The 144,179-nt window shown below is 45.8% G+C and overlaps 2 protein-coding genes and 1 pseudogene across 3 annotated transcripts; all 3 read right to left on the bottom strand.

The window, feature by feature from the left end:
• Positions 1-6,652: 6,652 nt before the first annotated feature.
• CPLANE2 (ciliogenesis and planar polarity effector complex subunit 2) lies at positions 6,653-15,173 on the bottom strand. Its single transcript, XM_004024746.5, has 5 exons — positions 14,600-15,173; positions 11,579-11,731; positions 10,861-10,985; positions 10,478-10,614; positions 6,653-10,265 (listed from the first exon to the last, which is right to left on the bottom strand). Exons 1-5 carry the CDS (start codon positions 14,709-14,711, stop codon positions 10,016-10,018), a joined length of 777 nt encoding a protein of 258 aa, XP_004024795.2. The 5' UTR covers positions 14,712-15,173; the 3' UTR covers positions 6,653-10,015.
• A 4,020-nt stretch (positions 15,174-19,193) lies between these two features.
• LOC109028932 (metallothionein-1X-like) lies at positions 19,194-19,394 on the bottom strand (annotated as a pseudogene).
• A 5,419-nt stretch (positions 19,395-24,813) lies between these two features.
• FBXO42 (F-box protein 42) lies at positions 24,814-133,205 on the bottom strand. 2 transcript variants are annotated; one of them, XM_055385611.1, is made up of 11 exons: positions 132,805-133,034; positions 121,869-121,944; positions 94,519-94,785; positions 84,956-85,072; positions 73,931-74,065; positions 34,558-34,711; positions 33,664-33,774; positions 31,592-31,688; positions 31,053-31,109; positions 30,245-30,361; positions 24,814-29,743 (listed from the first exon to the last, which is right to left on the bottom strand). In XM_055385611.1, the coding sequence occupies exons 3-11, from the start codon at positions 94,766-94,768 to the stop codon at positions 28,628-28,630; spliced, it is 2,154 nt and encodes a 717-aa protein (XP_055241586.1). In that variant the 5' UTR covers positions 94,769-94,785; positions 121,869-121,944; positions 132,805-133,034; the 3' UTR covers positions 24,814-28,627. The 2 variants fall into 2 exon arrangements, with proteins under 2 accessions (XP_055241586.1, XP_004024796.1); XM_004024747.5 differs by lacking the exon at positions 121,869-121,944 and having other exon boundaries at positions 132,805-133,205.
• Between the last annotated feature and the right edge of the window lie 10,974 nt (positions 133,206-144,179).

Genomic DNA, 144,179 nt, shown 5'->3' with positions numbered 1-144,179 from the left:
GGATGGGTGCATGGATGGATAAATGGATACATTTATTAGTTTAGTCAATAACTATTAACCGTGTACCACTCTGCAATAGATACTGAATATGCCATAGTGAACAAACTGGAGAAGATCCATGCCCTAATGAAGTTTACAAACTAGTTTGTGAGACAGGTTAAATGAATGAACAGAGACATATATATATGTCCTATGAAGGAAAACTTTTTCATGGATGGTCACTCTGGAGAAATGACACTTTAGCTATGACCCAAAAGGTGAAAAGGTGCTAAAGGGACAGTGGAGAGAAGCTTTCTGGGGAGGGAACAGTGGGTGCAAAGGCAGGGCCACTCTTTTTTTTTTCTTTTTCTTTTTTTTTTTTGAGACAGTTTCACTCTGTCCCCCAGGCTGGAGTGCAGTGGCACGATCTTGGCACATTACAACCTCCTCCTCCCAGATTCAAACAATTCTCGTGCCTCAGCCTCTCGAGTAGCTGGGACTACAGGTGTGCACTACCACACCCAGATAATTTTTGTATTTTTAGTAGACATGGGGTTTCCCTATGTTGGCCAAGCTGGTCTTGAACTCCTGACCTCAAATGATCCACCCTCCTCAGCCTCCCAAAGTTCTGGAATTACAGGCATGAGCCACTGTGCCTGGCACTAAGTTTTGTATTTTTAGTAGAGATGGGGTTTTGCCATGTTGGCCAGGGTGGTCTCGAACTCCTGCCCTCAAGTGATCTGCCTGCCTCAGCCTGCCAAAGTGCTGGGATTACAGGAATAAACTACCGTGCCCAGCCCGCTCTTTTTAAATTAAATTAAATTAATTATTTTTTTTGAGACAGAGTCTCACTCTGTTGCCCAGGCTGGAGTGCAGTGGCATGATCTCAGCTCACTGCAATCTCCGCCTCCTGGGTTTAAGCGATTCTCATGTCTCAGCCTCCCAAGTAGCTAGGATTACAGGCACATGCCACAATGCTGGGCTTATTTATTTATTTATTTATTTATTTATTTATTTATTTAGAGACGGAGCTCGCTCTGTCACCAGGCTGGGCTCACTGCAACCTTCGCCTCCCGGGTTCAAGCAATTCTCCTGCCTGAGCCTCTCGAGTAGCTGGAACCAGAGGCGCGTGCCACCATGCCCAGCTAATTTTTGTATTTTTAGTTGAGACGGGGTTTCAGCACGTTAGCCAGATGGTCTCAATCTCTTGACCTTGTGATCCACCCACCTTGGCCTCCCAAAGTGCTAGGATTACAGATGTGAACCACCGCGCCCAGCCGGGGCTAATTTTTGTATTTTTAGTCGAGATGGAGTTTTGCCATGTTGGTCAGGCTGGTCTTAAACTCTTGGCCTCAAGTGATCCGCTTGCTTCAGCCTCTCAAAGTGCTGGGATTATAGGCATCAGCCACCGTGCATGGCCTATTTCAATTTTAATTTAATTTTTAATATATTTTTTAGAGACAAGGTCTTGTTCTGTCACCCAGGCTGGAGTGCAGTGGCACAATCATAGCTCACAGCAGCCCCAAACTCCTGGCCCCAAGTGATTCTCCTGTCTCAGCCTACTGAGTAGCTGGGACTACAGATATATGCCACTGCACCCAGCTAATTTTTTATTTTTTAGTAGAGAGAAAGTCTCACTATGTTGCTGAGGCTGATCTTGAATTCCTGGGCTCAAGAGATCCTCCTGCCTCAGCCACCCAAAGTGCTGGGATTACAGGTGTGAGCCACTGTGCCCGGGCCAGGGCCACTGTTTAAAGTTACCTGAGTTATGTACTGCACTATCCAAAGGGTACCACTGACATTTACTTCGTTGCCTCAGTGTTCCCTTTCTGCTTTTTCAGTCCCCCAGCACCTGTTTAACCAATACCTTATATATTAAATTATCTCTGTTAAAATATCTTGTTTGGTTTTCTATCTTCCTATAACCCTGTTGAATGGATAAAGTGATGGATGGCTGGACAAATGGGTAGGCAGAAGATAGATTATTCACAGATTCACTCAACAAACATTCATGGAGCATCTTCTATGTGCTAGAGACTATTCTGGGCACTGGGGTACAGCAGCCAACATCACACATAAGGTCTCTGCTCTCATGGAGCTGACACGCCAGTAGGAGAAGACAGATAATAAACAAACAAACCATAAAATACAGTGATGAATGCTGCAATTAAATTAAAACGGTGACAGGGCGCCTCTCTGGATTAGTGATCAGGGAAGACCTCTCTAGGAAGGAGATATTTGAGACTTGAATGACAAGGAGTAGGCCACATAAAATCTGAAGGGACTGGGTGTGGTGGCTCATGTCTGTCTGTAATCCCAGCGCTTTGGGAGGCCAAAGCAGGCAGATCACCTGAGGTCAGGAGTTCGAGACCAGCCTGGCCAACATGGTGAAACCCCATCTCTACTAAAAATATAAAAAATTAGCTGGGTGTGGTGGCGCACACCTGTAATCCCAGCTACTTGGGAGGCTGAGGCAGGAGAATAATTTGAACCTGGGAGGTAGAGGCTGCAGTCAACTGAGATTGCACTACTGCACTCCAGCCTGGGCAACAGGGCGAGACTCCATCTCAAAAAAAAAAAAAGTTGAAGGAAGAGGATTCTGGCAGAGCATAGCCAATATAGCCAATGCCAAGGCTCCAGGATGGAAATGAACTTGACCTATTCAAGGCTCTGGTGGAGCCAGTTGGGGAGAACCAGACACAGGCCAGATGGCACAGGGCCTTGCAGGCCACTGTGAGGGGTCTGGATGGTTTCCCAGGTACGTCTCAAATGAGACTGCCCTGGAAGGCTTTGAGGAAGGTAACACAGATGTCACTGTCCTGGCAGCTGAGAATGAATTAAGTGGGGCAAGGAGACCTGCTGCGAGGTCACTGCAGTGGTCCAGGAAAGAGGAAATGGTGACTTGGACTGGAGTGGGGAGAGCTGGGGTGTGGCAGAGGACGTAGGGAGAAGCGAACAGACTTAGGATCAATGATAAGATGTTTGGATAGACAGGTAGGTAGCTGGATGGGTGGGTGGGTAGGTGGAATGTTTTCTCCTTCTCGGTTCTTGGGAGGGTCTCTTTCCAAGGCCAGCTTATTATATAAATACTCTCAATGTTTCACCTCGCCAAGCCTGTATCATCCTGATGTCAGGGGAGGGTGGAAAGTGACCCAGGAAAAGTGTGAGGAGAAGCCAGATTTGGATCCCAGGATGTTGGACTCCAATGTCTGAGCTCTTCCCAGCACACTTTAAGGCCTCTGAGAACTCTGGGAAGTGGGGTTGTGGCCTGGAGGGCTGAACTGGGCATCACCTCCTGGTCCTGGAAGTCGCTGCAGTCCCAGTGGTGGGGGGCTGAACTGGGCATCGCCTCCTGGTCCTGGAAGTCGCTGCAGTCCCAGTGGTGGGCCAAGGTGGCACTCCCTGCTTCCAGTGCTCCAGGAAGGCCATGGCCCAGAAGGACATGAAGATGCTGAAGAACACAGTTCCTGGGTGGTCAAAGAGGCAGCTCAGCTGTGAGGAGGGGAGAGAGGGCACAAGGTAGGGCCAGCATCCAGGCCCAGGTTGGGTCCAAAATACCTACCTGGTTTTTTTGCCCCTTTCCTTGGCTCACCTTGGCCATGGGGCAGATCCCAGAAATATTCCACGTGGCACAGGTATCACAGAGTGGCACCCCCACTGGCACAGATCTCCTGTCTGTGAGCAGAGGGTGCCTATCCTGGGAGGGCCTATCCTCAACCAGGCAGACAACCTAGCCCACCCAGCCCATCCCCCAACCCTTCCACAGCCACCCACACTAGTGTGTTGGTCCCCACGGTGACAAGGCTAGAGATAAACAGCAGGGTGCCCACCAGGGTCACAGGCAGCAGACAGGCCATGTAGAAACCTGAAGGGTGACAGAAAGCTCATGAACCCCCATCTCTGCACTCAAGCCCCACTCCCAGACCCCACCCCAGCACCAGACTCATCTAGCCAGGCAAAGTGGATGACCACCTTCTCCCCAAAGTACTCTCATACTTTGTCTAGAGGCTGGTCCAGGGGCTGGTACTTGTGCCAGTATCCCCAGCAAGCCCAGTATGGGTACAGCAATTGGCAAGAGTTGAGATCTGAACCGGGTACCTGGTACCCAGGCAGTTCAAAGAGGCCCTAGGAGGACAAAAGGAGGGAGAGCTGCAGGGAGGTTTGAGAGTGCTCTCCGGATGCCCCAGCCACTGCTGCCATGCTGTCAGGCCTGGGAGAGATCTGAGCTTGGGACATCTCTTCCTCACGCAGTGGGAAGGCCGCAGTGTGGACTCCCTCTGCCAGCAGGTGGGCGATGCCCATCTCTGTATGTTTCTTCTTCCTGGACATTGTGTGGTCCAGGATTTCTGCCACTTGCCAGAGGAGTCCTCGTGTCAACTGCCCGCTTAAGGTCCCAGCTGGACTCGCCCCAAGCAGCCATCTCACCACTCAGTGCATCCACATGTAAGAGAAGTAGGAGCCATAGGAATCTCTGCCCAGGAATCTGTGAGAGGAACAGGGGTCAGAAGCCCAGCCCTCTGCCCGATCTGAAACCTAATACCAGTCCAGAGCCTCTCCGCTGGAGACAGGCAGGTGAGACATGCCAGCTGCCACTGCCAGAGAGCCCTTCTGCCCACAGAGCGCAGCCTGGGCTGGGTGTGCTTCAGTCAGGTGTGCATCAGAGCGGATTGAACAGGTGGGAATCAGAGATGGTGGGCAGGGCTGGGGCCCCAGTTTGCGGAAAGGACAGGGTCAGAGACCTAAAGCGAGTGAGGCAGGAATTGCCTCTGAGGCACGCCGAGGAAGGGCAAATCAGCCTTGGCTGGGCTAACGCCTCTGCTGGCTCCAGCCCCTCCTCGGACAGACCCTGCCCACCCAAGGTGCCGCCTGGTCTCACTTGTCCGGCTCCGAGCTGCGGAAGGCGCACGTATCCTACGGCCGGCTGGGCACCTACTGCTGCAGAGAGTTGCGCAGGCGCAGGCGTCGCCGTGGCTCCACCGAGCCCTCAAAGTCGGGGTTGGGCCGGGCCTGGGGTCAAGGGCAGGGTTACGGCCCCTGGGGAGACTCCGCCCCTGGCGGGCCCCGCCCCACCCCTCCACATGAGACGGCGCGCGCAAGCTCAGTTCCTCGGCGTAGCACAGCGGCTCCCAGGCGCGCTCAGCTCGGCGAAGGGTGCGGCGCTATGCCGGGGTACTCTCCTGGGCTTCTCTCCCAGGAGGAGAGGGAAGGACCCCTAAGCCCCTCCCCTCACGATCTCGGCCGGGAGGTGACGGATCCCTTTTTTTTTGTTTTGTTTTGTTTTTTGAGACAACATCTCGCTGTTGCCCAAGCTGGAGTGCAGTGGCGCGATCTCGGCTCACCACAACCTCCGCCTCCCGGATTCAAGCGATTTTCCTGCCTCAGCCTCCCGAGTACCTGGGACTACAGGCGTGCGCCACCACGCCCCGCTAATTTTTGTATTTTTAGTAGAGACAGGGTTTCACCATATTGGCCAGGCTGGTCTCGAACTCCTGGCCTCAGGTGATTCGACCGCCTCGGCCTCCCAAAGTGCTGGCATTACAGGCGTGAGCCACCGCGCCTGGCCAGATCCCATTTTTCGCGTCGGTCCTTTCCGCCTTCAAAAGCGCTTCGACATGCCTTTCCTCGTTTAAATTTCAAATGAGGAAAACGAACACCTTCGTTTTTCAAACGCGGAGACAGACGCCAGGTGGGCCGCGTCGTATAGCGACTGATCTTGCCCCTTTCTTGGGCACCTCCAATGTGCCAGGTCCTGGGCTGAGCGCTTTACACCCTGCGTCCGTGTAATCGTCACAGCCCCTGCCTGGGGCTGACACTACGGCCAAATCCATTTGACAGATGAGCTGCTGAAGGCTCTTGTGCGGGTCTCAGAGCTGGCTAGGGGCGTCTGCGCTCGGCCTCGGGTCTCGCAGCCCGCCGGCTCCGTGCTCACCTCCTCCAGGTTCCGCTGAAAATTCTCGCGCCAGCGCCGCTGCCGGAGTCGCCTCTCTCCCGCCGCCGCGGAGGTCGCAGCTTCTCCTCCCAGGCGAGCACGAAGTCTGCCCCATCGCGGGGTCAGGGGGACAGTTAGGAGCGGTCTGACCCCGCTCTGTCCCACTTTTATCTGGGTGGAAAGGGGCATCTGAGTCCATCAGTCCCACTAAGGCCAAAATTAAAGGAAATTTGAGTTGTAGCAAAAGGTATTAGGGTTAGTTCGAGGAAGGAACTGCCCATTGCAAGAAAATGACAAGAGACGCTGCGGGATTCCTCGGGGAGGGGAGACGGGGTTTAAGGGAGAGCCTGTGGCCTGGCCACTCGGGCCTTCTGGGTGAGGTGGGACAAGAGTCTGGCCCAAGTCTCACCAATGCAGGTTTTCCCGTCTCAGAAAATGTACCCCTAGAGTCCGGGACAGAAATGCCGCCGCAGGGCGCGAGACACAGTCGTCGTCCTGTTGGTGGTGTCATCGCCGTCTTGGGTGCAGCAGGCATGGGGTGAAGGTGAGGGGACAGGGTGCAGTTGCAGGTGCCAGAAGCTTCTCAATTGGCCCAGTTGGGCTGCCCCTCCCTCCCCGCACCCCTGACTAAATTCGAAGTGTAACAATAGAGGTGCCCTCAGCGCGATCTGAGAGGCTTCTTCCTCCCCTCCACCTGCTCTCTGACCAGAACCGCCGCTGCTACTGTAATAACAAGGACAATGATAACAGCCAACATTTACTGGGCTCTTAACTTGGTGCCCGGCACATGCTAAACATTTCACATGCATTACTTCTCACAACTCAAAGAAGTGGGTGCTGCTATCTCCATTTTACAGATGTGTCAGCTAAGCATAAGATAATTACAAAGGACATCCAAGGTCACACAGTTCCCCTTCAACCTCCTTCCCGACCACCTGTAACTAAGCCTCAGTCCCACCCTTGCCTCTCAGGATCCACCCCTTCTTTGTAGAATAGAGCTGAACACCAGCTCCCCTGCTTCTCCCCACCCACCAGAGGCGGAAGGGCCTCCAACCTGCTCCTCCAGCCCATTTTTTGTTGTTTGTTTTGTTTTGTTTTGGAGACAGAGTCTCACTCTGTTGCCCAGGCTGAAGTGCAGTGGTGTAATCTTGGCTCACTGCAACCTCCGCCTCCTGGGTTTAAGCGATTCTCGTGCCTCAGCCTCCTGAGTAGCTGGGATTACAGGCACTTGCCACCACACCCAGCTAATTTTTGTATTTTTAGTAGAGACGGGGTTTCACCATGTTTGCCAGGCTGGTCTCGAACTCCTGACCTCAGGTGATCTGCCCACCTTGGCCTCCTAAAGTGCTGGGATTACAGGCGTGAGCCACTGCACCCAGTGGAGCCCAGGAATTTGAGACCAGCTTGGTCTCTCAAAAAGTTTTAAAATTAGCTGGGTATGGTGGGAGCTACTTCCGGGGCTGGGGAGAAACGGGGAGGATCACTTGAGCCCAGGAGTTCGAGGCTACAGCGAATGATGATTGTGCCACTGCACTCCGGCCTGGGCGACAGAGCAAGACCCTGTCTCTAAAAAAATAAGAAGGGCATCAGCAAGAGGGCAACAGCAGAGCATTAAACCAGGTGTGGGGCTCCTTGGAGTTTGAGCCCCTGTGTGACTGGACGGGTCACAGTCCCATGCCATCAGCCTGAACACGTGCATGTAAGAACACACTCTCCTCTCAATCACTCTCCACAGGGCTGCCCAGAGACCTCCCAGGAGGCACAGGCGTCAACTATTCAAAGCATTGTGGCTTCCAGTTCTGCACTGTGGTGATGGAGGTCCCGGGGGTGGCCTACTAAATACTAAAGTGGCACCGGTGCTGCGCTGGGAGGAGCTGAGAAGGCAGCCCTGGATGGCTGGTGGAGGGGCTCTAAGCCCCAGCCCTGTTGCCCTCCCCACTTTGTCCTCACCCAGGGAGACACCTCTTGTTTGGGGTAAAGGTGGATGAGGGATCAATTCTATGACCAGAGCAGTGCCAGCCAGGAGAAGACTGCCCTGCCTCGCCGTGGGGGGGTCAGGTTATGCTCCAGAGCAGCTTTCTGGCTTTTGGCTGAGCTGGTGCCCAAGAGGGACAGGAAGCCTCCTTTCTGGGGGGTGGGGGTTTATGCCCAGAGATGACCGGCTGGGATGTGGGGTAGCTGGTGCCCAAACACAAATGCCTGTAGCTGGAGGCCCACAGTCAGGCCTGGGGCTGCCTTCAGGGCCCTTCCCCCAACTCCATTGCTGTCCACGTGAGCCAAGGTCTCCTGGAGTTAAGGACAGAGGGGGACGTGGACAGGCCCACCTGGAAGCAGGGCTGAGGGCTGCAGGACTGGCAGCCGGCCTGCAGGCTCTGAGGCGGGGGTCCCGCCCAGGGACATTCCTTCTTGGGGTGTGGGATAAGTGCAGGGCCTGAGCTCTAAGCCTTAGTCAGGGGTGAGAAGGTGCTGGAATCAATTCTTCCTCTGGCCCAGACCCTGGAAGGGTTGACAAATGTAGGTGGCAGTACCCAGGGTGGATAGGCTGGCAGTGTGCATGGGCATGTGAGCAGTGTGCTTGGGCGCGGGCATCAGGACAGGTGAGTCTGGGCCTCCTGTGTGCCAGTCGGCAGGAGTGGAAAGTGCTTTCGTCCTAGCACAGGTGTATGAGCACAGGTCATACTGTGTGAGTGGTGCCTGGGCACAGCTGCAGAGTTCTGAGAGTCAGCTGGCTTTGGGGACACTCTGCTTTGAGCCAGACGCACGCCAGGCCTCAGCCCAGGGGTTCATCTATGGGGCCCAGCAGGGGCTCATTGGAGGGGATCGTATAAAGGTCCCTTTCCCTGGGGACTTCCCCTCATCCTCCTTAGCCTACTTCCACCAGCGTCTCTGGCTTATGGGGCAGGGCCAAGACACAAGGCTGGGCCTACTCACTCCTCTCCCAGCTCCTGTCCTCAATGGCCTCCCACGGGGCAGAGCTGCTTCTCAGGCCAGCTCACGCCCTGACCCCCACTAGGATGGTCGTTGGCCCTGCATGGTGCTGCTTTCGGGTGCCCCTGGGCTGCCAAGACTCCTATCCTAAGCCTGGCCTGACAGCTCCATGATCAAGAAAGGCATTGCAGGCTGGGTGCGGTGGCTCGTGCCTGTAATCCCAGCATTTTGGGAGGCTGTGGCGAGCGGATTATTTGAGGTCAGGCGTTCGAGAGCAGCCTGGCCAACATAGTGAGACCCCCATCTCTACTAACAATACAAAAATTAGCCAGGCATGGTGGTTGGCATCTGTAATCCCAGCTACTTGGGAGGCTGAGGCAGGAGAATCGCTTGAACCCAGGAGGTGTAGGTTGCAGTGAGCTGAGATTGCACCACTGTACTCCAACCTGTGCCACAGAGCAAGACTCTGGAAAAAAAAAAAAAAGGCCCTGCAGAGCGACGGGCTTAACTCCTGGACTCACAGGTGGACTCCATGTCCCAGCCTCCCCCACAGTGCCACATGACCACATGACTGCTGGGTGCTGGCCTCTGGAATGTGGGCAGAATGAGGTGCCACCCTGGGCCTGGTCCACAGAAAGTGGGGGGTCACCTCCCGCCTGCACTCACTCCCTGGCTGCTGACTGGGTGCTGATACCCTAGGGCAACTGGGCAGGGTAGGGTCTCTGGGGCTGGGTCTCTGCAGGAGCGCCTGAAGCAGAGCCCCACGCCCACTGTCACCTCCTCCCGAGCTGAGGCCTACGCGAGAACGAACACGTCTCTGGAGTTCAGCACTGGGATTTCGGGGATTATCTGTTACAACACATGGTGTCACCTCAACCAATACAGGTTCTTGATTGAAGTCACTTGAGAGGCACCCCCTCTCCCAGTCATCCTCCATCGGTGCTGCCAAAGGGGGAAAGGCCGCGGGAGATGTTCGAGCTCAGGGCCTTGGTCCCCACCTCCCTGCCATGAATTCTGCAAGGAAAGCGCTGCTCGCGGGTGGGCCTTCTCTGGCCACATCCTCCCTGATCAGGCCATGCTGGCCAGTCCTCCAGATAGGATCCATGTTCCTGCCCCAGCCTCCAGCCCCATGTCGAGACCTGAGGGTAGGGGGTGGGATCACAGGCACCCACTCGTGACTCATTCAGGAGCACTCTCTGGGGGGTTGGGAAGCAGGCCAGCCGCCACCTGGTCCTGGTGCCACAGCTGCTCAGCAAGGCCATTGAGTATGTGGGCAACGTCGGCCAGCCCAGCCCGCCCGTCCAGTGTGCGCCCATCAGCCAGCCGCCGTCCCGGCACACTCTTCACCCGTAGCAGGGGCAGCTCCCAGGCCTGCCGGAAGGCTGTGAGGTCCCGCTCGAGCACGTCCGTGTGCATGTACTGGTCAAATCTGGAGGAGGGTCAAGGAGCCTAACTGGGTGCCTCTGCACAGCCCCCTATCAGACCCTGCCTCTCCCTCCTCCCTGGAGCCCACATCCAGGAGCTGGGGTAGCCATGCTGTACCCTTTAAGTAAAAGCCCAGGTGCTGAATTCCATGCCTGGGCAGAGGCTGGGCCCCTGACCCCCTGGCTCTGTGACTTGCCAAGGGTATCCAAAGGATACTTGGAGCCGATGACCATCCTGACGACACCAGGGGCCTCACCTGCTATGCGGGCCAGCTGTCCAGGGAGGTCTTCAAAGGAGGCACGGTCAGTGAAGGAGAAGAGGAAGAGGAAGGCATCTGTGTTCTCCATGCAAGCCTGGTGATGGAGAGGCATATAACCATGTCAGCCCCCATCAGCTGCAGGGCCCTCAGAAGAATCAGGAATAATCCCTCCTTTCACAGATTGGGAAACTGAGGCCCAGAGCAAGGAGCGACTGGTCCTAGGACAAGCATGGGCTGGGACTGTCTCCAGTGCCAGCTCAGGTCTCTGAGCAGTGCTTTGAGCTCATTAATACCCAATCAGCCCCTGGCAGAGCCCACCCAGGCCCACATGCCTGCTCACCGGCAGCATATGATCGAACTTTTTGAGTGCAGACTCTCCACAGTCCCAGAACTCAAAACGAAACATGACGACACGGCTGCTGGCCTGCAGCTTGGCTGGCCAAAATACCACGGTGGTCTGGATGCCTGAGGGGGAGCCAGGGTCAGCCACTCAGCATGGGAGAGGTGGAGATGGGAGGAATAGGGGACCAGGAAGGAATAGGAAGAAGAGATACATCCCTGCCCTGATGGGTCCCCAGTTTGATGAGGGAGGCACAGTCCTTGACCTGGGATAATTCTCAGTCTGATGGGAGAAACAGAAACTGGCCCTGGAGGAGACTCTGGTACACCAGGAAGATGCAGCCCTAGCTATGGCAAAGCAAGTTTCGTTTGTATGTCCAGGGAGACCCAAAGGGCCCAGGACACTGGGAGATGTTTCAACATGGTGGAACAATCAGCATCCAGTGGTGAGAAACAACAAAGCAAGATTAGCATTTCCTGAGCGTCTACCTTGAGCACAGCTTGATGCTAGGCATGTTACCACCACCACCACCTCTAGTGGCAACCACACAACAACCTGTGGTACTATTATCCCCTTGGGACCAAGGAGCCCATGTAGGCTCAGAGACGTGAAGTGACTTTCCAAGGCTACAGAGTAAGAGGTGGTCCAGGGCCAGGTTCTTGCCTCCACCCCCAAGGAGGGCCTCCCAGGATGGGCAAAGGATAGAGGTCCCACTCACCGGTGGTCTCGTGGTGCACCATAGGCACCTCCAGGCCAGCCAGCTTGGCCACCAGCGCCGTCTTGCCCACACCACTCTTCCCGGACACAAAGATCTTGTAGCTGGCAGTGTCAATGGACACAGGCGGCGGCAGCACTGGCCGCTCAAGCAGCCCTAGGGCAAAGAGGGAGCCAGGCAGGGTCAAGGGGTGCTGTGGTTTGAAGGTGTCCCCCAAAGTTCATGTGTTGGAAACTTAATTACCAATGCAGCAGTGTTAGGAAGTGGGGCCTAACACAAGGTGATCAGCTCGAGTGTTCTGCCCTCATAAATGGATTAATGTTGTTATTGAGGGAGTGGGTTTGTTATAAAAGCCAGTTTGGGCGCCTCTTGCTGTCTTGCTGTTGCGCTTCTGCCTTCTGCCATGGGATGACACAACATGAAGGCCCTTTCCAGATGCTGCTGCCATGTTCTTAGACTTCCCAGCCTCCAGAACCATGAGCCAAATAAGCTTCTGTTCATTATAAATTACCCAGAAGAGGCCTGGTGCGATGGCTTACACCTGTAATCCCAGCACTTTGGGAGGCCAAGGCGGGCAGATCACCTGAGGTCAGGAGTTCGAGACCAGCCTGGCCAACATAGTGAAACTCCATCTCTACAAAAAAAATACCAAAAATCAGCTAGGTGTGGTGGTGGGTGCCTATAATCCCTTCTTGGGAGGCTGAGGCAGGAGAATTGCTTGAACCTGGGAGGTGGAAGTTGCTAAGCCGAGATCACACCACTGCACTCCAGCCTGGGCGACAGAGCGAGACTTTGTCTCAAAAATAAATAAATAAATAACTTAGAGTGTGGTATTCTGTTGTAGTAGCATAAAATGGACTAAGACGCAGGTAAATCCTGCACTTGCCCCATCAGATCCTGGGCTGGACAATCTCATTTATTTATTTTTATTTTTTTCTTTACCTTCTATTTTTAATACGGATGGGGTCTCACTATATTGCTCAGGCTGGTCTTGAGCTCCTGGGCTCAAGCAATCCTCCCACCTTGGCCTCCGAAAGTGCTGGGACTACAAGGCATGAGCCACCACATACAGCCAAGGATAACCTCATTTCTAATGGCTTCTTCAGGGCTAACCATCTGTGGTTCTTTTTTGGTTTTTTTTGAGACGGAGTTTCGCTTTTGTTGCCCAGGCTGGAGTGCAATGGTGTGATCTCACTGCAACTTCCGCCTCCTGGGTTCAAGTGATTCTCCTGCCTCAGCCTCCCGAGTAGCTGGGATTATAGGCATGCGCCACCATGCCTGGCTAATTTTGTATTTTTAGAGATGGGGTTTCTCCATGTTGGTCAGGCTGGTCTCGAACTCCCAACCTCAGGTGATCTGCCTGCCTCAGCCTCCCAAAGTGCTGGGATTACAGGCGTGAGCCACTGTGCCCGGCCTCATCTGTGGCTCTTAATACTCAACCCAATTTTACAGAAGTCTGGGATACAAAGAGACTAGCCTAAGCATTATAGTCAGTCTGTTGATATTTATTTACTAGCTGCTCTCAACGTTTGTTGTGGGGCCTGCATGACAACCACTGAATGATACATTCAGGTGCATAAAGCCAGCTGTTAAAAAAAAAACCCAAATGTCTGCGGTTAAAGTAAAAACACAAAAATTAAAAGCCATCACTGCCATTCCTCTAAGTTATGGCTGCTTAATCCTATCTGTGGCATAGATAATATGGTCAGTGGATTCTATGATGTTCCCAGAAAATCAGCTCGACCTTCACTCAATTCTCTTCCACTCAACACAACTAAATGCAAAATAAATACAATAACAGCCAACCTTCAGTGAACACCCACTGCATGCCAGAACCTGCTTGGTATGTTACAAACACCCTCCTTATTAATTTCCCCAGTAACTCTATGGGGTAAATACTGTGATTATCCCCATTTTACAGAGGTGGGACTTGAGGCTAGAGTTCACTTATTCCCAGCCATACAGCTAGCAGTGGTGGAGCCTGGGTCACTTGCCTGGGTATGTGTGACCCCAAATACAGTGTTGCCAGCCATCATGGGATTAGAGGGACGGTGGCCATATTAGAGGGTCTTTTTTTTTTTTTTGAGACGGAGTTTCACTCTTGTCACCCAGGATGGAATGCAATGGCTTGATCTAGGGTTGCTGCAACCTCTGCCTTCTGTGTTCAAGCGATTCTCCTGCCTCAGCCTCCCAAGTAGCTGGGATTACAGGTGCCTGCCACCACGCCCGGCTAATTTTTGTATTTTTAGTAAAGATGGGGTTTCGCCATGTTGGCCAGGCTGGTCTTGAACTCCTGACCTCAGGTGATTTGCCCACCTCGGCCTCCCAAAGTGCTGGGATTACAGGCCACCACGCCCAGCCTGCTAGAGGGTCATTTTTTGAATTTAATATTATTTCTTTTAAAAAAAACAAACAGTTGACTTATTCACAAATTTTGGTTCTGGCTGTCTCACTCTCTGGTCTTAAGTCTTCTGGCACCTTGCTTCTCCTGGCCAGAGCTGGGCTCCACAGCTGATTCCAGGCACCTCTGCCGGCCTGACAGCTGGGCCCTGCCTGGGTGAGTCAGTTTCACCATGGGGAACACCAGCGTCTCATCCCAGAGACAGCAGGACATGGAAGAGGCTCACTTCTATTTATTGGGGTGTGATCTTAGCCAAGTCTGTACCATGTGCTGTTGAGAGGTTAAATGGGCGTGCACTGTGTAACGTGCCCAACAGAGGGCCTGGCACCAGGGGAGTGCTCAATCAACTGCATCTCTGGTGACCGTGGTTGCTGGCAGGGTTTCAGCTGTTTCCATGTTCCTGGCTCTGACGATGGAATTAGCTCTAAGGAGATTTAGGTGTGGGGGTCCCAGAGATAGGGCTTTCAGTCCCCCAGGCTGAAGACTGCTGAAGACTGCTGAAGACTGCAGTGGAGCAGGCCCTCACTGCCCTGCCTCTCTGCTCTCCTCAGGGAGCAACAGGTGACACTCTTCTCCCCAGGGAAAGACAAGTGGCGGGCTAGAGGAAAGGGGAAGGCACTTACCAAACACCCGCCGGCGGTTCTTGCGCAGAATGCAAGCCAGGTACTCCTTGCCCTCGGCACTCTCGTGCCAGTTTGGGACAACCACCGAACCGGGCACGGGAGGTCTGGCCATGGCTGGGCACCGCGACGGGGTAGGGAGGTGACAGAATGCTGAGAGCAGGGAGTGGGAAGGGGAGTGACAGTACCAAGCCGGGCCTGTGATCCCTCTTAACTGCCCTCTGACTCTCCCGGGGGGCCCCAGAAAGTGCAGTCCCTCAGCCGCCTCTCTCCTCCGCAGTGCTCCCTGGGGATAGTCATCCCATTAGTGCCCATGGAGGGTATTCACACAGCCCCTCTCCCCTTGTCACCTCCGGGGGTCAGACAGCCCCGCTTCTCCTCTACCTTCTAGATCCCGACTCCCGGGGCTACCTAGACCTCCCCGTCAGCAGTCCCGGCGGCGAACCGACCCGGATGCCGAAGGCCCCTTTAAACGCCCACCCGCACTCCCGCCGCCCCAGCCCGCCGGGCCCGCTTCCGCCCCGCCTGCGTCCGCCTTCTGCGCGTGCTGGCAGCTCCGGCGCCGGTGCTCGCTGCGCATGTGCGGAGGTTGTTGCCATGGAGACGCCGGAGGTTGGGATGGGCGGGTTCCGGGAGGCGTTCGTCCGTCCTACAACGTCCGCAGCCTGCACCGCGCGATGGCTCTGGACTAGGCCTTTTCCTCTGGGTTGTGGATCCTCTTCTCTACGACTCCGTCCGATCCCTAGTCTTTCTTCCAAAACATCATGAAACCCCCCCTCCAGGAGCCTTTCATGCTTCTCTGTGTCTCAGTTTCCTCTTCTATAACGTGGACGTAACATGTTATTCCCTCCATAGCAGTGCTCCATATGTTTAGTTATCATTGTTGCTATTATTAATATTATTGCTCTATTAATCCTGCTTGGCAGGACCTCTAGATGACTTAAACATCTCTGGCTTCACTGATGGGGACACACATCAGCTCAGAGAGGTCAAGGGACTTGGCTCAAGTTTTAAAAAATGAGTCAGAGGCCTGCTGGATTGTATTTTTCATTCATTCATTCATTCAACAAATACTGAGCACCTAGCTGGGAATACAGTGGCCAACAAGAAGTCCCTGCTCTCCCGGAGCTGACTTTTCAGCTCTGAAACTCTGAGCTCCTCTCCACCGTTCCAGCACTGGACACCAGGCCTGTTACACAGAAGGTGGGTGCTCAGTAAATGCCCACTGGTTGGAAAGAGTGCAGGTGGGTCATTACTGAGAGTTTGCCTATTACATTTAATTTTTACCATTATCTTTCCGCAATGCCTTCAAGTAGGGCAAATCACTGTTTTGAAAGGAATAATTTAGGAGTTAAGCTTTACCGAAGGCCACCCAAGTGCCAGACAGTGGGGACTTTACAGGGGTCACCTGATTTAATTCTATAAACAAACCTGTGTAAATAGTATTACCCTCTTGTACTGACGAAGACACTCAGAAACGTAATGTGACTTGTCTGAGGTCACACCGCACAGCTAGTCAGTGTGAAACCGACTCAGAACGCACAGCTGGCTCGGTGTGGTGGCTGGCTCACGCCTGTAATCCCAGCACTTTGGGAAGCTGAGGCGGGCAGATTGCTTAAGCTCAGGAGTTTGAGACCAACCTGGGCAACATAGTTAAGACCCTGCCTCTACAAAAAAAAAAAAAAAAAATACAAAAATTAGCCGGGCACAGTAGTGCACGCCTGTAGTCCCAGCTACTTGGAGCTGAGATGGGAGGATTGCTTGAGCCCGGGAAATGGAGGTTGCAGTGAGCCAAGATCATGCCACTGCACTTCAGCCTGAGTGACAGAGCCAGGCCCTCTCAAAAAAAAAAAGAACCCACACTTACCTGACTCTAAAGTACTTATCTGTTCTGCCAGTTTGGGTTTTGTGTTTTTAAAACTTTGCCCCTAGCCACTAGGAGGGCTGTTCCTAGGGAAGCAGAAAGCAGCCAGAGGACCACGAACTCACAGATTTTTAAGGCCCATTATGTCTAAGAGAGGGGATGAGGATGTGTAAGACAAGGTGCTTTCTCTCAACTTGCTCACGCTGTGGCTAGGCAGAAAAACCAGATGAATAACCATTCCTACAGGATTCTGCAGGTGGAATCCTTTGCCCATACTCCCAGGTCACATGGTTCCCATTCCTGCAGCTGTCACCACATCTGCCCAGTCAGGGAGATTCACAGCTGTCCAGAGCTCTCTCCATGGGCCAGGAGTGACTCAGTGGCAGGGCTCTGATCTGAATTATTTCTGGATTTCCAGACTTCACATCCACCCGTCTTTGGCTCATGGAGGGCTCAGTGAGCATGTGAGAAAATGAAGCAACTTGGCAGAATGAACGTGCCTGTTAGTCTGCAACCCAGAGAAGATGTAAAGTCCTCTTGGGGCCAGGTGCGGTGGCTCACGCCTGTAATCCCAGCACTTTGGGAGGCTGAAGCTGGTGGATCACTTGAGGTCAGGAGTTTGAGACCAGCCTGGGTAACATGGCAAAACCTTATCTCTAAAAATATACAAAAAATGGCTGGGCGCGGTGGCTCACGCCTGTAATCCCAGCACTTTGGGAGGCTGAGGCGGGCGGATCACCCGAGGTCAGGAGTTCAAGACCAGCCTGGCCAACATGGTGAACCCTGTCTCTACTAAAAATACAAAAATTATCTGGCTGTGATGGCAGGTGCCTGTAATCCCAGCTACTCTGGAGGCTGAGGCAGAAGAATCGCTTGAACCTGGGAGGTGGAGGTTGCAGTGAGCAGAATCATATCACTGCACTCCAGCCTGGGTGACAGAGCTGAATAAATAAACAAAATAAATTATGTTTTCAGTGGAAGGCTGATCAAGGACTCAAAAGAATGCAATCTTTTGTCTCTTATCTACTTTTTGTTTTTGAGACAGAGTCTCACTCTGTCGCCCAGGCTGGAGTGTGGTGGCACAATCTCGGCTCACTGCAACCTCTGCCTCTGAGGTTCAAGTGATTCCCCTGCCTCAGCCTCCTGGGTAGCTGGGACTATAGGCATGCCCCACCACGTCCGGCTAATTTTTGTTGTTGTTGTATTTTAGTAGAGACGGGGTTTCACCATGTTGGCCAGGATGGTCTGGATCTCCTGACCTCATGATCCGCCCGCCTCAGCCTTCCAAAGTGCTGGGATTATAGGCATGAGCCACTGCACCTGGCCTTGTCTCTTATGTATTTCTAACCTGGAAGCCCCTGCTTCAAGTTGTCCTGTCTTACCAGACCAAACCAATGTGCATCTTACACATATTGACTGAGGTCTCATGTCTCCCTAAAACATAAATGCAAACTGTACCCCTGACCACCTTGGGTATATGTCTCAGGATTTCCTGAGGCTGTCACGGGCACATCCTTAACCTTGGCAAAATAAACTTTCTAAATTGACTGTGACCTGTCTCAGATATTTGGGGTTCACACATTCAACCCCGACATTCTGTGTCAGGGGCTGGGTAGGTCTGTGAGCCTGCAGATTTGACAAAAGCACCAGGCAGTTCTGAAGTTGGGGTCTATATGAGTCAGCCCAGGCTGCTGTAACAAAAATACCACAGTCTGGGTACTCTAAACAACAGAAATTTATTTTCTCATAGTTCTAGAGGCTGGAAGTCCAAGATCAAGGTGCCAGCAGAGTTGGTTTCTGGGTGGGGCCTCTCTTCCTGGCTTGCAGATGGCCTCTTCTCTGTGCTTATACATGTCTGGTGTCTCTTCCTCTGTTACAAATAGGACATTAGTCCTACTGGATTAGGGCTCCATGTTTATGGTCTCATTTAACCTTGATTACCTTTTTCTTTTATTTTTTGAGACAGGGCCTCACTCTGTCACCCAGGCTAGAGGGCAGTGGTGTGATCTCAGCTCACTGCAGCCACGACCTCCTCAGGCTCAAGCAATCCTCCTGCCTCAGCCCCGAGGAGAGCTAGGACTACAGGTGCACATCAGCACGCCTAATTTTTTTTTTTTTTTTTTTTTGTATTTTTGTTTGTTTGTTTGAGACAAAGTCTCGCTCTTGTGCCCCAGGCTGGAGTGCAATGGCGCGATCTTTGCTCACTGCAACCTCCATCTCCCAGGTTCAAGTGATTCTCCTGCCTCAGCCTCCCAAGTAGCTGGGATTACAGGCGCCTGCCACCACACCCAGCTAATTTTTGTATTTTTAGTAGAGACGGGGTTCTACCATGTTGGCCAGGCTGGTCTTGAACTCCTGACCTCGGGTGATCCGCCCGCCTTGGCTTCCCAAAGTGCTGGGATTACAGGCGTTAGCCACCATGCCCGGACTTTTTCTTTTGTATTTTTTTAGAGATACGGTTTTGCCTTGTTGCCCAGGCTGGTCTCAAACTCCTGGCCTCAAGTGATCTGCCTGCCTTGGCCTCTGAAAGTGCTGGGATTACAGTCATCAGTCACCACGCTCACCCTTCATTACTTTTTTTTTTTTTTTTTTAGTCTAGATGAATTTATTACCATTCACATATTTCATAGAAAAAAAGATGTAGCAAATGGGTCAGGGTTGTACAAAAAAAAAAAAAAAATCCAGGTTTATAAGGTTGCTCTATTTACATCTGAGAGCAGGGCTGTCCTGGCATCAGGCACAGCAGCTGCAGTTGTCCGACGTCCCTTTGCAGATGCAGCCCTGGGCACACTTGGCACAGCCCACAGGGCAGCAGGAGCAGCAGCTCTTCTTGCAGGAGGTGCATGTGCACTCTTTTCATTTGCAGGAGCCGGCACAGGGGCAGGAACCATCAGGCGAGCAGGAGCAGTTGGGGTCCATTTAGAGGCAGGGAGAAGCAGGAGTTCCCGATCAAGAGGCAAACACTCAGCGGGACAGATGAAAAGCGTGCCTTAATTACCTCTTTAAAGGACCTATTTCCAAATATAGTCACATTGGGGGCTAGGGCTTCAATGTATGGATTTGGGTGGAGCGGGGCATAATTCAGTCCATAACAGGGTCCACAGACCTCATGTAAACACTGCTGCTGGGCAAAGGAGGCCAGCTGACTGTTGGGACCTGAAAGTGACATGGTTAGAACTGCGTTTCAGAAGGACGCTTGTGGACCATGTTGGTCTATGAGTTCTGCTCTCCTGTGCCCCTCTGACCACTAAACTATGTGTCCCCCTAAGCCAGCTGCTTCTCCTTTCAGGGCCTCAAGCAAAACATGTAGAACATCTCCCTAAGGACCCTTCTAATCTAGAGCTGATTTTTTTTTTTTTTTTTTTTTTTTTTTGAGACAGAGCCTTGCTCTGTCGCCAGGCTGGAGTGCAGTGGCGTGATCTTGGCTCACCGCAACTTCCACCTCCCAGGTTCAAGCAGTTCTCCTGCCTCAGCCTCCCAAGTAGCTGGGACTACAGGCGCATGCCACCATGCCTGGCTAATTTTTGTATTTTTAGTAGAGACGAGGTTTCACCATGTTGGCCAGGACGGTCTCAATCTCCTGACCTCATGATCTGCCCGCCTCGGCCTCCCAAAGTGCTGGGATTACAGGCATGAGCCACCGTGCCCGGCCTAGAGCCCTGTGATTAATCCACTCATTTCTTCTTGGTTTGGTCTCCCCACAAATATTTATTAAAAACATCTTGGACAAGGTCCCCACAAGACCTTGAGAGGACTCCACAAGGCAGGGACACAGTCACCAACTTGACAGAGTGGATGGGAGGCCCAGGTGGGCAGACACACAGGCCGAGCTGGGGTGAGAATGAGGCATGGAGAGCCCTGCCTGAGGATCCTGGGTGGGTGGGGGGCGGGAGGTCAGCTAGGACACCAGGCTTAAAATCCTCTCGGCACCTAGAATAACACCCACCCCTCCCTCAGCATGGCCTGGCACCAGGAGTGCTCCACTCACACCTGGAATGCTTGCTCTGCCTCCTAGCAGTCCTTCCACCAGGCTCACTGGCTTCAGGCCATTCTCCAAGCTGGAGCCACAGCCAGTTAATCAAGTCAGGTCAAGGGCACCAGCCTTGCCACCAAGCTCAGCAGTCAATTCTCCATCCTCAGATCACCTGACCCTGGGATCATTCCCAGGTGACTGGATGGATGATGGTGCCCCTAACTGTGGGGGAAGCATGGAGGAAGCGCACAGGGTCAGAGGAGGAGCCCCTGGGGAGTGAGGGAGGGTGGGGGGCTGCCCAGAGAGGACACACTCACAGCGGATGTTGGAATGTAAAGCGCAGGTGAGCGGCCTGAGTGGAGCTGGACATTACTAACGGCGGAGGGACCAAGCCTGAAGCAATGGGTGTAGACAGATGAGAGGTCCGGATGCTGTGGACAGACAGCAGAGCCTTGGATGCTACCTGGGCAATGACAACGACGAGGTCAGACCCAGGAGAGGCAGAGGAACCGGAAACGCCCTCCTCCAGCCCGCCCTGAGGCTCATGTTCCGTGTGCAGGGAGGCTTGCCGAAATCCCAGGGAAGCATGGCTGGGGAGCGATGCTACTCCTTGGACGCCATCTCTTGTGGGCCTTCTGCTGCAGAGAGCACTCTGCTCTGTGCCTCTGCCGTGGCCCCAGCCATGCGGTCCTAAGTGTTCTCTTCCCACTATGGATTCCGCTCGGGAGCTCCTTTCCCATTACATCTGAGGGGATGACCTCTGGTCATCAAGTCCACATGGGTCACCCTCCATTGTCCTCAGCCCTGACCACTGGCTGCTGTGGCTTATAGGCTTATCAAGACCCTGCATTACTGACTGCCAGAAGCGAGGCCTAGACCCCACCCATCTGGGATGCCCCAGATAGATTCTATCCTCATCTGCCCCCCTGCCACAGGTTAGCAGGACGAGGCCAAGTGCCATGATCTGGACGTCCCGCCAGATTCACATGTTGAAGTTTAATCACCACTGTGACAGTATTAACAGGTGGGGCCTTCAGGGAATGATTAAGTCATGAGGGCAGAGCCCTCACGATGGGATTAGTGATGTTATGGAAAGGCGTGAGGGGCCAGTTCATCCCTTCCACGGTGTGAAGACACAGCCTTCACGATGGAGCAGCAACAAGGCAATGTCTTGGAAGTGGAGACTGGGCCCTCACCAGACAACAAGCTTGATGGTGCCTTGAGCTTGGACTTCTAAGTCCCCAGAAATGTGGGAAATACATTTCTGTTGCTTATAAATCACTCAGTCTGTGGTATGGTATATAGCAGCACAAGGGAACTAAGACGCCAAAGCAAAGAGAAGGCTAACTTCTTGGCTTCTGGCTTCCCGAACAACTGTCCCAGCCCTGGGTGGCTGCACTGGTTGCAGATGGTTCTACTGACTCCATCCTCTTTGGTATCTTTTTAGTATGATACTTGGATTGTCTTTTGACCTTAGAATCTCAGGATTTGTCATTTTTGTTTAGCCCATGTGACACCTCCCTGGTTTGTGATTAGGCTGTAAGCTCCTTCATGGGTGGGCCTCTTTTGTGTCTTGTGTGTGTCCCAGTGCCTCGGGGGTCACAGATGCTCAGGGAATGCTTGCTGAGTCTCCCAGTCAGTTCCAGGCTTTCTAGGCCTTGTCAACGGGCCACAGCCCATGTCCTCGGGCAGGAGCATCCTCCCTCTCCCCAGGCTTCTGCTGGAAAGGAGCCCTCCTTCTCTTCCTTGCAGTAGGTGGGCAGACAGGCTCCCTGGTGGGTGCAGAACACACTCTGCTAGGACTTTCCGGCATTTACTTAAGACGTGGGCTTGGCTTTGTGCATTCCGACAGGCTCTGGACCCAGAGCCCAGCCCCATGAGAAAGACGGTAATTTTCCCACAGCTGAGGGCTGGGGAAGGGAAGGCAGGTAGGCCAGCTGGAGGATGGTACTTGAAACAAGGCAGGGGCCAGGGACGGGTGCCCCCCAGGCTTAACTGACAGAGGGAGGGGAGAAACGGGCAAGCATTTTCTTCCTCCTGCCCATCTGCTTTCTTTCTCAAGACTGCCTCCGACAGATCGCCCAAGCACACTTGAAGCCTTTCACAGGGTGCCCTCAGGTGGCCTTTTGGGGAATCACACCCATCCAATGGACTAAACGATTCTTGGCTGGTTCCAGCTAAGTTGCTAACCTGTGAGGCTGGCTGCCATCACTGCCATTTTACTGATAAAATTGAGGCTCAGTGAGGCAGGATGACTTGCTCCAGCTCAAAGTGACAGTCAGCTCCTGAACCTAGGTCTGCCCTGTCCTACTGCCTCTAAGTCCCTTCTGAGTCCACAGAACTATGTTTCAAAAAATTGAAATGGCATCAAGCGTTTCCTTGGTTCCAATCTTGATCTGATGCATCTCTGTTATTTCCTCCCATGCAGGTAGTCAGACCCTGTTTGAACACTTCCAGCCGTGGGCAAATCATCACCTCACACAGCATCCACTGACATGCTGGCAGTGTTTGTGGGAAGATAAGTAGTAAAGCCACTGAGACCAGAAGGTGGAACTTAGCTGGGAGTCTCTCCTTGGCCTGGGGGAGGTGAAAAGGCACAGAGCACTAAGCCCCAGTCACGTGCGGCAGCACCACGCAGAGGCCAGCCTGCAGGATTTTCACGGGCAAAATTTTGGTGGATGCTTCCTGTCCTGCCTGGACGTGGGGGTGCTCAAAGCCTACCACTTCCAGGAACCTTTCTCAGGCCTCACGGGAGGAGTAATGAAGGCAAAACCTTGGGCTGAGGTGCTGATTCCCGCACTGTCTCCCCTTCCCCAGGCAGATTTTTAATTTACAGCCGAATGTGCATAGGCCTCTGGCCCTTTATTATCTATTTGTTGGGAGATGGAGTCTCGCTTTGTTGCCCAGGCTGGAGTGCAGTGGCGCAATCTTGGCTCAATGCAGCCTCCACCTGGGTTCAAGTGATTCTCCTGCCTCAGCCTCCTGAGTAGCTAGGATTACAGGCATGCACCACCATGCCTGGCTAATTTTTCTATCTGTAGTAGAGAAGGGGTTTTGCCATGTTGGTCAGGCTGGTCTTGAACTCCTGACCTCAAGGGATCCACCTGCCTTGGGCTCCCAAAGTATTGGGATTACGGGCGTGAGCCACCATGCCCAGCCCACTGGCCCTTTAGTATCCAGAAAAGCAAGAACCCTGGCTGGGGAGTGCTGTGCTGGCCCTGCAGTGGAAGGCAGTAGCTGCCAACTTACTATGTGCTGGGTGCTGTGCTGGCGCTTTTCACATACAACTTCAATTAACCCACAGGCTCCTATAAGGTAGAAGCAACTACATTTACAGATGAGGAAGCTTGTATCCAAGGTTAAGTAGTAAGTAGGGAAAAGCAGGATTAAGCCATAGGCCTTCGGAGCTTCGGGACTGCGTTCCAAACCATCATCTGCTGTGCCTCTTCATGCCCCTGGGGCCCTGTGTCTTCATCTTTGCTTAGGGGGCCAGGGAAGATGCAAATGTCATCCTGGCCCCTGGGCCTCTGCTCCAAGCTCATGACCACTCTTGGATGTCCACTGCAGGCTGGTACTGAGGCTCTGAAACACCAAGCCCTTCAAGCGTGATGGAGCTGCTTTATTATTAAATGGCATTGTCCCCAAGGAGTGGCAACTCTCCACCTCTCCATGAAAACACAACCTCCTAGAGAAGGTATCTCTTTCCAACTACTGTGCCTTCTCAATCTCCAACCTCAATTGTTTCCCATCAAGACAACTTTTTTTTTTTGTAACAGGGTCTTACTTTGTTGCCCAGGCTGGCATGCAGTAGCACAATCATGGCTCACTGCAGTCTTGACCTCCCTAGCTCAAGTGTGATCTTCCCATTCAGCCTCCTGAGTAGTTGGGACCACAAGCATACACCACCATGCTTGGGTAAATTTTTTTTTTTAGAGATGGGGTCTCACTATATTGCCCAGGCTGGTCTCAAACTCCTGGTCTAAGTGATCCTCCTGCCTCAGCCTCCCAAAGTGGTGGGATTACAGACATGAGCCACTGTGATTGACCTCTTTTTTTTTTTTTGAGACAGTCTAACTCTGTTGCCCAGGCTGGAGTGCAGTGACACAAACCTGGCTCACTGCAACCTCTGCCTCCTGGGTTGGAGCAATTCTCCTGCCTCAGCCTCCCAAGTAGCTGGGATTACAGGTGCCTGCCACCACGCCCGGCTAATTTTTGTATTTTTAGTAGAGACAGGGTTTCACTATGTTGGCCAGGTTGGTATCAAACTCCTGACCTTGTGATCCGCCTGCCTCGGCCTCCCAAAGTGCTGGGATTACAAGCGTGAGCCACTGCGCCCGGCCAGACCTCTTTTTTCTTTTTTTGCTAATAAAACAGTTAAGACAATTGTCCATTTTATTTTATTTGTTAAATTGCTAAAAAGTCATCAGGGGAAAACATTAACAAAAAATGAAATTGACAGATTTAAATATCAATGAAATCCATGTTTCATTCCTACACTGTTATGTGCCCAAAATGACTATCTCAGGGTAAGCCACCTGGCATCCCTGAGTTGTATGGGAAACATCACTCACAGCACCAGCTTCGCCAGGGCACATGGGGTGTGCACTGACATGAACCCTGGTTGGAGGGAGGGGAGCAGAGCAAGTAGAGTGTACAATGAAGCCAACACCTAAAGTTTGCTCTCATTTGACAATGAACACGGTGAGAGGGAGCCACTTACTGGTAACCATGCAGAACATGCCTTCTGCAGTTCATGGAGAGGCTACATGGGATGCAGGCCTGGAAATTCAGCTTCCTCACCACCAGGCGTGGTTAGATCCTCCCCACTGACTTGTGCGCTGGTAAGAGACCATGGATAATGCAAAGTAGAGCACATCACCATGCCAGGATCACCACAAGGACAAGGACAGACACACAGACCAACCAGGAATACCACTTTTAAGGGGGAAGGAAAGAGTGAAGCAGAAGGAAACCCAGAATGACAAGGTGAAAGAAAGGAAAGGGAAACATCTCTTTGTTCTCCATTGGCTGGTGGCTTTCTGTCCTCCAAAGTCAAGGCTTCTTAAGTTGGTTTTCTTTCTTCCTCCTCCTCCTCCTCTTTTATTTTAAAGAGTTCCAACACAGTTCCTAGAATAGTTCATGGTTTTCTGCTGTTGCTGTAAAACTCGAACATTAAAATCAAATCAATCCACAGACAGCTGGGAGGAGAGTAAGCCCAGTATGCCCTAAAATGAAATTTAAGCTTGTTTCAACACCAAATTTGTGCTCCCAAAGTGTAGGGTAGGGTGGGGTTGTGGAGTCCACCAACCAAATGAAGGGTGGAAATAGGAATGAAAACACAAAACCCTCTCTGCTGCATAACCTGTGAAATAAGAGAACAGGAAGCTCTGTCCAAGAGGGTAGGGAAAGACTAAAATTCTTACGTAAGATGGACAAGGTGACCAGTGAAGTCACTAGGCCATGGGAGCTCTCAAAAGGCACACTTGCAGGAATGGAAGGGGTTAAAGCTTCAAGTAGAAACAAAATGAATTTTCAATAAATACAGATAAATATTTGCTTCAGGTGCTCCTGAGGGTTAAAAAAAAATTAGTCTCATTTTTCTCAGTGAATTTTAAGACAAAATTGGTATCATGTGAAAAATGGGGTCATGGTTCAATCTGGCCTGACTGCAGCATCCACGGCATTGTGGAAATGCTCACCTCGGCCGAGACACGTGAAGTCCCACTGCACAGGTGGCTTCAGGAGGCCTGAGGAGACAATCACCTTCACTGTGTTGAATCACTTTCCCATGGTACACGCCCACAGTGCCCAGGAGCTATCAAAACCAACAATAATGGGGGCAGACAAGGCAGATTTTTCTTAAAAAGCTGTAAGCAAACAGTCTGGTTCCAGGCAGTATGCGTCAAACTGGAATTCAATGGAGTTCAGAGGAACCAGATTACTTTCTAAGACAATCAACATATCTGTTGCCTGCCTACTTGGGGGAAGTGGAAGGAATCAACACGTTAACAGCTGGCTTAGGAAGGCCACAGGACTAAGGGAAAGACTGTAAGGTTGAGATTCTGTACTTTCAGGTTTCTAATATACTTTATATTTAGATAGGAACTACTGAGTTTGGAGGCACAGTCCATGCACAAACACAATGTCCTAACACAAGGTACAGCAATAGCGGTAACACCTGAATTGCTAGCCTTCTGGCCCAGCTTTCCCTTGTAAATAAGGACCCCACACGATCGAACAGTCTTTGCCAAGCAAGGATTGGCAACAGCACCAGAGCCCAAGTCGGGAAAGGGAAGTGTGGAGCTCCGAGCAGTTGGATGCCACATAAGTAGACACATGTTGTTTCCTCATTGAAGGGAACACAGAGAGCAGTTTCTGGAACACATACCCCTCCCCACAAGCTAGGCTTGGCACCAGGGTGGCTTTCCTACGAAGACGACATCATAAAAGCTAATGGCTAAGGGAAAGGATTCAGCATGATGTAACAGGAGAAAACACACTTATCAGTACACTTAGGCTGCCAGATGCTGGCTGAAAGCCAGGACCCGGGCCAGCTGCAGCAGGCTTTGTGCCTGAGAAACGCTAATAATAAAAAGAGGAGTGTCAGGGTGGGAAGGTGATGTTTTGAAATTAGGATTTAAATTTCAAAACAAAACAAAGGCAAAACAAAAATCCTCTTTCCACTGATGAGAAATCACCAAAAATCCCTATTTAAATGGTGCCATTTGAAATAAACTTATTTTGACATCTCCTATGCCCAGGCCATGGTTGAGACTAGTAACTTTCTGTATCAAGCAAAGAAATGCTCTACTTGGTTACACCTTAATCTCAGAAATGAAGTGAAAGTAAAAACCCAAGCCCTATTTGGGTGACACATGAAGAAGACAAGTGCAAAGGATGGAGCTGTTTCTGAGGTCAGCCATGCGTCAAGAAGTCAAGTACATGATTCTCAACTCCATCACCTGCCAATAGCCAGGAAGAGGAATATATGTCACCACAAGGAAAAAAAACATTTCTAAAAAGAACTGTTATTGGAATTCCCTTCCAGAATCAATTTCCACATTCTACAAATATGGGATGAGTGTGCTCAATGTGCTTTGGAAGTAAAAAGAAGCCCATAGGGAAAAAACAGTATCTTTTGATGCTTCAAAGATTTCTCACAATATTGGCATCTTAGAATTCCCTACTGGCCCCCTAGTGACACCAGGGAAAGGGTTCCACAAGTATTTCTAAGCAGCTTCTGATTTCTGTAGGCACCTGAGCTTTGTAAAAGAAACAGAAAGTCAGACAGGTTTTAGGACTTAACCACATATGAAAAAAAAAAAAAAAGAAAGGTAGAAGAAAAAAGCAGCCTGTAAGTGAATGGAAAAGGCAGTTTCCAAGTACCATGTTCTAAGGGAAGAAAGAGGAGAATAAATATGTTTTTTGGCAACTTGCCACCAAATATGATTGATTGTCAGAAATTTCCACAATCAGACACAAAATGTTTTCTGAGACACACAAGAAGCACTCCAAAGACCAATGGACACTACTAGGCGGTCAGATGTTGGCTGCATAAACATTATTTCACGATGACCCAGCACACAAATGTGGAATAAAATCCTTTGTTGGGTAACTTTCCTCAGCCATAAAGGGCAAGAGGGGGCCAGGCACTGGCATTTCTGCAGAGCTGTCACAGGTCCTCTGTGGTTTTAAGAGAAGGGGAAAAACAGTTACTTTTACCCTGACAGCACCTGAAGCATGGGAGTCTAAAACCCTCCACCTTTGCAACTTACATATGCCCTTTCATTTTTTAACTCCAAGAAGGCCACATAAAGATTTACAGGGGGCTCTTCAGTTTCTTTTGGGAAGTTACTGATGTTAGTCTGTTCTCTAACTTCTTGGTCTAGTTACCAGCAAGGTAGAAAAAGGCAGCCCAGCCCCTGTTAAAACACAGCAACAACTTTATCTGAACCAGGATGGAAATCTCTCCCTTTTTTTGTCAACAGAGTTGGCTATATAATATATATATATATTTATATATAATTTTTTTTCTTAATGGAGATTTGATCCCAGCCTGGAGTGACTTCGGTTAGGAATTAAAGAGTTTTGGCTTCTGGGAGTAATTTTGTTTTCCCAATTCTCAGTCCAAATGCTTACACACTGGAAAATTCCAAATTAAAAGCCACAGAAAAGGAAAGGGGTTTAGAACACATTATCTCTTTGCTCGTACAAAGTACAAGGCGTTTGTTTTTGGATAGTACTTCACATTCTGTTTCTTGTCCATGAGTCCTCCAAATATGATGAGTTCACCCCTGCCTTGTACCACGGTATGCAGGCTGGTTTCAGGAGGTCCAACCACAGAACTGCTATTAAATACTTTCCATTTGACCCGCCCCTTCTCCTTGGTGTCTTTAATGTCCAGCACGTACATCTGCATGGGCTTGCAGTTCATACTCTGGTATAGGGGTTTGCCAACATTTAGGGACTGTGGAGGGTGGTGGCCCAGGCGGCGAGCAATGGGAGGTAAGGAATGTCCATCTCCTTGGGCAGGCCCTGGGCGAGGGATGGGCACTGTTTCTCCACTGCTCAAACTCTGGCTCCCAGGAGAGCCTGGAGAAGACCCAAGAGGAGGACTTAGTGCTGCAGAGGCCGAGAGGCCTTTGGAGGACATCGCTTTGATGGCTTCCAGACTCCGACGCAGGGCACCTGGGGAGACGGCCCCTGCAAGGGCACTGGCCACGTGAGGTGGGGTATGCACACCATTTGTCTGTTCAGGAGGGTGTCTCATACTTCCCCCAACTGTCCTATTGTCCATGCCATCCATGGGATTGCTACTGGAAGCGGGTTTCAGATCCCAATTCAGATCTATGGATCCTAATCTCAGATCTTTCTGATCTGGTAGTGATCCTCGTCGGGGGGCCAAAGAAAGTCCTATTTTCAGGTCGTATCCTTCAGCAGCAGATGGAGTACTTGGAGATATGGCCTGTACAGGACTGTCCAAAGAAGAGCCACCCACAGCTGCCGTTCCTGGAGACAAACTCCCACCATTGAGGATAGGAGAGCCGTCTCCTCTGGCTGGGGAAAGGCTCCCTTCCCGGGAACCTGAAGGAGTCTGCCTTTGAGCCCTGGGTCTCAGTGTTCCCCAGCGGCCGTTAACACAAGGAGCTTCATCCATGCTTCTTACTGGAGACTGAGAGCGGTACTCTCGGGTTTCAGGAACGAGAGCTGGAGGAGTGGCACTGATAGGTGATGGGCGAGAGTTCAAACTGGGGCTGAGTGGGGCTCTCCCACTAGGAGCCTGGCTGAAGACCACCACACACTGTCCCACCTGGAAGACAAAGGACCAGTGCTCACACTCTTCTATGATTCTGATTGTTCATTCAACTGTCAAACATTTTGTCATGAGCATCTGTCATGTGCCAGACATTTTGTAGGTACCTGAGATATGAAGATGAAAATGATGTAGTCTGCCCTCTAGGCTAGAAGTCAGACATGGGAACAATTGCTGCTTTGTGTGACATATACTATCATTAGAGATATGTGTACAGAAGGGGTGGGGAGAAGGGAACAATCAGTTTTTGTTAGAAGGAGAAGGGAAAGTTTCACAGACAAACAGATGCTTAAAGTTGGGACTTACTGAATGAGTAGGCCCCTGTAAGTTTTCCCATTTAGTGAGAAATGCCAAAGGAGCTATGGCTAATGTTCACCTCTTTTGTGACACCAAGGTGTTTTCTATTTTTGTACAAATTTCTTTGTAACCTGACAAAGTAATGTGGTTTTCCACAATTTAGGACCTGTCCTCCTGCTAGCCTGTCAGCTCCCTGCTTACCCGGCAAGCTGGATGGCACCACAGTTCTGGGGCCCCATGCTCTTCATTTTCTACCTTGAGTGGCTGCCAGGCCCAAGGACCAGAATGCATGTGCAACAACCAAGCATCCTTGAATAGCTGTAAGAGAAAAAACCAATAACAAGACTCAGGTGTGATATGCGTTCCAAAACACACACACACAGAGTTGCAGTCTCAAAGCTGTCCTGTCTGGTCTTGAAAGGATGTGGACTCTTCAGAAGGATAGCAAAATCCTCAGTTAATTATTCAGTTGTGCATGCATCCACTTATGCTTTCATTCATTCATATATTACCACTGGCTTAGCACATGGAATTGTGCTTGTGACCCATGAATCAACTGAGTGGTTTTGACACTTGCCCATAATTTTATGTGTATGTATTGGGGATTGAAGGAGAGGATAAATAATACATATCCACAACTTTCTGAATCTGCTTTCTTAAATTCTGTGTGAACTCTGACAGTTATCAACCTGCTTTTTTGTTCCACTGCCCTCTCCCCTTTGAAAATATGATAGCAGTAAACTTTATAGCCTAAAAAGGAAATAGGAATAGGAAGAATATAGATATGAATATTCAAGAGACAAATATCTATGATTAAAAGGATCCCCCCACAACCCTAAAAAAAAGCAGAAACAAAGGCCAGAAAATACAAAGGCTATACCCAAAAAGCATTCCTTAAATTAAAATGCCATGGAAATAGTCTTGTATACTCCTAGAAAAGAAGACAGGGGAAACAGGTTTTGAACACTTAGTAGCATGCACATGGGAATGCCACAGAAGCAATACTCACAGCATTGGGACCGCCACACCCTCCGAGGATTAAGATAGTTGCATCATCTATGACAATCTGAGGAGGGGAAGACATTGAAAATAAACCTACAAAGACACAGGTTTCTGACTTTCTATGCTTCACTGGTATACGAGAATAGCCTACCTAGCTCCCAAATGGGAATGTTCTAGTTACCATAACCTCTCCATTCTCCTAAAAACATATCAATTCTGATCCCTGTGAACAAATTACTGATAATTCACCTGAAAGGATACATTCTTTGTTGATCAAATATTAACATGAATGTCAACCACATAAAATGCAGGATTCTCTTGAGAAACGACACAGCAAAGTAAATGCTTTGGGGAGGAGCATAATATAAAACCACTATAAATAATATGACCCATTAGAAGTTGAAAAATAAATACCAGTAAAAAAGAATGATACATTTTCTTTGGCTTAGTGCATATTGGCATCTTACCTGACTCCCTCCTCCCTCTCCCGTCCTAACTGAAAGACGCTACAGTGTTTGCTGAATAGTTATTTTAATTCCTGAGCACCTGAGATTGGCCACCTCGAGGATGAGGACTGGGGCCGGAGATGTTCGGCTTGGACCACGCCCACTGCTCAAGGTCAAGGACCCAGACATCATTGCTCCTGTGAATTAAGGACAGAAGGATAAAGGTAGTTAGGAGCTCCCAGGGACCATAATGGTGGCTGGGGAGTTCCACATGCCTATGGCCCATCTGGCAAACTTGCACCATTTTCACTTTCACAGACTGTGTGGGCTGGAGCAGGTTTTAGAGATGCCCTACTCAGAGTTCAGGGGCTTCTGAACCAGAAAGAGACCATGTTGCTGAATCCCAGCTCTGTAGCCTGAACAAGTCACTTAATTTTCTCTAACTCTGACTTTATCTCTAAAATGAAAATACTGTTACTACTCTCTGAGGAACTGATATAAAATGAAGGGACCTTTATAAAGATGTGCAGCAAAGTGTTATGCTCCTACTTAGCACTTAGGCTGTATCTTTCTTCCCCTACTTTCCCTAGAAGTCATCCTGAGACCCTCCGTCTGCTCTTTCCACGAGGCCTCATCTGAGCCACGTCTGTGGCCAGACACTAGTACCTAATGAGATTATTTTTTTAACCATCTATTAACTGAAGTAAAAGCAGATGATTAAAAAATAGTTAATTGGTGACAGCAGGAAATAGACACTGGTCAAGCTACAGTTTTCAAAAGCAAAAACCACAAAGAAGAGAAAAAAATGATTCAAAAGGCAGCTTCATCATTGTCCAGGAGTTAAAAGCTTTATCGATTCTGGCTACAAAAAGTAATTGCACAATGACTAATGAAAGCTGCAGTTTTATCAAGGACAGACTGGCATCTCTAACCCTCAAGGGACCAACATGATGAGGACAGACTCCTGGATGGCAGTCTCTCTTTCATGGTCACTTAAGGTCACTGATTCACCCACAAAAATACAGGAATAATAGTTCCAATATCTGAAATCCTAAACTCTCTCATTGGGAGAGTAGCTCCTATAATCTCTCTCCATAACTGTTTTAAAATATGAAGATGGAAATGCCCTAAGGGAGGACAGGTGTGGGATGGTCTTGCTGCTGACAGCTCATCAACTTCCACTTCAGAGCACAGGGGGAATGACCACAACTGCTGCTACCACTGAATCAGACAGTGATACAGATGGAATGCTCTGGCTCCTGACTATGGCTTGAGCTGTCCAGTATGGCCAGAAGTGGACAGGACAGGAGGTAGGGACAATGACCTCACAGAAATGTCACGCCTGACACAGTTTTCCTGCTCCTACCCATTCCACAACCCATCCCATTTGTTTTTTTCTTTTCTTTCCTTCTTTCTTTCTTTTCATGCCCTTTACATGTGGCTCAACCAACCTATCACATTTGGAGGGCCCACCATTTCCACTTGTCCTGTCAATCTCCCCCTCTTCTCCTCTAAAGCCCAAAAGGGCAAGAGCTGGGTAATAAAGTAGAATAAGTAAAAGCATTCTGTTTCTCGAAAGTTGGCCTTCTGCAGGCACAGCACAGCAGGCAAGGTGGAGGTTCCATCAGAATTTGATCCTGCTGAATAGAACCATGTGTCAAAGAGATTCTATATAACTATGATTTTATAGAGCAAATTTTTCAATTTATTGGTCTGTGATTAAGGGATTAAAGAACAGAATGCTAGGATGAGATAACTAATTGGATTAATTAGAGCCATGCTCAGGAATACTGACCCTAACTTTTTTTTTTTTTTCTTAAGAGTCTCGATCTGTTGCCCAGGCTGGAATGCAATGGGGTGATCTTGGCTCACTGCAATCGCCACTTCCCAGGTTCAAGCGATTCTCCTGCCTTAGTCTCCCGAGTAACTGGGACTACAGGTGTGTGCCAACATGCCCGGCTAATTTTTGTATTTTTAGTAGAGATGGGGCTTTGCCATGTTCGCCATGCTGGTCACAAACTCCTGACCTCAGGTGATCCACCCACCTTGGCCTCCCAAAATGCTGGGATTACAGGTGTGAATTAGGCACCTGGTCCCTAATTCACTTTTAAACCTGTTATTCCCAGGAGTATTTACCTTCAGGCTCATATGGAGCAAATCAAATGTACTTACATTTGCCGGGATCCTAAAGAGCCACCAAAGACAATCATTTTATCATCTATCACACAGGAGGAGTGGCCAGCCATGGGAGGTGGCCCATGGGTTGTCACAATGCAGTTCCACCTAATGTAAAAAGACAGGAGGAAGTCAAGAAGTCAGCACCACACACTTTATGTAAAAATAGTAAGTAGGCATCCATTTAAAATGATAATCCTATCACTTTCAGCAGAGATTTGTTGGGATAATAAGTAGAGGATGGCATAATGTATTTATGCCTTTCCTACAAGTTTGCTTAAAGTTATCTTCTTTCAAGTTCTGAATGTAAATGGTCTGGAGGGAGAGAGATGAGAAAACGATGACAAGAGACAAGATCATGGCTTCTTTGGCCTGGTTTGCTGACAAAGCACCACCTGCCACCTGCTACCTTTCCCTATGGTCCTGATCAGTAACAGCTAACAAGCGCCATGTACTAAGTATTCCATTACAAGAAACAGCGGTTGCTCTCATTAAGAGATATATGTTTGAAAAACAATTCAGAGTAAGTCTTGGAGACACAGTTAGGAGTAAGGAATCATCTGGATCTACAACACTCCTGGAGTGTTAGCAGCCAAAGCTGAAGAGCTCGCTGTTCTTCAACTGGCTCATTCATTTTTCTTGAAAGAGGAATAAATCTCTTCTATTTTTTCTCTTTAGAATAAGGGTTCTAAATGCAGGGTTCTAAGGGAGTCCTGTAAACTCTCTGAAACTGTTGGTAAAATCTGTGAATATGTGCATTTTTCCCCTCCTGGGAAAAGAGTCCACAGCTTTCCATCTAATTCTCAAAGGGACTCTTGACACAAAACACAAAGAATCCACTGATTTAAGGCCTTTTCTTCCAGATTTAAAGAGTTTATCTTTGTGACTTACCAATTTTTAGAGGGTGAGTAAGTGTGTATTTCATCAAAGAATCTCTCTGGCTGGTGTAGGGGATAAGGGCTTGGTCGCGTCCAGCCACCAAACAGCACTAGCAAGTCCTTGTACACGACCAGAGTTGCTCCAGCTTTGGGGGAAGGATAGGACCCTAGGGAAAGTCAGTAACACCATGGTTAGCATTCAGGATCTCACAACAATCCGTAGTTAGGCTATCCATAGATCACCTTTCCCTGGAAGAGTAACAAAAGGGGAACTAATACTACAAAGTGCAGAGGAAAGGTGGAAAGAAAACTGGGTTTGAGTCTGAGAGAAAATCATCACTAATTCACACATCTTTTATTATTAACAGAGAAATATGAGTTAGAGAAAAGTTACTTAGCCTCTCTCATGTTTATAATTTGCTCACCTAAAATTAGGGATGAGAGTACCCATCTCATAAGGCTGTTTTGAGTATTAAATAGTATATTCAAAGCACCTAACATAATGCCTGGCACATAGAAAGTGCTCAACAAATGAGCACCCCTTCCCATCCCTTTAACAAACTTAACAGAGGTCACAAAGAAAAGAAAGAATGTAGAGGACCAGGGAGAAGTACACATAGGGCTGGATGTCTGGATGCAACTTAAAAATAACTCGTTACAAAACACAGGTAAGAAAAGGAGGCAGGAGGCAGTTCTTATTTGTCCCGTGAGTCAAATTTTAACATAGGGACCTCTAGGCTCCTAGCTATGGGCTTCACATAACCAGATAGCCTCAGCCTAGCACAAATGGGGCAGACCTTCAAGGATTGGTGTGAAGGAATTCCAGTGAAACCATAAGTCTTACACCAAACACCATCTAGACTGGACCTCTGGGCTACACTGACCAAATTCTGAAAAAACAGTTTGGCTTATGCTGGAAAACTTTAGAGATAACAAATGTCTTACAGGAGCATAATTTTTCAAAATCTGTTGTCTTTGAAATAACAATTGCTATTTTTCCCCATCCCTCACTCTACATGTCACCTTTAGTTTCCTCAAGACCAAAGTAACTTGTCCCAATATCCAGGTGTCAGTAAATACCAGAATACTTTTTTTTTTCTTTGGAGGCGGAATCTCGCTTTGTCACCCAGGCTGGAGTGCAATGATGCAATCTCGGCTCACTGCAACCTCCACCTCCTGGGTTCAAGTGATTTTCCTGCCTTAGCCTCCTGAGTAGCTGGGATTACAGGCATCTGCCATCATGCCCAGCTAACTGTTGCATTTTTAGCTGAGATGGGGTTTCACCATGTTGGCCAGGCTGGTCTCAAACTCCTGACCTCCGGTGATCTACCCGCCTTGGCCTCCCAAAGTGCTGGGATTACAGGCGTGAGCCACCATGCCTCACCGAGAATACTTTTTATAAAAAAATCTTTTTTTTTTCTTTTTGGTTAAAGCTGCAGGACTCATTTTTCAAAGGATATCTTAAGCAGAAGAAATCCCAACACTACATTAACCTGACAGCAGTTGAGATGCTCCAATCTAGGTGGAGAGCTTTGCTTCCTCTTTCAGTAGCACGTTACAGGAACACTGTTTGAAAAGCCCTGCTCAGACTGCTTTAATGGTGTCACTTACGAAGTCTCAAGGTTGAGAAGGTAGAGCAGAGGACTGTCTTTCTTGTGATCTCACTTAGGGGAACAATACGATTTACTGAGAAGGCATCAGTCCTAAAGAGTACAGGGCGAGCATCTAAGAACACCATGTGGCATCAGCTATTTTTCATTTCTTCTTCCTTTTTTTTTTTTGAGACAGGGTCTTGCTGTTGCCCAGGCTGGAGTGCAGTGGCACAATTACGGCTCACTTCAGCCTCAACCTCCTGGGCTCAAGGGATCCTCCCACTTTAACCTCCCAAATAGCTAGGAATACAGGCAAGCACCACCATGCCCGACTAATTTTTAAATTTTTTGTAGTGATGGGGACTCCCTGCATTGCCCAGACTGGTCTCAAACTCATGGGTTCAAGCAATCCTGCCGCCTTGGCCTTTCGAAGTGTTAGGATTACAGGTGTAAGCCACTGTGCCTGTCCGTGTCAACTATTTTGAATACTTTCCTAAATAAAACCAACACTAATCCAGACCACAGAAACTGACTGTAGAAATGAGTCTTTATTTATTTATTAATCTTGAGACAGGGTCTAGCTTTGTCACCCAGGCTAGAGTGCAGTGATGCGATCATGGCTCACTGCAGCCTCGACTTCCTCAGGCTGAAGCAATCCTCTTGCTTCAGCCTCTCGAGTAGCAGAGACTACAGGCATGTAATACCATATCCAGCTAATTTTTAAAATTTTTTTGTTGTGATCAGGTCTTGCTATGTTGCTCAGGCTGGCCACGAACTCCTGGCCTCAAGTGATCCTCCCGCCTCAGCCTCCCAAAGTGCTGGGATTATAGGCATTACCCACCTCACCCAGTCAGAAATCTTCTCTAGGAAGAGTTATCACATCAATCTGAAGTGCTGAGGTATTACCCTCAAATCCCACAAGAATAGTGATTAAAGAGGCTATTGTCTTTCATATAGCCTTACTGTTCCTGGTCAAAAACGTTTACCTCCCCAAGGGGATCTATCTCCTAGCCCAATTAGAAAGCCTAAGTAATATAATGGTCTAGTTAAAACACAACTATTGCTCTAAAATAATTTAATTTGTGAAATACCAGACAAAGCTTCCAAGTTCTTGCCTCTAACTTGGAAATCATCAGTACTATGAAACAGTTAGAAAAAAGAAAAAACAAATAAACACATCACAGGCTTCAGCAAAATAGTAATGTAAACTCTCTAGACTAGAATGTGGATTTGGATTTGAGATGCTGGGCTTAAAGAAATTATAAATGCAGTATAAGAATATATACCTCTTGCCAGGCGCAGTGGCTCACACCTGTAATCCCAGCACTTTGGGAAGCCAAGGCAGGCAGATCACTTAAGGTCAGGAGTTTGAGACCAGTCTGGCCAACATGGTGAGATCCTGTCTCTACTAAAAATATTAAAAAATTAGCCAGGCATGGTAGCCCATGCCTGTAATTCCAGCTACTCAGGAGGCTGAGGCACAAGAATTGCTTGAAACTAGGAGGTGGAGGTTGCAGTGAGCCGAGATTGAGCCACTGCACTCTGGCCTGAGTGAAAGAGCAAGACTCTGTCTCAAAAAAAAAAAAAAAAAAAAAAAAGAAAGAATATATACCTTTTAAGGTGGGACATATTCATAGAATTTTTAAAAGTATTCATAAAACATGGCATACATAATGAAAGTAGAGGAAAGACTACACTTTAGATCTGTACTGCCCAACAAAGTCACCACTGGCCACATGTTGCCCGTGGTTATCAAACTAAAGAGCACAGATGTAGGACATTTCTATCATTGCAGAAAGTTCTATTGAATAGCAGTATTTTAGAAAAAGGTTTTAACTTTGTCAACAGTGTGCCTATGTTTTGGGGATTATGGGAAAGTAGCAGGGATAGATGAATAACTTAACTCCAAGAGAAATGACAATTATTGTTACTATAACTCTTACTACTGCTACTGATGGTAATGACTAATATTTATTGAGCATCTACATCTATTATGTACTATGCAGCTTTTTTTTTTTTTTTTTTTTCCAGACAGAATCTCACTCTGTCACCCAGGCTGGAGTGTAATGGCACGATCTCGGCTCACTGCAACCTCTGCCTCCCAGGTTCAAATGATTCTCCTGTCTCAGCCTCCCAAGTAGCTGGGATTACAGGCGCATACTGCCACGCCCGGCTAATTTTTTGTATTTTAGTAGAGACGGGGTTTCACCATGTTGCCCAGGCTGGTCTCAAACTCCTGAGCTCAGGCAATCCACTGGCCTCAGCCTCCCAAAGTGCTAGGATTACAGGTGTGAGCCACCGCGCCTGGCCCAATTACTATGCAGCTTTTTAAGTGCTTTGCATGTATTAATTAATTTAATCCTTCTAAAATTCCTAGTTTTATTCCTATTTTACAGATAAGAAACCTGAGGGCACAACTCTTTAAATAACTTGTCCAAGGTCATAGAACTAATAAGTGAAGAGCCAGGATTCTAATCCATTTATTCTGGATTTTAATTTTTAATTTTATTTTTTTGAGATGAGGTCTCACTCTGGCACCCACGCTGGAGTGCAGTGGTGTGATTGATCATGGCTCACTGCACTTCTGACCTCCTGGGTGCAAGGGATCTTTCTACCTCAGCCTCCTAAGCAGCTAAGACTACAGTCACAGGCCACTACATCCAGCTAATTTTTTTTTTTTTTTGGTAGAGATGGGGGTCTCTCTGTGTTGCCCAGACTGGTCTTAAACTCCTGGCCTCAAGTGATTCTCCCACCTCTGCCACCTCCCAAAGTGCTGGAATTACAGGCATGAGCCACCTCACCTTAAAAGAATGAGCTTTAAAGTCAGAATATATCATGCTGCACTTCATGCATACAGATACATTCCTTCTGAATAGTTGCCACAAACAAGTCTGATGCCTTAAAAGGTCTAGTGTTTCAAAGCTGAAGAAGTTCTTTCTTCAATCTTAATCCAGTAAAGCCAAAGACCTAGTCAGAGAGAAGTAAATTAAACAGAAGGCTATTCTTAGAACCTCTTTTTCTCTACAAGGCTCTGGGACACACTCCACCTCTAATATAGGACCATTTACTTATTCTCTGAACTCTCCAAGGAAAGGTAAGCTGAGGCCAGCGATAATGATAAATCAATATAAGAGATCCTCTAGGATTATCTTAGGTAAGGGCTTTCCAAAACAACGCCTCAGATATCTTGACCTTTTAGAAAGGCAAAATCTTTCCCTCTACTTTTTATCTCATGAAGCAGGAGAACTCCTCCATCTAGAATTTATCTCCATGGCCTATTTTATGTCACAAAGAGTAGGAGCATCTTAAATACCTCAACTTAATTTCAGCATCTTAAGTATCTCAACTAAGTAGGGGAAAGTTAAATCAATTGTATACCCCCACCTCAATTTGTGGGTGAACTGGAAAAAAACTTACCATACAAGAACAAATGAGGTGGCAGAGATCAACATACAGCTTTTATACAGTGAGTTCAGCAACCAGAAGTCAAGCATACAGGTATATCAATTTTTTTTTTTGTTTTTGAGACGCGTCTCACTCTGTCGCCCAGGCTGGAGTGCAGTGGCGCGATCGCTGCTCACTGCAAGCTCCACCTCCCAGGTTCAAGGGATTCTCCTGCCTCAGCCTCCCGAGTAGCTGGGACTACAGGCACCCCCCGCCACGCTCAAGCTAATTTTTTTTATTGTTGTATTTTTAGTAGAGGCAGGGTTTCACTGTGTTAGCCAGGATGGTCTCGATCTCCTGACCTTGTGATCCACCCGCCTTGGTCTCCCAAAGTGCTGGGATTACAGGCGTGAGCCACCGCGCCTGGCCCAGGTATATCAAATTTTATGTGACCCTGAGTGCCCATATAATATTTGGCATATTTATTGCAAATTGGATACTTTTAAATTATTGCTACTTTAAGAATCGATATTGTGAAGCCTTTATAAAGAACTCCTACTTCCATTATTTCTAAAAATCTACATATTTCATATATATGTGTGTGTGTATATGTATATATATTTTGAGATGGGGTCTTGCTATGCTGCCCAGTCTGGTCTTTAACTCCTGAGCTCAAGCATTCCTCTTGCCTCAGCCTCCTGAGTAGCTTGGACTACAGGAGTATACCAAAATGCCTGGCTCATATTTCATACTTTGAATTTGTTTAAAGCAGATGGTCCTTAATTCCCTCTCGATGATCTTAAAGCAAAATCTATAAATCAAATGAATTTATGGTGAGATCACATGGGGTGTGGTGGCTCAAGCCTGTAATCCTAGCACTTTGGGAGGTCAAGGCAGGTGGATCACTTGAGGCCAGGCGTTTGAAACCAGCCTGGGCAACATGGCAAAACCATGTCTCTACTAAAAATACAAAAATTAGCCAGGTGTGGTGGCATGTGCCTGTGGTCCCAGGTTCAAGAATTGCTTGAACCTGGGAGGTGGAGGTTGCAGTGAGCCCAGACCGTGCACCAGTACACATGGTGTGGTCAGAGATTACGGGGATCCATCAATTTTGGCAATTTCTTTTTCTTTTTGAGACAGGGTCTCACTCCGGTTGCCCAGGCTAGAGTCTGGAGTGCAGTGGTGTAATCGATCTCAGCTCACTGCAACTCCGACTTCTCAAGCTCAGGTGATTCTCACACCTCAGCCTCCCAAGTAGGTGGGACTACAGGCACGTGCCACCACGGCAGGCTAGTTTTTTGTGATTTTAGTAGAGACAGCATTTCACCATGTTGTGTAGGCTCGTCTCAAACTCCTGGACTCAAGCAATCTGCCTGCCTCGGCCTCCCAAAGTGCTAGGATTACAGGCGTGAGCCACAACTTTGGTAATTTCTATATCAAAGAATAACATTCTCTTTAGCCAAAGTGGAGTTCTGGAAAACAAACAATAAGTCTCTACTAGAATTTCAAGAAAAACAAGAAAAGCCATATTCAAATTACATAACTTTATTCATTTTTTTTTTAAGTTCCAGGAAAAGCAAGCCATTTAAAGAGTGCCTAAGCCAGGCGCGGTGGCTCATGCCTGTAATCCCAGCACTTTGGGAGGCTGAGGCGGGTGGATCACGAGGTCAGGAGATCGAGACCATCCTGGCTAACATGGTGAAAAATACAAAAAATTAGCTTGGGTGTGGTGGCAGGTGCCTTGTAGTCCCAGCTACTCAGGAGGCCGAGGCAGGAGAATGGCGTGAACCCAGAAGGCAGAGCTTGCATTGAGCCAAGATCACGTCACTGCACTCCAGCCTGGGTGGCAGAGCGAGACTCCATCAGAAAAAAGAGTACCTATAAACTTTCTTTAAAAGCACACGGCCGGCCAGGCGTGGTGGCTCACACTTATCTAGCACTTTGGGAGGCCGAGGCGGGTGGATCACCTGAGGTCAGGAGTTCGAGACCAGCCTGACCAACATGGTGAAGCCCCGTCTCTACTAAAAATACAAAAAATTAGCCGGGCATGGTGGTGCACACCTGTAATCCCAGCTTCTTGGGAGGCTGAGGCAGGAGAAACGCTTGAACCCGGGAGGCAGAGGTTGTAGTGAGCCAAGATCGCACCGTTGCACTCCAGCCTGGGCAACAAGAGCGAAACTCCGTCTCAAGGAAAAAACAAAAAAAACGAAAAACCAAAAAACAAAACAAAACAAAACAAAAAACCCACGGCCATACATTATTAACAATAACTTTTTTTTTTTTTTTTTTGGAGGCAGAGTTTCACTCTTTTCGCCCAGGCTGGAGTGCGATGGCACAATCTTGGCTCGCTGCAACTTCCACCTCCCAGGTTCAAGCGATTCTCCTGGCTCAGCCTCCCGAGTAGCTGGGATTAGAGGTGTGTGCCACCACACTTGGCTAATTTTTGTATTATTAGTAGAGACGAGGTTTCACCATGTTGGCCAGGCTGGTCTCGAACTCCCGGCCTCAGGTGATCCACCTGCCTCAGCCTCCCAAAGTGCAGGGATTACAGGCATGAGCCACCACGCCAGGCCAACAATAATTTTTATATGGAGTAGCCGTAGATAAAATGTCAAGTAATGACTTTGAAGAACTGCCCGAATGTGCATGTAATTCATTCCAAACAGCAGCTACAGTTATAGCACATAGGTTTAATACATTTTTATTAAAACACACATATCTGCCACACTAGCACCTGAGTAACTGGAAATCTTGAACAACATGGAGTACTCTCGGAATAGCTGACATTCGATAGTTAAAAAGGCACATAACCACTATGGTGACATATGATGAAATAAATACTCCTCCTGCAAGAATACTTATAAAATGAAGGTTTTATACTCATTAGGACATTTCTTGGCCTGCCTTCAAAATAACAAAGCCACTGGGCTTCTAAATTCAGTCTAAGTGCCATTACTGCACAAAAGTGAAGAAAGGAAGGGTGTCATTCCCATGAGTTCCCATCAAGCACGACAGGACCAAATGTGCCCACATAAAGCGTAGATGAACATGTTACTTGAGCCTCTTCCCCTAGAGCCAGGAGTCACCCTCATGGGCTTCATTCCCCAAACACATCAAAGGCCTCCTAAATTGCACAGCAGATATGATCAATGGAACAAATTTCAAAACAAGGCACAAGCCCAAAAGGCAGCTGTGGCAAACTGAATAATCAGATAGACACCCTATACAACAGAACTAACATTCCCTAAAACAGTAATAGGTTCAGCTGTTTCCCAAGGATCCTATGAAATCAGAATAAAATTTCACATATGAAAGGGTATAATTACACGGCATTCTTGTTTACGTTTGCAAAGAAGCTGGTTAAACAGTGAAGCAGTTCCAAATCGTACTTTGATTTCTATGCCACTTTCCCACAATTGTAGTTTCTATTTACACAGAACCCAGGACTAAATAGAGCAGCTCAACTATTTGGTAACAAGATAAAACAATCACCTGTTTTAATTGGGGATGCCTGTATTTTATGCATGATTTAAAAATGTATGTATATATTTTTTGAGACGGCGTTTCGCTCTTGTTGCCCAGGCTGGAGTGAAATGGCGCGATCTCGGCTCACCGCAGCCTCTGCCTCCCAGTTTCAATGGATTCTCCTGCCTCAGACTCCCGAGTAGCTGGGATTACAGGCATGCACCACCAAGTGGCTAATTTTGTATTTTTAGTAAAGATGGGGTTTCTCCATGTTGGTCAGGCTGGTCTCGAACTCCCAACCTCAGGTGGTCCGCCCGTCTTGGCCCACCAAAGTGCTGGGATTACAGGTATGAGCTACCGTGCCCAGCCTAAAAAATATTTTTATATCTCCATGCTATTATCATTTTTTAGTATTCGTTTATTGTTAAGGTGTTATAAATAATACTGTTTGATGGCCTATTATGTGCTAACTACTGAGTGCTACAAATTTTATATTTATTATCTAATTTAATCATTATAACCTTAAAATGCACGTATTACTAGCCTCATTTTACAGATGAATAATGGTAGTTGAAGCTAATGCATAATGCTTACACTGAGCTAGACACTGTTCTAGGTACCTCTTGAAAACTAAAAAAGAAAAAAAAAAGGCAAATTCCATGTTCTAAGTAATCAAGAAATCCAACCTAAAGGGTTATTTAATGAAAGAAGAGTTAATCCCTTGTCCTTGGAAGTTTAGGTTCAGATGAGTCCCTATAAAAAAAAAAAAAGAAAAAGAAAAGAAAAAGACATTTCAAGGCCTCCTAAAGGAGCTCTATATGGCTCACAAAGCCTTTTGGTCCCTGATCTGCATACTACACAGTTGGCTCTGAGTACAGGTGTCTTAGGCAATAATAGCCAAACGTCACAAGATGAGAAGCAGGTATATAATCCTACCATTTTCTCAATATCACTTACATTCTCAACAAATAGAACTGTTACTCTAGTCTTACACACTTCAGACTTTTAGGGAGAAACTGACTTATTTATTTTTATTTCCTTAAGAAAATGAAAGTGCTTTAAAACACTTTCAAATAAAATAATCAAACAAGATAGAACTTTTAAAAGAAAAAGTCAGAACCCTTTCTACCCCATGGAAAATGGCTATTTTCATTGCTGTTTTCAAAGTATAGTTTTTTTAAAAAAATAGAAACATGTCTTTCATACATATATAGAGTAAACATGTGTTAGGATATATTTAACTTATTAATAAGGGAGCAAGCAGGAAGTAATGCTAATTCAAAGGAGAATTTGAGGAAAGGAGCCATGCTAAAATAAGTTTGCTAACAGCCAGGCACAGTGGCATGCACCTGTAGTCCCCAGCTACTCAGGAGACTGAGGTGGGAGGATGGCTTGAGGCCAGGAGTTCCAGACCAGCTTGGGCAACACAGTGAGATCCTGTCTCTACAAAATATTTAAAAATTAGCTAGGCGTGATGGTATGTGCCTGTGGTCCTAGCTATTTGGGAGGCTGGGATGGGAGGATCACTGGAGCCTAAGAGTTGCAGTCTAGCCTAGGCAATATACAGCAAACCCCCCCGTTTCTTAAAGAAGTTTGCTAAGTTAAGGACAAAACTAGTTAACGTCTATGGGACAGTAGAACTGTAACCTTTGGGTTAATCTTTCCTGTTTGACAGAAATGATCTGTATCTTTTACAGGCAAAAATCTACAATTAACATGTAACTTCACAAAGCCTAAGCCCTAACTAATAATAAATAGTAAGTCAAAAAAAGGTACATTGCTCTAGGGTAGTTCTCAAACTAGGTTTATCAGAAGCAGCTGGAGGACTTGTTAAAACAGATTGCTGGGCCTCACCTCTGAGTTTCCTATTTAGTAGGTCTGGGTGGGGCCTGAGAAGTGGCATTTCTAACAAGTTCTTAAGTGATGCTGATGGTTTGGGGAGTAGACTTTGAGAACCATGTCCTAGAGAGTTTAATAATCCTTGGGTGAGCCTGTTAAGATGATGCTCCAACAGGACAACGAAAGGGTATCTAGTCATCCTTCTGCCTTATTTCCAAGTTCTGGATGATTTTTCTTAACACCGAACCTCTCCAGACTTATTTTCTGTGCATATACTCTGTGTATGAATATAAAGAATCCAGCTGGGTGCAGTTGCTCACGCCTGTAATCCCAGCACTTTGGGAGGCTGAGCCAGGCAGATCACCTGAGGTCGGGAGTTCGAGACCAGCTTGACCAACACGGAGAAACCCCGTCTCTACTAAAAATACAAAATTAGCCAGGCACATGCCTGTAATCCCAGCTACTCGGGAGGCTGGGGCAGGAGAATTGCTTGAACACGGGAGGTGGAGGTTGCGGTGAGCCGAGATCGTGCCATTGCACTCCAGCCTGGGCAAGAAGAGCGAAATTCTGTCTCAAAAAAAAAAAAAAAAAAATTATTTATAGTTACCTGCCAAAAGGAACAGTAAAGAATAATGGGATGAATAAAGTAGGAGGTGCAGGTCTTAAGGAGAATTTGAGGAAAAGAGGCATGCTAAAATAAGTTTGCTAACAGCCAGGCACAGTGGCATGTACCTGTAGTCCCCAGCTACTCAGGAGACTGAGGCGGGAGGATGGCTTAACCTCCTGCCTTAAGATAGGTTAAGTCTCCCCATCTTAACCACTCTGTGCAGACTCGCTTTCTCAGAGTGGGTCCAATATAAAGCATTCACTTCCAATTCCAGCTCCACAGGCAGTATACCAGTCCTTCACACACAAAACTGGCCTTGAGGGCAAAGTAATGCCAGATAGACCAGTTAACTAAAACCCTACCCCACAGATGCTGTGTTTTTTGTTTTGTTTTGTGGTAGTGAGGAGCCTCAAACTGGCGTGTGTATGGGGGGTGGGAAGGATGGATTTTGCTGATAAAACAAAAGCTGGGTCTTGGAAAGCTCTGACTAAGCATCTGGCTTGGTAAAGCTGTCATCATGGTATTGTGTGAAGTGACTGACCTCGACAGCAGGAGTTCAGAGATCAGGATAATTTGGACAGATATTTCCCAGAATACCATATTACCATCATAATCAGAAAACCTAGAGGGCACTGGAGGATAGCGTGGCACATGTAACTTTGAAGGAAACAGATTCCTTAAAGAAAAACTGCTGGAGTTATAATTTAACTGCTTACTCAAAACTATTTTGATTTTACAGGTAATACTTTGTAAGGGCAACAACAAAAGCATGTTTCATGGTTCTGTGGTTTGAGGAGGTAGGGATAAAAGGATAATTGAGAAAAACACTTCAAAATTCATGAGTATAAAGTCTGTCTTGACCATAAACACCTTGAAGACAACTATTTGGAATGGTCTCCAAAATACTGCAGCCCAAGGACCAAGGGGGTTCTATCTGGAATAGATACTAGTTTCTCTTCTGGTAATAAAAATATTTCCAACTTAACATCAATGTGGCCAATAATAATTACAAGTCATTGCATTTATATAAATGCCCATGAAGATACAAGTACATGCTTTAAAGAAAGAAATAGGAAGTAAATACAAACTTACAGAGCCTCTAAACTCCTGCTTCCTAAGACTTGGTTCTACCCAGGAGTGCTCTTTAATTGCAGTTCTAATCAGGGGTGTTGAAATTATCCATTTAGATTCTCCCCAATAAGACTATACTATCCTAGAAGACAGGGACTATTTCTTATGAAAATGTTTGTTGAATTGAAGCCATCCATGGAAGCCAAATGGTTATAGATCTCTCATGAGCTGAGATCAGGGTCGGCTCCAGCTAATTATAACATACCCTAGAGGCATCAGCCGACCTTTGGGTGGGGTTAAAGCCAAACATTTCTTTGGGTCTCCCCCTCTACCCACTCCATTTTTTCTTCCTATTTTACTCCTCAATTGTAAAAAGGCCAGAAAAGTTACTGATTGACATCAACATTCACTGGTATTAGACAAAACTTGTCTGGATCTCAGGATTCAGGGTATACATTATTATTACAACTATATCCATATCTTTAAAAACATCATTCTATGGGTCATTTATGAAATATCCAAATAACAGGAACTTTTGTAATGGGCATGAGAAACTTTTAGATCTTGTCTAACTATGCCACAGGCATGAACTAAAGGAAATTCTCTATTGGCATTGTTTTCACTTCTTAACAAAACCATATGAAAGACCACTTGATGAATAGGGCAGCACTTATCAGCTAAAAATTAACAATACAAAAGCCAGTAATAGTTCCTTGTTACCATTTCAAGTAGTCTTTTGATTCAATTTCTGAGGGAGGAGAGGAGGTCCAAAGTCTCAGTTTAATCTGATAATTTGTTAATTGCAGTTCTAATGGGGGTGGGGGGCATAGGGGGTACTCTTTCAAGTAGGGACTTTAAGAAGTGAAAACAATGTTACCAGTGATAAAGTTTCTGGCCTGGTGTCAAAACAGAAAAATCCTTGTCAGCCCTGAGAGTGAGCCAAACTGAAATATGGTAAAATCTTACTTATTCTCTCCCTGGGAGGACCAAAAGTTACCCAGATCTGTGCTATACAAATTTTCCCACTCTTGTCTTTAGCAGGAGGTAATGTGTATACACCTTAGAAAAGCATGTATTCTGGAAAAATCCCAGGGTCTGAACTTTCTAAATAAACAAGAAGGATTTCTTCCTTTTCTAAGGGAACCTACTGGCTCTGCTTTCATTCACACGTCCTGAGACCATCACAGGTCCAGGTTGTTACAGGACTGCAAAGGGCTACAGGAAACAAGGAAGAACCACCACCTCATGAAGAAGGTTAACCAGGAATAGGTCCATGGGTCAGGGAGGAGCTACTATAACTTAAAATATTCCCTTAAATAACATCTTAACTCCTTCTTAATCAAAAGCACATCACTTTAATAAGAACAAAGAGGCCGGGCACAGCAGCTCACGCCTGTAATCCCAGCACTTTGGGAGGTCTAGGCAGGCAGATGACCTGAGGTCGAGAGTTCAAGATCAGCCTGACCAACGTGGAGAAACCCCATCTCTACTAAAAACAAACAAACAAACAAAAAAACAAAATGAGCTGGGTGTGGTGGCACATGCCTGTAATCCCAGCTACTCGGGAGGCTGAGACAGGAGAATCACTTGAACCCGGGATTCTCCGGTCTCAGCCTCCCGAGTAGCTGGGACTACAGACACGCATCACCACACCCGGTTAATTTTTGTATTTTAGCAGAGATGGGAGTGTTTCACCATGTTGGCCAGGCTGGTCTCGAACTCCTGACCTCGTGATCCACCCACCTCGGCCTTCCAAAGTGCTGGGATTACAGGCATGAGCCACCGCACCTGGCTTTTTTTTTTTTTTTTTTTTTTTTTTGTGTGACAGAGTCTCTGTCTCTGTCACCCAGGCTGGAGTGCAGCGGTGCAATTTCAGCTCCTGGGTTCAAGCAATTCTCCTGCCTCAGCCTCCTAAGTAGCTGGGACTACAGGCACATGATATCATACCTGCCTAATTTTCTATATTTTTAGTAGAGATGAGGTTTTGTCATGCTGGCCAGGCTGGTCTCAAACTCTTGACTTTGGGTGATCTGCCTGCCTCGGCCTCCCAAAGTGCTGGGATTACAGGTATAAACCACCGAACCCAGACTTTTTTTTTTTTTTAAGAGAGTATCACTCTGTTCCCCAGGCCAGAGTGCAGTGGCACCATCTCAGTTCAAGCGATTCTCGTGCCTCAGCCTCCTGAGTAGCTGGAATTATACATGTGCCACCACATCTGGCTACTCATAATTTTTTGTTTATTTGAGACAGAGTTTTGCTCTTGTTGCCCAGGCTGGAGCGCAATGGCGTGATCTCGGCTCACTGTAACCTCCGCCTCCCAGGTTCAAGCGATTTTCCTGCCTCAGCCTCCCGAGTAGCTGGAATTACAGGCATGAGCTACCATGCCCAGCTAATTTTGTATTTTTAGTGGAGACGGGGTTTCTCCATGTTGGTCAGGCTGGTCTCAAACTCCCAATCTCAGGTGATCTGCCTACCTCGGCCTCCCAAAGTGCTGGTATTACAGGCATGAGCCACCATGCCTGGCCTATTCTTTATGTTTTCTTTGTTTTTTTGTTTTGTTTTGTTTTGTTTTTGAGATGGAGTTTCACTCTGTCACCCAAGCTGGAGTGCAGTGGCTCAATCTCACTGCAACCTCCGCCTCCCAGGCTCAAGTGATCTTCCCACATCAGCCTTCCAGGTAGATGGGACCACAGACATGCAAACCACAGCTGGCTAATTTTTTGTATTTTTGGTATAGACAGGGTTTCATCATGTTGCCTAGGTTCATCTGGAACTCCTGAGCTCAAGTGATCAGCCTGCCAAGGCCTCCCAAGGTGCTGGGATTACAGGTGTGAGCCACTACGCCCAGCCACTTTCTCTTCTTATAAAGCCACCAGTCCCCACTCCCAGTTTAACCCATTAATCCAGGAACGAATTAATCCATTCTGCTGTCATGACCCAAACACCTCTTAAAGACCCCACCTCTCAATACTGCTACACTGGGGATTAACTTTCAACACGTTTCAGAGGGAACAAACATTCAAACCATGGCAAGCCCCATCACTTCCAGTGTCTCTGCTAGATGGAGTTAGGTAGCAGTAAATGGAGAAAACAATTTAATTAGGCCTAACAACTGGACGCTGAAGTGCTTAGGATTTGTCCAGAAAATAATTCCCAAGGGAAGATTGGGGATGAATTCATAAATATAATCATGTCCCTTTCTTTTCATCATCCTTCACTTATTCACCAGAGCCTTCAAGATAAAGGCCAGGCCAGGTGCAGTGGCTCACGCCTATAATCCCAGCACTTTGTGAGGCTGAGGTGGGAAGATTACTTGAGGCCAGGAAATCAAGACCAGCCTGAGCAATACAGAGAGACTCTGTCTCTCAAAAAAAAAAAAAAAAAAAGAAAAAAGAAAAAAAAAGAAAGAAAAAGAAAAAGAAAGAAAAGATAAATTCCAAATCCCTTACTTACCATGAGATACACACACACACACACACACACACACATATAAAATTCCATTCTTTGAGCAACTACTATGTGCCAGATACTAGAGTCAGCAGTGAGTAAAACAGACAAAAAGCCCTCAGCCCCAGGAAGCGTATAGTTTGCTGAGGGGAAGAAAGACAGTGTGTTACATGGTGATAAGTGCCAAGGGGGGGGAAAAAAAACAAAACAAGAGGAAAAGGAGTCAGGGAAGTTGTCCTTTCAAACTGTAGTTAGGGAATACCTCACAGAGGGAGACATATGAATAAAGACCTGTGAAGCAGGTAAAGGAGAGAGTCACAAGGACATGCAGGAAGAGTGTTCCAGGCAGAAATAGCAAGAGCAGAGGCCCAGGTGTGAGGCTAAAATACAGTGAGGGACAGGAATGCAGCAAGCAATGAGGTCAGAGAGATGAGGGGACAGGATGATTGTGCAGGACCTTGTTTGGCCATGCTTTGATCCCTAACTACCGTGTGCGTGTGTGTGTGTGTGTGTGTGTGTGTGTTGGCATCTAGCTCTGTTGCCCAGGCTGGAATGCAGTGGCATGATCTCAGCTCACTGCAACCTTCGCCTCCTAGGTTCAAGCCACTCTCCCGCCTCAGCCTCCCAAGTAGCTGGGATTACAGGCGCCTGCCACCACACCTGGCTAATTTTTGTATTTTAAGTAGAGATGGGGTTTCACCATGTTGGCCAGGCTGGTCTCGAACTCCTGAACTCAGATGATCTGCCCACCTCAGCTTCCCAAAGTGCTGGGATTACATGCATGAGCCACCGCACCTGGCCCCTAACTACCTTTCTAATACCCACTTGTACCACTCTCCCCTCACATATCCTGGTTCAGGAACACCCAACCTATTTGTAAGTCCATGAACATACCAAACTCTCTTACCTCCATCCACAGCCTTTCTTCAATGGCTATCCATAGCCCTCTTCATTTACCACATAAGTGTTCGGTTTTCTTCTGCTAGATGGAGAACCTCTTAGGATTAGGAACTCCTGTTACTTAGTACTATACCTGCATACCTAGCATAGTCATTGGATGCTCAATAGTCCTCTGTAGGCTGGGCGCGGTGGCTCACACTTGTAATCTCAGCCCTCTGGGAGGCTGAGGTGGGTGGATCACCCGAGGTCAGGAGTTCGAGACCAGCCTAGCCAACATGGTGAAACCCCGTTTCTACCAAAAAAAAAAAAAAAAAAGAAAGAAAACAATACAAAAATTAGCTGGGCGTGGTGGTGCATGCCCACAGTCCCAGCTATTCGAGAGGCTAAGGCAGGAGAATCGCATGAATCTGGGAGGCGGAGGTTGCAGTGAGTGAGCCAAGATTGTGCCACTGCACTCCAGCCTGGAGGACAGAGCAAGACTCCGTCCCAAAAAGAAAAAAAAAAAAAAGTCCTCTGTAGACTGAAATGATTAATGTCTAACAGCATGAAGTCTGGCCACATGTCCACAGAGACGCAAACTATAAAGGTCACTGCAACTCTCTTTTTTTTTGAGACAGAGTTTCGCTCGTTACCCAGGCTGGAGTGCAATGGCATGATCTTGGCTCACCGCAACTCCCGCCTCCCGGGTTCAAGCGATTCTTCTGCCTCAGCCTCCCGAGTAGCTGGGATTACAGGCATGCACCACCACGCCCGGCTAATTTTGTATTTTAAGTAGAAACCGGGTTTCACCATGTTAGTCAGGCTGGTTTCGAACTCCTGACCTCAAGTGATCCACCCGCCTTGGCCTCCCAAAGTGCTAGGATTACAGGCGTGAGCCACCGTGCCTGGTGGGTCACTGCAACTCTGTAATAGGTAAAGGCTTGGCTGAAGGAGCAAGAGTATGCACAAAGGTAGAGGAGGAGAGAAGGGAAGATTATGCAGGATCTTGTCAGCCACACTTTGATCCCTAACTACCTTTCCTATCCCTGAGACCCAAGGTGGCAGCAAGTAGGATACTTTGGGTAAAAGGACATGTTAGTCATCGAAATTTGTGTACATAAAAATCCACAGCTTTTCCTGATGTTATAACTTCTAGCCTTTACACGAACAATGGCTAGCATTTGATGAATTCTTAGGAATATTTCATTTTCATGAAAGTATCAACCAGGGTCCCCAGAACAGGCAACTGCAAAAAAAATCCTGTTGAATGGATGTAAAGTTCTTGTCTCGATTCTTTTTGTTTCTTTCAGATTCCCTAGAGACAAAGCCAGTTTGCCTGACCTCTCATCCAAAGAACCCTGACAACTTACTCCTTAGCTAGTATCTCCGTACATATAAAGATGTCAACTTCATCATCAGTTCCCAGAAACCCTCTCCAACTGAGTACTGTATTGTATGTAATATGAACAAAAACTATGAAAGGTAGGTATTAACATCTCTACCCTAAAGGTAACGCAACTGGGGTTAAACAACTGGTAACCAGCAAGTGACAGGGCTCAAATGAAAAAGTATGCCTCCTGGCACAAAGCCCATCATTTTTATGGTATTACTAACGAGCCTCCTTCCCTCCTACAATATCTTCCTCACATTACTTTAGGTCATTAGCCCCTAATAATTAGTATCTTTTATTATTAGCCAAGTGGTCTTTCCTCCCCAAACTTCTGTAATACTTAGTTATATCATCAGATCTTTCAGATGGAGCAGGACTAAGGAAATGGAGAGCTCTCTGGGATGCTTGCTATGTCTAGAATATCTCTTAAAGTTGACAAGTAGGAAATGAGTGCATATATCCACTGAAAAGTACAAACAATGTTGATGGCAGCTATATTCAAAGTAGAAACAGCCCAAGTATCCATCAACAGGAGAACAACTTAAAAAAAAAAAAATGAGGGGCGGGCATGGTGGCTCATGCCTGTAATCCTAGCACTTTGGAGGCTGAGGTGGGCAGATCTCTTGAGCCTAGGAGTTCAAGACCAGCCTGGGCAACATGATGAAACCCTGTCTCAACAAAAATACAAAAATTAACCAGGTGTGGTGATGCACACCTGTAGTCCCAGCTACTTGGGAGGCTGAGGTGGGAGGATCACTTGAGCCCAAGAGGTAGAGGCTGCAGTGAGCCAAGATTGTGCCACTGCACACTCCAGCCTAGGCAACACAGCGAGACTCTGTCTCAAACAAGAAAAAAAGTGGTAATTCATATTAAGAAGCACTCATGGTAATGGAAGGGAATAAACTACTGACAGATGCAACCACATAGATGAATCTCAAAAACATGTTCAAAGAAAGAAGCCAGACACAAAATACTACCTATCACAGACGTCCATTTACACGAAGTTCAAGAACACAGAACTACACTTTGGGAATCTGAGGCAGGAGGATTGTTTGAGACCAGGCATTCAAGACCAGGCTGGGAGACATAGCAATACCCCATCTCTACAAAAACTAAATTAGTCAGGCATGGTGGTGTGCATCTGTAGTCCCAGCTACTTGGGAGGCTGAGGCAGGAGGATTGCTTGAGCCCAAGAGCTGGAGCTGCGGTGAGCTATGATAATCATGCCATTGCACTGCTGCCTGGGTGACAGAATGAAACTTTGTCTCAAAAAACACAAAAAAAAAAGAAAAGAAAAGAAAGAACAGAACAAAGCCACAGTGTTAGAAGTCAGAATAGGAGCTGACCTCTATGGGGGTTGTACAGACAGGAAAGGGGTATGAGGGGGCTTTCTTGAGGTGAAGAAAGTTTTCGTATCTTGATCTAGGTAATGATCACATGACTGTATACATATGTAAAAAACAAAATCTCTGAGTTGTGCACTTAAGATTTGCTCATTTTACTATAAGTAACGTATGTCCCCCCCCATACAAATTATGCCCCCTTCTGTTTTTTTTTTTTTTTTTTTTTTTGAGATGGAGTCTTGCTCTGTTGCCAGGCTAGAGTGCAGTGGCGTGATCTTGGCTCACTGCAACCTCCGCCTCCTGGGTTCAAACGATTCTCCTGCCTCAGCCTCCCAAGTAGCTGGGACTACAGGCACCCACCACCATGCCCAGCTAATTTTTTGTATTTCAGTAGAGACAGGGTTTCATCACGTTGGCCAGGATTGTCTCGATCTCCTAATCTCGTAATCTGCCCGCCTCAGCCTCCCACAGTGCTGGGATTATAGGCGTGAGCCACCATGCCCAGCTATCAAATTATGTCTTAACAGAATAATATTGTTTTTAAAAAAAGAATCGCTAATGTAAAAGCTGGCAGTAAACTGTAAACCATGTTCATACTGGTGTCACATGGTACCACCAACTACTTTAGCCAGTAAGCAGAAATATCAGCAATCCACTATTAGAATTAAAATTCATTATATGAGGTCTTTAAGAACCCATTCATCACATAAAATGCAACTACCCTGTAACTCACATATGTAAATCCAATAGCAAGAAACATTCTGAGATTCAGCAGTGGGATTTCAGAAAGCTTACTAAAATGGGAGAGAAGACAAAAAAGGGACACAACATAAAAGCCAACAAATCAAATATAAAACCCACAACCCATCATCACTTCTAGAGAGAACTATAGAAAAGAGGAAATTATCAGGTGCACAATTTATTTGAAAAGTAGAATCAATTAATGCATAGTACATCAGGTGTGATGGCTCATGTCTGTAATCTCGGCACTTCGAGAGGCCAAGGCAGGGGGATCACTGGAGGCTAGGAGTGCAAGACCAGTCTGGGCATTATAGTGAGACGCTGTCTCTACAGATAATAAAATAAAATAGCCGGGCATAGTGGTACATGCCTGTAGTTCTTGCTACTTGGGAGGCTGAAGCAGGAGGATCGCTCGAGCCCAGGAATTTGAGGCTGCAGTGAGCTATGATGATGCCACTGTATTCCACTCAGGGACAAAAAGCTAGACCCTGTCTCTTACCCGAAAACAGAAAAGGAAGAATAAAAATAAAAACCCATAGTTCAAGAGTTCATCTCCTCAAGGAGGAATGAGAAATAGCTTCTGAGTTTTAAAAGGACAAAGGAGGCCAGGAGTGGTTGCTCATGCCTGTAATCCCAGCACTTTAGGACGCTGAGGTGGGTGAATCACCTGAGGTCAGGAGTTGGAGACCAGCCTGGCCAACATGGCAAAACCCCGTCTCTACTAAAAAAATTAGCCAGGCATGGTGGTGGTACGTGCTTGTAATCCCAGCTACTTGGGAGGCTGAGGGAGGAGAATTGTTGCCAAGAACAGCCTTGGCAACAGAGTGAGACTCCGTCTCAAAATAAATAAACAAAAAAGGGCAAAGGAGCCTCCTAGAATTCAAGGTGATATTTATAAGTCAATAAACGACCCATCACAGCTCTTACCCACCTAGGAACAGCACATCTCCTCACAGTTATGAAAACTGGAAAACTTGGCAGGGCGCGGTGGCTCACGCCTGTAATCCCAGCACTTTGGGAGGCCGAGGTGGGTGGATCACGAGGTCAGGAGATCGAGACCATCCTGGCTAACACAGTGAAACCCCGTTCTACTAAAAATACAAAAAATTAGCCAGGCATGGTGGCATGCACCTGTAGTCCCAGCTATTCGGGAGGCTGGGGCAGGAGAATGGTGTGAACCCAGGAGGCAGAACTTGCAGTAAGCCGAGATCACACCACTGCACACCAGCCCGGGCGACAGACCGAGACTCTGTCTCAAAAAAAAAAAAAAAAAAAGAAAGAAAACTGGAGAACTTGAGAAACTGGCCTGATCCTAATTACACAGAAACTAAACAGCCAAACATTGAGCACGAGCCATGAATTGGTCCATGGCACTACCGAGTGTCCTTGAAACCAAGAGGGTCATTCCTGGGAAGCAGAAGTTAGAAATGACTCAGGGATAGTATCTTGTGTTCCTCTCCCATTTAGAATTAGCCTCTTATAACTACATTTAGGACATAAAGTTAATCTATATAGCATTGGAGATATACAAGGATAAGGCATCATATGAAATGAAATTTATTGTGGTAATAAAACATGAAGTACTGTTAGGAGGAGATTACACGGATACCTGAGAATAAAGAGAAACAATGCTAGATGATTTGAGACTTTTACTCCATGGGGGAACCCAAGAGTAAACAAAAACTGTCCAGATGGTAGGCAGACAGGATCATAGCATGTAGATTTGAAAGCTGAGAATTCCAAGAAATGTCACTGCTTATTTTCACTGACATTACTAAAATAAGAGGGTTTTATTTTAGATGGTTTTAAGAAAGAATAGAAAAGTCTCATGAGTTTGACCCAATGACTACAAGTTAAAGGAGGCAGGATTTTCAACATGGAGGAGAAATAGCTAAGGACAGATATTAATACATTTTGGTAATAAATACATTTGGTAATCAAGGAAAGATCTGTGAGTAGAAATCGATTGTCTCATTCACAAACAAAATACTAAAACAATGAGATCAATCACTTGTTTTTAAGACAGAATAGAAGCTAGGAGTATATTTGAAAGGCACGTGTGTCCTCTTGTTATACTGTCTGATATTCAGCAGTTAATCATCATCCACTTCTTCCCCATCACCACAAGATTTGGCATTCTCCTAACACATTTGCATATTATAATTTTAAAAATGTATAAAGTGTTTAGTGCAAAACAATATTAAAAAGCAGAATCGAATAGTGACAAGCACATTAATACATTATTCTTTTTTTTCTTTTTTTCTCCTCCCTGTCCCCACTACTAATATATTATTTTTAAAAATTCCATATCCAGGCTGGGCATGGTGGCTAATGCTTGTAATCCCAGCATTTTGGGGGGCCGAGGCAAGCGGATCACTTGAGCTCAGAAGTTTGAGACCAGCCTGGCCAACACGGTGAAACCCTATCTCTACTAAAAATACAAAAACTAGCCGGGCGTGGTGGTATGCACCTGTAATCCCAGCTACTCAGGAGGCTGAGGCAGGAGAATTGCTTGAATCCAGGAGGCGGAGGTTGCAATGAGCCGAAATTCGCCACTGCACTCCAGGCCGGGTGACAGAGCGAGATTCTGTCTCAAAAAAAAAAAAAAAATTAAAAAATTCCACATCCAGGCTGGGCGTGGTGGCTCAGGCCTGTAATCCCAGCACTTTCGGAGGATGAGGCAGGAGGATCACTTGAGCCTAGAAGTTCGAGACCAGCCTGGGCAACAGGGCAAGACCCTGTCTCAACAAAAAATTTAAAAAATTAGCTGGGCTTGGTGGCATATGTCTATAGTCCCAGCTACTAGGGAGGCTGAGGCAGGAGGATCACTTGAGCCCAAGAGGTCGAGGCTGCAGTAAACCATGTTCATGCCACTGTACTCCAGCCTGGGTGATGGAGTGACACCCTGTATCAAAAAATAAATAATTTTTAAAAATCCACATCCAGGCGGGGCGTGGTGGCTCACGCCTGTAATCCCAGCACTTTGGGAGGCCGAGGCGGGCGGATCACCTGAGGCTGGGAGTTTGAGACCACCCTGACCAACATGGAGAAACTCCATCTCAACTAAAAATACAAAATTAGCTGGGTATGGTGGCACATGCCTGTAATCCCAGCTACTCGGGAGGCTGAGGCAGGAGAATCGCTTGAACCCGGGAGGCGGAGGTTGCAGTGAGCCGGAGATCACGCCATTGCACTCCAGCCTGGGCAACAAGAGCGAAACTCCATCTCAAAACAAAAAACAAAAAACAAACAAAAAAAACACATCCAGCTATTTCAATGTTAGCACCGACGTTTGGGACCTGAGCCAAAGGATGGACTGGGAAATCTTTTCTCAGAATAGACTACTGTCTTTTTTATTTTTATTTTGTTTTTTGTTAGAATAGACTCTACTGTCAGCTGCTTTAGTTATACCTGGTACCAGGTATCAGTCCCAGACTCCCTTGTTTAGACATTTCCTGGTGATATTACCACAGGCTCAGGGAAGATAACCTAAGATTAAGCTTTTCCACTAGACACATGACAGTAAGCTTCATTAACGGGACTGACAGCCCCATATGTAACCTTTTTAAGGTATCATTTACACTGTAAAAGAAACAGTAATATTCTGGACAGTTGTTTCTAGACAGTTATTTCTCTTTTTCTCTTTTTTTTGAGACGGAGTTTCGCTCTTGTTGCCGAGGCTGGAGGCTGGAGTGTAATGGTGCAATCTCGGCTCACCACAACCTCCGCCTTCTGGGTTCAAGCGATTCTCCTGCCTCAGCCTCCCAAGCAGCTGGGACTACAGGCATGTGCCACCATGCCTGGCTAATTTTGTATTTTTAGTACACGGGGTTTCTCCATGTTGGTCAGACTGGTCTCGAACTCCCGACCTCAGGTGATCTGCCTGGGTCGGCCTCCCAAAGTGCAGGGATTACAGGCGTGAGCCACCGTGCCCAGCCTAGACGGTTATTTCTGAACAGTTCTAGCACTGGTCGTCCTCCCTACCCAATTTTTAAGGATATCCTGTGGTCTTCCTACTGACATGTGATATGACCAATACTTTTTCCTGCCCCCACCTCCGAAAGTAAATTAGCTTTTCTGTAAGATTACTCAGTGATTTTGGAAGATATTATTCTTTTAGAGAATAGCCCTAAAAAAACAAAATTATTTCCAACGGAGCTTCTAACTCTGGATAGCTTGAAAGAAGGGAGGCTGAGGCAGGATAACTGCTTGAGTCTAGGAGTTTGAGGCTGCAGTGAACTAGGACCTATGACTGAGTCACTACACTCCAGCCTGGGCAACAGAGTGAGACCCCATCTCTTGAAAAGCAAACAAACAGAAAGAGATATCTTGTCTACATCTTGTCTAGCATCCTGCTCCTCACCAAAAAAATTTTAAAAGCAAATCATGTTGATATCTAAAAATTCTCTAAGCTGTGAAAAAGTTTCTTCAAATGATATACCCTCTTCTCATTATCCTTTCCTGACTCTAATGATAAACATAATAGTCAAATAGCTTAGTTATTCCCCTAAAATTCAATGGAACATCAAGAACCAAGGGCAATTACAAATAGGTAAAAGAGAATAACAGGAAAAGAAAGCAATAGACTATAAAAAAGAATTACAAGGCAGAGAAAAGAGTAACTCTACAGTGGAAAATCAAATGTATACTATTTCAACCAGGTGATCCTGGTTAATAGAAACAGTGACAAATCATGTTGACAATGGTTTTTTTTCTTTTTTTTTTTTTTGAGACAGTCTTGCTTTGTTGCCCAGGCTGGAGGGCAGTGGTGCAATCTTGGCTTACTGCAACCTCTGCCTCCCTGGCTCAACTGATTCTTGTGCCTCAGCCTCCTGGGTAGCTGGGATTACAGGCCTGTGTCACCACACCTAGCTAATTTTTGTATTTTTTAGTAAAGACAGGGTTTCTCTATGTTGGCCAGGCTAGTCTTGAACTCCTGGCCTCGAGTGATCCACCTGCCTTGACCTCCCAAAGTGCTGGGATTATAGGCATGAGCCACCACACCAGCCAACAATATGTACTCTTGATCTGATGTGATGAGAATGGCATTATATCTCTACGGTCTTCCTCCCAAAAGCCATAACTCCAGTCTAACCATAAGATAAACATCCAAGTTGAAGAGTGGTCTATAAGATACCTGACCAGTATTCCTCAAAACTGTCAAGATCATCAAAAACAAGTTAAGTCTTAGAAACTGTCACAGCCAAAAGGAGCCTAAGGAGACAAAAAGCCTAAATGTAATGTATCAAGGATGGGATCTTAGGACAGAAAAAGGATGTTATGTTAAAGAAAGAAATCAGAAAATCTGAATAATGTATGCATTTTAGTTAATAATAACCTATCAATATTGGTTTATCATTACTTTCAATGGCAAAAACTGCAATTACTTTTGCACCAACCTAATAATTGTCACAGTGTACTATACTAATACAAGATGCTAACATTAGGGAAACTGGGTGTCAGATATATGGAAACTCTCTCTGTTCTATTCTAAAATAAAACACTATGTTAGCACCTGAAGTCCCAGCTTCTTGGGGGCTGAGGAAAGAGGATCACTTGAACCCCGGAGGTCAAGGCTGCAGTGAGCCAACATCTGCCACTGCACTCCAGCTTGGGAGAAAGAGTGAAACCCAGTCTCCAAAAAAAAAAAAAAAAAAACAAAAGAAAAGAAAAACGAAAACTACTCACAGCATGGCTTAGTAGAAAGAACACAAACTTTAGAGACAAAATCTTGGGTTTCAATCCTTGCTCCATCACTTACTGGCTATGTGATTTTAGGTAAATTACCAGGTGATTGTGAGCTTTGGTTTCCTCACTTGTTGTGTGTGTGTTTGTTTTTGTTTTTGAGACAGAGTTTCACTCTTGTTGCCCAGGCCGGAGTGCAATGACACGATTCTCAGCTCACCGCAACCTCTGCCTCCCAGATTCAAGCAATTCTCCTGCCTCAGCCTCCCGAGTAGCTGGGATTACAGGCATGCACCATCACACCTGGCTAATTTTGTAATTTTAGTAGAGACGGGGTTTCTCCATGTTGGTCAGGCTGGTCTCGAACTCCTGACCTCAGGTGATCCGCCCGCCTCGGCCTCCCAAAGTGCTGGGATTACAGGCGTGAGCCGCAATGCCCTGCCTCGGTTTCCTCATTTGTAACATGGAGATAATTATAGTATCATCCTATTGAGTTGATATGAAGGTTAGATAATATGCATAAAGAATCTGGGTGAACCAACACCTCATCCCTAACACCCTCTCAAGGTCCACGTACATCTCCTGGGACAGTAGGCCACTCATGACTAACTGGGTTTGTAAAAGGTGGCTATTTCTTTTTCTTTTTCTTTTTTTGTGTTTTTTTTTTGAGATGGAGTCTCACTCTGTCACCCAGGATGTAGTGCAGTGACAGAACATGGTTCACTGTGACCTCTGCCTCCCAGGTTCAAGCAATTCTTGTGCCTCGGACTCTTGAGTAGCTTGGACTACAGGTATGGATCACCACGCCTGGCTAATTTTCTTTTTTTTTTTCTTTTCTTTTTTTTTTTTTTTTTGAGACGGAGTCTCACTCTGCTGCCCAGGCTGGAGTGCAGTGGCGATCTTGGCTCACTGTAACCTCCACCTCCCGGGTTCAAGCGATTCTCCTGCCTCAGCCTGCTGAGAAGCTGGGATTACAGGCACACATCACCACATTCAGCTGATTTTTGTATTTTTTATTAGAGACAGGGTTTCACATGCTGGCCAGGCTGTTCTCAAACTCTTGACCTCAAGTGATCCTCCTGACCTCAAGTGATCCACCAAGTGAAGTCACTTGACCTCAAGTGATCCTTGACTCCCAAAGTGCTGGGATTACAGGTGTGAGCCACCATGCCTGGCCAAAGGTAGCTATTTCTACAAAGCAGCCACTGAGAGCATAGAATGGCTATGTTGCTTCCTAATGATAGTTGAGGAATCCAGTTTAGCACATCACATACTCACCTAATTTACTGTAATAACACTGAGCGAGGTCACATATTATATAGTAAGACTGCAAGAAGATATCACAGGGCTCCAGGATTTCAAAATTTAGCTATGTTTAGAATCAACTGAGACATTTTCTTTTTTTTTTTTTTTTTTTTTGAGACAGAGTCTCACTCTGTCCCCCAGGCTGGAGTGCAGTGGCACGATCTCGGCTCACTGCAACCTCTGCCTCCTGAGTTCAAGTAATTCTCCTGCCTCAGCCTCCCAAGTAACTGGGATTACAGGCGCCCACCACCATGCCCAGCTAATTTTTGTATCTTTAGCAGAGACGGGGTTTTGCCATGTTGGCCAGGGTGGTCTCGAACTCCTGATCTCAGGTGATCCACCCGCCTCGGCCTCCCAAAGTGCTGTGATTACAGGTGTGAGCCACCGTGCCCGGCCATTTTCTCTTTAAAAAAAAAAAAAAAAAATGCTGATCCATGCCCAGGTGCAGTGGCTCATGCCTAAAATCCTAGCAGTTTGGGAGGCCAAGGTAGGAGGACAGCTTGAGGCCAGGAGTTCAAGACCAACCTGGGCAACACAGTAAGACCCCATTTCCATTTTTAAAAATGCTGATCGGCTGAGTGCAGTGGCTCATGCCTGTAATCCCAGCACTTTGGTAGGCCAAGGTGGGCAGATCACCTGAGGTCAGGAGTTCAAGACCAGCCTGGCCAACATGGTGAAACCCCGTCTCTACTAAAAATACAAAAATTAGCCAGGCGTGGTGGTGGGTGCCTGTAATCCCAGCTACTCAGGAAGCTGAGGCAGGAGAACTGCTTGAACCCAGGAGGCAGAGGATGCAGTGAGCTGAGATCACACCACTGCATGCCAGCCTGGGTGACAGAGTGAGACTCCATCTCAAAAAAAAAAAAATGCTGATCCACCATCTTATCCCCAACTCCTGAGATTAGGTGAGTCTGCTATGGGGCCAAGGAATCCATAGTTTAGGTAAGCTTCTCAGGTGATCTGAATAAAGGTGATCTGTTATCCAATTTTTATGAACAGTAATTTTGTCTCTTCTTCTTTTTACAGGAAAGAAAATTGAGGCCCAGAGAATGCAAAAAATGATTAAATTCAGAGGCAAATAACTGAGAAGTAGCAAGGCCAAGAACAGGCATCTAGGTTACACATCTCTATCTTTGAGCGCATTTTTCTAAAACAAAGGGCTTGGACCCACAAACCATCACCTGGAATTGCATGTGTGACTGAAAGGGAGGAAACTGCAAAGAAAAAGAAAATCCTTGGGAAAGACAATTCTGTGGGGAGAATGTGGTGGGAAAATCAACTGTGCTCCAGTACCAGTTAGTGAAAATGACAGACTGAGCTTTAAATCTTTACCTGGCATTTATAGACTCTTCTAACTGTGGCAAGTTTTTTTTTTTTTTTTTTTTTTTTTTGAGACAGTCTCGCTCTGTCGCCCAGGCTGGAGTGCAGTGGCACAATCCTGGCTCACTGCAACCTCCACCTCCCGGGTTCAAGCAATTCCCTGCCTCAGCCTCCCGAGTAGCTGGGATTACAGGCACCTGCCACCATGCCCAGCTACTTTTTGTATTTTTAGTAGACACGGGATTTCACTATCTTGACCAGGCTGGTCTTGAACTCCTGACCTAGTGATCCACCTGCCTTGGCCTCCCAAAGTGCTGGGATTACAGGTGTGAGCCACCGTGCCTGGCCTGTGGCAAGTTTTAAAACTGAAATTTGTTCCCTTTTTGCAAATGGGTTTGGGTGAATCTCTAAGTAGTTTTGAAAATCAGAATACTCCAGTTTTAATTTAAATGTAAAATTTCTACTTGAAAACTTCTATCTTGATTTAAAGTAACCGAAAAAGGCAGTATGACTTACGTTGACTCTGTATTAAACAGATGCCAAAATCAGTCTGAGTTTGAATAAAGGGTAATTTATTTCAGAAACAGTGGTTTAAACATTAGTCTTTCAAAGCACCTGTCCCCAGAACTGCTCATTTGTTTTGGGAATTGAACAAAGGCTAAGTCATACAAATCTGATTAAGAATTAAGGTGTTACCTTCAGACAATACTAGAAGGTGAAACATTCAACTTTCTAGAACCTTTTGGCAAAGACTACAATGTACATAATTATACATTCATAATTACTGGCCAGGATTTCCAATGGTTTCTGTTCTACCCTCAATTATTTTACCTGAGTCATAAAGCGATCAATAGAGAACTTCCACCAGGATCGACCGCATCTACCCACTCACCAGCACCTGCAATCACATATTCCCTTTTGTTCATACAGATACACAATGTTCTTATCTCAGGCCAATGTCTCCATTTGATTCAATGTTTCTCACTACTTGAAGATATTGCTCTAACAATTCTCCCTCTCTATCCACATCAACTTCTCCCCTCAGGAAGATCATTCCCATCAGCATACATATATGCTATAAAATCTGTCATCTTAAAAAAACGAGCTGGGTGCGGCAGCTCATGCCCATAATCCCAGCACTTTGGGAGGCCAAGGTGGGCGGATCGCAAGGTCAGGAGTTCAAGACCAGCCTGGCCAAGATAGTGAAACCCCATCTCTACTAAAAATACAAAAAAATTAGGCCAGGCGCAGTGACTCATGCCTGTAATTCCAGCACTTTGGGAGGCCAAGGCAGGAGGATCACCTGAGGTCGGGAGTTCAAGACCAGCCTGACCAACATGGAGAAACCCTGTCTCTACCAGAAAATACAAAATTAGCTGGGTGTGGTGGTACATGCCTGTAATCCCAGCTACTTGGGAGGCTGAGGCGGGAGAATCGCTTGAACCCGGGAGGCAGAGGTTGCAGTGAGCCAGAGATTGCACCACTGAACTCCAGCCTGGGCAACAAGAGCGAAACTCTGTCTCAAAAAACACAACAAAAAACAAAACAAAACAAAAATAAAGTTAGCCGGGTGTGGTGGCACGTGCCTGTAATCCCAGCTACTCAGGAGGCTGAGGCTGGAGAACTGCTTGAACCTGGGTGGCGGAGGCTGCAGTGAGCCGAGATCGCACCACTGCACTCCAGCCCCGCGACACTGCAAGACTCATCTCAAAAACAAACAAACAAAAAAAACCACAACGAACGTCTCAATTCTACATCTACTTCCACTTAGCACCTCAGCTCCTTGCTCTCCTTTAGCAAAATTCCTCAAAAGAAAAAAAAAATCAACGTATTGTTTATACTTAATGCCTTTAACTTCTGTCTTCCCATGCTCTGTTGCCCAGGCTGGAGTGCAATGGTGCAATCTCGGCTCACTGCAACCTCCGCCTCCTGGGTTCAAGTGATTCTCCTGCCTCAGCCTCCTGAGTAGCTGGGATTATAGGCAGGCGCCACCATGCCCAGCTAATTTTTGTATTTTTAGTAGAGACGGGGTTTCACCATGTTGGTCAGGTTGGTCTCGAACTTCTGACCTCCTGATCTGCCCGCCTTGGCCTCCCAAAGTGCTGGGATTACAGGCATGAGACACCATGCCCAGCCTGTCTTCCCATTTTCTAAAATGTATTACAAACTGGCTTCCATCTTTATCACTCACCCCACAAGCTCTCTTTACTAAATTTAAGGGTAATTCTCAGTCTTTACATGACTTGACCTCTTCGCTGCATTTGATGCAGCTGATTATTTCCTCCTTTCCTGGAAACGCTTTCCTCATATGCTGGCTTCCCAGATGCCACATTCTCCGATGTTCTCCGTCCTTACTGGGTGCTCCTTTTTGAGTCCCCTGATTTCCAAATGCTGGAGTCTCCCAGACTCAATCCTTACACCATTCTCTTTTTTGTTTTTGTTGTTCTTTTTGAGATAGGACTTGCTTCGTCACCCAGACTGCAGTGCAGTAGTGCAAACATGGGTCACTGCAGCCTCAACCTCCTGGACTCAGGTGATCCTCTCCCCTCACCCCTGCCCGCCTGCATCAGCCTTCCGAGCAGCTGGGACTATAGGTTCACACTACGCCCAGCTAATTTTTTTTTAATTTTTAGAGGAGATGGCCAGGCTGGTCTCAAACCCCTAGGCTGAAGCAATTCTGCCTCAGCCTCCCAAAGTGCTGATTTTACAGGCATGAGCCACCATGCCTGGCCTTTATACCATCCTCTGTCTTCACTCAGTCCCTTGGTAATCTCATGCAGTCTCATAGCTTTAAATCCATCTGGATTAGTCTATTCTCACAGTGCTATGAAGAAATACCCAAGACTGAGTAATTTATAAAGGAAAGAGGTTTAATTGACTCACAGTTCGGCATTGCTGGGAGGCCTCAGGAAAATTACAATCATGGCAGAAGCCAAAGGAGAAACAGGCACCTTCTTCCCAGGGCAGCAGAACGGAGTGAGTGCAAGCAGGGGAAATGCCAGACGATTATATAACCATCAATAACTCACTCACTATCATGAGAACAGCATGGGCGAACCACACCCATGATCCAATTACCTCCACCTGGTCCTGCCCTTGACACATGGGGATTATGAGGATTACAATTTGAGGTGAGATTTGGGTGGGGACACAGGGCCAAACTATATTACTAACTAATAGGCTAATGAGCCCCACATGGCTACCTCCAGCCTGTGTGTCTCCCCTGAACTCCATATACATATATCTCCACCTGGATGTCCTAATAAGCATCTCAAACTCAATACATTTCAAGTGGAATTTCTCATCTCTCCTGCCCCTTGCCAACCTTGATCACCCAGTCTTCCCCATCTCAGTTAACGAAAGCTCCACCCTTTCAAATGCCCAGGCTAAAAACCTGAAGAGTCATCTTGATTGCTCTCTTTCTCTTTCCTACTCTACATCCAAAATATGAGCAAATCCCTTTGGCTCTATCAAATCCACCCAGTTCTTACCTTTTGTGAATACTTTACTCCAAGTGCCTATCATTTTCAGCCTAGATTATTGCTACCACCTTTTAACTGGTCTCCTTGCTTCCATACTTGCCCTCTTCTCAGAAACCTACACAACTAGCCATTCTATTCAGTGAATATGACAATGTCCTTACAACAGCCAGAAAGCCACACATATGTGATACATCCCTTTCATTTTCTGTCCAACCTCCTCTCCTTTGTTCACTCTGCTCCAGTCACAGTGGATTCCTCAGTATCCCTTGACTATATCAAGCACACTCCCAACTCTGGGTCTTTGCTCTGATTATTCTCTGTTTGGAACATTCGTTCCTCAGATACCCACATGGCTCACTTCTTGTACCCATCAAGTCCTTGTTCTAATGTCGCCTTCTCTCTGATTCTCCTAGTTATAATCCTCCTAGCCATACTGTAGTTTCTCAATAGCACTTTCCACCCTCTAACATACTGTTATATATTTGTCATTTTTAGTATCTGTCTTCCTTCATTTGAATGTAGTCTCATTAGGGCTGAGATGTTTGTCAGTTATTGACTCATGTGTCCCTGGCATATAGAACAATACCGGCGGGGCAATCCATGAATATTTGTTACATGAACAAGTGAAGGATGAGAGAAGAATTTAACTGAACAGAAGGACTGTAGAGTCATTTATTTTTTATTATTTTTGTAGAGATGGGCTCTTGCTATGTTGCTTAGGCTGGTCTTGAACTCAAGCCATCCTGGCCTCAAGCCATCCTCCCACTCAGCCTCCTGAAGTGCCAGGATTACAGGTGTGAGCCACTGTGCCTGGCCTGTGCTGTCATTTAAGGGAAGTCAGGCCCTTTGTTTTCAGTGTCAAACTCTCGGCCAGGCACAGTGGCTCATGCCTGTAATCCCAGCACTTTGGGAAGCCAAGGCGGGTGGATCACCTGAGGTCAGGATTAACCTCAGATGATGAAACCCTGTCTCTACTAAAAATAGCCTGGCCAACGTGATGAAACCCTGTCTCTACTAAAAATACAAAAAATTAGCTGGGTGTGGTGGTGGGCGCCTGTAATCTCAGCTACTTGGGAGGCTGAAGCAGGAGAATCACTTGAACCCAGGAGATGGAGTGAGCCGAGATCATGCCATTGCACTCCAGCCTGGGAAACAAGAGTGAAACTCTGTCTCAAACAAACAATAATAATAGGCCGGGTGCAGTGGCTCACGCGTGTAATCCCAGGAGGCCGAGGCAGACGGATCACGAGGTCAAGAGATCGAGACCATTCTGGCCAACATGGTGAAACCCTATCTCTACCAAAAATACAAAAATTAGCTGGGCATGGTGGCACATGCCTGTAACCCCAGCTACCGGGGAGGCTGAGGCAGGAGAATCACTTGAACCCAGGAGGTGGAGGTTGCAATGAGCCCAGATCGCACCACTGCACTCCAGCCTGGTGACAGAGCGAGACTCCGTCTCAAAAAAAAAAAAAATAATAATAATTATAATAAACAAATGTCAAACTCTCATAACAATGAATTACTAGATACTACTACTTAAACGTTTAATAGGAACCAAAAACTAAACCTCTCCCAAATATTTATTTTCCACTTCAGCAAATGGCCCCACCATCAACATAGCTGTATAAACCTGAAACATAAGTCACCCTTGACTGGCCTTCTCATGCTCCTAAATCTAATTCATTAAGAAGTCTTGGCCGGACACAGTGGCTCACGCCTGTAATCCCAGCACTTTGGGAGGCCAAGGTGGGCGGATCACTTGAGGTCAAGGGTTCCAGACCAGCCTGGGCAGTATGGTGAAACCCCATCTCTACTAAATACACAAAAATTAGCCTGGTGTGGTGGCACACTGCTGTAATCCCAGCTGCCTGGGAGGCTGAAACACAAGAATTGCTTGAACCCGGGAGGCAGAGGCTGTAGTGAGCTGAGATTGCACCACCATACTCCAGCCTGGGTGACAGAGTGAGACTCTGTCTCAAAAAAAAAAAAAAAAAAAGTTTTGTCAGTTTCTTACTGATATATGCTCATCTGAGTCTTGTCAATATTGATGGCCTTCTATCTAGTCTGGTTTACTTTCTTGCCTTCCTTCATTTCCTAAATAGAAGCAAAATGTGCTCTAAAATGTAAATTGAGGCAGGGAAGGGCAGTGGCTCATGCCTGTAATCCGGCACTGTGGGAGGCCAAGGCAGGAGGATCATTTGAGGCTAGGAGTTGAAGACTAGCCCAGGCAACATAGTGACACCCTAGTTCTACAAAAAAAAAAAAGAAAGAAAAGAAAATGTCCCGACGTGGTGGTGCAATCCTGTGGCTCCAGCTATGCAGGAGGCCGAGGTGGGAGGATCACTTGAACCCAGGAGTTTGAGGCTATAGTCAATTAATTATGATTGTGCCACTGCACTCCAGCTTTGGCAAGGGAGCAAGATTGTCTCTTTAAAAAAAAAAAAAGTAATCCAGATGATGACATTCCTCTCATTAAAATCTCAAATGTTTCTGAGTCCCCACGTTAGTCTGTGAATAAGCTTGCTCCTGTCTTTATCTCAACTCCCCCTGTGCCACTCTCTCCCCTGCTCCTTAGGCTACATCCACAAAGGTCTGCTTTAAGCTCCTCTAACATGTCCTTTTCTTTGCTGCACCAGGCACATGCCATTCTCACTTCCCTCCACTATTCATTCTTTAGGTCTCAGCCAAAAACAAACAAACAAACAACAACAAAAACAAACAAACAAAAAGTCTCCTGTTTAAAGTAGGTCTCCCCTAACAGCATGGGCAACATAGTGAGACCCCATCTCTACAAAACAATACAAAAATTAGCCAGGCATGGTGGTGCACATTTGTATTCCCAGCTACTCAGGAGGCTAAGGCAGGAGGTCGAGGCTACAGTGAGCTGTGAATGTGCCATTGCACTCCAGCCTGGATGACAGAGTTAAGACCTTGTCTCAAAAAAAGGAGCTCTCCCCTTATTCTATACTTCATTCCGTTTGTTTCCTTCATAATTTATAACAATTTGCTTACTTGCTTCTTGTTTCTTTCCCGTTACAATATAAGCTCCATGAGGGCAGGGGCCACAAAAGCAGGTGTAAATGGGAGGAGGTGTTACCTTGTTGGAAATGTCTGAGAAGTACTAGCTGTGGGTCTCTTTTAGTGTAAGATCTGTCATCCCAACACTCGTCACCACTCTACCTCCAATACCACTCTTCCTCCAGATGGAGCACTTCTATCATTTTGAAAGGAACTAAAGACAAGATTTCACTGGGAAATCACATTAATTCCAACTGGTATAGATGGAATTGTGTCCTCCACCAAATTCATATGGTGAAGCCCTAACGCCAAGGTGATGCTATGGTGGAGATGAAGCCTTTGGAAGACAATGAGGTTTAGATGAGGTCATGAGGGTAGGCCTCATAAGATGAATCCCCTTATAAGAAGCACAAGAGGCCGGGCGCGGTGGCTCATGCCTGTAATCTCAGCACTCTGGGAGGCTGAGGTGGGTGGATCACCTGAGGTCAGGAGTTCAAGACCAGCCTGGCCAACATGGTGAAACCCCGTCTCTACTAAAAATACAAAAATTAGCCAGGCGTGGTGGCACACACCTATTAATTCCAGCTACTCGGGAGGCTGAGGCAGGAGAATTGCTCCAACCCAGGAGGCAGAGGTTGCAGTGAGCCAAGATCGCACCACTGCACTCCAACCTGGGTGACACAGTGACCAAAAAAAAAAAAAAAAAAAGAAGCACAAGAGACGCCAGAGCTCACTCTCTGCTACATGAAAACACACTGAGAAGGTGGCAGTCTGCAAACCAGGAGCTGGGAAGAGAATCCTCACTAGAAGCCAACGATGCCAGATTCTCATCTTGAATTTCCAGCCTCTAGAACCGTGAGAAATACATTTCTGTTGTTTAAGCTACCCAGTCTATGGCATTTTGTATGGCACCCTGAGCTGACTAAGACACCAACCAATAGGAGAATGCTCTAATCTCATAACCACATAACCAAATACATATGTAAAAAGACATCTGATGCAGCAGTATTCTCTATCAAGACTCTCCACTCCCAACCAAAAGTGTTCCACTCCTTGCTTGATGCTCTTACTTCTCCAACAGCTACACTTTTGAAGTCTGAACACTGTTAAAGCAACTATTACCTTCCTGTACATACTCTGTTAGAAGACAACCTCACAACTGACAGTGCCCTCCCCTCAGTCACCCTCCAATCTACCTACCTCAATGCACTAAAATGAGTGAGTCAGGTACACCAAGACTTATAAACAACTATGTTTTATTCAGAAGGACTAATTGACATTTCAGTTAGGAAGTGATTTTGATTAGGACTCATGATAGCATACAGAAACATTGTCTCAGGGCATCTTACATGAGGTTTCTGCCTAAATGAGAATCTCATAGGACTTTTTTTTTTTTAATTTATTATTTTATTTTGAGACAGAGTCTCACTCTGCCACCCAGGCTGGGGTGCTGTGGCGCAATCTTGGCTCACTGCAACCTCTGCCTCCCGGGCTCAAGTGATTCTCATGCTTCAACCTCCTGAGTAGCTGAGGTTACAGGCACATGCCACCATGCCCAGCTAATTTTTTGTCTTTTTAGTAGAGATGGGGTTTCGCTATGTTGGCCAGGCTCGTCTGGAACTCCTGGCCTCAAGTGATCCTCTCAACTCAGCCTCTCGAAATGCCAGGATTGTAAGCGAGAGCCACCAAGCCCAGCCTATTTTTTGAGACAGGGTCTCCCTCTTTCACTCAGGCTAGAGTGCAGTGGAGCAATCATCACTCACTGTAGCCTTGAACTCCTGGGCTCAAGCAATCCTCCCACCTCAACCTCTCAAGTAGCTAGGACTACAGGCACATGCCATCATGCCCGGCTAATTTTTAATTGTTTTGTAGAGACAGGGTCTCACTATGTTACCCAGGCTGGTCTCAAATTCCTGGCCTCAAGAGATCCTCCTGTCTCAGCCTCCTAAAGTGCTGGGATTATGAGCCACCGTGCCCAGCCAGGACTCTTTATTAAACAATTGTTTTTTATAAGTAGACATTTCAAAAAGCCCAGGTTTTCCTCCTTCTAAAACTAGCCTCTAATTGCAGATTAGGATGAGGGAGTAACTAGATTCTTTGAGACATTTTGTTAGAAAATTACTTTAAACATTTAGGAGTTTGTATGTTTTGTCAAATGGAATATTCCAAATGCTCTATTTTTAAAAATTCATATTCCATAGAGAATGTAAATGATTGAAGCAGTTATTTCTCCAACATTTCTACTTTAGGAATTTCAAAGCATAACCTTTTCTTTGGCTTCCCTCCTTCCCTTCCTGCCTTCCTCTTTTCTTCCCTTCCTCTCTTTCTCTTTCTTTCTTTCTTTTTTTGAGACACAGTCTCACTCTCGCCTAGGCATCTGGGCTTATATCTGTGGGCTCAAGCAATCCTCCCGTCTCACCCTCCCAAGTATCTGGGACTATGGAGGCATGCCACCATGCCTGGCTGGTTTTTTATTTTTATTTTTTGTAGAGATGGGGGTCTCACCATGTTGCCCAGGTGAGTCTCAAACTCCTGGCCTCAAGGGATCCTTCTGCCTTGGCCTCCTAAAGTGCTGGGGTTATAGGCATGAGCCACTTCGCCTAGCCACAAAGCACTCTTTAAACTTGATGGTTTTAAAAAAAAAGTCTTACTCCATATTACAGGGAGAAATAAGCACAGTAGTTGGCAGAGGCTATGAAGGTCCCCAAACCAGAGCTCCATTTTAACAAGAAAGAGCACCGCCCATGCTAAATTATCAAAGGCATAAAGCTTGGTTACAAAATAAAGACAGTAATAGTATTTTGTGACTGAAACTATCAAAGCTCCTCTGAAATAAGACCTGTACAAAATCCCAAGCACGGTGGCAATAGGATGCTTAAGCTGAGAAGATCTTCTACATTTTAGAATCCATAACTCAGCTGAGACTGCAGTAAGCTGTGACTGTGCCACTGCACTCCAGCCTGGGTGACAAAGCAAGATCTTGTCTCAAAAAAACAATACAAAACAAAACAGAAGCTGTAACTCCAAATATTAATCAATTTGCACTAAGTGCAATATGGTATAAAGGGCTAGAAAAGGTTACTCTCCAAAGTACAAAATTCTCAGGGCCCTGAAATAGTTCTAGCTATCAAACTTTTTATACGATTACCATTTCTTTATTATTCTAATAGTTTTTGTGGGGTTTTTTTTTTTTAAGATGGAGACTTGCTCTGTTGCCCAGGATGGAGTGCAACCTCCACCTCCTGGGTTCATGAGATTCTCCGGCCTCAGCCTCCCAAGTAGGTGGGATTACAGGTACCCATCACCATGCCCAGCTAATTTTTGTATTTTTAGGAGAGACAGGGTTTCATCATGTTGGCCAGGCTGGTCTCGAACTCCTGACCTCAGGTGATCTGCCCGCCTTGGCCTCCCAAAGTGCTGGGATTACAGGCGTGAGCCAGTGGGCCTGGCCTGTAGGTTTGTTTTTGTTTTTGTTTTTTATGAATGGCACAAACGGCCTTTATTGGTTGTGACAGGAAGTGGAAGAGAAGGGGATGTAATAGCTCCTCCTCCTGGAGTGGCCATCTGCAGACTGGACCACCACCCTCCTACCCTCCAAATGCCAATAATTTTAATAAAGAACTTCATCTACACAAAGCCCAGCTCCACCCATGGTATCCACTCAGTAGGCTCCTCCTATATTTGCCTAATGTAGGCAGAAAGAACAGGAACTTAAGTTTTAGGGAAGCAAAATGCAGCTTCTTCTCATAAATAGGTTTAAGCCCCTGGCCTAGACATTCACAGTAGCGGTTATAGAAAGGGAAACATAAACTAGCCTTTTTAGCCCATTTAAAAATAGTCATTTAGTACTACTCCATATTTCTCCCAGAGAAGTGCAGTAACTTATTTATAGTTACATGGAGAATTGGTGACTATGCCAGGAAATGAAACTCATGTCCCCTCACTCTTAGTCCAGTGCCCTTTCTAATATACAATGATGCCTCCTATCTGGTAATCAAAGTAGTAAGGCAAGGCCTAAATAAATAAGGAACTTGCCCAATGGAAACCCAAATGTCCTTAGTCCTAAGACTGAGTCCTAATACTAAAAAGCCAAATGAGTGTTTTGGGAAAAGCTTGCCAACAAACCTAGCAGAATACTTTATACTCAGTGGACACTATTTCTCCCTCACACCAACCCCTCCAATCTATGCCTCCTCAAATTGCCCTGCCTCATGAGTGCAAAAACCATTGTTTTTATTTTTTCCCCCAGGAGAGGTTAGGTCAAAAATAAGGAAATAATCTAGTTTCTTTCTGCCAGATTTCTGGCATAGTGGGACTGGGCAGGAATGTACCTACTGTGGAATCTTCCCACACCCCTGGGTTGTTAAGAGTAACTAGCAGAGGCATGTCCCATACACTCCCCAAATATCTGAGCTGGCAACAACAACTCAGATATTCAGAGACCTTAGCCCTAGGACAATAGCTTCTGTCAGTCAACTACAGTTCTCACGACTCTGTGTTTCTGTTCTTACTTCAACCTCCTACCAAATGATGTATCACACCTGTATGAGTATACTTGAGAAAACCATGCAAATGAATTCACACAGCAGTACAGCAATTTTGGCAGGGCACCATTACTAATGATAAAGTATAATTTAACAAAAAACAAAGACTTACACAAGCATATTACTATTATCATTTACATGGCACATTAAACTTAAGGACCTGAGTCCCAGTAACCTATCCTTGAGACCAACACCAAAAAAGATCAGGTAGAGTTTCCATGCCAAGGGAGTCACCTGGTAAGGAGGCAAAGATCAGCATTTCATCTCTTACCTGAAGCCAAAGGTCGGATCCACTCTTTGCTGTTTAGGTCAAGTCTCCAGAGGTCATTGAAAGCAGCATTGCAGCTGCTCTGGGTACAGCCTCCAAACACATACATAGATTGATTAGCATCGTAATAGCATGCACCTAGAAAGAAAATACACAAATAACTGCTGTGAAAATTCTGAGGCCCTTCCAACATTTTAACCATAACATATATTTTTCAAAGCTTATTTCACACATTCAGCAATTTTGTTACCAAGTACCAAATTTCTATTACCAGCCTCTTGTCTCCAAGTGGATCAATTTATTACCCTTTAAAACAAGGTCCAGAGGAAAGCTATGAAAATTTTATTTCTGAGCACACTAAGCAAGTTGACAATGATGTAACAGTGTAAGTCCAGCAAGAACACATAATAATTCACATTAAAGGTGCTCAAATGAGGGAAATTTCAGCACAGCTACATAATTAATCTAAATCTGCATCATTATCCTCTAGAGCTAAGCAAAGATATGCCAACACATGTACTCTGTCCTCCCATTCCTTTCCTCCAATCCTCCTACTGTTTTTGTTTTCAAATTAAACCTGAAGCACAAATCAATAAATGAATCTTTTTTTTTTTCTTTCTTTCTTTTTTTGAGATGGAGTCTCCCTCTGTCAGCCAGGCTGGAGTGCAGTGGCAAGATCTCGGCTCACTGCAACATCTGCCTCCCAGGTGCAAGCGATTCTCCTGCCTCAGCCTCCCAAGTAGCTGGAATTACAGGTGTGCACCACCACACCCAGCTAATTTTTTTGTATTTTTAGTAGAGATGGAGTTTCACCATGTTGGCCAGGCTAATGTCGAACTCCTGACCTCAGGTGATCCACCCGCCTCGGCCTCTCAAAGTGCTGGTATTACAGGCATGAGCCACCATGCCCGGCCAATAAATGAATCTTTATATGACACACAATGAAATGATTTTAATCAATACTATGAAGTAACCACATATAAAGTCCAATGTGATTGAAGAAATACAGTTTTTATTAATTCCAAAGGCCAGTGGGGGAAACTCAATAGTAGTATGGTCTTGGACTAGTCCCAAAGCAACAGATTGAAAAAGCATGGAAATCATTAAGTCCCAATATGTATCCAAGAGCTACCAAGGCATGCTGGTTGGAGCCGACTAGAAAACAGAACGGTAACATTTAAAAAACACCAGGATCTCTAAAAAAAGCCTTCTTTGATTAGATGATTGTATACACATCACCAGGCATTCCTAAGAAAAAGAGGCAATGACTGTGAGAAGGACTGTTACCCAAAAACTACAAAGACCAAAGCCAGAGTCTAGAAAAGATGCATGAGTGCTAAGTTCTGCCCCTTGCGGTCTCTATCCTTTGGAAATGACGATCACATTCCTTACAGTCTTGCATTTGCCATCTTGGATTTCAGGAAGAGGCCCAAGCAAAGCTTTCCTTGCCATCCATTTCATGCACGCAGGAGGTAAAAATAAAATAAAATAAAATTAAATTAAATTAAAAAGACCTCTCAATGTTCATGTGAAACTACCGGTTCAGTGTTATATAAAAGGAAGGGGAAAGGAAAAAGAAATTCACAGATTCAGGCCAGGTGCAGTGGCTCATGCCTGTAATCCCAACACTTTGGGAGGCTGAGGCAGGCGGATCACGAGGTCAGGAGTTCGAGACCAGCCTGGCCAACATGGCAAAACCCTGTCTCTACTAAAAATAAAAAAAATTAGCCAGGCGTGGTGGCGCGTGCCTGTAATCCCAGCTACTCAGGAGGCTGAGGCAGGAGAATCGCTTGAACCCGGGAGGCGAAGGTTGCAGTGAGCCAAGATTGCATCACTGCACTCCAGCCTGGACGACAGAGAAAGACTCCATCTCAAAAAAAAAAACCAACAAGAAATTCACAGATTCATTGCCCTGTGCATGGCTTTAATGATCATCTAGCATATTTGTAGGTCTAATTCAGTTTAGCACACCAATATTTTTAAGGTCTCTTCTGAACTCTGGCACTAGTTACTCAAGTTCAGAAAAAGGGAAATGCTACTACTGTTGACTCATCCAATGCCATTACTATAATCACCTCTGTGATACACACTATACTAGCTCTGGGAATAAACTCCCCCCTCCCCCGCACCCCCTGCTTTTTGTTTTTTTTGAGACAGAGTCTTGCCATGTGGCCGAGGCTGGAGTCCAGTGCCACAATCTTGGCTCACTGCAACCTCCACCTGCCAGCTTCAAGCAATTCTTCTGCCTCAGTCTCCCGAGTAGGTGTAACTGGGATTACAAGCACACACCACCACACCCAGTTAATTTTTGTATTTTAGCGAAGATAGGGTTTCACCATGTTGGCCAAGCTGGTCTCGAATTCCTGACCTCAGGTGATCCACCCGCCTCAGCCTCCCGAAGTGTTGGGATTACAGGTGAGAGCCAATGCACCCAGCCCCCCACCTTCTTTTATTTTCCCTTAATTCAGCCCTCCTGTTAGACCCCTGGGACTCTCTACAGTAAGAAGGCCAAGTCAGAAAACTGAGCAAGTTAAGAGGTAATGAAAGCAGTGTGTTTAGTGCCTTAAACCCCATAATCTCAGTCAGTGGAAGGGTTAAATCCAAATTATCTGACCTCTGACACTGTGGAATAATGGAGCTGCAGGCTTTTAAAATTACCAAAGAAATTAGAGAAAACAGATCTGAAGAAATAAAATACCATCTAGCCATCAATAGGCTCACACCTACAAAATATTTATGGTATCCCCAGAACTCTACTAAGAAGTCAAGTCCAGGCTGGGCGTGGTGGCTCACGCCAGTAATCCCAGCACTTTGGGAGGCCGAGGCAGGCAGATCATGAAGTCAGCAGATCGAGACCATCCTGGCTAACACAGTGGAAACCCCATCTCTACTAAACATACAAAAAAAAAAAAATTAGCCGGGCGTGGTGGCAGGCGCCTGTAGTTCCAGTTACTCAGGAGGCTGAGGCAGGAGAATGGCATGAACCCAGGAGGCGGAGCTTGCAGTGAGCCAAGATCCCGCCACTGCACTCCAGCCTGGGCGACAGAGTGAGACTCCATCTCAAAAAAAAAAAAAAAAAAAAAAGTCAAGTCCAATGAATCCATGGCTCACATGTCAGATCTGTTAAGAACTACAAATAACAGGCTGGGCACAGTGGCTCATGCCTGTAATCCCAGCACTTTGGGAGGCTGAGGCGGGTGGATCACTTGAGGTCAGGAGTTCGAGTCCAGCCTGGCAAACATGGTGAAACGCCTCTCTACTAAAAATACAAAAATTGGTCTGGCATGGTGGCATGCACCTGTAATTCCCAGCTACTGGGGAGGCTGAGGCAGTAGAATCGCTCAAACCTGGGAGGTGGAGGGTGCAGTGAGCTGAGATTGCGCCACTGCACCCCAGCCTGGGTGATAGAGCAAGACTCTGTCTCAAAAAACAAAAACGAAAAAAATAAAGAACTACAAATAACAAAGGATCAAGTTAGAAGACATTAGACAAACAAAAGGACAATTACTGGAGCCACATTTTAATCTCCACGAAAGGAGCTCAACTCCAGATATCCTGGTCCTCTTAGACATATCTTGACCTAGTAATCCTAAAAAATGGGGCAATTTTGAAATGAGCCAACTGGTACCAGGTTGGGTCAGTAAAAGAACATTCTTCTCCTCTTGATATTCCAGACCTCCAGAAAAAGAAATTAGCAATGTCCTATGAGTTCTTTATTTATTTATTTTCTGAGATGGTGTCTCACTCTGTCACCCAGGCTGGAGTGCAGTGGCACGATCTTGGCTCACTGCAACCTCCGCCTCCTAGGTTCAAGTGATTCTCCTGCCTCAGCCTCCCAAGTAGCTGGGATTACAGGCGCCCACCACCACGCCCAGCTAGTTTTTGTATTTTTAGTAGATACGGGGTTCCACTATGTTGGCCAGGCTGGTCTCGAATTCCTGACCTCAGGTGATCCGCTCGCCTCGGCCTCCCAAAGTGCTGAGATTATAGGAGTGAGCCACCGCGCCCGGCCAATGTCCTATGACTTCTGAAACCTTAACTAGTGTCCATTATAACATTGCTTAATAAAACAAATCCATGATTTCATAACTAAAAGAGTCAAGGGTTTGTTACGTCTCCCAGTTCCTCACAGATAACTTCTTGGCAGCTGCTTCCTTAGTGTAGCAAAAGAACACAGTGCCTGTATTTTTCAAAAAGGTAACAAACATTTTTCCTTTTTAATTTTTTTTCCTCGAGACAGAGTCTTGCTCTGTCACCCAGGCTGGAGTGAAATGGCACAATCTTGGCTCACTGCAACCTCTGCCTCCTAGGTTCAAGCGATTCTCCTCCTCGGCCTCCCGAGTAGCTGGGATTACAGGCATGTGCCACCATGCCTGGCTAATTTTTTGTATTTTTAGTAGAGATGGGGTTTCACCATGTTGGCCAGGCTGGTCTCGATCTCCTGACCTCGTGATCTGCCCACCTTGGCCTCCCAAAGTGCTGGGATTACAGGCACGAGCCACCGCGCCCAGCCCACATTTTTCTTCTCTATTTGGACTGAAAACCCAGCCAACAGCGGGGCCCTGAGGTCCTTACCACATGTATTTTAATCCCATACTAAAATAGGGCAATTGGCATTTTCCTGCTTCTCTTGAGCAAACAAAGGTTTCTGGAAGAGGAAGGCACAGCCCAAAGTATGCAAAGCTAATGGCACTAAAATGGCAAGTTTCACACACTACTGTATTTTCAGTGACCAGCAGTCAATTATCAACAAAGTTGGGAGAGGAAGGGAGTCAATTTAGGCAGCTATATTTAGAACTCAGATATAATGGAATGAGAAAATAACTATCAATAATACACTTAATTATTATTATTATTATTATTTTGAGATGGAGTCTCACTCTGTCACCCAGGCTGGAGTGCAGTGGCACGATCTCGGCTCACTGCAACCTCCGCCTCCTGGGTTCAAGCAATTTTCCTGCCTCAGCCTCCTGAGTAGTTGGGACTACAGGCGAGCGCTACCATGCCCAGCTAATATTTGTATTTTTGGTAGAGACGGAGTTTCACCATGTTGGCCAGGATGGTCTCAATCTCTTGACCTCGTGATTCACCTGCCTTGGCCTCCCAAAGTGCTGGGATTACAGGCGTGAGCCACCACGCCCGGCCACGCTCAACTATTTTAAGCACCCTAGCCTCCTGAACTTTACTTATTGCCTATTTTTTATTTAAGACACCTATAGATTGATCTGAGAGGGGCAGGGGCAGGGAGGAAGACCCAACAAGTTCAAATGAACCTTTTAGGAAAAAGAATTTGAGCAACTCCCAGTGCTCCAGTAGTAATTTCCCTTTTCACAAGTTCTCCACCCAAATAGAAAATTTTCCTTTCAGAACATCTAGACCACTGGAATGTGCTATACAGTTACAGCTCACAGTACAGTATGAATACCGGGCTAACAAATAATACTGAGAATGTCTATTCCAACTGGTAAATCTCTTCAAGTTTTCTGAAATGGGCTTAGTTTACAACACATACTAATCATCCCTATTAAAATACAAGTCAAATAGTCACAATTTAATTACACACAGAGCAAGCAAACAATTCTTCACAGTTCTGAATACTTCTCCACTATTCTATAATCATCTCAAGTGCAAGATCTTCCAGCAGTTTCATCTTTTCCATGGTGTATGGAGCATTCAATAAATGCTCACTAAATGAATGATATGCTTTTGCATTTTCAGACGTCAAATTCTCTTTTGTTTCTTCACATGTCTCCAGGGAAAGATCCTGAGGCATTTATCCCATGCTTAAAGAGACTATGCTGTCATGTGTCTCACACCTACAAGCCAGAACATATTTGATAAGGTCTCTAATTACGTAACTATGAAGAAGCAAGGGCGGTTATCTAGTCTGGGTCTGCTGGCTCCTGCAGGAGCATGATGAGCATTGTGTATGGAACTACCTGACTATATGTGACGCCTACAACACTGAAACATTTTTCAATGCATGATGTTGGGGACTCAGGAGACCCCTACATCAATCTGAAAAGGACATTCTACATTAATTAAAGCTTGCATGATTAGCTATGCACACATTCACCAAAAAGCTAGAATTGGCCTTTTTTTTTTTTTTTTTTTTTTTTTTTTTTTTTTCTGAGACAGTGTTGTTCTGTCGCCCAGGCTGGAGTGCAGTGGCGTAATCTTGGCTCACTGCAACCTCCGCCTCCCAGGTTCAAGCGATTCTCCTGCCTCAGCCTCCCGAGTAGCTGGATTACAGGCGTGCGCCCACCACGCCCAGCTAATTTTTGTATGTTTAGTGGAGATAGGGTTTCACGATGTTGGCCAGGCTGGTCTCCAACTCCTGGCCTGAAGTGATCCACCTGCCTTGGCCTCCCAAAGTGTTGGGATTACAGGGGTGAGCCTCTGCACCTGGCCCTAGAATTGGCCTTTTTACTTCACCTGACTTTTTTGTCCCAGACTTTTCCATAGGAAAGATACTGTACTGTGCATACCTTTGTTGCACTTAAGTCCACAAAAATTATTAGGTATCAAAATATATTGATACCAAATTTATTAGATATCAACTATGAACAGGGTGTTGTGAAACACTACAAGAAGGCTGGGTGCCGTGGCTCACACCTGCAATCCCAGCACTTTGGGAGGCTGAGATGGGCAGATTTCTTGAGCCCAGGAGTTTGAGACCAGACTGGGCAATAGGGCGAAACCCCGTCTCTACTAAAACTACAAAAATTAGCTGCGCGTGGTGGCAGGCACCTGTAATCCCAGCTACTTGGGAGGCTGAGGCAAGAGAATAGCTTAAATCTGGGAGGCAGAGGCTGCAGTGAGCCGAGACCGTGCCACTGCACTCCAGCCTGGGTGCTTGGGTGACAGAGTGAGACCCCATCTCAAAAAAAAAACAAAAAACAAAAAAAAAGAAACGGTACAAGAATGTCTAAGACATGGAGCCTGTCTATCTTCAAGTAGACAACAATCTTGTGGGGGAGACTCATCATCATCCTACTTTTTTTACAGCTTAAAATATATACATATATTTTAATTTTAAATAGAGATGTTGCCCAAATTGGTCTCAAACACCTGGGCTCAAGTCATTCTCCTGCCTCGACCTTAAAACATATTTTTACAAGTGTTTTCTTAAATGCATTTCTCAGCAATCTATGGCACAAACAGAATTTGTCATATCCATTTTTCAGACAAAGAAACTGTGGGTCAGACAAGCCAAGAAACTTGCTTCCCACATCCAAAGGTCTTTCCCTTTTAGCATGCAGCCTCTCTCACACAGATAATAATGGCAAAAGACAGATGGTAATAAATAATGGAGGAAGGTATGAACAGTATATTAGGGAAGCAGAGAGGAAGAAAAGAGCTTAATATCTACGGCGAGGAATCTGAGAGAAGTTGGTAAAAAATGTGGCTTTTGATTTTATCTTTGAGATGACTTTTAGAGAACAGGACACTTTCAGTCCATTAAGAAGGGCAGGCCGGGTGCGGTAGCTCAACGCCTGTAATCTAGGCACTTAGCAAGACTGAGGTAGTGTATTAGTCCATTTTCACACTGCTATAAAGAACTATCCAAGACTGGGTAATTTATAAAGGAAAGAGGTTTAACTGACTCGCAGTTCCACATGGCTGGAGAGGCCTCAGGAAACTTACATTTATGGTAGAAGGCAAAGGAGAATCAAGCAACTTCTTACAAAGCAGCAGGAGAAAGAGCACAGGGGAAACTGCCACCTTTTTTTTTTTTTTAAAACGGAGTCTCGCTCCGTTGCCCAGGCTGTAGTGCTGTGGTGCAACCCAATCTCAGCTCACTGCAACCTGCATCACAGGGGTTCAAGCAACTCTCCTGCCTCAGCCTCCCAAGTAGCTGGGACTATAGGCACCCGCCACCAGGCCCAGCTAATTTTTGTATTTTTAGTAGAGACGGGGTTTCACCATGTTGTCCAGGCTGGTTTCGAACTCCTGACCTCAAGTGATCCGCCCGCCTCAGCCTCCCAAAGTGCTGGGATTACAGGCGTAAGCCACTGCGGCCAGCCGAAACCGCCACTTTTAAACCATCAGATCTCATGAAAATTCTTTCACTATAACAAGAACAGCATGGAGGAAACCGCCCCCATGATCCAGTCTCCTCCCACTAGGTCACTCCCTTGACACATGGGGATTACCACTGGAGGAGATGAGATTTGGGTGGGGACACAGAGCCAAACCATATCTGGCGGGCACACTGCTTGAGCTCAGGGGTTCAAGACCAGTCTGGACAACATGGCAAAATACCATTAAAAATTTCAAAAACTAATTAAAAAAAGAAAAAAAGGGAAGGGCAAATAGGGAAGTTTAAGACATAACAAGGAGGTTCATGTGACTGAAGTCTGGCTACCTAAGGATGCAGCAGTGAGTCAGGCTGAAAAGGCAAGCCAGGTCCTTGAAAGGCAGGCAGAATGAAAACTCCTACATGCAGCACACTAACGCTGAAGCTTGCTGGTGGAAGAATGCAAGGCTAGTTGCATGTTTCAGACTTGCAGTATTTCCCAACAGGAGCTCTTGTCATTTGGGGCAGGATGATTTTTTTATCTGTAGTACTGTCCTATGCACTGCACGATGCTGCACATCCCTGCCCCTTGCCTACTTCATGTTTATACTGCTTTTCAGTGAAGACAGTAAGCAATGACTTTACAGATTTCTTACAGATTTCCGAATGTCAGAGGAGGAGGAGATACTGTCCCCAGTTTTAGAGGTGGTTATTAACGGTCTTTAGTCCAGGTTCACATGAAAAGAGAAGAAAGGCAAGAAGATAATTTTTTTTTTTCTTTTGAGACAGAGTTTCGCTCTTGTTGCCTAGGCTGGAGTACAGTGGCACGATCTTGACTCACTGCAACCTCCGCCTCCCGGGTTCAAGTGATTCTCCTGCCTCAGCCTCCTGAGTAGCTGGGATTACAGGTGCCTGCCACCATACCTGGCTAATTGTTTATATTTTTATTTTATTTATTTTTGAGACGGAGTCTCACTCTGTCGCCAAGGCTAGAGTGCAGTGGCGTGATCTCAGCTCACTGCCAGCTCCACCCCCTGGATTCACACCATTCTCCTGCCTCAGCCTCCCCAGTAGCTGGGACTACAGGCGCCCGCCACCACGCCCGGGTAATTTTTTGTATTTTTTTTTTTTTTAAGAGACGGGGTTTCACCGTGTTAGCCAAGATGGAATTGTTTATATTTTTAGCAGAGACGGGGTTGCACCATGTTGGCCATGCTGTTCTCAAACTCCTGACCTCAGGTGATCCGCCCGCCTTGGCCTCCCAAAGTGCTGGGACTAGAGGCGTGAGCCACAGCGCCCAGCCAAATTTGTTTTTTGTTTTTTGTTTTTTTTTTTCCTGAGATGGAGTTTCACTCTTGTTGCCCAGGCTGGAGTGCAATGGTGCAATCTCGGCTCACTGCAACCTCCGCCTCCCAGGTTCAAGCAGTTCTCCTGTCTCAGACTCCCAAATAGCTGGGATTACAGGCACGTGCCACCACGGCTGGTTAATTTTTTTTTCTATTTTTAGTGGACAGGGTTTCACCATGTTGGCCAGGCTGGTCTCAAACTCCTGACCTCAGGTGATCTGCCAACTTCAGCCTCCCAAAGTGCTGGGATTACAAGCGTGAGCCACTGAACCCAGCCCAAATTTGAATTTTATAATCAATACTTGTCACATTCAAAATTTTTGTAGGAGTCCATTTAAATTTTGTGTTTGCTGAACATGTATTATGTTAAATAGCCATTATATGACCTAGTACTAAAATCTGACTACTCCCTAAGCAAGATCTTAGAAATACCCTCATGTACAGCTTTCCTTTGTTTTCCTCTTAGATAATGTCAGATGTTTAAAATGCTAAGCATAACACCTTGACCACTTTGGAGTAGAGAAAAATCCAATGAAAAAGCAGAGGGCTGGGCACGGTGGCTCACACCTGTAATCCCAGCACTTTGGGAGGCCGAGGTGGGTGGATCACCTGAGGTCAGGAGTTCGAGACCAGCCTGGCCAACATGGCGAAACCCTATCTCTACTAAAAATACAAAAATTAGCCAGGTGTGGTGGCACACACCAGTAGTCCCAGCTACTCAGGAGGCTGAGGGAGGAGAATCATTTGAACCCAAGAGGTGGAGGTTGCGGTGAGCCAAGATTGCACCACTGCAATCCACCCTGGGCAACAGAGACTCTGTCTCAAAAAAAAAGAAAAAGCAGAATATAAAATTCTTAACAAACTGCCTACAATATATTTAGGCTGACACTTTTCCCTAATTCTGGTTATAAAATTAATATAAACTCTCATTTTACATTCTCTTCATTAAAAAGTCAGATAACAGCCAGGCACAGTGGCTCACACTTGTAATCCCAACATTTTGGGAGGCCAAGGTGGGAGGATCGCTTGAGCCCAGGAGTTGAAGACAAGCCTGGGCAATACAGTGAGACCCCATCTCTACAAATAATTTTTTAAAAATTAGCCAGGCGTGGTGGCATGCACCTGTGGGCCCAGTTACTCGGGAGGCTGAGGCAGAAGGACTGCCTGAGCCGAGGAGATCGAGGCTGCAGTGACCCATGATCACACCACCATATCACAGCCTGGGTGACAGAGTGAGACTCCGTTTCAAAATAAATAAATAAATAATTAAAAGTCGGATAAAATACATGCCTTGGCTGGGTATGGTGGCTCACGTTATGTAATCCCAGCACTCTGGGAGGCCAAGGCAGGTCTATTGCTTGAGCTCAGGTCAAGACTAGACTGGGCAACATGGTGAAACCCCATCTCTACAAAAAATACAAAAATTAACCAGGTGTGATGGGGCACGCCTGTAGTCCTCATACTCAGGAGGCTGAGGTGGGAGGATCACCTGAGCCTGGGGAGGTGGAGGCTGTAGTAAGCTGTGATTATGCCACTGCACTCCAGCTTGGGTGATAGAGTGAGACCTTGTCTCAAAAACAAACAAAAAAACATGCCTCCAAACAAGTTTCTGGAAATATGACCACAGGCAGGGTGGAATCTGCTTTCACAGTAAATACTTACTGTGCGAGAAGCGCTGAGTGATTGGGGTTCCAGGATAAGGATAGGTACGGCTCTCCCACTGAATGTTTCCTTCCTGGACAGCCTTCATGAAACCATGATAACACTGATGGGCTACACCTAAGACAGAAAGAGCAAACCCTTCAGTCCAGACACTTAACTTATCCATCAAATTATTAAAACTGTGTCTATTACCTGTTTTTATCATTTTTATACGACAAGTTTCTTTTTTTTTTTCTTTTTTGAGATGGAGTCTCACTCTGTCGCCCAGGCTGGAGTGCAGTGGCACAATCTCGGCCACTGCAACCTCCGCCTCCTGGGTTCAAGTGATTCTCCTGCTTCAGCCTCCCGAGTAGCTGGGATTACAGGTACCTGCCACCATGCCCAGCTAATTTTATTTTTAGTAGAGATGCGGTTTCACCATCTTGGCCAGGCTGGTCTTGAACTCCTGACCTCGTGATCCACCTGCCTCGGCCTTCCAAAGTGCTGAGATTACAGGCATGAGCCACCGTGCCCAGCCTATAAGACAAGTTTCTTTGAGGAATTCCAAATTTATCTGATTTTCATTCAAAGAAAGGAAATACAATTTTAAAACTGAAAGGCAATCCTTTCATTTTATCAAAGTTCATGGAGGTTAAGTGACATTAAAAATTACAAAATTAGTTCACACTGTAACTCTAGTCCCTTTTATGTTATCTCATAAGGCAACATATCAAGATCATTGATATTATTTACTCCAAAGCAAAGGTGTTGGGGGATAATTTAGCCTTATGAAAGAGTATGATAAAACAATGTCTAGAACATAACAGGTGTTCAGTAAATATCTATAGTTGGAAACTATAATATAGCATTCTCTGTCTTAAATATGGAGATAATAATTAGTTTACAATTGATTATGTTTTGTTTATTTATTTTTTTCTTTAGACAGGGTCTCGCTCTGCTACCCAGGCTGCAGTGGCATGCATGACTTTAGCTCACTGCAATCTCTGCCTCCCAGGCTCAAGCAATACTCCTACCTCTGCCTCCTGGGTAGCAGGCACTACAGGCAAACACCACCATGCCTGGCTAAAATGGATTATGAAATACATAACTCAGGAAAGTTTGTTTTCTTTTTTTTTCTTTTTGAGACAGAGTCTCGCTCTGTTGCCTAGGCTGGAGTGTAGTGGCTCACTGCAACCTCTGCCTCCCAGGTTCAAGTGATTCTCCTGCCTCAGCCTCCTCAGTAGCTGGGATTACAGACATGCATCACCACGCCCAGCTAATTTTTGTATTTTTAGTAGAGACAGGGTTTCACCATGGTGGCCAGGCTGGTCTCGAACTCCCCACCTCAGGTGATCCACCCGCCTAAGCCTCCCAAAGTGTTGGGACTACAGGTATGAGCTACCATGCCCAACCAGGAAAAGTTTTCTAAAAGATGAGAGGCCAGGCGCAGTGGCTCACACCTGGAATCCCAGTGCTTTAGGAAGCCAAGGCAGAAGGATAGCTTGAAGCCAGGAGTTTGAGACCAGCCCCGGCAACATAACAAGACCCTGTTTCTCTGCAAAAAATTTAAAAATTAGCCAGGCATGGTGGTCTGCACTTGTAGTCCTAGCTACTTGGGAGGCAGAGGAGGGAGGATCACTTGTGCCCAGGAGTTCAAGGCAGCAGTGATCATGCCTATGATCATGCCATGCCACTGCACTCCAGCCTGGGCAAGACAGTGAGACCCTGTCTCTTAAAAAACAAGCAAAAAAAAAAAAAAAAAAAAAAGACGAACATATCACAATGGAGAGGAATTGATTATGGAATCATAACCTGTCTTGGTCCTAGAGCTAATAAGCAAGGTTGCAGGATACAAGGTTAGCATACAACAACCAACAAGTAGAATTTGAAATTAAAACACATAATTTGAAATTAAAACACATATACATTCGCACCAAAAAATGAAATACTTAGATATAACAAAATGCATACAAAATCTATATGAGGAAACCCATAAAACTATGATGAAAGAAATCAAAGAACTAAATAAAGAGATAGTCCATGTTCATGGATAGGATAAGAAGACTCAATATTGTCAAGATGTCAGTTCTTCCCAACTTGATCTACAGATTCAATACAATCCTAGTCAAAACCCCAGCAAATTATTTTGTGAATATCGACAAACTGTTTCTACAGTTTATGTGGAGAAGCACAAGACCCAGAATAGCCAAGAAAACATGGAAGGAGAAGAACAAAGTCAGAAGACTGATACCACCTGACTTCAAGACTTACTATAAAAGCTACAGTAATCAAGACAGTGTGGTATTTACAAATAATAGACAAATAAATCAATGGAACAGAATAGAGAGCCAAGAAACAGACCCATACAAATACAGTCCATTCATTTTTTTAAATAGAGGTGGGGTCTCACTATATTGTCCAGACTGGTCTCAAACTCCTGAGCTCAAGTGTTCCTCCCATCTCAGCCTCTCAAAGTGTTGGAATTACAGGTGTGAGCCACTGTGTCCAGCCTTTACTGATCTTTGACAAAGAAGCAAAAGTAATGCAATGCAGAAAAGACAGCCTTTTGCCAGGCTCAGTGGTGTATGCCTGTGGTCCTAGCTACATGAGAAGCAAGGCAGGAGGATCGCTTGAGCCCAGGAGTTCGAGGCTGTAGTGCACAATGATCCCACTTGTGAACAGCCATTGAATTTCAGCCTGGGAAACACAGTGAGACCCCATCTCTCTCTCTCTTTTTTTTTTTTTTTTTTTCTTGAGACTGGGTCTCACTCTGTCACCTAGGATGGAGTGCAGTGGCACGATCCCCGTTCACCACAATCTCTGCCTCCTGAGCACAAGGGATCCTTCCACCTCAGCCTCCAAGTAGCTGGGACTACAGGCACACACCACTGCACTCAGCTAATTTCTGTTTTTTTGTTTGTTTGTTTGTTTGTTTGTTTGTTTCATAGAGATGGGGGTTGACCATGTTCTCAGGCTGGGAGACCCATCTCTGTTTTTTTTTTTTTGAGAAGGAGTCTCACTCTGTTGCCCAGGCTGGAGTGCAGTGGCGCAATGTCTCTGACTGCAACCTCCACCTCCCAGGTTCAAATGATTCCCCTGCCTCAGGTTCCCAAGTAGCTGAGATTACAGGCATGTGCCACCATGCCTAGCTAATTCTGCATTTTTAGTAGAGACGGGGTTTCACCATGTTGGCCAGGCTGGTCTCAAACTCCTGATCTCAAGTGATCCACCCACCTCGGCCTCCCAAAATGCTGGGATTAAAGGCATGAGCCACCATGCCTGGCCGGGAGACCCCAACTCTTTTTTTTTTTTTTTTTTTTTTTTTTGAGACGGAGTGTCACTCTGTCACGTAGGCTGGAGTGCTGTGGCGCGATCTTGGCTTACTGCAACCTCCAACTCCCAGATTCAAGCGATTCTCCTGCCTCAGCCTTCCAAGTAGCTGGGATTACAGGCACGCACCACCATACCCAGCTAATTTTTTTGTTGTTGTTGTATTTTTAGTAGAGATGGGGTTTCACCACGTTGGCCAGGATGGTCTCAATCTCTTGACCTCGTGATCCACCCACCTTGGCCTCCCAAAGTGCTGGGATTATAGGCGTGAGCCACCGCGCCTGGCCAACCCCATCTCTTAAAGAAAAAAACCTTTTCCAAAAATGATGCTGAAATAAATTAAAATCTACATGCAAGAAAATGAATCTAGACATCTTTCATGAAAATGAACTAAAAATGAATCACGATCCTAAATGTGAAACATAAAACTCCTCCAAGATAACAGGAGAAAATCTAGATAACCTTGACTTTCAGGATGACTTTTTATACACAATACCAAAGGCATGATCCATGAAAGAAAGAATAGCCAGGCATGGTAGCTCACGCCTGTAATCCCAACACTTTGGGAGGCCAAGGTGGGAGGACAACTTGAGCCCAGGAGTTCAAGACCAGCCTGGGCAACACAGGGAGACCCTGTCTCGACAAAGTATTTTTTAAAACATTAGCCGGGTGTGGCCAGGTGCAGTGGCTCACACCTGTAATCCGAGCATTTTGGGAGGCCGAGGTGGGTGATCACTTGAAGTCAGGAGTTTGAGACCAGCCTGGTCAACATGGTAAAACCTACTCTACTAAAAAAGGTTTTGTCCCTACTAAAAACAAAAATTGGCCGGGCACAGTGGCTCACGCCTGTAATCCCAGCACTTTGGGAGGCCAAGGCAGGCAGATCACAAGGTCAGGAGATCGAGACCATCCTGGCTAACACGGTGAAACCCCGTCTCTACTAAAAATAGAAAAAATTAGCCGGGTGTGCTGATGGATGCCTGTAGTCCCAGCTACTCGGGAGGCTGAGGCAGGAGAATGGCGTGAACCCGGGAGAGGAGCTTGCAGTGAGCTGAGATCACACCACTGCACTCCAGCCTGGGCAACAGAGCAAGACTCCATCTCAAAAAAAAAAAAAAAATTAGCCGGGCGTAGCAGCATGCACCTGTAATCCCAGCTACTTGGGAGGTGGAAGCAGGAGAATTCCTTGAACCCAGGAGGTGGAGGTTGCAATGAGCTGAGACTGCGCCACTGAACTCCAGCCTGGGTGATGGAGTGAGGTTCCATCTGAAAAAAAAAAAAGAAAAAAAAATTAGCTGGGTATGGTGGCATGTGCTTGTAGTGCAAGCTATTTGGGAAGCTGAATTTGGAGGACTGCTTGAGCCTGGGAGGTTGAGGCTTCAGTGAGCCCTGATCACGCCACTAGACTCCAGCGTGGGTGACAAAGCAAGACCTTATCCCCTCCCCAAAATAACTGATAAGCCAGAATTCATTAAAACTAAAAGTTTCTGCTCTGTGAAAAATACTGTCAAGGGAATGAGAAGATAAGCCACAGACTGAGAGAAAGTATTTGCAAAAGACATATCTGATAAAAGACAGTTATATAGAATATCCAAAGAACTCTTAAAACTCAACAATATTAGGGCCAGGCATGGTGGCTCACGTCTGTAATCCTAGCACTTTGGGCAGGTGCTCAAATAAATTAAATATTATTTATTTATTTATTTGGTGGATCACTTGACATCAGGAGTTCAAGACCAGCCTGGCCAACACAGTGAAACCCTGTCTCTGCTAAAAATACAAAAATTGCCAGGAAATCGCTTGAACCCAGAAGGTGGAGGTTGCAATGAGCCAATATTGTGCCACTGCACTCCAGCCTGGGCAACAGAGCAGGACTCCATCTCAAAACAAACAAACAAACAAAAAACCTCAACATTAATAAACAAACAACCCAATTAAAAAATGGGTCAAGGCCGGGCGCGGTGGCTCACGCCTGTAATTCCAACACTTTGGGAGGCCAAGGCGGGCGAATCACGAGGTCAGGAGATCGAGACCATCCTGGCTAACAAGGTGAAACCCCATCTCTACTAAAAATACAAAAAATTAGTCGGGCATGGTGGCGGGCGCCTGTAGTCCCAGCTACTTGGGAGGCTGAGGCAGAAGAATGGCACGAACCCAGGAGGTGGAGCTTGCAATAAGCCGAGATCACGCCCCTGCACTCCAGCCTGGGCGACAGAGTGAGACTCCGTCTCAAAAAAAAAAAAAGGGGGTCAAAGGCCTGGCATGGTGGCTCATAATCCCAGGACTTTAGCAGGCCCAGGTGGTAAGATTGCTTGAGCCCAAGAGTTCAGGACCAGCCTGAGCAACACAGTGAGACCCCATCTCTACAAAAATAAATAAATAAATACAAAAATTAGCTGGGTGTGGTGGTACACACCTGTAGTCCCAGCTACTTGGGAGGCTGAGGTGAGAGGATTGCTCGAGTCCAGGAAGTCGAGGCCACAATGAGCTATGACCATGCCACTGTGCTCCAACATGGGTGACAGAGCAAGATCTTGTCTCAAAAAAATAAATAAATAAATAAATTTTATATATACATATATATATATGTATATATAAAATAAAAAATGGGTCAAAGACCTGAAACAGACACTTCACCGAAGAAGGTATGTGGATAACACATAAGCGCATGAAAATATGCTCCATATCATTTGTCATCAGGGAAATGCAAATTAAAATGAGATACCACTACACATCTATGAGAATGATGAAAATTCCAACTACTACTACAAATGCTGGTGAGAATGTGGAGCAAAAGGAACTCTCATTCACTGCTAGTGGGAGTACAAAATGGTTCAGCCACTTAAAACAGTTTGGCAGTTCCTTACAAAACTAACAATGCTCTTACCATATGATCCAGCAATTGTGCATCTTGGTATTTATTTACCCAAAGGAGCTGAAAACTTATGTCCACAGAAACACCTGCACATGGATGCTTACACCAGCTTTATTAATAATTGTAAAATCTTGGAAGCAACTAAGATGCCCTTTCAGTAAGTGAATGGGTAAACAAACTGTGGTGCATCTAGACAATGAAATATTACTCAGCACTAACAAAAAAAAGAGCTAAGAAATCATGAAAAGAAATGGAGGAAGCCGGGCACGGTGGCTCACACCTGTAATCCCAGCATTTTTGGAAGCTGAGGCAGGAAAATCATTTGAGCTTAGGAGTTTCACACCAGTCTAGGTAACAGCAAGATCCTGTCTCTATAAACATTTTTTTTAAAAAATTACACAGGCATGGTGGTGCACACCTGAAGTCCCAACAATTCTGGTGGCTAAGGAGGGAAGATGACTCGAGCCCGGGAGACGGAGGTTGCAGTGAGCCAAAATCGCACCAATGCACTCCAGCCTGGGCAACAGAGCATGACCCTGTCTCAAAAAATAAGGAGGAAACTTAAATGCAAATATTACTAAGTGAAAGAAACCAATCGGAAAAGGCTGTATACTGTATGATTCCAACTATACGACCGTCTAGAAAAGGCAAAACTATGGAGACAGCAAAAAAATCAGTGATTGCCAGTGGTTGGTGGAAGGAAAGGATAAACAGGGAGAGTATACAGGATTTTTAGGGCAGTGAAGCTATTATATTATAACAGTGGATATGTGCCATTATACATTCATCCAAACCCACAGAATGCACGACACCAAGCATGAACATTAATGTAAACTATGGAATTTGGGATAATAACAATGTTTCAGTATAGGTTCAACAATTGTAACACATGTACCACTCTGGTGGGGGATGTTGATAATGGGAGAGGCTATACATGTGTCAGGATAGCGGATATATGAGAAATCGGTTTTGTTTTGCTTTTTTTTTTTTTGAGACGGAATCTCGCTCTGTCATCCAGACTCGAGTGCAGTGGCTCGATCTTGGCACACTGCAACCTCCGCCTCCCAGGTTTGAACGTTTCTCCTGCCTCAGCCTCCCGAGTAGCTAGGACTACAGGCACCCACCACCATGCCTCGCTAATTTTTGTATTTTTAGTAGAGATGAGGTTTCACCATGTTGACCAGGCTGGTCTTGCACTCCTGATCTCAGGCGATCCGCCCACGTTGGCCTCCCAAAGTGCTGGGATTACAGGCGTGTTCCACTGTGTCTGCTCAGAGGAATTTGTTTCTCCTGCTCAATTTTGCTGTGAACCTAAAAGTGCTCTTTAAAAAAAAGTCTACTAAAATTAAAAACAAACAAACAAAACTATCTTGTCAGTGACTTCTGCCAGAAAGATCGAACTAAGATTGTGAGTACTAGGGTAGGGTTCTTCTCTAAATAAAAATAAAAAAAGAAAGAAAGAAAAGAAGAAAGAGAGAGAGAAAGAAAGAAAGACAGAGAGAGAAAGAAAGAAAGAGAAAAGAAAGAAAACAAAGAAAGAAGGAAAGAAAGAAAGAAAGAAAGAAAAAAAGAAAGAAAGAAAGAAAAGAAAGAAAACCAAAATAAGACTGCCAAAGAAAACCTAAGGATAAATTCATATATTTGATTAAATCACAGTCCCTTTACCTGTGGTTTTCCTCCCTTTATTTGAGAAGTGAAACCATGTATTTCCACACTGCAGGGAGCCAATCTCTCCTGAAGAGCCCATCAACTCAGAACATAGAAGCAGGCTGTGTGTGCCAGTATTAGCAGTTATAATCAAATGAGCACAGGGCCAACAGAGCAGTTTCAATACAGCTGGTTCTTAGCCCTCTAGGTGGACTTTGGGAGTTGACAAGGACTCCCCTCCCCATGAGAACCACCTTGATGCAAGGAAAACATTTTAAAACTGATTGATTTTGATCTAAAGATTGTTCTCTGTTACCTCTCTGGCTGCCTTGTTCCCCCAGGAAAGAACACATTGAGACAACCCTCGCTTGATAAAAAATGACTCCACTTGATTGATCATCTTCAAACAAAAAATGGGCCCTTTCCACTCAAGATGCAATGAAGCCACTAACTGCTTTCTGCTAATTAAAAATACAGCATGTCTAGCACCTAAACATTTAGCAAAAAGTTGAAATCTTGATTAGGAAAAGGATGAAAAAAAGGACCAGAGTCTTGCTCTGTCACCCAGGCTGGAGTCCAGTGGCGTGATCTTGGCTCACTGCAACCTCTGTCTCCTGGGTTCAAGCAATTCTCTTGCCTCAGCCTCCCGAGTAGCTGGGATTAGGTGTCCACCACCACACCTGGCTTATTTTTGTATTTTTAGTAGAGACAGGGTTTCACCATGTTGGCCAGGCTGGTCTCGAACTTGACCTCAGGTGATCCATCTGCCTTGGCCTCGCAAAGTGCTGGGATTACTGGCGTGAACCACTGCACCCAGCCCAGAAACATATTTTAAAAAGTAAAAGATGTATATAGGGTCTTTGCTGTTTAGACATAAAATCAAGTGACAAAAGTTTTCAAGAAAGCACAGTTGCTAAAAGTAGCTACTCAGAGACAATCTGTAGCCTTAATAAAAGCATGGACTTTAAAGTCAGATCGCCTGAACGTGAATCTTTAATCCTGCATTTACTATCCGTGTAAATAAGTTAACTGTGCTTCACTCAGTTCTGTCATCTATAAAATGCAGGATCTTCTAGTCAGTTTGCTGTGAGAATGTAAAGCAGTTACAATAGTGCTTGACATGTGATAAAAGCTATGTTCACATTGGCTATTACTATTATCCCATATCCATTTCTATTTTGCCCATTCAAGAACAATACAATTAATCCATTTGGGAGGCTGAGGCGGGCGGATCACGAGGTCAGGAGATTGAGACTATTCCGGCTAACACAGTGAAACCCCGTCTCTACTAAAAATACAAAAAATCAGCCGGGCGTGGTGGCAGGTGCCTGTAGTCCCAGCTACTCGGGAGGCTGAGGCAGGTGAATAGCGTGAACCCGGGAGGCAGAGCTTACAGTGAGCCGAGATTGCGCCACTGCACTCCAGCCTGGGCGACAGAGTGAGACTCCGTCCGAAAAAAAAAAAGAACAATACAATTAACCAGATCAACTCTAAGAATATGAAGCTTTTAAAAACAATCCTCATTTTAAAATGCAAATGGGATTAGATACTTTAGTATTCAAGCTGTTCATTAAACTAACCAGGGTAAGAAAGAAAACCAGGTAGTATCGTCTAATGCTAGATTTTATAACCATAATACATTTAAGGGAGGAAAAAAAACTAAATTTGGAGTCTAAAAATAAATCAGTGAAATTTGAAATCAATAAATAAACCTTTCTCCTATCCACAGTACCTTTGATAAGTCGATACCACTGTTTGCAGACAAGGGCCGCAGTTTTGTGTTCCTGATAGGGTGAGAGAAAGGACAGGATATACTCCAAAACCTCTTCTGGCAGCTCCGACATGGACCTATTATGTCTAGTCTCCTCAGCCTCCAATAGTGGGTGGGGCTCCTCATCTTGATCCATTGTCCCTTCCAGCACAGTTTCTTCCTGGTCCACAGCCATGAAACTGTCATCTTCACTGTCCGAGGAGCTGGCCATGACATTCCACTCAACAGCTGTAATAGGTAAAACACAAATATCAGTATTCCACTGAAAGCAGCTCAAAAACAATTCAGGCATGCACATCCAAGCTCTTTGTAATTTCGTTTCCACTCTCAGTGTGAAATCTGCTCTTCAGCACTTTCCAATACCACTTGTGAGCCACCTTAATTTGACAGGTACAGCTCAAATACCAAGCCCATCCCCAAAGGCTTTTGATTACATTTTTTCTCTTCACTGAAAACCAGAGTGGCAGCCAAGTTCTGGTATAACCGTAAACCAGAAAACTTGTTCTCCAACAATTCCTCTAACTCAAGGATCTGACTGACCGACAGCAAAGGGAAGAGCAACTAGCCTCCTTGGCCAGTAACAATGATCTAAGACCTCAAATTTTGAAGGAAAAACTAACTCTGGGTCCTGCAAAGAGTAATAACATTCTGAGAATATGGGTTAAGAAATAACCGTTTTTCGACCAGGCACGGTGGCTCAAACCTGTAATCCCAGCACTTTGGGAGACCGAGGCGGGCAGATCACCTGAAGTTGGGAGTTTGAGACCAGCCTGACCAACATGGAGAAACCCCGTCTCTACTAAAAATTGAAAATTAGCTGGGCATGGTGGCACATGCCTGTAATCCCAGCTACTCGGGAGGCTGAGGCAGGAGAATCACTTGAACCTGGGAGGCAGAGTTGCAGTGAGCCGAGATCGTGCCACTGCACTCCAGCCTGGGCAACAAGAGCAAACCTCCATCTCAAAAAAAAAAAAAAAAAAAAAGAAAGAAAAGAAAGAACAGTTTTTCTAAACTTTTATGCAAGACGATTCACTTAACCTTTTTCCTGTTTGCCCGGAGAATACTTGCCAGCGGTGCCTGCGACTGCGGTGTTTATCCCGAGATAACTTTGCCACAAAATATCTCTTTTGTTACTGTTTTCACATTGCTCTAGTACATCAACTTTAGAAACAAAAGACATCATTCTATTTATAGCATTCTGTTTTTAATAGTGGTTATTTCCATTTACAAAATATAGTAGTTCTTGGTTGGGTGCAGTGGCTCACACCTGTAGTCCCAGCACTTTGGGATTCTGAGGCAGGCAGATCACCTTAGGTCAGGAGTTCGAGACCAGCGTGGGCAACATGGTGAAACCCCATCTCTACTAAAATACAAAAATTAGCCAGGTGTAGTGGCGCGTGCCTGTAATCCCAGCTACTCAGGAGGCTGAGGCAGGAGAATTGCTTGAACCTGGGAGACAGAGGTTGCAGTGAGCCAAGATCATGCCACTGCACTCCAGCCTGGGCCACAGAGAAAGACTCTCAAAAAAAAAAAAAAAAAAAAAAAAAACACAAAAGAAGATAGTAAATGTTCCAAGAATAGGCTTCACTTGCTAAAATACCAACTACAAGGCAGTATTTACAATAGAAAATATGAATCATTAAGAGATCCAGGCAGTAAAAAACTAGAACAACATGAATGTCTATCAACAACAGAGCAAATAAATTGTGGTACATTCGCCATGAAATATAGAGCAAAGAACCACAGGTTATATACATATAAATAAATCTCTCAAACATAATGTTAAGCAAAAGAAGATAGAAGGCCAGATGCAGTGGCTCACGCCTGTAATCCCAACACTTTGGGATGCTGAGGCGGGCGGATCACCTGAGGTCAGGAGTTCAAAACCAGCCTGGCCAACATGGTGAAACTCCGTCTCTACTAAAAAATACAAAAATTAGGCTGGGCGCAGTGGCTCACACCCGTAATCCCAGCACTTTGGGAGGCTAAGGTAGGCAGATCATCTGAGGTCAGGAGTTCAAGACCAGCCTGGCCAACACGGTGAAACTCCATCTCTACTAAAAATGCAAAAATTAGCTGGGCGCGGTAGCATATGCCTGCAGTCCCAGCTACTAGGGAGGTTAAGGCATGAGAATCACTTGAACCCAGGAGGTGGAGGTTGCAGTGAGCCGAGATCACTCCATTGCACTCCAGCCTGGGCAATAGAGTGAGATCGTCTCAACAAACAAACAAACAAACAAACAAAAATCCAAAACTTAGCCAGGCTTGGTGACGCACGTGCCTGTAATCCCAGTTACTTGGGAGGATGAGGCAGGAGAATCACTTGAACCTGGGATGCAGAGGTTGCAGTTAGCCAAGACTGGCCACTGCACTCCAGCCTAGACAATACAGCAAGACTCCATCTCAAAAAAACAAACAAACAAACAAACAGAAGACAGAAGAATGGGCAGGCACAGTGGCTCATGCCTATAATCCCAACACTTTAGTAAGCCAAAACAGGAGGATCATTTGACGTCAGGAATTTGAGACCAGCCTGGGCAACAAAGTGAGACACCATCTCTACAAAAAAATAATTAACCGGGTGTGCTGGCACACATCTGTGGTCCCAGCTACCCAGGAGGCTGAGCAGGAGGATCACTTGAGCCCAAGAGTTTGAGGCTACAGGAAGCCATGACCACACCACTGGACTCCAGCCTGGGCAACCGAGTTAGACCATGTCTTGAAGAAAAAAAAAAAAAAAGAAGAAGAAGAATATATACTATACGATTACAATTATATCAAGTTCAAAACGAGGCAAAATTTATGCTGTTACAAGTGAGGTATCTGAGGTACTAGTAAAGTTCTGTTTCCTGATTGGGTGCTGGTTACACAGATGTTTTTTGTTTGTAAAAAATTTACTGAGCTGAATACTCACGCACTTCTCTAAAGTTTGTCAAAATACTGGCCGGGTGCAGTGGCTCATGCTGTAATCCCAGAACTTTGGGAGGCCTAGGCGGGTAGATCACCTGAGGTCAGGAGTTCGAGACCAGTATGGCCAGCATGGTGAAACCCGTCTCTACTAAAAACACAAAAATTAGTTGGGTGTGGTGGCACACACCTGTAATCCCAGCTATTCGGGAGGCTGAGGCAGGAGAATCGCTTGAACCCAGGAGGCAGACGTTGCAGTGAGCTGAGGTCGCTCCACTGCACTCCAGCCTGGGCGACAGAGCAAGACTCCGTCTTAAATAAATAAATAAAGTTTGCCAAAATAAGCCATTATCAGCAGTTACTTCTAGTGGGAATATTATCAATAATTTTAAAAATGTCTTGCTTCTGCTTATCTGTATTTCCTAAATTTTCTAAAAGAAAACATACACATAGAGGCAGGCATCTCATTTATACTCCTATGACATTATACACAAAGTCTGAGGTAAAACCAGTAAAATGAAGGAAATAGGGTGTTTTATGTAAGAACTGTGTTGCAGATTAGATTCTCCAGGAAGCAGATGCTAGACAGAATTCAGAATGGAAAAAGTTTAATGGGAAGTAACTTCTGGAAGAAGTGCAGAAGCAGCAGGATTGGGCAAGAGGAGCCATCAGACCACAACGCAGACCTGACAAAGCCTGTCCAACAGAGAGCTCGGGAGCAAAGACGGCCACTCAGGGGAATCTAGTACTGGGAAGAAAGGGCAAGGCTCTAAATCACTGCTTCGCTCAACCACTGGCAGAAGGCTCCAAAGCTGAGGCAGACCCTAAAGGAGCTAACAGCTTCAGCCAGCCTCCTTACAGATGGACAGTAAGTCCTTTTGAAGGGATAATTTTATTATTTTTTAATACATTTATTTCCCTTGCTCCACACACTCTACCCAGACCATTTACTATGCCACCCCACTTTACAAATTTCCAGCATTCCCTCTAGCACTGATGAAAGGAAGAATAAGAAGGGTCTTCTCTTCCCAGTTCTTCCCCAAATTGGGAAAAGCTGGATTTGGGGGGGGTTGGGGAAGGAAATGAAGAGTAATCTCGAAATATACTTTGGGGCTTTGAGAAAGATCTGAAATGTTCCAAAAAGTGACAGACAGGGGAGAGCAGAGAACAGAAACCTCCTACCTCATCTCTACCACTGCAGTAATTCATGCACTAATTATGTGTAACATCTTTTAAAACTGGAAGAATCACATTAAGGAAAATGAAAACATGAACTCATAAAATTGCTTCCAAGATAATTTATCTACCAAACTGGCTGAAAGCTTATGATACTGCAAATGTTTCCTGGCAAAGTGGCTATTAGAATCTTAGTGATAATCAGCAAATTGGTGGCTACTTGGAAGGACTGGAGTGGCTTAAGTCCACCTGGTGGTGTGGGGGAAAGGCAGTGACAGTGAGAAAGGAGCAATTCCCTTCATTCCCCAAAAGCAGAGAAGAGTATTATAATGGGTTTCCCGAAAACTGTATTAGAAAAAGGATCCTAGGCCAGGTGTGGTGGCTCACGCATGTAATCCCAACACTTTGGGAAGCTTAGGCAGGCGGATCACGAGCTCGGGAGTTCGAGACCAGCCTGGCCAATATGGTGAAACCCCGTCTCTACTAAAAATACAAAAATTAGCCGGGTATGGTGCCGTGCACCTGTAGCCCCAGCTACTCGGGAGGCTAAGGCAGGAGAATCACTTGAACCCGGGAGGCAGAGGTTGCAGTGAGCCGAGATTGTGCCACTGCCCTCCAGCCTGGGCAACAGAGTGAGACTCCATCTTAAAAAAAAAGAAAAAGAAAAAGAAAAAGGATCCTAGATAGTTATGCCTCTTTCCATGCTCACGTGGGTAAGGTGTTTTTCAACATGACTGACTCGCTAGAGGGAGGCCTTTCAAACAACAGAGACCTCCATTTCCAGCCCAAATTCCTATCCTAAAATGTACAGTCGCCGAGCATGGTGGCTCACACGTGTAATCCCAGCACTCTGGGAGGCCAAGGTGGGCAGATCACCTGAGGTCAGGAGTTCAAGACCAGCCTGGTTAACATGGTGAAACCCCATCTCTACTAAAAATACAAAAAACTAGCTGGGCGTGGTGGCACATGCCTGTAATCCCAGCTACTCGGAAGGCTGAGGCAGGAGAATCGCTTGAACTGGAGAGGTGGAAGTTGCAGTAAGCCGAGATCATGCCACCACACTCTAGCCTGGGCAACAAGAGCAAACTCCATGTCAAAAAAAAAAAAAAATTCAAACCATGCCTTTTATTACTGGAAAAAATATCACTTCCCATAGTCCCTCTTACTTGTTCCCTTATATATTATCATTTCCTACTGGCTAACTTCACTGATTTATTAACTTTCATATATATTTTTTGTTTTATTATTATTATTTTTTTTGAGATAGGGTCTCACTCTGTCACCCAGGCTGGAGTGAAGTGGCACGATCTCAGCTCACTGCAACCTCTGCCTCCCAGGTTCAAGTGATTCTCCCACCTCAGCCTCCCAAGTAGCTGGCGCGTGTCACTATGCCCAGCTAGTTTTTTTTTTTCTCTTTTTGAGATGGGAGTCTTGCTCTGTGCCCCAGGCTGGAGTGCAGTGGCATGACCAAATTTTTGTATTTTTGGTAGAAACAGGGTTTCACCATGTTAGCCAGGCTGGTCTCAAACTCCTGACCTCAAGTAATCCACCGTGCCCAGCCTAACTTTCTTATATTTTTAACCTCCACTCAGCTCTAAATTCACCAAGGAAAAGAGCCCAAAGAAATGGATTCCTTGACTTTGGCTGACATTTAAATTAAATAGTTGCTCCCTTGCACAACATTTTGACAGACTATAAGCCTAAGGTTTGTTGCAGAACAAAATGAATCAATGGAGGCTGCAAAAGTTTATTTACATTACTATTTTTCCCAATCAGAATAAATTTGATTCAATAAAACAACTCGTTCTCTTTCCAAATTGTCTTAAAATACAATAGCAAGCCAACATAAAGAGACTCATACTGCTGTAATAGCCAATGTCAAGCAATTTCCACCATTCAACTGTTACACCCTCCACAAAAACATCAAACCCCATACCTTTGAGGGCATGTTTGCTAACTTGGCCCTAGGCACAGATGCCAAGGAGAACACACATGGGTGAGCTCAGATGCAATTCCTCTGTAATTACATGCCCAACACCAATTTGCATAGCCCTTCTTTTTCACTTCCATGATTAGGTAATAAAATCATCACTCATATTCCCCCAAGGATATAGAGGCATTTTGAAACTCTGAGTTTTTCTTGTTTTCATGCCAAAAGAAGCCCTACAAACTTTTCACACGTAAGCATACTAACTCAATGAATGTAATTTTCATGAAACTGTTTAAAAGAAGTCCTTCTCACCCTTCACATTTGTGTTACACCTTCTCAGCTTCCCCAACGTGACTGAATGAATGTACTGGAATCTGAACTCCCTGGGGGCAGGAACATTGGCCTAGGCATCGTTGTCTTCTTAGCACTAGGCATTCAAATGAGTGTAAGGTTTATTGACATGTCTACTCAGAACACCTTTGTGCTGAGCTCGCAAGGGGTTTTTTTTTTTTTTTTTTTAAAGATAGGGTTCTGCTGTCACCCAGGCTGAAGTGCAGTGTCACAATTATAGTTCACTGCAGCCTTGAACTCCTAGGCTCAAGTGATCCTCCCGTCCCAATGTTCCAAAGTGCTGGGAATACAGGTATAAGTCACTGTGCCCAGTAGTTATTTTATAATAGAAATTACATCATTAGGCCAGGCGTGGTGGCTCACGCCTGTAATCCCAGCAATTTGGGAGTCCGAGGTGGGTGGATCACCTAAGGACAGGAGCTCGAGACCAGCCTAGCCAACATGGTGAAACCCCGTGTCTACTAAAAACACAAAAAATTAGTCAGGCGTGGTGGCAGGCGCCCGTAATCCCAGCTACTTGGGACATGTAAAAAAAATTACATCATTAGTATATCCAGAAAATGGTAGATCTTACTTTTATATGTTACTAGATGTTGTCAAAATATTTTATTGGTCAGAATTAATACAAATCTCTGGTTTATGGAATTTTGTACCCATTTTAAGGTATATATGCTGGCCTGAGAGTCTGCTGCCAGAGAGGAAACTATTTATTTGGCCCAGTAGTATCTTTTTCTTCCGAAAAACTACTATACTAGGCCAGGCATGATGGCTCACACCTGTAATCCCAGCACTTTGGGAGGCTGAGGTGGGTGGATCACGAGGTCAGAAATTCAAGACCAGCCTGACCAACATGGGGAAACCCCGTCTCTACTAAAAATACAAAAATTAGCCGGGCGTGGGGGCACATGCCTGTAATCCCAGCTACTCAGGAGGCTGAGGCAGGAGAATTGCTTGAACCTGGGAGGCGGAGGTTGCAGTGAGCTGAGATTGCACCACTGTACTCCAGCCTGGGCAACAGAGTGAGACTCTGTCTCAAAAAATAAAAAAAATTTTAAAAATAAAAAAAAAACAACAAAAAACTATGCTACATCCAACTAAACACAAATCAGTTTCTAAAGTCTGAATGCCTTACCCTTCTGAGGTATAAATTAAGGTTAAGATTTTGAGACTGGAAGATGTGGCCACTGTTTCTAGCTTTAATGCTGTGAAACCTAGCATAAGTCACACAGAGTAAGAAACGAAAACCTCCCTAAGTAATGAAAGTTCCCCACTTACTTCAGGAAGATTTTGTAAAGATAGTAGATATCAAGAAACTACTCTGAATTCATTGGAGAAAATCCGTAACCTAGAATCAACTCAAAAGAATTTCAACATGGGAATGAAACTGCTATGCATTTAAAAGCCATTGCCAGATTTGAGGGCAATATTTGATTAGTTTTTTGCCTTTGGTTTCTATTCAACTAGACATCTGACAATCCTCTTGTGGTAAACACATCTTTATTAAAGTTGGAATACACTTCATTTACCTAAAAGGAAGCTGAACATTTAAAATGCAATCAAACATATTTGTCACAAATTCAAAAGGTTAAAAAATGTAATTGGCCAGCTATGGTGGCTCATGCCTGTAATCCCAGCACTTTGGGAGGCCAAGGCGGGGGAATCACAAGGTCAGGAGTTTGAGACCAGCCTGGCCAACATGGTGAAACCCCATCTCTACTAAAAATACAAAAAATTAGCTGGGCGTGGTGGTGGGCACCTGTAATCCCAGCTACTCGGGAGGCTGAGGCCAGAGAATCGCTTGAAACTGGGAGGCGGAGGTTGCAGTAAGCCGAGATCGTGCCACTGTACTCCAGCCCAGGCGACAGTGGGAGACTCCGTCTCAAAAACAAACAAACAAACAAAAAAAGTAATTAAGGGAACTTCTTACTGATAGATAATAAAATAAAGGACTGAGACCTAACTAAAGAATAAGGGACAGGGCCGGGCGCAGTGGCTCACGCCTGTAATCCCAGCACTTTGGGAGGCTGAGATGCACGGATCTTTTGAGGTCAGGAGTTCGAGACCAGCCTGGCCAATATGGTGAGACCCCTACTAAAAACAAAAATTAGCCAGGCGTGGTGGTGTGCACCTGTAATCCCAGCTACTCAGGAGGCTGAGGCAGGAGAATCGCTTGAACCCAGGAGGCGGAGATTGCAGTGAGCCGAGATCGTACCACTGCACTCCAAGGTGGGTGAGGTGACAAAGCAAGGCTCTGTCTCAAGAAAAAAAAAAAAAAAAAGAATAAGGGACAAGAAGGAGGAGTAGAGAAAAATAAAAAGAAGGGACTGGACTGAATGGAGGCACCCACATTCATCCCACAGCATGAGGGCTTCTGAGGCTTTAGGGACAAAGCAGCAACCCTGAACAGATGTCATTATGAAGTCATGAAGTGAACCACTTCAGCAGCACTAACATAGGCTAAGTACTAAATGCTACTCTTGAAAATATAAAATATTGTTGAATGAGAGATTTAAAGAAGATCATAAAGTGATTCAATCTAAGACAATAAGCCTTCTTATGAATATACCACTGTTATCATTGTATCAACTCAAATGAAAAAGTTATAGAAAGTAGAAAAAGGATAAAATAAAAAATTCTACCTTACTCTGTGCATTCAACAAATATCAATGAAACATTTGCTATATGTAAAAATACTGTGCTTATTGCAAGCTTGACTGCTATCAAATATTAAAAACACAAAAAGAAAATATATATTATGCTTAGATCCCACACAGGGTACAAAAAGAAGATATGTCACTATTTGCTGTCAAACAGATGGACCCACTAAGGGCCAAGGACACATAAATTAATAATACCAACACAGAACATTATATAATAAATGACCTATGAGACAAAACAAGAAGCCTTAACAGTTCAAGAAAGAAAGAGATGGCTTCTAACTAGTATAAGGAAGGTTCACAGACAAGCATTTCAGCTGAGCTCTGAAGACTAGGTAGAAGCCAGTTGTGGTGACTCATGCCTGTAATCCAAGCACTTTGGGAAGCCAAAGCAGGCAGAAAACTTGAGTCCAGGAGTTTGAGACCAGCCTGGGCAACATGACAAAACCCTTCTCTACAAAAAATACAAAAATTAGTTGGCCATGGTGGCGCACACCTGTAGTCCCAGCTACAGGGGGTGTGAGGTGCAAGGATCACTTGAGCCGAGGAGTTAGATGCTGCAGTGAGCCAAGATCGCGCAACTACACTTCAGCCTGGGTGACACAGCAAGACTCTGTTTCAAAAAATCAAAAAACAACAACAAAAATAAAGAAGAGGTAGAATTTCAGAGAATAAAATTGGAGAAGGTGAAGGGATTAAACATTGTCAAATTATTGTCACTTAAACTGATATCCTTTGCCACTTACAGAATTACAGAGCTGGGTGCAGTGGCTCACACCGGTAAACCCAACACTTTGAGAGGCCAAGACAGGCAGATTGCTTGAGCCCAGGAGTTCGTGACCAGCCAAAGCAACAAAGTGAGACCCTGTCTCTATAAAAAATGCAAAAGTTAGCCAGGCATGGTAGTGCAAACCTGTTGTCCCAGCTACTTGGGAGGCTGAGGTGGGAGGATCTCTTGAGCCCGAGAGGTGGAGGCTGCAGTGAGCCAATATCATGCCACTGCACTCCAGCCTGGGCAACAGAGCAAGACTCTGTCCCAAAACAACAACAACAAAACAGAATTACCTTTAAGACAAAACAAAACAAGACAAAACTAAACTAAACTAAACTAAAAAACACATTTTTTACCCAATTGTTTTTAAGTACATAGTTTAATATTTTAAATTCTACATTAACGAAGCGTATAATCTAGAGACTCCTTATTATTGACAGTCTATGTTTTGACAAAAAAAAAAAGCCTAGAAATAGAATAATTTGGCATAACCATTGTTGCTATTAGCAAACTGTGAGCTATTATGACAAATTCAGGAAGCTATTTTATAAAGCATACCAAATTTCATAACAGATACCAGCTGCAGTTTTTAAAAATGGTGAACTCATTAGTGTGTTACCCAATTAAGATTCCCTTAATAAAACAGAAAAATTTTAAAATGGAAAAATAAAGTATTCCCACAAACTACCCATCAATATACTTTCTTTTTTTTGTTGTTTTGTTTTTGAGAGAGTCTGGCTTTGTCACCTAGGCTGGAGTGCAGTGAACTCACTCGAGCGATTCTCCTACCTCAGCCTCCAGAGTAGCTGGGATTATAGGCATGCGTCACCACGCCCAAATAATTTTTGTATTTTTAGTAGAGACAGGGTTTCACCATGCTGGCCAGGCTGGTCTCAAACTCCTGACCTCAGGTGATCTGCCCACCTCGGTCTCCTAGAGTGCTGGGATTACAGGCGTGAGCCACCACACCCGGCTGAAAATTTCATATGGAGAACCATACGTTTTAAATTCAGCAAAATGCTTTATTTGGTAGAAAGGTAAAATGGAACTTCAGTGCCCAAATTTGTGTGTGTGTGTGTGTGTGTGTGTGTGTGTGTGTGTGTGTTTTGAGATGGAATTTTGCTCTTGTTGCCCAGGCTGGAATGCAATGGCACGATCTTGGCTCACTGCAACCTCCACCTCCTGAGTTCAAGCGATTCTCCTGCCTCAGCCTCCCAAGTAGCTGGGATTACAGGCATGCACCACCATGCCCAGCTAATTTTGTATTTTTTCGTAAAGACGGGGTTTCTCCATGTTGGTCAGGCTGGTCTCGAACCCCCGACCTCAGGTGATCCATCCGCCTGGGCCTCCCAAAGTGCTGGGATTACAGGCATGAGCCACCGCGCCCAGCCTCTTTATTGTTAATACAACTACTCGAGTTTTAAAATTTCTTCTTGAGGCCAGGTGCAGTAGTTCATGCCTATAATCCCAGCACTTTGGGAGGCCAAGGCAAGTGGATCACTTGAGTTCAGGAGTTCAAGACCAGCCTGGGCAACATGGTCAAACTCCATCTCTATAAAAAATACAAAAATTAGTGGGGTGTGGTGGTGCACACTTGTAGTCTCACCTACTCAGGAGGCCGAAGTGGGAGGATCACTTGAGCCCAGGAGGTAGAGGTTGCAGTGAGCCAAGATCACACCACTGTATTGCAACCTGGGCAACAGAACCAAACCCTGTCTCAAAAAAAAAAAAGAAAAAAATTATTCTTGAGTTAATTCTGATAGGTGATGTTTTTTCTAGGATTTATAAGTCATCTAAAACACGTAAGCCAGAATCAACTACACCTTTCATTACTCACATAATTTAAACAAACAACTAATAAAACATGGAGATGAGCTACACAAATGTCATCTAAGTAATGGCTAAAGGCCCTTAAACAAGATAGGTCTGCTCTGAAAACGTTCAGTTTACTATGAACCATTTAATCTTCCTAATCCCAAAAGGTGTCAACCAGGAAACCTGCTCACTTACACAGCACCATCTCTCTCTCACCATCTCTCTCTATGACCCACTTCTAAATGTCATTTTAACTTCCTTTTTTCCCCATTAGACTGTACACTACTTGAGAGCAGAGACTAAGCCATATTTATCTTTGTACATCTGGCACATTAGTAGACACCTTCACAATATCGGTACTTTTTTGATGAAGATCATAAAGTACCTTACTGACGAGGGATGGTAATGACTCACTTATGGTTGCAAAGTATACTCTTGAGGTGTTCAGTGTTGAAAGACTTCACTGAACCGTACTTTCACATGGCCTTGCTTATGACCAAAAGCACAAAGCCATCTGTAAGACAGTTCATCTTAGTTGGGAGTAGAGCATAAAATGTATTCTTCTTCACTGACGAGTTTACTGAAATAAAAACAAATCTTAAGCAAAGGCATAATTACACTTTTATGTAAATGTTCAATACTGTCAGGAGCCCAGCTGAAAAACCAAAAAGCAAAACAAAACAAAAATGCTAACTTTTAATCGTGATAAGTCCCAGAAGAAAAACATTAAAAGGAGTTCAAAATTAGAAAGATAAATAGATTCAGAGTTAAAGATAGAGCCTAAACTATTTTGCCCAAACCATTCAATTCTTTAAAGCATTTTAAAATCCAAGTAACACAGAAAAGTGACCATCCTAAGAGTAGAGCTCGATGAATTACTGCAAAGTAAACACAATCTCATTTATTTTAAGATGGGAAAGTTTTTGTTTTGTTTTTTAAGACGGAGTCTCGCTCTGTCGCCCAGGCTGGAGTGCAATGGTGCAATCTCTGCTCACTGCAACCTCTGCCTCCAGGTTCAAGCGATTCTCTCACCTCTGCCTCCCAAGTAGCTGGGACTACAGGCACACACCACCACACCCAGCTAATTTTCATATTTTAGTAGAGACTGGGTTTCACCATGTTGGCCAGGCTGGTCTCAAACTCCTGACCTCAAGTGCTCCGCCCACCTTGGTCTCCCAAAGTGCTGGGATTACGCGTGTGACCCACTTTGCCCAGCCGGGACAGTCTAAAACAATCAAAATGATAGACATATCCAAGTCACGTAGCTTATACTGACAAGTGCCACTGTGAGAAATTCCAAGGTTTTCTATAAAACTGGTAAGACTCAAAGCTAACAACCCACATTTGTCAAAACCCACAGCATCAAAGAGTGAAATTTAATACATGTAAATTTTTTTAAAAAACACTTACTTAGGAGGCTGGGGGATCCCAGATTATGATAAAATAATCCAACTATATTACAAATATATGAGACCACCTTGGGTGGAGGAAAAGGTGTAACCTAAGTAACTTTTGAAATAAGGGGCATCTATAAGACTAAAGGCAAAAGAAACTTCATATAAGCACTAGTCTCTACTTGACAAAGTTGTTTCTCACAAAAGCAGAGGCTAACAATACTAATCTAGCTATACATGTATATTGGCATTGAACGATTAAGTAAATAGTTGGCAGATGGCTAGACCGAATTTTCTTATTGGAGTGGGAATTTACAAATAGTCAAGGAAGGAGGATAGAATGATCCTGTGATAATGGATTAGAATGGGAGACAGGATGAACTCATGTTTAAATAGATACAGATGGTTACATATAAATATTTACAATTGGTGCATAATATACACACACACACATATATACATGTGTTAGTATACACTCATCTACCACCTTGTTCTGTTAACTGCAAGGGCCTACAAGTAATAAGCATACCTAGCACCCAGAAGTTCTTTCTAATACCGTTCTCCAATAAAAGAAACCAGGGCTCCTTGGTGAAACGGCAGAATCTACGAGAAGGACAGGAAATATATAAGATGAGCCTGGAGAATCCAGTACTGCCACAAAGTAAGGAAGTGCCCTAAAAACAAAACAAAAGAAAATTGATGGGATTGGCCGGGTGCGGTGGTTTACGCCTGTAATCCCAGCACTTTGGGAGGCTGAGGCGGGTGGATCACGAGGTCAAGGGTTTGAGACAAGCCTGACCAACATGGTGAAACCCCATCTCTACTAAAAATACAAAAATTAGCTGGCCGTGGTGGCGGGTGCCTGTAATCCCAGCTACTCAGGAGGCTGAGGCACGAGCATTGCTTGAACCCAGGAGGCGGAGGTTGCAGTGAGCTGAGATTGTGCCACTGCACTCCAGCCTGGGCAACAGAGCTAGACTCTGTCTCAAAAAAAAAAAAAAAAAAAAAAAAGAAAATTGATGGGATTGTGTAAAAGAGGCAAAGCAGACAGATGAAAGAGCTCCTGATGGTCAAAACTGAAACAACTGGGCCATAAAATAAATTGGTATTGGATCAACACCCAAAGTACAGGCCAGGTGCTGTGGTTCATGCCTGTAATCCTAGCACTTTGGGAGACTGAGGCGGGTGGAGTGCCTGAACTCAGGAGTTCGAGACCAACCTGGGCAACAGGGTGAAACCCCGTTTCTACTAAAATACAAAAAATTAGCCAGGCGTGGCAGTGTGCGCCTGTAGTCCCAGCTACTCGGGAGGCTGAGGCAAGAGAACTGCTAGAACCAAAGAGGCGGAGGTTGCAGTGAGCCAAGATCGCACCACTGCACTCCAGCCTGGGAGACAGAGCGAGACTCCATTCTAAATCAATCAATCAATCAATCCCAAAGTACAAAATGAATATCCACAAATTCATATTGATATAACTGATTAAGAAAACAAAAAAAGGCTGGGTGCAGTGGCTTATGCCTGTAAACCCAGCATTTTGGGAGACCGAGGCAGGCAGATCATGAGGTCAGGAGTTTGAGACCAGCCTGGCCAACATAGTGAAACCCCATCTCTACTAAAAATACAAAAAATTAGCTGGGTGTGGTGGTGCGCACCTGTAAGCCCAGCTACTCGGGAGGCTGAGGCAGGAGAATTACTTGAACCAAGGAGGCAGAGGTTGGAGTGAGCCAAGATCTTGCCATTGCACTCCAGCCTGGGAAACAGAGCAAGACACCATCTCGGGGCGGGGGGAACAAAAGGGGGGAATCTCCCCTGCAGATTTCCAAATAATTCGTGTATATACGTTTTCCTCTCACAGTAGTAGAGCATAATTTCCCCTACCTTCCTAACTTGTCTCCACCTAGGTGAAGTTATTATATTATTATCACACAATGTAGCTAGACACTAAGCTAGTTTTACAATGGACAGAAAGTAATTTCATTCCTGCATACCTTGGGCAAATAAAACTTTCTGTGTATCTATGTCAGGAAATTCATAATGGGGGAAAAGAAGATTAAAAAATTTAAAGTAGGCAGGGTGCAGGGGCTCATGCCTGTAATCCCAGCACTTTGAGGCCAAGATGAGAGGATCACTTGAACCCAGGAGTTCAAGACCAGCTGGGGCAACACAGACTAGGCCCTGTTTCCACAAAAAAAAATTTAAAAATTAGCTGGGTGTGGTGGCAGCTACTTGGGGGCTGGGGTGGAAGGATGGCTTGAGCCCAAGAGGTGGAGGCTGCAGGGAGCTATGGTCTTACCACTGCACTCCAGCCTGTGTGACAGAGTGAGATCCTGTCCCCTACAAAAATTAATTTATTTGCCCAGGCACAGTGGTTCATACCTGTAATCCCAGCACTTTGGGAGGTCAAGGCGGGCAGATCACAAGGTCAAGAGATTGAGACCATCCTGGCCAACATGGTGAAACCCTGTCTCTACTAAAAATACAAAAATTGGCCAGGTGCGGTGGCTCACGCCTGTAATCTCAGCACTTTGGGAGACCGAGGAGGGTGAATCACCTGAGGTCAGGAGTTCGAGACCAGCCCGGCCAACACTGTGAAACCCCGTCTCTATTAAAGATACAAAAAATTAGCTGGGCATGGTGGTGGGCACCTGTAATCCCAGCTACTCAGGAGGCTGAGGCAGGAGAATCACTTTAACTCAGGAGGCAGAGGTTGCAGTAAGCCAAGATCCTGCCATTGCACTCCAGCCTGAGCAACACGAGCAAGACTCTGTCTCAAAAATAAAATAAAATAAAAATACAAAAATTAGCTGGGCATGGTGGCGCGTGCCTGTAGCCCCCAGCTACTTGGGAGGCTGAGGCAGGAGAATCGCTTGAACCAGGAGGTGGAGGTTGCAGTGAGCCGAGACAGCGCCACTATACTCTGGCCTAGTGACAGAGTGAAACTCCATCTCAAAAATAATAATAGGCTGGGCACAGTGGCTCACGCCTGTAATCCCAGCACTTTGGGAGGCTGAGGTGGGCGGATCACGAGGTCAGGAGTTCAAGACCATCCTGGCTAACACGGTGAAACCCCATCTCTACTAAAAATACAAAAAATTAGCCGGGCGTGGTGGCGGGCACGGTGGCGGGCACCTGTAGTCCCAGCTACTCAGGAGGCTGAGGCAGGAGAATGGCGTGAACCCGGGGGAGGCAGAGCTTGCAGTGAGCCGAGATCGTGCCACTGCACTCCAGCCTGGGCGACAGAGCAAGACTCTGTCTCAAAAAATAATAATAATAATAATAATAATAATAATAATAATAATTTAATTAAAAAGTAAAAACCGGCTTGGTGCGGTGGCTCATGCCTGTAATCCCAGCAATTTGGGAGGCCAAGGTGGGTGGATCACCTGAGCTCAGGGGTTCGAGACCAGCCTGGCCAACATGGTGAAACCCTGTCTCTACTAAAAATACAAAAATTAGCCCAGCCTGGTGGTGGGCACCTATAATCCCAGCTACTCAGAGGCTGAGGCAGGATTTTCACTTGAACTAGGGAGGCGGAGGTTTCAGTGAGCCAAGATTGCACTGCTGGGCAACAGAGCAAGACTCAGTCTCAAAATAAATAAATAAATAAATGCAGCCAGGCGCGGTGGCTCATGCCTGTAATCCCAGCACTTTGGGAGGCTGAGGCGTGCAGATCACCTGAGGTCGAGAGTTCGAGACCAGCCTGACCAACATGGAGAAACCCTGTCTCTACTAAAAATACAAAATTAGCCAGGCATGGTGATACATGCCTGTAATCCCAGCACTCGGTAAGCTGAGGCAGGAGAATCGCTTGAACCTGCGAGGTGAAGGTTGTGTTGAGCCGAGATCGTGCCATTGCACTCCAGTCTGGGCAACAAGAGCAAAACTCCATCTCCAAAAAAAAAAAAAGAAAAAGAAAAAGTATATGATATCAGTTGCTGGTTATATCTCATTAGCTTTAATAGTTAGTCACTTCTGATACAGCATATGTTTTGTTCATTCTGGGATAACAGATTTAGGACAGGGAAAAACAAGTGAAATAAAAATGTAATCCCCTCTTTGCCACCTTTGATAAATTTAATCACATACACTGAGAGCTTTGCTTGCACTTAAAAATGACAGTAAATTTATAGGTTAAAATTTTAAAATTGTTCCAACACAGAAGGGAGGCACATTGTTATTATTACCATTGCTATAGTTGAATGAAGGAAGATTAAATATATTATTCTCCAAAAAAAATGCTTATGGAATTGATTAAAAGATTTAATAAATGACATTGCTATATTGTGATTTAGTAAGCAAATAAAGTTATCCTCCTGGAGGTTGGAAAATAAATCTTACTTGGTTTAACTACTCCTATTAACAATGTTTCAACTAATGAATTTCTTTTCCTTTTTTTTTTTTTGACACGGAGTTGTTCTGTCACCCAGGCTGGAGTGCAGTGGCACAACCTCAGCTCACTACAATCCCCGTCTCCAGAGTTCAAGTGATTCTCCTGCCTCAAGCTGCTGAACAGCTGGGATTACAGACATGTGCCACCATGCCCAGCTAATTTTTGTATTTTTAGTAGAGATACAGTTTCACCATGTTGGTCAGGCTGGTCTTGAACTCCCGACCTCAAGTTATATGCCTGCCTCGGCCTCCCAAAGTGCTGGGATTACAAGTGTGAGCCACTGCGCCTGGCCTCGACTAATGAATATTTTTGATAAAATGAATAAAATTATCAGGCAATAGTGACCAAAGCATGTCATGAATTTAACAATGAGAAGAGTAGTGGCTTTTTCCAACAGATTTCAATTCAGTCATCTGAAGTACTTGTTTGTGAAATACCTTAAACTCCTTTCTCATTTCTAGTCTCTGCTCTTGCTGGCCATCCCCTCTTGCAGAAATACCGTACTCCTACTTGCCAATAGGACAAATTCCTACTCTGCCACGTAAGAGTTACCTCTTCTTGAGGTTCTATCCCCTCCAGCCAATTAAGTATTCCTGTGACCTTCTATTCATTTTATACAGTATCTTCATTATCTCAAAGTTATATAAATATTTGTTGAGAGAGGTGGCCTATAAGATGTAAGCCAACATTAGATAAATACTAGAGATAGTTTCTACTTTTCACCACTTCATAAGTTACAATTTTGCTTATTAACCATTTGCCTAATTAAAACCCACATTAAGAGCCAGAAGTGGTGGCTTATGCCTATAATCACAGCAACTCAGGAGACTGCCACCAGAGGATCACTTGAGGCCAGGAGTTCGAGACCAGCCTGGGCAAATAGTGAGACCCCCCCCCCATCTCCAAGAAGAAAAAAAAAATGCTAGGTATGGTGGTGTGCACCTGTAGTCCCAGCTATGTGGGAGGCTGAGGTGGGACGATCACTTGATGATTGCACCACTGCACTCCAGCCTGTGACAGTGCAAGACCATCTCTTAAAAAATTAATTAAAATATGAAAAAATAAAATCCGCATTTTACTTCTCATTGCTATGGTTTCCAATAAAGTCAAGACAAGGCAAGAGCACTAAAGCAATCAAGATGCAAAAATGCACAGCCACGAGTTTGCTTTAAGGAAAATATGCCTTAAGATGTGGTGTCCAGAAATGTGAAAATTGCCAATACCAATTGTCTTTTTATGTGTGTTGAATCATACTGTATTTCAGATGGGTAGTGTTATGGCTGAAAACTGTTAATACTAGTTCAATTTTAACAGTCAGCATTTAAAGGGATGGAATCCAGAAAACTAATTTCCATCTCTGACCTTCTATAAATTTGCTATGATCTCAGGAAAATTGATTTTGCATACTGTATCAACTGTACGGTAAAAATAATAATCCATCAGAAACTTCAAAAGGCTATATTCTGTACCATTTCTATGAAAATAAGTGATGACTGTGAAGAATACAAATATATTCAAAGATAGCTTATAATATGAAATTCAGCTACCAGACAGAAATATGGGGAAGAAAGAAGTGTTCACTTCATTTAAGACTGATTCTAGGCCGGGCCCGGTGGCTCACGCCTGTAATCCCAGCACTTTGGGAGGCCGAGGCGGGCAGATCATGAGGTCAGGAGATCGAGACCATCCTGGTTAACACGGTGAAACCCCGTCTCTACTAAAAATACAAAAAATTAGCTGGGTGTGGTGGCGGGCGCCTGTAGTCCCAGCTACTCAGGAGGCTGAGGCAGGAGAATGGCGTGAACCCGGGAGGCGGAGCTTGCAGTGAGCGGAGATCGAGCCTGGGCGACAGAGTGAGACTCTGCCTCAAAAAAAAAAACAAAAACAAAAACAGACTGATTCTACAGATAAGACTAATGACCTGAGAACACCTCCCTGGCACTTGGAGCAAAAGGCCAATGATATGGTCTATGTTAAACAGTCCACTTTTCAATAATGTTTAAAATAACCCACAACTAACAACATAATTTCACTGCTTCATGTTTACTATTCTGTATCAGTTTACAAACTAAAATTAAACTGACACACACTTAACAGAATTCCCAACACAATAACATTATCATACAAAAGATAATACCAAGGTTGTTATGAGTTATCTAGTTCTCTGTTACTTCCTTAATGCTGTAAACTACAAATCAGAACCCCAAATAGGAGAAATGCTAAATAGAAAGTACATAAAGATGACTCATACAGGCAAACAGGTATGCAAAAACATTCAAAGTTCTCTCTTTCTTAAACATTGAAATTCCTTAAAGCAAATACAAATTAAATGGAGTTCTAGAAGGGTAAACAGTGATCCTTAGTATCAGGAAGAAAAAACTATTTTAATAATGGCCACGCGCAGTGGTTCACACCCGTAATCCCAGCACTGTGGGAAGCCAAGGTGGGCGAATAGCTTGAGCCCAGGAGTTCAACACCAGGCCTGGCAACACAGCAAAACCTTGTCTGTACAAAAAAAAAAAAAAATAGCCAGGCTTGGTGGCTCTGTCTCAAAAAAAAGAGAAAAGAAAATAAATAAAATTACCAACATGGTGGTTTGTGTCTGTAATCCCAGCGACTCAGGAGTCTGAGGTGGGAGGACTGTTTGAGGCCAGGAGTCCAGCTGGGGCAACATGGTGATCCTCCTGCCTCAGCTTCCCAAGAAGCTGGGACTCCAGCTGCACACCACCAAGACCAGCTAATTTTTTTACTTTGTAGAGCCAGGATTTCGCCACATCGCCCAGGCTGGTCTCAAACTCCTGGGTTCAAGTGATCCTCCTGTATTGGCATCCAAAAGTGCTGGAATTACAGGTGTGAGACACCATGCCCCCGGCTCATATCACTTCCTAACTAATCTGCCACAATAGAGAGAATTAGCTGGTTTCCCACTTCCTTCCTTCTTCCCTCTTCAATCTCTTCTTTATTTTGCTGTAGTATTAAACTTCATGATGCAAATCTGGATCAAAAACTTTTGACTGGGCCAGGCACAGTGGCTCATACTTGTAATCCTACCACTCTGGGAGGCCGAGGCGGGTGGATCACCAGAGGTCAGGAGTTCGAGACCAGCCTGGCCAGCATGGTGAAACACCATCTCTACTAAAAATACAAAACATTGGCTGGGCGTGGTGGTGGGCACCTGTAATCCCAGCTACTAAGGAGGCTGAGGCAGGAGAATCGCTTGAACCTGGGAGGCAGAGGTTGCAGTGAGCTGAGATCACGCCATTGCATTCCAGCCTGGGTGACAGTGCGAGACTCCGTCGCGCCAAAAAAAAAAAAACAAAAAAAAAAACAAACCTTTTGACTGTTTTAATGCCTATTCTTTAAAATTCAAGGTTTTTAAATTTTGTTTTGTTTTTGAGATGGAGTTTCGCTCTTGTTGCCCAGGCTGGAGTACAATGGTGCGATCTCAGCTCATTGCAACCTCACTGAATACCTCCTGGGTTCAAGCGATTCTCCTGCCTCAGCCTCCCGAGTTGCTGGGATTACAGGCGCCCGCCACCATGCCCGGTTAATTTTTCTGTTTTTAGTAGAGATGGGGTTTCACCATGTTGGCCAGGCTGATCTTGAACTCCTGACCTCAGGTGACCTGCCTACCTCAACCTCCCAAAGTGTTGGGATTACAGGCATGAGCCACCGCATCTGGCCTAATCTTACTTTTTGTGTGCCTCTCCTCACTCTGGTCTATTCCTCTCTCCTTCAGCCAAATGATCATAATATTCTCTCTTCCCACCTCTATGATCCTTTGTTCTTGCTGCCCTTTTTTGTTTGTTTGTTTGTTTTTTTGAGATGTAGTCTAGCTCTGTCACCCAGGCTGGGGAGCAGTGGCGTGATCTTGGCTCATTGCAACCTCCACCTCCTGGGTTAAAGCAGCGCTTTTGCCTCAGCCTCCTGAGTAGCTGGGATTACAGGCAGACACCACCACGCCTGGCTAAGTTTTGTATTTTTAGGGGAGAGGGGTTTCACCATGTTGGCCAGGCTGGTCTCGCACTCCTGACCTCAAGCAATCCACCTGCCTCGGCCTCCCAAAGTGCTGGGATTACAGGCATGAGCCACTGTCCCTAGCTGTGCCAAGGTTTAATTTGGACATATTCATAGAAGAAGGATGTCTGGGCTGGGTGTGGTGGCTCATGCCTATTATCCCAACACTTTGGGAGGCTAAGGCAGGTGAATCGCCTAAGGTCAGGAGTTCAAGACCAGCCTGGCAAACATGGTGAAACCCCGTCTCTACTAAAAAATACAAAAAATAGCTGGGTGTGGTGGCAAACGCCCGTAATTCTAGCTACTTGGGAGGCTGAGGCAGGAGAATCACCTGAACCTGGGAGGTGGAGGTTGTAGTGAGCAGAGATCACGCCATTGCACTCTAGCCTGGGCAATAAGAGCGAAACCCTGTCTCGAAAATAATAATATAAACATTTCTGCAATTGGACTGTCTTTCCAAACACAAGTGCACATATTTTATCTAAAATAGTTTCAGCTAAGAGTGCACAGCAAAAACAACTGTCCAAAGATAAAAGAACAACCAAATCATTAGGTACTCAGAGGAAATCTCATTCAATATCTCCTAAGGTTCCAATGCTTCTCAAATTTTAATGTGAATCTAGTTTATAGATTCAGGTTCAGTAAGCCTTGGGTGGAACTTGACACTGCATTCTCACCTTGATGATGCCAGCATTGCCAGTTTGGGGACCTTGAGTATCAAGGTCTTCAGTAACCATTAAAATGTAGCTGGTATCAACACTAGATGAGAAAATGGAATCAACAGGTATTGAGAACATGTGCCAGGTGCCTTATCTCATTTAATCTTTACGTCAACTCTGTGAGGAACATATTATCAATTCTAAGATGAGGATAAGATGAGAATAATTGAGGCTGAGATAAATTAACTTGCCCATGATTACACAGAACCAGATTTGAACCCAATCATAGGACTCCATTTATTCTTTTTAAGAGATACTATAAACCGTCATTGAAATTAACTTCAAACCATCCTCAAAAGAATAATAGGCCAGGCCGGGCACAGTGGCTCACGCCTGTAATCCTAGCACTTTGGGAGGCCAAGGTGGGCGGATCACCTGAGGTCAGGAGTTCAAGACCAGCCTGCCCAACATGGTGAAACCCCTGTCTCTACAAAAAATACAAAAATTAGCTCGGCACGGTGACAGGCACCTGTAATTTCAGCTACTCGGGAGGCTGAGGCAGAAGAATTGCTTGAACCCAGGAGGCAGAGGTTGCAGTGAGCGGAGATCGTGCCACTGTACTCCAGCCTGGGAGAAAGAGCGAGACTCCGTCTCAAAAAAAAAAAAAGGATAATAGGCCAAACACAGTGGCTCACGCCTACACTTTGGGAGGCCAAGGAGGGAGGATCGGCCGGGCGCGGTGGCTCACACCTGTAATCCCAGCACATTGGGAGGCCGAGGCAGGTGGATCACGAGGTCAGGAGATCAAGACCATCCTGGCTAACACAGTGAAACCCTGTCTCCACTAAAAATACAAAAAATTAGCCAGGTGTGGTGGCAGGCGCCTGTAGTCCCAGCTACTCAGGAGGCTGAGGCAGGAAAATGGCGTGAACCTGGGAGGCAGAGCTTGCAGTGAGCCGAGATCATGCTCCACTGCACTCCAGCCTGGACAACAGAGCGAGACTCCATCTCAAAAAAAAAAGAGGGAGGATCGCTTGAGCACTGAAGTTGAGGCTGCAGTAAGCCTCTGCACTGCAGCCTGAGGAACAGAGCATGGCCCTATCTCCAAAAACAAAACAAAAAAAGGAATAACAATGTTGCATGACATCTTGTCTTAGATATAGACTTTCACTTTTCTCTATTACCTATTTCTTCAAAACGTCCTACCTTTTATTGTTATCCCCCTGCTTTGATGCTGGGCATTGTCATCCACACTTGAACCAAAATAGTAGACACCTACCTAACTGTTCTGACTCTAGCCTTTTGCCTCATCAATCTAGAGATTATTCTGCAGTCTCCAGGAATTTACTAAATGTGAGCAGACCAGTAGCATGGTAAAAATAGTGTTTCAAGAGGAATTCAAAGTACTTTACAATCCCACAATGCTCCTATCAAATCTCTCGGGTGGCATATAAACCTAGCTTCCCCACTGATAAACAAAAATATTCTGCAAAGAACATAATATATTTTAACAAGATGCTGTGACGGAATGGAACATTTTATTTCCATTTGTCTTTTTTTTTTTTTGAGACGGTGTTTCGCCCTTTTCCCCAGGCTGGAATGCAGTGGCACAATCGCGGCTCACTGCAACCTCTGCCTCCCAAGTTCAAGCAATTCTCCTGCCTCAGCCTCCTGAGTAGCTGGGATTACAGGTGCGCATCATCACCCCCGGCTAATTTCTGTATTTTTAGTAGAGATGGGGTTTCACCATGTTGGCCAGGTGGTCTCAAATTCCCAACCTCAAGCGATCCGCCCGTCTCAGCCTACCAAAGTGCTGGGATTACAGGCGTAAGCCACCCTGCCCAGTGGTCATTTATCTTTTTTCTAGTGGTGGTCAGGGCAAAGGAATGCCTTCCTGCTTCTGCCTCCTACTCACTTCTCTAGAGCAGAGGAGAGGACCTCCTTCCATCACAAGTCATTTCCTACTCCATTCCACATTAATCATTTCCAGAAGTCCATCTATACCATTACTTATCGACACAATGTCACACTATTTCATATTGTTATAGTTTTTTTTGTTTTTGTTTTTTTGAGATGAAGTCTCACTGTGTTGCCAGGCTGGAATGCAGTGGCATGTTCTTGGCTCACTGCAACCTCCGCCACCTGGGTTCAAGTGATTCTCCTGCCTCAGCCTCCCGAGTAGCTGGGACTACAGGTGCGTGCCACCACGCCCAGCTAATTTTTGTATTTTCAGTAGAGACAGGGTTTCACCATGTTGGCCAGGATGGTGTTGATCTCTTGACCTCATGATCAGCCCGCCTCAGCCATCCAAAGTGCTGGGATTACAGGCATGAGCCACCACACCCAGCCATAGTTATGTTCTTATGTAAATTTTCTCAATAACCAGATTACATATTTTTGGTTAATACCTGCACAGCTGGAACAGATTATAAATTTATGAAAGGTAGATAATGTCTTCATTACATCTTATCCCCAGGAAACCTAAAGGACAGTGGTGTATATGCACATGAAGTAAATCTTTGCTTCACCTGATCATAAAAATCACCTGGCCAAGCACGGTGGCTCACACCTGTAGTCCCAGCTACTCGTGAGTCTGAGGTAGAGGATCACTTAGCCTGGGAAATCCAGGCTGCAGTGAGCCATGATTGTACCACTGCACTCCAGCCTGGGTGACAAAGCAAGACCCTGTCTCAAGAAAAAATTTAAAAAGTAAATTACCATCCTGGCTAACAAAGTGAAACCCTGTCTCTACTAAAAATACAAAAAATTAGCCAGGCGTGGTGGCAGGTGCCTATAGTCCCAGCTCTTGGGAGGCTGAGGCAGAAGAATGGCGTGAACCTGGGATGCGGAGCTTGCAGTGAGCCGTGATCGTGCCACTGCACTCCAGCCTGGGCGACAGAGCAAGACTCCAGTCTCAAAAAAAAAAAAAAGTAAATTAAAAAAATTAAAAATCACCTAGCAGGTAGATTTCCTGGAGACTGTTTCAGAAAAATAGGCATGAAAGCAGAAATCTTAATTTTATCAACAAGCACCACAGATCCAAATCCAGAAAACCTTTGGTAGTACTTTTTTCTTTTGAGACGGAGTTTCACTCTTGTTGCCTAGGCTAGAGTGAAATGGTGCCATCTCGGCTCACTGCAACCTCCGCCTCTCCCAGGTTCATGCAATTCTCCTGCCTCAGCCTCCCGAGTAGCTGGAATTACAGGCGCCCACCCCGCCCAGCTAATTTTTTGTATTTTTAGTAGAGACGGGGTTTCACCATGTTGGCCAGGCTGGTCTCAAACTCCTGACCTCAAGTGATCCACTCACCTTGGCCTCCCAAAGTGCTGGGATTACAGGCGTGAGCCACCGCACCCGGCCAACCCTCGACTGAGGGTAAGAGTTTTGCCATGCCAAGGTTAAGTTACTTCTAAAACTTAACCTTATGTTCTCATTTATAATTTTCTTACAATGCTTTATACACTTTACTGAGCAATAGGCTTAAAATACGGTTAATAAAACTTGCAGAAAAATACAAAATAGTATAAGCAGGATTAGATCTTATAGAACAACTGAACTGTTATTTCATAAATGAGGAAAGTGAGGTCAGAAAACCTAAGTGGCTTTAAGGTCATACAGACAATGAATAGCAAAAATAGAAACTGTATCTTTTGTCTTTCAGCCCAGCACTTCTTCTATTGTACCATACCAAAATTTATTTATAAAAAATCAGCAGTAAAGCATTATTTACTAATGTCCATCAAAAACAGACCAGTTGAACAAACTCTGGTGCATCCTCACTGTGTAGCTGTGGAAATGAATAAGGACTACCTCTGTTCCAATATGGAATGATCTCCAAAGTATACTAGGTGAAAAGACCAAGAGGCTGAGCAGCGTATATAGTAGGAAAACCTTTTGCATAAGGGAAAAAAAGAATATATGCAGATATTTGCTTATTATTGCAAAATCCAACATTTAAAGGATAAACCAAAACCAAATAAATATTAGAATGGTTCAAGCACCAACCATGAGACAACCCTTGGCAATTCCTCCTCAAAGTCCCAGCTATAAAAGTGGTAGTAGGCTGGAAGTGGTGGCTCATGCCTGTAATCCCAACACTTTGGGAGGCCGAGGCGGGCAGATCATGAGGTCAGGAGTTCGAGACCAGCCTGACCAACATGGTAAAACACCGTCTCTACTGAAAATGCAAAAATTATTTGGGAGTGGTGGTGCACGCCTGTAATCCCAGCTACTCAGGAGGCTGAGGCAGGAGAATCGCTTGAACCTGGGAGGTGGGGAGGCAGAGGTTGCAGTGAGCCGAGATTGCACCCCTGCACTCCAGCCTGGCCAACCAAGTGAGACTGCGTCTTTAAAAAAAAAAAAAAAAAAAAAAAGAAAGTGGCAGTAAGTTTGAGCGGTGGTCCCTACTATTTGATATTCTTAAAAGTTCTGGGCCGGGTGCAGTGGCTCACGCCTGTAATCCCAGCACTTTGGGAGGCCAAGGCGGGCGGATCACCTGAGGACAGGAGTTTGAGACCAACCTGACCAACATGGAGAAAACCCCGTCCTACTAAAAATACAAAATTAGCCAGGCATGGTAGCGTTTGCCTGTAATCCCAGCTACTCAGGAGGCTGAGGCAGGAGAATCGCTCGAACCTGGGAGGCGGAGGTTGCGATGAGCCAAGATCGCGTCACTGTACTCAAGCCTGGGCAACAAGAGAGAAATTCTGTCTCCAGAAAAAAAAAAAAAGTTCTGGACCAGGCGCGGTGGCTCATGTCTGTAATCCCAGCACTGTGGGAGTCTGAGGTGGGTGGATCACCTGAGCCCAGGGGTTCAGGACCACCCTCGACAACATGGCAAAACCCTAACTCTACAGGCCAGGCGCAGTGGCTCACGCCTGTAATCCCAGCACTTTGGGAGGCCAAGACGGGCGGATCACCCGAAGCTGGGAGTTCAAGACCAGCTTGACCAACACGGAGAAACCCCGTCTCTACTAAAAATACAAAATTAGCCGGGCGTGGTGGCACATGCCTGTAATCCCAGCTACTCAGGAGGCCGAGGCAGGAGAATTGCTTGAACCTGGGAGGCGGAGGTTGCGGTGAGCTGAGATCACGCCACTGCACTCCAGCCTGGGCAAGAAGAGCGAAACTCTGTCTCAAAAAAAAAAAAAAAAAAAAAAAAACCCTAACTCTACAGAAACAATGGACATGGTGGCATCTGCTTGTAGTCTCTGCTACTAGGGAGGCTGGGGTAGGAGGGTCACCTGAGACTGGGGAGGTCAACGCTGGAGTAAACCGTGATCGCCCACTGCACTCCAGTCTGGGAGGCAGATTGAGATCCTGTCTCAAAAAAAAAAAAAAAAAAAGTTATAGTAATACCATCTCCTCCCTTTTGTTCCCAACCCTTAATAGCTTCACCCCACAGTAATTAATTTCTAAGTTACCTACTGCTATGGTTTAGATAAGGTTTGTCGCCACCAAAACTCATGTGGAAATTTGATCCCCAATGTGGTGGTGTTAGGAGGTGGGGCCTACTGGGTGGTGTTTAGGTAATGGGGGCAGATCTCTCATGAGTGACTTGGTGCTGTTCTCCTGGTAGTGAGTGAGTTCTGGCTCTCCGAAACTAGATTAGTTCCTGGGAGAGTAGGTTGTTATACATCAGGCCATCCCCAAGGTTTCCCCTATTCACGTGTCAACTTCCCCTTTGACCTTTCCTGCCACACTGTGATACAGCTGGAAAGCCCTGCCAGAAGCCAGGGCCATGGACTTGAACTTCCTAGCCTGTAGAACCATGAGCTAAATAAACCTCTTTTCTTTATATAATAAACTACTTAGTCTCAGGTATTCTTTACAGAAACACAAAATGGACTAAGACACCTACTCTACCACCTTTTGCCCTTCTGGTGTTATAACACATATGTAACCAATTCCCTATACTAAATTTCCTCTTTGAAATATTTAGTATATTTTCCAGTTTTTGGCTGGATCCTGATGGATAAAAAATTCTAAGGATTTAGAAGAACTGCAGGCTAGGCGCAGTGGCTCACGCCTGCAATGCCAACACTTTAGGTCAAGGCAGGTGGAGGATTGCTTGAAGACACGAATTCCAGACCAGCGTGGGCAACATGGCAAAACTCCATCTCTACAAAAAAACACAAAAAAATTAGCCTGGCATGGTGGCATGTGACTGTAGTCCCAGCTACTCAGGAGGCTGAGATGGGACAGTAACTTGAGCCTGGGAGGGAGAGGTTGTAGTAAGCAGAGATTGCACCACTGCACTCCAGCCCAGGTGACAGAGCCAGACCCTGTGCCTAAAAAAATAAAAATTAAAAAAATTCCCAGCACTTTGGGAGGCCGAGGCAGGTACATCACGAGGTCAGGAGTTCAAGACCAGCCTCGCCAAGATGGTGAAACCCCATCTCTACTAAAAATACAAAAAATTAGCCAGGCGTGGTGGTGGGTGCCTATAATCCCAGCTACTTGGGAGGCTGAGGCAGGAGAATCGCTTGAACCCAGGAGGTGGAGGTTGCAGTGAGCCCAGATCGCGCCATTGTACTTCAGCCTGGGTGACAGAGACTACGTCTCAAAAAAAAAAATATTGGCCAGGTGTAGTGGTGCCCACCTATAGTTCTAGCTACTCGGGAGGCTGAGGCAGGAGGATCGCTTGGGCCAGGAGATTGGGGGTGCATTGAGCCATAATCACACCACACTTTAGCATGGCAAAAAAAAAAAAAAAAAGAAAACTGCAAAGGGATCTTTTTTTTATTTTTTTGAGACAGAGTTTCACTCATGTTGCCAAGGCTGGAGTGCAATGGCGCGATCTTGGCTCACTGCAACCTCCACCTCCCAGGTTTAAGTGATTCTCCTGCCTCAGCCTCCCAAGTAGCTGGAATTACAGGCATGTGCCACCACACCCAGCTAATTTTGTATTTTTAGTAGAGATGGGGTTTCTCCATTGTTGGTCAGGCTGGTCTCGAACTCCTGACCTCAGGTGATCCACCCGTCTCAGCCTCCCAAAGTGCTGGGATTACTTTAAGTTAGCTTCAGGTATTTTATTAGTAGTAATATGGAATATATATATATATATATATATATTTTTTTTTTTTTTTTGAGACAGAGACTCTACCGCCCAGGCTGGAGTACAGTGGCTCGATCTCAGCTCACTGCAACCTCGGCCTCCCGGGTACAAGTGATTCTCCTACCTCAGCTTCCCAAGTAGCTGAGATTACAGGCACATACCACCACACCCAGCTAACTGTTTTTTGGGGTTTTTTTGTATTTTTTAGTAGAGACGGGGTTTCCCCATGTTGGCCAGGCTGGTGTCAAACTCCCAACCTCAGGTGATCTGCCCGCCTCAGCCTCCCAAAGTGCTGGGATTACAGGTGTGAGCCACAGCACCCATCCAGTTGTTACATTTTTAAACCTCCTTATACATACATAGGATAAAGCAAATAAATGTTAATATTATTAAAACCAAATATTTCAGTATGAGACAAATATAAAATCAAAAGAAAAAATCCCATAAATGTGTTAAATTCAGTTGTAAATATCAATATAAAGTTCTGATTTCTAATAAAAATATTTTCTGGGCCGGGTGTGGTGGCTCACACCCGTTATCCCAACACTTTGGGAGGCCAAGGTGGGTGGATCACCTGAGGTCAGGAGTTTGAGACCAGCCTGGCCAACCTGGTGAAACCCCATCTCTACTAAAAATACAAAAATTAGCTGGGTGTGGTGGTGGGCGCCTGTAATCCCAGCTACTCCGGAGGCTGAGGCAGGAGAATCACTTGAACCTGGGAGGCGGAGGTTATAGTGACCCAAGATTATGCCATTGTACTCCAGCCTGAGAGACAGAGTGAGACTCCGTCTCAAAAAAACGACAACAACAAAAAAAAATATATATATATATATATTTTCTGAGCCAGGCGCAGCAGCTCACGCCTGTAATCCCAGCACTTTGGGAGACCAAGGCAGGCGGATCACGAGGCCAGGAGTTCGAGACCAGCCTGGCCAACATGGTGATACCCCGTCTACTAAAAATACAAAAAATTAGCTGGGCGTGGTGGAGGACACCTGTAATCCCAGCTATTTGGGAGGCTGAGGCAGGAGAATTGCTTGAACCCAGGAGGTGGAGGTTGCAGTGAGCCAAGATCCTGCCACTGAACTCCAGCCTGGGTGATGGAGCGAGACTCTGTCTTAAAAATAAAATAAAATAAAATAAAATAAAATAAAATAAAATAAAATAAAATTTTCTAGTTGTGACTACTGAAAGGACCTAGAAACAATGAAGACCCTGTAGCAATGAGCATCCCTAGCACACAGATCCTGGTTTCTACTGGCATTCCCTGTAAAAGACACTGGGTCGCCGGGCGCGGTGGCTCATGCCTGTAATCCCAGCACTTTGGGAGGCCGAGGCAGGTGGATCACAAGGTCAGGAGATCGAGACCACCCTGGCTAACAAGGTGAAACCCTGTCTCTACTAAAAATATAAAAATTAGTTGGGCATGGTGGCGGGCGCCTGTAGTCCCAGCTACTCAGGAGGCTGAGGCAGGAGAATGGCATGAACCGGGGAGGCAGAGCTTGCAGTGAGCCGAGATCAAGCCACTGCACTCCCGCCTGGGCGACAGAGCGAGACTCCGTCTCAAAAAAAAAAAAAAAAAAAAGACACCAGGTCTTCTTAGAAAAACGACTAATTTCACTTCAATGACAGGTAGAGTACAAGGTGAATCCGGGATAGCTTGTTGTGACAAAAATAAGGAAGCACTCCAAGACCAAAGGTGACATATCAGAAGGACACAACACCAACTTAAGGAGGCTTATGCTGGCCAAATTTCAGGGTCAGAACGACTAATGGTGAGAACGAAGTGTAAAATAATGAATAAATTAAAATCCATGTACAATATAGTGATACAGAAAGTAGCAAGGAAACTTATTTGCTACCACTGAGGTGACCACTTCACCAATTCCTTACGAAGAAATTTATAATGAAAAGCAAAAAAATAAACACCCTACCTTATTAGAGATCAATAAAGGAAACATTTGAAAGTGCATTTACCCCCATACTAGTGAATTCCTTAAAACAACTGAAATGAAAGTATCCTAAATAGAAAATATTCTAAGGGAACATTACCAGCTAAAACCAAAACATGCTTGCCTTTATAGAAATTAAATGAACTACTTCAAATCTATTTATTACTAGAAAACAAGAGAGCGAGGCGTAGTGGCTCACACCTATAATCACAGCACTTTGGGAGTCCGAGGCGGGCGGATCATGAGGTCAGGAGATCGAGACCATCCTGGCTAACACAGTGAAACCCCGTCTCCACTAAAAATACAAAAAATTAGCTGGTCGTGGTGGTGGGCGCCTGTAGTCCCAGCTACTGAGGAGGCTGAGGCAGGAGAATGGTGTGAACCCGGGAAGCAGAGCTTGCAGTGAGCCGAGATTGCGCCACTGCACTCCAGCCTGGGCGACACAGCTAGACTCCCTCTCGGAAAAAAAAAAAAAAAAACAAGAGAAAATAAGTTACTAAGCTAAATTACTGTCCCGAACAGTACAATTTTTTTTTTTTTTTTTTGAGACAGAGTCTCACTCTGTCGCCCAGGCTGGAGGGCAGTGGAGGGACATCAACTCACTGCAACCTCTGCCTCCTGGGTTCAAGTGATTCTCCTGGCTCAGCCTCCCAGGTAACTGGGATTACAGGCACACACTAATTTTTGTATTTTTAGTAGTAGAGACAGGGTTTCACCATGTTGGCCAAGCTGGTCTTGAACTCCTGACCTCAAGTGATCCACCCACCTCAGCCTCCCACAGTGCTGGGATTATAGGCATGAGCCACCGCACCTGGCCTGTCAGAATAGTACAATTTTAAAAGTGACTATTGCCATATATAATAACTATACATTTATCAGATTTATATAGTATACATATATAAATACACTTATCTGTGTGTGTGTGTGCGCATCAAAGCATCACAAGATACATCCACCTTTGAAGCAAAACACTGGAAAAAATTAAAAACTCAGAAAAAAACTTTACAGGCCAGTACAGTAGCTCATGCCTGTAATTCTAGCACTTTGGGAGGCTGAGGCAGGTGGATCACTTAAAGACAGGAGTTCGAGAGTAGCCTGGCCAACATGGTGAAACCCCGTGTCTACTAAAAATACAAAATTAGCCAGGCATGGTGGTGTGCACCTGTAATACCAGTTACTCAGGAGGCTGAGGCAGGAGAATCACTTGAACCCAGGAGCAAAGGTTGCAGTGAGCCAAGATGGCGCCACTGCCCTCCAGCCTAGGCAACAGAGAGAGACTTCCTCTCAAAACAAACAAACAAACAACTTTACAAATTAAAAAGTAGAAATTTCAGGCAGGGCACGGTGGCTCACGCCTGTAATCCCAGCACTTTGGGAGGCCAAGGCCAGCGGATCACCTGAGATCAGGAGTTCCAGACCAGCTTGGCCAACATGTTGAAACCCCATCTTTACTAAAAATACAAAAATTAGGCAGGCACAGTGGCTCACGCCTGTAATCCCCACACTTTGGGAGGCTGAGGCGGGCAGATCACGAGGTCTGGAAATCGAGACAATCCTGGCTAATACAGTGAAACCCTGTCTTTACTAAAAATACAAAAAATTAGCCGGCCGTGGTGGCGGGCGCCTGTAGTCTCAGCTACTCGGGAGGCTGAGGCAGGAGAATGGTGTGAATTGGGGAGGCGGAGCTTGTGGTGAGCCGGAGCTTGCAGTGAGCCGAGATCGTGCCACTACACTCCAGCCTGGGCGACAGAGTGAGATTCCGTCTCAAAAAAAAAAAAAAATACAAAAATTAGCCAGGCATGGTGGTGCACACCTGTAATCCCAGCTACTTGGGAGGCTGCGGCATGAGAATTGCTTGAACCCAGAAGGCGGCGGCTACAGTGAGCCAAAATTGTACCATCCAGCCTGGGCAACAGAGTGAGAGTCTGTCTCAAAAAAAAAAAAAAAAAAAAAAAACTTTTTTTTTTTTTTAAACAGGCTGGGCGTGGTGGTTCACGCCTGTATTCCCAGCACTTTGGGAGGCCGAGGCAGGTGGATCACCTGAGCTCAGGAGTTTGAAACCAGCCTGGCTGACATGGTGAAACCCCGTCTCTACTAAAAATACAAAAATTAGCTGGGCGTGCTGACAGGCACCTGTAATTCCAGCTATTCTGGAGGCTGAGGCAGGAGAATTGCTTGAACCCAGGAGGTGGAGGTTGCAATGAGCCGAGATCGCGCCACTGCACTCCAGCCTGGGCAACAGGAGCAAAACTCTGTCTCAAAAAATATATAAATAAAAATAAAAATTAAAAATAGAAGTAAAATAAGCTTAATACTGGACAATTTTAAAATGACTTATCTGCCAGCCGTGATGGCTCACGCCTGTAATCCCAGCATTTTGGGAGGCCAAGGCGGGTGGATCAGGATTTCCAGACCAGCCTGACCAACATGGTGAAATCCCATCCCTACCACAAAAATTAGTCAGACGTGGTGGCGGGTGCCTGTAGTCCCAGCTACTTGGGAGGCTGAGGCAGGAAAATCGCTTGAACCCAGGAGGCAGAGGTTGCAGTGAGCCGAGATGGCACCATCGCACTCTAGCCTGGGTGACAGAGCAAGACTCCATCTCAAAAAAAAAAAAAAAAAAGAGGCCGGGCGCGGTGGCTCACGCCTGTAATCCCAGCACTTTGGGAGGCCAAGGCGGGTGGATCACGAGGTCAGGAGATCAAGACCATCCTGGCTAACATGGTGAAACCCCATCTCTACTAAAAAAAAATACAAAAAATTAGCTGGGCGTGGTGGCGGGTGCCTGTAGTCCCAGCTACTCGGGAGGCTGAGGCAGGAGAATGGCGTGAACCTGGGAGGTGGAGCTTGCAGTGAGCCGAGATCGCGCCACTGCACTCTATCTAGCCTGGCGACAGACCGAGACTCCGTCTCAAAAAAAAAAAAAAAAAAAAGAAAAGAAAAAAAGAAAAGAAAGACTTGCCTATAAGTCATAATCTGTATTATAAGCTTAATGCTGGACAATTTTTAAATGACTTGTCTGTAAGTCATATCCTTGTACATGTAGCAAGCTGTCACATTATAGAAAACTGAACACATCACCTTCACTTTTCCATCAGCTGCAACTTTAGAGCACTCATTTTCAGTTAAGATACAGATGGTATATGTTCAATAATACAGTGCCACATAAAAATTTCACTCAATCCAAAAATTCGAAGTTTTTACAATATAGGCAACAACACGCTAAATTAATTGTACAACAACTACAGCACTAAGGTGAATAACTTGTACTGGGATACAGAAGTTCAATATCAAAGCTACTAGCAACACCAATCCACATAGATTCTATAAAAGTTTAGTGTAATTTGTCGGGAGCGGTGGCTGAAGCCTGTAATCCCAGCACTTTGGGAGGCAAAGGTGGGCGGATCACATGGTCAGGAGTTCGAGACCAGCCTGGCTAATATGGTGAAATCCCATCTCTACTAAAAAAACTACAAAAATTAGCCGGGCATGGGGCGGGAGCCTGTACTCCCAGCTACTCTGGAGGCTGAGGCAGGAGAATCGCTTGAACCCGGGAGGTAGAGGTTACAGTGAGCAGAGATTGCGCCACTGCACTCCAGCCTAGGCGATAGAGCAAGACTTGGTCTTAAAAAAATAAAAAAGAAAAAGAAAGTTTAGTGTAATTCTCACTTAAGCGGTCAGCTTCAATCAAAAAGGAATTAAGATCTTCTCATTTTATTTATTGTTGGGAAAAAGGAGACAGTACTAATAACCACCTATAATCAACATTGTAAGGAATAACAATTAAATATTTACTGTATTAATTAAATGTCATCAAATTAAAAACACAGTGCCTCTTGTACTAGTTTACAAAACAAAAACAAAAAAGCATCATCACTCTAAAGTTGTCACCACTTAGTAATCTGAGATATTTTAATTGCAGCTGCAATGTTTGTGTTTGTTGCCTGTGTATATGACTCATATAGAAAGGTTTTCCCAAGACTGCTGGATTTTTGAGAATGCAGAAGCCATAACTGGGGCATACTGTGTGGGAACTGTCATGACAGTGAATGAATAAAAGGGGAAAAGAACCCATGACAGAATTTTTTTTCAAGTTTTTATAAAAAGCAAGTCACTCACTAAAGGCAGACTCTGCAGAATAATAGGAAAGGTTGGGGAAAAGCCATCCCTGCTCCAAGAAGCCTTCCTTGACTCTCTTGGTTGGATTCAGTGCACTTCTTACACTACATAGCACTTAACGGGTTTCCTTGTCTGGCTCCCCAGCCATACTATATGCACCTTCAGACCAAAAGCTGTCTTAAATTAGTACCTACTTCCCAAAACACCTGCCATATGGAGGGCCCTCAGTAGGTGGTTCATAAATAGGAATAATCAATTTTACATTTACCTTTTATTTTACATTTTACAAAGCACTTTCACGAACACTATCTTTTCTGATCCACATTAACAATCGTGGGAAGGGCTTTATTTAATCAAATGGCTTCTGGTTTTATAAAGAGTTAATTCAGGGCCGGGTGCAGTGGCTCAAGCCTGTAATCCCAGCACTTTGGGAGGCCAAGGCAGGTGGATCGTCTGCGGTCAGGAGTTCAAGACCAGCCTGGCCAACATAGTGAAACCTTGTCTCTACTAAAAATACAAAAAATTAGCTGGGCATGATGGCAGGCACCTGCAATCCCAGCTACTCAGGAAGCTGAGGCAGGAGAATCGCCTGAACCGGAGAGGTGGAGGTTGCAGTGAGCAGAGATCATTGCACTCCAGCCTGGGAAACAAGAGCAAAACTATGTCTCAAAAAACAAACAAACAAAAAGAGTTAATTCAATGACTAAAACAATTCTGAAATCACAAAGATAATTACGTATTTGTTCATCTTTCAGATAGCTTCTCCCTGGGACCTCAGTGTTCTCATAAAACTCAGATGTTTTGTTAGCATTTTCTTTGCTTGCTCTCCATAATAGGTAGGACTCACCCTGCTCTGAATCTTACTCAGGGTTTAAACCACATAAAGCTGTTATTAAAGACCCCTCTAGAAATCAGACAAGAAGAAGCATCCTAAGCTATTTTTTTTCTGATCCTGTTCTTTTTGTAACTAAGGTAAGGAATTGCAAAGGTCAAAATCTGGAGAGCAAATGATGTCATGGATGTCATGAAGTTGCATCAATACCTGATGATGATTTAGCATAAAAGTGCAACATATTATGCCAAGAAGCATAATGATGAGCCACCAGGATGTTTTACTGCATTAATTTCGTGACTCTTTATTAGCAAATTGATATGCAAAGTAGCTCTCCAATTTTCTACCACAGAGAAGCTGCTGGTTCAGATTTACATCTTTAGCAAAGACACTAACAAAATCGACAAATTTCTATGGAAAAGTCTTTGATTTAAAAATAGAAAAGGAGGCTGGGCGCGGTGGCTCAAGCCTGGGGTGGGGCAGGGTATCGCTTGAGACCAGGAGTTTGAGATCAGCCTGGGCAACATGGTGAAACCCCGTCTCTACTAAAATTACAAAAAAAAAAAAAAAAAAAAAAATTAGCGGGCGTGGTGGCGCACACCTGTAATCCCAGCTACTCAGGAAGCTGAGGCAGGAGAATCGCTTAAACCCAGGGGATGGAGATTGCAGAGAGCCGAGACTGTGCTACTGCACTCCAGCCTGGATGACAGAGTGAGAGACTGCCAAAAAAAAAAAAAAAAAGAAAGAAAGAAAGAAAGAAAATGGTCAAATAATAACCTAAACAGTTGTCATTTTAACAATGAAAAGCTTTTTAAGATATGCAACATGCCTATGGATCAATGTAGATTGAATCATCTATTTATACTGGCTTGTCAAAAGCAAACAGTTACTGGGTATAAAATGACAACATACAATAGAAAAGACACCCAATCAGATTACACACGTGAATACACTCAAAGTTAGCAATTTAACACAGCATCACTAATGGCCATAAGAGATACAGACTTAATTCTAAATATTCAATTCTAAATGATGGTACTTCCCCCAAATTTTCCTTGCCTCTTTAAATCCATGATGTCATCATTCTTAAGCAGAAGTAAAGCCAATTTGTTACAAAAGATATCTTGGTGTGTCCAAGCAAAAGCAATCGCCTGAACAATTCCCCACAGCACAAGTTCAGTGAAGCCATCATTCCTCAAGAAAGAGACCACAAGGCTTCAAACCGACTTCCCTACATGACAGAAACACAATCGAAGTCTCCCAATTAGCATTTAAACAACAATAAAAGTTGTTCTCAAAAAGGAACAACATAGTTTCAATGTCGGGGCCAGCAACTGCCAGCAAGTAAAACTGGTAATGTGTCAGAATCTTCATCTAGATCGATCAGAATCCCACCACAGAAAAATCCAGACTCTGGCAATTAAGAAATGAGGCTTTTATTTTCCTAATAGAAATCGGGAGATTTAACAGACAAAGTAATTGGTTATTCTGAATCTTAACAAACCGAAGGTTTCAAACGAACTCAGCGCTGAAGTTACTCTGCAGCGACCATCAAGATCTCACAATCGTTTTCTCTTCGCTTACAAATTCGTTCCCACCCTCCACTGTTCCCTTCGCACACACAATTCTCGCCAAGAGAAGCCTTCCACAGTCACAGCATGGATTGCTGTCTCAAGCAAGGAGATCCGCAGTTCCCATTTCTCTAGGGGAACACTCAACAAGCTAGGAGATAGGAAAGGCCTTTTGTGTTTTATTTAACGTAAACCAATTCCAAAATTATCCCTTTGCAGCTGCAGGTTCAGAGATGCTGGCCCCCAGCCGCAGCCCCAATTTTGATGGGCACCCGACCCCCGACTCCTCTCTCGCAAAGGAGTGAAATGTTCGGAGGAGCGATGAAAGATTACCTGACACCCTAAAGCCATCCTTGCCCGGGCCACACACCCCTTCACTGTCCGGGTGAGGGGACGAGAACCACCCTGCTGAGGAGAGGGGGTGGGTTCGCTCCCAACCCAAGGGCTGGCTGGAAAGGAGCTCTCCTCCTCCTCGCCTCACTCGAGGACGGCGATAGCAAGTCACCCTGCCCAACCAGGACCGACCCCCGCGTGGGATACGGGGCCTGCGTCAGACCCCGGGCGCCCGCTGCCCCTTGCCAGTCCCGGGCATAAAGGGCAGAAGGCGCCGGCTCCCCTCTGCGGCCCGGGGAGGAGGAGAGGCCTCACCTGGCCCAGCCCGCTCCACGCTCTCGGGTTCGCTCCGCTGGCGACGGTAATGAGGGAGCCAGGGACAGGGCCAGAGCAGAGGCGCTCTGCCTCAGGCCGCGACAGCCGTGCTCGGGGCTCCTCACAGCTGGCGGGACCCCGAGCCGCCCGGAGCCGCCATCTTCCTCCACTCAAACGCCGCCGCCGCCGCAGCTGCTGCTGCTCAGGCCGGGAGAAGACAGCGCAGAGCGCGCATGCGCCGGGGCGGGCGCGGAGGACGCGCGCGCACTCACGTCAGCGCGGCGGGCTGGCGAGGGGCGGCCAGGGGGCGGCCAGGGGGCGGCGCAGTGTTGAGAAGGGCCGTGGTCACAGGCCGAGGTTCTGTGGAGGGTGGAATGCGCTCGGGGGAGCGAGGCTTCCGCACCCGCCTTCGCCGCGTCTCTAGCGTCGACCTCATAGCCGCACCCACCCTCCGCTGCACTGTCTGGGGCAACTGGGTGGTTTTCCCAGTGGTTTGAGACTAACATTTAGCCAGGAATTAACTCACTTCTACCCCGAGGGCCCGATGAGCAGAGAGGGCTGTGGCGGATGTGAGTGCCCTTGGATATCGCCAACGGGAGGGAAACTGTGCTTGAGGTGTGCAGAAGTCTTCCCTTAACCGTAGCCTCGTAGCAACCACTGTGTGAGTTCTTACTAGCTCCACTTTTCAGATGAGGAAACTGAGGCACAGAAAACGATCACTTATTTGCCCGGAGTCACACACCTATCAGTGGAGGTGGGGCGGCGCGGGAAAGAGGATTTAAACTCAGGCTTGTCTGGTTCCCAAGCTCCTTTACTTCCTACTAGCTAGGGGATAGGATCCAGCAAAGTCCCCCTTCTCAAGGGAGCAACCTGGTGTGTAGGTGAGAACCTTCATGAGCCCAGCCCTACAGCATGTGGTCTAAGGAAATGCCAGATACAGAGTCAAAGGCTTCAGTCTAAACTCTGTAAGCCAAAAAAACCAAAACAGAACAAAAAAAAACTAAGCCCCCCCCCCCCCCACCACCACCACCACCAAACCATCTGAACGGACTTCCTCCTAGGCCAGGGCAGTCTAAAATGTAACCAACCTGAGAGACTGGTTCAGGCCATGACAGGAAGCAGGACATGAGACAATGCCTCATTACATCCTTCAGCATTGACATCAACACAACAGACCTTAAGACTGGTAAGAAACATTTACAATCTGTTCTCTCTGGAGCCCACCTGCCACTTGGAGGCTTCACGTGCATGATAAAACTTTGGTGTCCACAATCCCTTATCATAACCCAGACATTCATTTCTATTGATAATAACTTTTTTTTTTTTGAGACAGGGTCTAACTCTGTTGCCCAGGCTGGAGTCCAGTGATGAGTTCTTGGTTCGCTGCAACCTCTGTCTTTCAGGCTCAAGCTATCCTCCTACCTTAGCCTCCTGAGTAACTGGGACTACAGGCGGGCACCACCACGCCTGGCTAATTTTTCCATTTTTTTTGTAGACACAGGGTTTCGCCATGTTGTCCACTCTCATCTCAAACTCCTAAGCTCAAGTGATCCACTTGCCTCGGCCTCCCAAAATGCTTGGATTACAGGCGTGTGCCACCGCACCAGGCCTATTGATAATAACTATTTCAACTCATTGCCAATCAGAAAATGTTTAAATCTGCCTATAATGTGGAAGCCCCCACTTCAAGTTTCCGGTCTTTCTGCACCGAACCAATGTAGTTTTTATTTATTTATTTACTTATTTTTATTTATTTGTTTATTTTTTTGAGACTGAGTCTTGCTCTGTCGCCCAGACTAGAGTGCAGTGGCACCATCTCCGCTCACTGCAACTTCCGCCTCCTGGGTTCAACCGATTCTCCTGCCTCAGCCTCCCGAGTAGCTGGGATTACAGGCGCCTGCCACTGTGCCCAGCTAATTTTTGTATTTTCAGTAGAAAATACAAAATTCAGTAGAAAATACGGGGTTTCACCATCTTGGACAGGCTGGTCTCAAACTCCTGACCTCGTGATCTACTCACCTCGGCCTTCCAAAGTTCTGGGATTACAGGTGTGAGCCACGGCGCCTGGCTTTTTTATGTATTTATTGAGACAGGGTCTCACTCTTCGCCCAGGCTGGAGTGCAGTGGTGTGATCTCCACTCACTGCAACCTCTGCCTCCCGGGTCCAAACGATTCTCGTGCCTCAACCTCCTGAGTAGCTGGGATTACAGACATGTGCCACCACACCCAGCTAATTTTTGTATTTTTAGTAAAGACGGGGTTTCACCATGTTGGCCAGGCTGGTCTCGAACTCCTGCCTCAGTTGATCCACCCGCCTCGGCCTCCCAAAGTGCTGGGATTACAGGCATAAGCCCCTGCACCTGGCCCTGTATTAATATATCTTAAATGTATTTGATTGATGTCTCATGTCTCTCTAAAATGTATAAAACCAAGCTGCTTCCCAACCACCTTGGGCACATGTTCTCAGGATCTCCCAAGGGCTGTGTCATGGGCCATGGTCACTCATATTTGGCTCAGAATAAATCTCTTCAAATATTTTAGAAAGTTTCCTCCTAGGAAATCTCATGGGGCATAGGGCTGGGCCAGAAGCCAAGTTCCCCTCAAGTTGGAGGGCAAGGCCTCTTTGAGCAGACTTGGGTTACCCTTACCCATAGAGAGCTGTATGGGCCAGAGGCGGTGGTGCACACTTGTCAGCCCAGCACTTTGGGAAGCCAAGAGGGGAGGATCGCTTGAGCTCAGGAATGCAAAACCATCCTGGGCACCATAGCAAGACCCCATCCCTACAAAAAGTTGAAAAATTAGCTGGACATGGTGGCATGTGTACCTGTAGTTCTAGCTACTTGGGAGACAGAGGCAGAGGGTTGCTTGAGCTCAGGAGTTGGAGGTTGCAGTGAGCTATCATCACCTCACTGCATGCCAGCCTGGGTGATAGAGAGAACTCATCACAAATAAATAAATAGAAAGCAGTATATTCTTACGTTCTTCAAACCTGAATAATGCAAAGTCCCCTAGGGATACACTCAGGGAATCCCAGTGGGAGAAACATTGATTTAAGAAAATCATGTTTTGGCCAGGCGAGGTGGCTCACGCCTATAATCCCAGCACTTTGGGAAGACGAGGCAGGCGGATCACCTGAGGTCAGGAGTTCGAGACCAGCCTGACCAACATTGAGAAACCCCATCACTACTAAAAAAAAATACAAAATTAACCAGGCGTGGTGGCACATGCCTGTAATCCCAGCTACTCGGGAGGCTAAGGCAGGAGAATTGCTTGAACCTGGGAGGTGGAGGTTGTGGTGAGCCGAGATCGCACCATTGCACTCCAGCCTGGGCAACAAGAGCGATACTCCCTCTCAAAAAAAAAAAAAAGAAAGAAAAGAAAAGATAAAGAAAATCAAGTCTTTCAACTAGGAAATTTTACTGCAAAAGAGAAATTGGGCAATTATAACTGGTAAAGGAAATATTTTTAAATCTAGTTTTTAAATCATGTCATTAAAAACCTCAAGCTTAAAAATTACTAGAACTGAGCCGGGTACGGTGACTCACACCTGTAATCTTAGCACTTTGGGAGGCTGAGGCAGGCAGATTGTCTGAGCTCAGGAGTTCGAGACCACCATGGGAACAACATGCTGAAACCCTGTCTCTACTAAAGTACAAAAAATTAGCCAGGCTTGGTGGTACACACCTGTAATCCCAGCTACTCGGGAGGTGGAGGCAGGAGAATTGCTTGAACCCAGGAGGTGAAGGTTGCAGTGAGCTGAGATTGTGCCACTGCACTCCAGCCTGGGCCACGGAGCGAGACTGTCTCAAAAAAAAAAAAAAAAAAAATTACTAGAACTTGTGACCAACTCCACTCTTCCCCCTCCAAATATCCTGTAGAGCTCAATATTGGAAACAGTGGACCAGCTATTAAATGCTACTTTTTTTTTTTTTTTTTTTGAGGAAGGAAGTTTCCAACCGGGCTCAATCAATTCTTCCACCTCAGCCTCCAAAGTAGCTTGCATAGTCCCAGATACTTGGGAGGCTGAGGTAGGAGGATTGATTGAGCCAGGGTGTTTGAGGTTGCAGTGAGCTATAATCACTCCACTCCAGCCTGGTGTGACAGAGCGAGACTCTGTCTCAAAAAAAAGTAAAAGTAACAAAAAAAAGTAAAAAAAAAATCCCAGTACTTTCGTAGGCCAAGACAGGTGGATCACTTGAGGTCAGGCGTTCAAGACCAGCCTGGCCAACATGGTAAGACCCCGTCTCTACTAAAAATACAAAAATTAGCCAGGAATGGTGGCATGTGCCTGTAATCCCAGCTACTCGGGAGGCTGAGGCACAAGAATCACTTGAAACTGGAAGGTGGAGGCTGCAGTGAGCTGAGATCATGCCACTGCACTCCAGCCTGGGTGACAGAGTGAGACTCTGTCTCCAAAAAAAAAAAAAAAATAGTAAAAGTAAAAATGCAGGTTCCATGGCCAGTTGCAGTGTTGCACGCTGGTAATCCCAACCCTTTCAGTGGCTGACATGGGAGGCTGACTTGAGGCCAGGAGTTGAGATCAACCTGAGCAAGATAGCAAGACCCCATCTCTACAAAAATAAATTAAAATGCAGGTTCCAGGGCCCACCTCAAACAGTGGCCTCAGACTTTTCTGAACGCTCCTCAGGGATTCTGTTGACCAGTCAGGGTTGGAACTGCTGGACCATGTTAGAATACGTTCAAATACAGAATCACTTCACCCTGAATCTTCTTACTCAAGGACAGCAGGGATTTTTGTCTGTTTTCCACCAGCACCTGACATAAAGATGCACATAGTAGGGACTCACTAAATATTTGTTGAATGAATGAACTTGGAATTTGGCAATTAAAAGGGCATTTGGGAAACAAATATCTAGTGAGCACCTACTATGTGCCAGACCATGTGATACGTATGGTCATATATATATATACAATATTAATATATATATTTATAAATATATACAAATTTATTATTATTATTTTTTTGAGACGGAGTCTCACTGTGTCTCCCAGGCTGGAGTGCAGTGGCATGATCTCGGCTCACTGCAAGCTCCGCCTCCGGGTTTCACGCCATTCTCCTGCCTCAGCCTCCCGAGTAGCTGGGACTACAGGTGCCTGCCACCACGCCCAGCTAATTTTTTGTATTTTTAGTAGAGACATGGTTTAACCATGTTAGCCAGGATGGTCTCGATCTCCTGACCTCATGATCCACCCACCTTGGCCTCCCAAAGTGCTGAGATTACAGGCGTGAGCCACTGCACCTGGCCATAAATTTTTTTTTTTTTTTGAGGCAGAGTCTTGCTTCTGTTGCCTAGGCTAGAGTGCAGTGACACAACCTCTGCTCACTGCAACCTCCGCTTCCTGGGTTCAAGTGATTCTCGTGCCTCAGCCTCTTGCGTAGCTGGAATTACTGGTGTGTGCCACCATACCCAGCTAATTTTTGTATTTTTAGTAGAGATGGGGTTTTGCCATGTTGCCCTGGCTGGTCTTGAACTCCTGACCTCAGGTGATCCACCCACTTCGGCCTCTCAAAGTGCTGGGATTACAGGCATGAGCCACTTTGCCCGGCCGTGGTCATATATATTTTTTAATGAAACATAAGGTCTCTGCCCTTGTGGAGGGCCCTACTATCTATTGAGAGAGATAACCAATACACAAAGACTGTAGACAAGATAGAAGTATAAATTGTGATAAGGACAAAAGTATTAAACTCTAATAATAATCACAATTGCTATTTATTGTTTACATTTATTATGTACCGAACTCTGCTAAGTAGGCGTCATTATTGTGCCTATTTTAAAGATGACGAAACTGAGCTACATAGTGGTGGGAATATCGGGGGAAGACTGGAGATTACGTTATAGGTCATGAAGAACTGGGAACAGGGAGGTTATACTCTATAATTAAAATGGTTTTTCAGAATAGTCTCTCTGCAATGTGAAGGCTGATTGGGACATGATTAAAGACAGGGGATAAGGCTAAAATGAAAGGGGTGGCTGGAGTCTCTCTAATACGTTTAAATAAGGTATTTCCTCCAGAGTCTGTCCCAACAATCAATCACAGTCAGGCACCACATAACAGTGGTCAATGACAAACCACATGTACAATGGTGGTCACATAAGATTATAATACCATATTTTTACTGTACCTTTTCTATCTATATGTTTTGTTTTGTTTTTCTCAAGACAGAGTCTTGCTCTGTCGCCATGCTGGAGTGCTATGGCGTGATCTCGGCTCACTGCAACCTCCCCCTCCCGGGTTCAAGCGATTCTCCTGCCTCAGCCTCCCAAGTAGCTGGGATTACAGGTGCGTGCCACCAAGCCCAGCTAATTTTTTGTATTTTTTGGTTTTTTATTTTATTTATTTATTTATTTGAGACAGAGTCTTGCCCTATCAGCCAGGCTGGAGTGCAATGGCACGATCTCGGCTCACTGCAACCTCTGCCTCCTGGGTTCAAGCGATTCTACTGCCTTAGCCTCCCAAGTAGCTGGGGTTACAGGCACGCATCACCATGCCCAGCTAATGTTTTGTATCTTTGGTAGAGACAGGGTTTCACCACGTTGGTCAGGCTGATCTCCAACTTCTGACCTCAGGTGATCCACCCGCCTCAGCCTCCCAAAGTGATGGGATTACAGGCGTGAGCCACCGCGCCCAGCCAATTACTGTATTTTTAGTAGAGACAGGATTTCTCCATGTTGGCCAGGCTGGTCTTGAACTCCTGACCTCAGGTGATCCGCCCACCTTGCCTTGGCCTCCCAAGGTGCTGAAATTGTGCTGGGATTACAGGTGTGAGCCACTGTGCACAGCCCAGAACATAATTTATTCTTTTGTTTTCTTTTTTTTTGAGACGGAGTCTCGCTCTGTCGCCCAGGCTGGAGTGCAGTGGCACGATCTCGGCTCACTGCAAGCTCCACCTCCTGGGTTCATGCCATTCTCCTGCCTCAGCCTCCTGAGGGACTACAGGTGCGTGCCACCACGACTGGCTGTTTTTGTATTTTGAGTAGAGATGGGGTTTCACCATGTTAGCCAGGATGGTCTCGATCTCCTGACCTCGTGATCTGCCCGCCTCAGCCTCCCAAAGTGCTAGGATTACAGACATGAGCCACCATGCCCGGCCCAATTTATTGTTTTTTTGAGACAGAGTCTTGCTCTGTCTTTCAGGCTGGAGTGCAGTGGCGTGATCTCGGCTCACTGCAACCTCAGCCTCCCAGGTTCCGGCCATTCTCCTACCTCAGCCTCCGAGTAGCTGGGATTTACAGGTATGTGCCACCACGCCTGGCTAATTGTATTTTTAGTAGAGACAGGGTTTCACGGCGTTGGCCAGGCTGGTCTCGAACTCTTGACATCAGGTGATCTGCCTGCCTCGGCCTCCCAGAGTGCTGGGATTAAAGACATGAGCCACCACACCTGGCCAGAACATAGTTTATTCTTAAAGGGTTGGGGTGCATGACTTAACCCTTGCTTGGTATGACCTTATGTCCTGTTTAATTGGCATGTTGGTCGCACGCGGTGGCTCACGTCTGTAATCCCAGCACTTTGGGAGGTTGAGGCAGGAGGATCACTAGCTCAGGAGTTTGAGACCAGCATGGCCAACATGGTGAAACCCCATCTCTACTCAAAATACAAAAATTAGCCGGGCGTGGTGTTGCCAGCCTGTAATCCCAACTACTCAGGAGGCTGAGGCAGGAGCATCTCTTGAACCTGGGAAGTGGAGGTTGCAGTGAGCCGAGATCGAGCCACTGCACTCCAGCCTGGGCAACAGAGAGAGACTGTGTCTCAAAAAAAAAAAAAGAAAAAAAAAAGCATCTTATTACCACAAAGCATTTGTTGTGTCAGTCTTATGATCTCTATTTTAGCATTAATGCTGGTCAATTGTTGTGTCTAAACTGTGAAAGGGATAGGGTATAACCCAAGTGTGTCTGACTTCCTGTTCCATCATGGCTTCTCTGGGGTCCCCTGTACCAAAAGGGTGTCCATTTAGTCCGTTGGAAGGTTTAGGATTTTATTTTTAGTTCTCATGTGAGATCACTCAATATCAGTGCATTTAGGACAATATAAATTTTATTAACAGTTGCATTCTATTCTTTTATAGGAATGTACCATAATCTTTTAAAACAAATTCCCTAGCAATGAACATTTAATTTGATTCCAGTCTTTTTTGATTATAGACAAAATAGCAATGGATATCCTTAGGTATGCACATTTTCTTTTTGTTTGTTTGTTTGTTTGTTTTGAGACTGAGTCTGGCTCTATCACCGGGGCTGGAGTTCAGTGGCATGATCTCGGCTCACTGCAACCTCTGTCTCCACGCTTTATGCGATTCTCCTGCCTCGGCCTCCTGTGTACCTGGGATTACAGGTGCGTGCCACCACGCCCAGCTAATTTTTGTATTTTTATTTTTATTTATTTATTTATTTTTGAGATGGAGTTTTGCTCTTGTTGCCCAGGCTGGAGTGCAATGGTGTGATCTCGGCTCACCACAAGCTCTGCCTCCCGGGTTCAAGCGATTCTCCTGCCTCAGCTTCCCAAGTAGCTAGGATTACAGGCGCCTGCCACCAAGTCTGGCTAATTTTTGTATTTTTAGTAGAGACCGGGTATCACCATACTGGCCAGGCTGGTCTCAAATTCCTAACCTCAGGCGATCCACCCGCCTTGGCCTCCCAAAGTGCTGGGATTACAGGCATGAGCCTTATTTTTATTGTTTTATTTTTTATTTTTTTATTTTTATTTTTTGAGATGGAGTCTGTCACCCAGGCTAGCGCAGTGGCTTTATCTCGGCTCACTGCAACCTCCACCTGCCGGGTTCAAGCAGTTCTCCTGCCTCAGCCTCCTGAGTAGCTGGGATTACAGGTGCGCATCACCATGCCTGGCTAACTTTTTGTATTTTTAGTAGAGACGAGGTTTCACCATGCTGGCCAGGCTGATCTTGAACTCCTGACCTCATGATCTGCCTGCCTCAGCCTCCCAAAGTGCTGGGATTACAGACATGAGCCACTGCACCAGACCTAATTTTTGTATTTTTAGTAGGGGTGGGATTTCACCATGTTGGCCAGGCTGGTCTCAAACTCTTGACCTCAGGTGATCCACCTGCCTTGGCCTCCCAAAGTGCCGGGATTACAGGTGTGAGCCACCATGCCCAGCCTGCACATTTTCAATATTGGTAAGTTGCCATTTACTTATCACAACTATCTACCTAGCTTCAGCTTGTGCGTCAGATAGAAAGTTATCTCGGCCGGGCGCAGTGGCTTACGCCTGTAATCCCAGCACTTTGGGAGGCCGAAGCGGGCAGATCACCTGAGGCTGGGAGTTCGAGACCAGCCTGACCAACATGGAGAAACTCCATTTCTACTAAAAATACAAAATTAGCCGGGTATGGTGGCACATGCCTGTAATCCCAGCTACTCGGGAGGCTGAGGCAGGAGAATCGCTTGAACCCGCGAGGCGGAGGTTGTGGTGAGCCGAGATCATGCCATTGCACTCCAGCCTGGGCAACAAGAGTGAAAATCTGTCAAAAAAAAAAAAAGCTGGGCGCAGTGGCTCATGGCTGTAATCCTAGCACTTTGGGAGGCTGACGCGGGCAGATCACAAGGTCAGGACTTTGAGACCAGCCTGGCCAATATGGTGAAATCCCGTCTTTACTAAAAATACAAAAATTAGCCAGGCGTGGTGGCACGTGCCTGTAGTCCCAGCTACTCAGGAGGCTGAGGCAGAAGAATTGCTTGAACCTGGGAGGCAGAGGTTGCAGTGAGCTGAGATCGTGCCATTGCACTCCAGCCTGGGCAACAGAGCAAGACAAGACACCGTCTCAAAAAAAAAAAAAAAAAGTGGACTCTGTCTCAGGAAAAAAAAAAAGTCACCTGAGGTCAGGAGTTTGAGACCAGCCTGGCCAACATGGAGAAACTGTCTCCACTAATAATACAATACACCGGGCTGGGCACGGTGGCTCAAACCTGTAATCCCAGCACTTTGGGAGGCCGAGGCGGGTGGATCGCCTGAGGTTAGGAATTTGAGACCAGCCTGGCCAGTATGGTGATACCCGGTCTCTACTAAAAATACAAAAATTAGCCAGACTTGGTGGCAGGCGCCTGTAATCCTAGCTACTTGGGAAGCTGAGGCAGGAGAATCGCTTGAACCCGGGAGGCAGAGCTTGTGGTGAGCCGAGATCACACCATTGCACTCCAGCCTGGGCAACAAAGCAAGATTCTGTCAAAAAAAAAAAAAAAAATTAGCTGGGTATGGTGGCCCAGGCCTCTAATCTCAGCTACTCTGAAGGCTGAGGCAGGAGAATCGCTTGAATCCAGAGGATACAGTGAGCCAAGATCACGCCATTGCACTCCAACCTGGGTGACAAGAGAGAAACTCCATCTCCAAAAAAAAAAAAAAGCGCAAAAACTTAGCTGGGTGTGGTGGCACACACCTATAGTCCCAGCTACTCAGTACTCAGGAGGCTGAAGCAGGAGGATCACTTGTGCTTGGAAGGTGGAGGTTGCAGTGAGCCATGATTGTGCTACTGTACTCCAGCCTGGTGACCGAGTGAGAGCAGAAGGAGTGAGAGAGAGAGAGAAAGACTCGTGCTTTAGGGCCTCTGACAATACCTGTGTATTTTGTGCCTCAACTTTTTTTTTTTTTTTTGAGACAAAGTCTCACCCTATCGGCCAGGGTGGAGTGCAATGGCATGATCTCGGCTCACTGCAACCTCCGCCTCCCAGGTTCAAGCGATTCTCCTGCTTCAGCCTCCCTCGTAGCTGAGACTACAGGCGCGTGCCACCACGCCCAGCTAATTTTTGAATTTTTAGTAGAGAAGGGGTTTCACCACGTTCAGGATGGTCTTGATCTTTTGACCTCGTCTTCCACCTGCCTCGGCCTCTCAAAGTGCTGGGATTACAGGCGTGAGTCACCGTGCCAGGCCGCCACTGCCTCAACTTTTTGGGCTTATCCCTGGAAGAAGAAACTGCCACTACTTTTTCAATTTTAGAGCTAATTTGGTTCCATCCCTGATTTTACAGATGAGGAATCAGACTGAGAGAGAAGAGACTTGCCCAAGGTCACAAGGGGTCTATGTGATTAACTAAGACTGACCTCCTGGTTACCCATTTTGTGGAACAAAAACTATTTCATTTGCAGCATTTTCAGATGATTTCCAAGGTCTCTATCTTTCTTGTCTCCTTGAAAATTCAGTCCCAGAAATGCACAACTAATGCTTTTGTTAAGGGTCGTTGCCCAATATGCTAAATTGTAAGAAACCATCTCCCTCTGCTGGTAATATGGCATAACGACAAAGCTTAAATATAGGAGTCACTTGCATTTAGGAAAAACTATTGCTCCAGAACGAGGTTATGTCTGACAGTTTCTGTATACTTTTTTTTTTTAGACGG

Source organism: Gorilla gorilla, chromosome 1, assembly GCF_029281585.2.
Source record: "Gorilla gorilla gorilla isolate KB3781 chromosome 1, NHGRI_mGorGor1-v2.1_pri, whole genome shotgun sequence".
In the NCBI taxonomy this organism is placed as follows: domain Eukaryota; kingdom Metazoa; phylum Chordata; class Mammalia; order Primates; family Hominidae; genus Gorilla; species Gorilla gorilla.
The sequence above is the reverse complement of the archived record's forward strand: the minus strand, read 5'-3'. Positions and strand labels throughout refer to the sequence as shown.

Coding starts and splice junctions, on each gene's coding strand:
- CPLANE2 (XM_004024746.5), bottom strand. CDS start 14,711: ATGGCCAGACCTCCCGTGCCCGGTTCGGTGGTTGTCCCAAACTGGCAC. Junction 10,615..10,860: donor AGTTCGATCATATGCTGCCG/GTGAGCAGGCAT, acceptor CTCCATCACCAG/GCTTGCATGGAGAACACAGA. Junction 10,266..10,477: donor AGGATGGTCATCGGCTCCAA/GTATCCTTTGGA, acceptor ACCCTCCTCCAG/ATTTGACCAGTACATGCACA.
- FBXO42 (XM_004024747.5), bottom strand. CDS start 94,768: ATGGCCAGCTCCTCGGACAGTGAAGATGACAGTTTCATGGCTGTGGAC. Junction 85,073..94,518: donor GTGGTATCGACTTATCAAAG/GTACTGTGGATA, acceptor TTTCTGTCTTAG/GTGTAGCCCATCAGTGTTAT. Junction 33,775..34,557: donor TACTCACCCTCTAAAAATTG/GTAAGTCACAAA, acceptor TTTTTACATTAG/GTGGAACTGCATTGTGACAA.